The 144,179-nt window shown below is 48.6% G+C and overlaps 1 protein-coding gene across 1 annotated transcript; it reads left to right on the top strand.

Annotated features, from left to right (window-relative positions):
• The first annotated feature begins 37,793 nt into the window (after window positions 1-37,793).
• On the top strand, window positions 37,794-115,153 carry POLR2H (RNA polymerase II, I and III subunit H). The gene is made up of 5 exons (XM_069618780.1): window positions 37,794-38,056; window positions 38,567-38,650; window positions 99,163-99,256; window positions 100,916-100,999; window positions 114,593-115,153. The coding sequence occupies exons 1-5, from the start codon at window positions 37,984-37,986 to the stop codon at window positions 114,708-114,710; spliced, it is 453 nt and encodes a 150-aa protein (XP_069474881.1). The 5' UTR covers window positions 37,794-37,983; the 3' UTR covers window positions 114,711-115,153.
• Window positions 115,154-144,179: the final 29,026 nt, after the last annotated feature.

Here is a 144,179-nt window from a genome sequence, read left to right as displayed (position 1 = left end):
AAGTTGTTCAAAAGGATGCTTTGCGTGTTTCTCGGAAACAGAATTCTCAGCTATTTTATTTTCTTTTGCTCCACCTTTAGCTGGAATTGGGTATAGTAGTCGCAGTTGACTAGCCCTACACTGAAAACTACACTGAAAAATCGGGCTATTTTTTACTGTCTCCCGCCTAAAATAATTACAACCCTAATGCAATCCTATGGGAAAAATACATTCTCCCGATTGCTGTGTTGAAATCTTCCTCTAAGGGGCTCCCGAATGTTAGCATGTCTGCTCGTGTCCAGTGTGGCGCTTCATTGTATGTATTACAACAGATGCATTTGACATTGTATGCCATCCATGAACAGGGTGACCAGACGTCCCGGTTTTGCCGGGACTGTCCTGGTTTTTGCTGCTCTGTCCCCCTTTCTCAAGATTATGTTCCCAATGGAAACTGCAGTGGTCCCGGTTTTTGGTAGTAGGTCTTCATATCTGGCAGGCAGGAATGCACACTCTCGCACAGAAGAAATGCTGCATTTTACATATTAAGATAGTGTTAGTTTGTGATAAATTAATTATAATATGTGTTTATTTAAACACTAACACTTAAACGCCCTTCTCCCCCCAACGCTACTAAAGTGTAGTGCCTTGACAGCCACTTTCAAGAGTTAGTCCTACTTTTATGTTAGTTGTCATGTCCCGGTGTTTTACTTTATAAATCTGGTCACCCTGTCCATGAAGCAAGTATGAGGAGTTCCATTTCCTGGGACTCCTAAGGCTTCAACGTATAAATAAACTCCTATTGCGGGATGGGCATCAGGAATAAACTTTGGTTAGATATGTCATGCACTTAGCCGTGTAGGCCAGACCATTTGTATATGTTTGTCTTTAGGCCACACCCATCAAGTCTTAGGCCACGCCCTACATGCAGGCCACGTCCCAAAATGAGGGCCCCCTCAATTTGTTACCCCACTTACAGACATGCCAACATTCGGGAGCCCATGAGAGGGAAATTTCACCACAGCAATCCCACTGCAATCGGGAGAATGTATTTTTCCCATACGATTGCATTGGGGTTATAATAGCTAATCCCCCACACTAACGTGAGATGGGGGTTTAGATTCTATTAAAGACAAGGAGGCGATTATTATGCATTACAATCTTTACTCTGAAATCACAGCAGCAAAGAAAATACTTTTACAAACAAAAAGTGTCCACAACACAACTAGATAGAGTTCAATGTCAATGTATGGGGAACTCCCCAATCCATCATGGAAATCCATCATGGAGGACAGGTCATGCCCTGCAGGGGACCAATGAGCAGGGACCCTCTTCTATATATGTCCATTACTCTAACCCCAACCCCTCTTTCTGCAGCTGTCTTGCACCAGAAGTCCAATGAAACGGTTGAACTGCGTAGCGCGGAGAAAGAATCCATCGAAACTGGAGATCTCCACCTTCCCGCAGCCTGAATCTATGCCGAAGTTCTTCTGGATAGGACTTCTCTTCCAAAATCACGCACTCCACAACTTGTTACTGCGAGCCACACTCCTGATGAGAACCTCAACTCGTGGCTGTAAGAACAACAAACAAGAAGGGTGGGTGGTTGGGAAAAACAACAAACCAAAGAATGTTCTCTCTTGAACCACCTGTGTACATGCGTGTCACAATTGTCATATCACATCATATCCAGGGTGGGTGGGTGGGATAATAATCGCCTCCTTGTCTTTAATAGAATCTAAACCCCCATCTCACGTTAGTGTGGGGGATTAGCTATTCTATGACAAGACAGGAGGCTCATATTATGCAAGTTCAAAGCCCTTGCATCTTATTAGTACAACATGATCCATACAATAGAGCCAATATAATAAAATATAATAAAATAATAGGAAAGGAAAAAACATTTTTATGCTTTCATGAAATCAATCAGCTGATCGCAAGAGAATTGACCAAGACTAGTTTGCCCGAAAACTGTCTTATAAGGCATCGTCAAATGCAAGAAAACAGGAAATTGTGCCAATTCCAGTGTTTCTTACAGGCCGCCAAAACCAATTGGTTAAAGAGGGGAAAAAACCCTTAAACAAAGTTTTCCTACTAATAGGATAGGACAAAAACTCCTCTGTAAAAAACGCCTCTGTTGTCCAATAAAACATTTAAATTAATATCATCTTTGGGATCCTAGAAAGCAAACCAAAGAAAATAAGCACAGAGCTCTCCTGGAGATAAAGAAAAAGTACCCCAAAGGGGGAAAGTCTTTTAGGTTCCATCCCATGCATTAAAGGAAGATATTGCATTAGGATCAGGGCATGTCACATAACTACACTGGGGAACCAAGAGGGAAAGACAAATCTTCAAAAAGGTAAAATGGGAGTAAAAATCATTTTATACATTTTTAACAGGATGACCCATCCCGAGCAGAGCTGAAAAGCCATAGACTTAACCCACAATTGTCTTCAGACATATGTGTATATTAAGGAGGGATGTCCTCTGGAGGCCGAAGCAGAATGGAAGAGAGGGGCCCCCCTGAGAAGCTAAACCTGTCAAACCGCCAACCGGAGACCGTCAGACCTTCCGAACACTTGAAGAAGAACTCTGCAACCATGACAAGAAGCAGATATTTACAAACCTGATCCTTAAGTGGCCAAACCTGGCAAGGAGAAAAAATGTATCTTACATCCAATCGCTACCATCATAGTGACATCCAATTCCAAGTCTTAGCAAGACTCTAAACTGCAAAGAAGCGATCACTAAATAGTTAAACTGAAGCTGCACACCAGAAGAGGACTAACCTCTATTTCAGTCAAATTGGAGAGCCTTGAAGCTCACAGCACCCTGAGCTGGCACCTTATTGTAAAAACAAACTCTTGTGAAAACCCAAAGGTCCACCTGCCATGCAGGTGACTAGGAGAATCAAGTCATTAACTCAATATAAATATCCCAGCCCTCTGGGAATCGTACTGGCAGACACCTTCTGACAGTTAATGTAGAGACGCTGGAACACATTGTGATAGAGGGACATAATAACTTGGAAGGGAGATTAGTATCACTCCCAGACCCCTCTATCTCACCAAGGGATATTGAGCCTTCACAAATGAGGAGAACCCTCCCCCACTTAACCAAGGGAAAAAAACCTTGCAACCCAGAAGAAGGCTACCCTGAGGACCACATTACAACCCCGCTTTTAACACCCTTAAGAGAAATAAATACACTCTAACCAACCCCCTGACCGTGGACAGGCTCCGCTTAACCTGTTGAAATACCAGGAATAGCGCAAAGGAAAGTAACTGACGGGAGGGAAATGCTTAGTGCGAGTCTGCACTGGCCCTGAGTCTGAACTCCTGTAAAAGAAAAACCGGAAAAACCATCGGGCGATACTCCACGTGGTGTATATCATGATACAATATCCTCCAAGGATGACGAGCATGGGAATGAGGGGGAAAGATCTCAGGGAAAAATGATCAATGCCTCGTAAATACAGGTTGTGAAAGAAATCTGGGACCACTGTCCCCTCCAACCCGAGATCTGAGTCTCTGTATTCGTGTGAGGCTGACTGGCCACTAAGGGAATCAGGGAAAAAAGAAAATGAAGCACATTGTCCATAGCAAACAGTACTTATACAGTACTACGAACCCTCAGGTATATGAGTGGTGCATATCACTATTACGAACGGTGTGTGACGTGAAGTGTTCACTTATCGATCTCAGCAGGATAAAATACTTATTTAGACCTCTCCAAAATTAGGAACCTGTATCAGTAGGGTCAGTACGGATGAGAAAGAAAACCAGCACCCTAATCGGTGCACTGTAGAAAATGTATATGTCTATATATATACACAACAAAAGAGATTAAGCAACATTCTTGAGGGTACAAAAGCCTGCCTGAACTCCTCGAGCAGAGGAGAAAGTGCAACACACTGTTAGACGGTTAGTTGAACCACAGGCCAAGATTTGGGAGGAAAACCCATGGGGCAAGCGCCCTAAAGTTATTGTTTGGCAACTCGTATATCTGATATCATCAAGTGTTTCCCAAACACTTTCTCCAAGTAGAACACGGTTGCTCAATTTGCCATGCAACAAAACTGAACAGTTACCCACGAGCTGACCCTGTCTCCACCAACAGTTCAATAGTAAAAAGAATGTCCAATGGGACAAATAGTAAGGGAAACCCCGTCCCCACTATAGAGAGCCTCCAGCCCTGCAGACCTCAACAGAGGCATAACGCATCATCTGTTTCTTCCTCATGATGGGAGAAAATACAGCAGCTTAATCAGCACAGGTGTTGGGTGGAGCAATTGATATCGGGGAAAGCAAGACCTAAGGAAGGACTGAGTTGTCCTGAAACTAACTACGGTAAAGGGCGACAGAAGTTTAACTAAAAGACGAAGGTTAACACCAGTGTCTATAGAGGAAGGTACAACCCCCCACATGGGTCTGTTTTACCACAACCTCCACACACTCTTTTCTTGAAAGTACTTAATAAATTATATAAAATAGACATATAAAATATCCAAAGAAGAGGGGTTACGCCCTCATAGGGGTCCAAACCCCCCCGGCCCTTCTATAAGCTGCTACTTACCGAGCTATCCGGGCCACTGACAATTCTGAACACTCCAATGTGTTCCATTCATCACTTAAACATAATGTTTCGCAAAAGAGAGCACTGGGCAAGTGCACCTTAACTGCTCACCCTAGCAGGGTGTGGCAACCAGCAGTACACGAGGGGGTCCCTCGCCGCAGAATCCAGGCAAAGCCTGAAACCAAGCAGGCTACGGTGTGCTTACCGAAATAATGACATCTGCCATATGCAGCATCTAAACAGACTGCTAACCATAAGGGAGGAATACCCTGAGCAATTGTGCCTTCAACTGTTTGCCCGAGCAGGGCGTGATAACCAGCAGTACACGAGGGGTAACCTTGCATTAGAACTGAGGTAGAAACCTGAAACCAAACAGGTTATGGCACACAAACCGTTAAGGTAATCACCAACGCCATATGCAGCACACCGACAAAGTTGCCAACTTTAAGTGAGGAATACACTGATGAAGTGTACCTCAACTGCTCACCCTAGCAGGGTGTGGAACCATCAGTATACGAGGGATCACCTCGCAGAAACACAAGCCAATCCTGCCACCGAGCAGGTGACGGTACCATTCCAGAGCACCACCAGAGTACCTGAAACTGGTCACCCCCGCAGGGTGTGGAAACCAGCAGTATACGAGGGGTTAACCTCCCCATAGAATTCAGGCAGAACCTGAAGCTAAACAGGGTATAGCACTTACCAAGAAGGCAAAGCACCCTTCAGTAGGCGAACTGGTGTTAATATATACTGAAAATATCAATTTAAACACAAAATAAAATATCAATTTTAAATATATATATATTATATGAATAAATATAAACATTAATGTGAATACCTATAAATAAATACACATTCGCACCCACATGTGAATACCGCCAAAAGCGGGCAGCGAACCGAGGCCCCTCGGCCTGGTAAACCTGCAAACCTCTCCTTGAGCTATGCCTCTTGTGGGCTGAAACATCCCTCACCACCATAGAACTATATAAATTAAATGTAGAAATACAAGCGTTTCACTCTAAAAAGAGGACACAGCTGCCCTTTTCAGGAATGCTCATGGAAGTTACTCCCATCAAAGGAGGGCCTAGCAAACTGCCATCCCCCCCCAGCCGGATCCCCAGGACAGGCTTAGCCTGTATGCAACTAATGACAATGCGCATGTAAACATAAAAACACACACACGCGACGTGCGGGAAGTTAATGAGTAAAAGAAGCTGCAGCCTTTACAGTCATGGAAAAAATGCGCGCAGGTTCCTACTGCCGCTTACATAATGAACTTGTAGAAAAACAAAAACAAAACTTCCTCTCAAGTGAAAAGAATTTCAAGCGTTCCCAAACCACCTGTGGGAAACGTGCGCTGGCTCTGGGGCTGGGGCAGCTGCTAAAAATAACACTGCCTGGAGGGAAAGAATTTCACACTTAGCCGCAGCCTGATTAGAAGGCCACTCCGGGCTGAAGAAATATAAACAAACACTGCAGAAGCAGAAGGCTCCCAGCGAGCATTACAAAGCATGAATGTGACCTGCAGGTCAGCGTTCGCACACGAACATGGCACTCAGCCAGTTACCAACGGAACATGAAAATACATGACCATTTCCACAGTACAGTGTAATAAAACCCCAAACTCATCAAAATAACATTAATAACATAAATAAATAGCACTCTAAACTCCATAAATTCAACACGAAGTCAAGAACTAGGAGGAGTGACTTAGCTTGTGGATTTCAGCAGCAAAGAAAGAGGGGTTGGGGTTAGAGTAATGGACATATATAGAAGAGGGTCCCTGCTCATTGGTCCCCTGCAGGGCATGACCTGTCCTCCATGATGGATTGGGGAGTTCCCCATACATTGACATTGAACTCTATCTAGTTGTGTTGTGGAAACTTTTTGTTTGTAAAAGTATTTTCTTTGCTGCTGTGGTTTTAGAGTAAAGATTGTAATGCATAATATGAGCCTCCTGTCTTGTCATAGAATTATTTTAGACAGTAAAAAATAGCCTGATTTTCCTATTAAAAATCGGGAGTCTCCCGCCTAAATGAGAAGGGTTGGCATGTATGAACTTAAAGCAGAGCTCATAGGTGATCTAAAATACTGGCATACATGGCAGTCATATATGCCAACATGCACCGTTCTATTTGGTAGATGGTAGTGTCATGACCCCACAGGAATATACCCTTAGCATGCAGGAGGAGGAGACATAGGGACACGGGTCAAGAATGGACTAGGAGAGTCACTGGCCTGCGCAGGTCCTGGTTTACAATGATTGCAGGTAATAGACGCGGTCACCTCCAAGGTGGCTGCCAGCCCCAAGATGGCTGCCAGGTTGGACTAATTCCTGGAACAGAAGATTGCCCCCAAGAAGCCCATTGCTGCAAAGACTTATCGGTCTAGGCTCAGGATGCAGCCCAGGCCTATATAACCACGCTCTGGGCCACACCCTGTGCTTAGCGTTTCTCCTGCTTCCATGTGCAGCAGTGCAATGCTTACCAAGCTGCCTGTTTCCTGTTTCTGAGTACTCGCTGAACATGCGCACAGCAAAGCGCTCCACTTACCTAAACACTCCTCGGTCCTCACAGCATCCAGCATCTGCATCTGCAAACAAAGAACAAATAATTGAGTGAAACGCTGGCATTTCAGACTCGCTTTCATTTAAGAACCGGAGAGTTTACTTACCTGTCACCAGCATTCCAGCATCCCACCTGCCTCACAAAGCCGTTGCCGTGCTTCAGCTCGGCTCGACTGGGCTACCGGATCCATCCATCACCCGTCAGCGGCCCAGTGAGGCATCTGCAAGGACATAAGAACAGAGACATTATTGCACCACCTGCAGGGACGAAAGGCATGAACACTTAATTGCGCAAATCACACACTGCGTTATAAAGACACAAAGACTCAACACGTGCTGCCTTCCAACGAGCCGAGCCACCAGAGACACTTATACAGAGGCTACTACTATAAGAAGCACCACGTGTGTCGCAGCTGGACTGGACCACTTCGCTCCAGTGACGGAACTGGAACCAGTGTCTTACTTGCACATTTGGGTGCACAGCATGAATACAGATGGTGAGCCAGACCCCTTGCCAGCCAGCAAACCTAGGGAACAGGGGGGTGAGGGGGCAAGAGAGATTTAAGCAGTCACTGAGCTTTCCCCATTGTTTATTCAAAGGTCCACATTTGGCACAACTCAGCCCAGCCAGTCATTGTGACAGTTTGCCTATCCAGACCCTGGGGACCTTCCAAATCCCTCCCGACCACACTGTATGCAGGGCTATTGTTGCCATTCTGTATATTGTGGGGGAAGAGTGGTTTGGATCGCACATCTGACACAGAGAGACACGGACAGCGACACAACCAACACCAGATGACCAGGCACTCCTGCAGGGAATCAGGTAAGCGTTACATGTAGCATACTTGCCAACCCTACCGATGTAGGCGTTAGGCTACTGCTTTTCATCCACAGATCCTACAGCTATTTATAGTCTGCCAGGCTAAGTGGCAGCTTTGTGGGGCTCTGACCAGGCCTAACTGCCTGGTGCCAGGACAGCCAGCTGAGATGCAGCAGCAATGGTATTCACAGTTTTTTTACTGTGGGGGCCTAATTAATTTGATAGTTGAGGCAAAAGACCTGGCATGCTCTGACAGACATGAGGTCATCAGGCAAGAATGTGAAGCCACACAGCTTGTGTTTCAGCTACCTGCCTGAACTCTGCTCTTCGTGTGTTTAAAATGTGCTGCCCATCTGCTTATACATGACAGTGTAACACACTGCCATGTCTCAGTGATTTTTCTGCAAAGGTAGTCAGGTAATTTTGGTGTGAAACTCAGAGTGACTTATTTTTGATGTTGCTGGAGGGGGCTAGTGCTTCCCTGCTTGCATTTATTTGCAGGATCGTCTGGGAAATTGCTATCATTGCACATGTCAGCAACTGTACATGATTTCAAAGATTGAGTGTGGCAAATAACTGAACTTTCCCTGACAGTTTGTTCTGTGAGCTGTAATTCTGCTGAGCGTGACACCAAGTCGGTAATTTGATGATAACTCTGAATTGTATTTAGAATACATTTTAAATTGAACATGCAAAGTAGTCTGCACAACAGCAGAATCCTAAAGCCCACCAACGCTAGAAAGACATATAAGCTCAGCCACTGTCCAATTATTTCATTTTAGCTCACTACTTCATTTACACCATTGGACATTAAAAAATATACAGAAACAGCTCTAGAATTACTTTCTGTAAACCCCTGCAGGTCATTGTGCATTAATGTTGCACTATAAGTACCAGAATGCAACATGATAGTAGTCTAAAAGCTAGAAATTCATTACCATTCTAAACCGGACATTGAACAACTTCAGATCTCTTAAACAGTCCTATGGGTCGTACAATTTTTTTTTCATGTTAAATGGGCCATACTAAGTTTGAGCAGAGATAACAGCATGATCCATTCCAGTCCTGTTTCGGGAGGATAGCTCTAGCTCAGGGGCAATATGCTCACCTTGGAAGCAAGACGACATGGAGCACCACAGGTTCGGTGCCCAGGTCCGCGCTTAGAAACCTATGTGTATTAAGCGTGTTATAAATAACCTATCGTACAATATCATATAGGCTTTTATCCAGTCCTGCTGTTTCTTTGCATTGTGGGAATTTTAATATGAGTTGTATAGTGGAAAAAAGCGGAAAGTCCCACAATGCAACAAAAAGAAAACAGGAATGGATAAGCACCTACAGAGTTGAATGGATCATGTTGGCAACTATATTAAATACAAAGACATTCCCCCAGAAAAGCCATAGTGATAAACCCATGTGCTTGTAAGGCACCATATTAAAATGGTGCCTCTTTTTTCATATATAAGATGCAAAACATTTGCACAATAAACAATATTCATTATCACTTAACGCGTGTGTAAACCTTTGAGAGGGAATAGACCCATACAAATGGTGTTTGCTGCAGCTGTTAATTAAACTGCTGCCCATTACTGGAAAGTTAATGAAGTCATATATAATTGTTACTGGCATTTTTTAAGATGAATATATTTGTTAGTGTAGTAAAAGCTGGACACAGTGATCAGAGGTCATTCATAAGGGCTATTAAATTGCTATACTGTCTTACATTGGTGCTGCCGGTCTGGACCTGTTTTCTAATTGTGACATGGCATTTTAACTGGCAAAACCAAAATGATGAGTGTTCTTATGTGGAGATAGTGGCATATAGTGGTGCAGTCAGAATGGGCATGTATGAGCAAAACCAGCATGAACATGTTGTTTGTACTAGAATCTATTGTGGGAAAACCATCATGAAAATGCTCCTTTGTGCTGTTGGTGACTTGCAGCTGGTGGATCTTTTCATGATTTACCCTCCAAAACCAAATGCAAACTACGCGGCTCAATTTCTCATAACGTGTGATGTAAAATGCACCATTTTAACCCATTATTTTAAAAATGTTGGGGGGAAAACACACACTCTCCCCTGAACTCCCCTTCCCTTGGTACGATTCCCTTGCTACACTCGAATGGCCCTGCATATTTGTGGGAAACCATTGACACGGTTCAAATTAAAAAAATCCTCATCTGCTACTGCTCATTTATTAATCTTATTTATTATGATGGCTTAGAGTTTCTAGGATAGACCACGCAGACAATCATTTACTGTTGTCTGTTGAGGATTATATGTCAGTCCATTGTTGCATGTCACCCCTCCTGGGGAGAATGGTAGCTCCCAGATCCTGTATCATGGTCACATGGTGGCAACCATATGACCAAACTAATAAAAAGGACGAGCCACTTGCGGCTCGTCAGTCATCTCACAGCTGACTCCTGCATCTCTTTGTTAGGCACCATGCCGCGGCGCCACGTAGCCTGGCATTTGGACGGTGCCCCTGCCGGGCAACACCGACTCCCTGGAACTGTCCTGCCATGTGAGCATGGCCTGTCCACCAGCCTCGACCTGGGTGCCCCAAGAGCTGAGGCGGGTGTTAGCTAGGTGTCCCCAGCCATCATGGTCCGCTCCTGTGAGCCGGAATGAGCAGGGTGCTGTCTGGGAGCTGCATGGATCCGTCCGGAGAGTCCTGTCGGGTGATCCCGACATCAGCTGTGGCCCGCTCCAGTGATCCGGGAGTGGGCCACCACAGCCATGTTATTCCCTGTGATGTCATCAGCATACATGCCAACCATCCCGATTTAGGCGGGAGACTCCCAATTTTTTAGTGAAAAATACTGCTATTTTTCACGTTCTCCCGCCTAAAATAATTACTTCCCCAATGCATTCCTATGGGGAAATTGTTGTCTCCCGATTTCTCTGTAGAGAACTCCCTCCCAGGCTTGTCAGAATGTTGGCATGTACATAGCTCTCAACTCACACGCTTTTGCCGGGTGTCACCCGCCTTGTAAACAGCTGACTCACCCGCCAAGCCTCCTGCACGCCCATTCATTTCAATGGGTGTCTCACCCGCCAAAAACGACCAGGCCGATTCATGGAATAATTAGCGCGGCGCAAGTGGCCAAAAACGTGCGATTCGCAGTGGTATAGCCAAAATCGCAGTGCAAGTGCGAAAATCGCACGAAAAGCAGCGCACATCGATTCATGGAAGGCCGTGCGCGAGAAAACCAGCGGATGTGCGATAAAAAAGTGCGCGGCGCATGTTGGCGCACAGGCCATCTAACGGCGTGCGCCAGGTCACAGCGAAAATCGCACAGGCCACAGCGAAAATCGCACATAGCGCTGCGCACGCAACAAAAGTAGGCGGAACACGGGGCGTAACACTCGGAATGGGGAACAACTTGCCAAAATGTGGGCGTCACGGGGGAAGCACAGGGTACAAGTGCGCGGAACGCCCACACGCTCGCCTACAACACGGATTCATGGAATAGAATAGGGCAAAAAAGCGCACGCTCAAACCAGCGCACAGGCACAAACACGACCGCCACAAGAAAGCAGGCGGTAGCGTCTCTGCGCCTGTAAGAAATGTGCGCCAAAAGGTGCGCCAACAAATAGCACCTATATATAGCCATGATGAATGCCCAATACTGTGGCCCACCAGGACAAATGACGTGCAAAGGGGTACCCACAAACACAGACACCCGCTGACAGAAAAAAAACTTGTGCGTGTATACCGGGGTGCGCGGGAAGTCTCACACGCGAATTGGCCGGGTACGTGGATTTCAGGGGTGCGCGGGAAGTTCCACACGCGATTAGTCAGGGTACGTGGATTTCAGGGGTGCGCGGGAAGTTCCACACGCGATTAGTCAGGGTACGTGGATTTCAGGGGTGCGCGGGAAGTTCCACACGCGATTTGGCCGGGTACGTGGATTTCAGGGGTGCGCGGGAAGTTCCACACGCGATTAGTCAGGGTACGTGGATTGCAGGGGTGCGCGGGAAGTTCCACACGCGATTTGGCCGGGTACGTGGATTGCAGGGGTGCGCGGTAAGTTCCACACGCGATTAGTCAGGGTACGTGGATTTCAGGGGTGCGCGGAAAGTTCCACACGCGATTAGTCAGGGTACGTGGATTTCAAGGGTGCGCGGGAAGTTCCACACGCGATTTGGCTGGGCACGTGTATGACAGGGGTACGCAGCAAATTCTACACGCGATTTGGCTGTGTGCTCCCAGGTATTACCTGTACACCCTCCACGGCCCCTGCAGGCAGCACACACCACAGGGGACTACCCTGCACACCTGCTCATGTCACCCACCACCCCCACCCCCCAGCCACCAGGGGCAGCCTCCACCAGGCCCCCACCCATGTCACCCACCACCCCCACCCCCCAGCCACCAGGGGCAGCCTCCACCAGGCCCCCACCCATGTCTCCCACCACCCCCACCCCCCAGCAGTGCAGGGGCACCCTCCACCAGGCCCCCACCCATGTCTCCCACCACCCCCACACCCCAGCAGTGCAGGGGCAGCCTCCACCAGGCCCCCACCCATGTCTCCCACCACCCCCACCCCCCAGCAGTGCAGGGGCAGCCTCCACCAGGCCCCCACCCATGTCTCCCACCACTCCCACCCCCCAGCCACCAGGGGCACCCTCCACCAAGCCCCCACCCATGTCACCCACCACCCCCACTCCCCAGCCACCAGGGGCAGCCTCCACCAGGCCCCCACCCATGTCTCCCACCACCCCCACCCCCCAGCAGTGCAGGGGCACCCTCCACCAGGCCCCCACCCATGTCTCCCACCACCCCCACCCCCCAGCAGTGCAGGGGCAGCCTCCACCAGGCCCCCACCCATGTCTCCCACCACCCCCACCCCCCAGCACTGTGGGGCACCTGCCAGCAGGCCCCCACCCATGTCCAACCCATGTCTACCACCACCCCCACCCCCCAGCAGTGCAGAGGCACCCTCCACCAGGCCCCCACCCATGTCTCCCACCACCCCCACCCCCCAGCCACCAGGGGCAGCCTCCACCAGGCCCCCACCCATGTCTCCCACCACCCCCACCCCCCAGCAGTGCAGGGGCAGCCTCCACCAGGCCCCCACCCATGTCTCCCACCACCCCCACCCCCCAGCAGTGCAGGGGCAGCCACCACCAGGCCCCCACCCATGTCTCCCACCACCCCCAGCCACCAGGGGCGGCCTCCACCAGGCCCCCACCCATGTCTCCCACCACCCCCACCACCCAGCACTGTGGGGCACCTGCCAGCAGGCCCCCACCCATGTCCAACCCATGTCTCCCACCACCCCAACCCCCAGCATTGCAGGGGCAGCCTCCACCAGGCCCCCACCCATGTCTCCCACCACCCCCACCCCCCAGCCACCAGGGGCACCCTCCACCAGGCCCCCACCCATGTCTCCCACCACCCCACCCCCCAGCAGTGCAGGGGCAGCCTCCACCAGGCCCCACCCATGTCTCCCACCACCCCCACCCCCCAACCACCAGGGGCAGCCTCCACCAGGCCCCCACCCATGTCTCCCACCACCCCCACCCCCCAGCAGTGCAGGGGCAGCCTCCACCAGGCCCCCACCCATGTCTCCCACCACCCCACCCCCCAGCCACCAGGGGCACCCTCCACCAGGCCCCCACCCATGTCACCCACCATCCCCACCCCCCAGCAGTGCAGGGGCAGCCTCCACCAGGCCCCCACCCATGTCTTCCACCACCCCCACCCCCCAGCAGTGCAGGGGCACCCTCCACCAGGCCCCCACCCATGTCTCCCACCACCCCCACCCCCCAGCCACCAGGGGCACCCTCCACCAGGCCCCCACCCATGTCACCCTCCACCCCCACCCCCCAGCAGTGCAGGGGCAGCCTCCACCAGGCCCCCACCCATGTCTCCCACCACCCCCACCCCCCAGCAGTGCAGGGGCACCCTCCACCAGGCCCCCACCCATGTCTCACACCACCCCCACCCCCCAGCAGTGCAGGGGCAGCCTCCACCAGGCCCCCACCCATGTCTCCCACCACCCCCACCCCCCAGCAGTGCAGGAGCAGCCTCCACCAGGCCCCCACCCATGTCTCCCACCACCCCCACCCCCCAGCCACCAGGGGCAGCCTCCACCAGGCCCCCACCCATGTCTCCCACCACCCCCACCCCCCAGCCACCAGGGGCAGCCTCCACCAGGCCCCCACCCATGTCTCCCACCACCCCCCAGCAGTGCAGGGGCAGCCTCCACCAGGCCCCCACCCATGTCTCCCACCACCCCCACCCCCCAGCCACCAGGGGCACCCTCCACCAGGCCCCCACCCATGTCTCCCACCACCCCCCAGCAGTGCAGGGGCACCCTCCACCAGGCCCCCACCCATGTCTCCCACCACCCCCACCCCCCCAGCAGTGCAGGGGCAGCCTCCACCAGGCCCCCACCCATGTCTCCCACCACCCCCACCCCCCAGCAGTGCAGGGGCACCCTCCACCAGGCCCCCACCCATGTCTCCCACCACCCCCACCCCCCAGCAGTGCAGGGGCAGCCTCCACCAGGCCCCCACCCATGTCTCCCACCACCCCCACCCCCCAGCAGTGCAGGGGCACCCTCCACCAGGCCCCCACCCATGTCTCCCACCACCCCCACCCCCCAGCAGTGCAGGGGCAGCCTCCACCAGGCCCCCACCCATGTCTCCCACCACCCCCACCCCCCAGCACTGTGGGGCACCTGCCAGCTGGCCCCCACCCATGTCCAACCCATGTCTCCCACCACCCCCACCCCCCAGCAGTGCAGGGGCACCCTCCACCAGGCCCCCACCCATGTCTCCCACCACCCCCACCCCCCAGCCACCAGGGGCACCCTCCACCAGGCCCCCACCCATGTCTCCCACCACCCCCACCCCCCAGCAGTGCGGGGGCAGCCTCCACCAGGCCCCCATCCATGTCTCCCACCACCCCCACCCCCCAGCACTGTGGGGCACCTGCCAGCAGGCCCCCACCCATGTCCAACCCATGTCTCCCACCACCCCCACCCCCCAGCAGTGCAGGGGCAGCCTCCACCAGGCCCCACCAATGTCTCCCACCACCCCCACCCCCCAGCCACCAGGGGCAGCCTCCACCAGGCCCCCACCCATGTCTCCCACCACCCCCACCCCCCAGCAGTGCAGGGGCAGCCTCCACCAGGCCCCCACCCATGTCTCCCACCACCCCCACCCCCCAGCCACCAGGGGCACCCTCCACCAGGCCCCCACCCATGTCACCCACCACCCCACCCCCCAGCAGTGCAGGGGCAGCCTCCACCAGGCCCCCACCCATGTCTCCCACCACCCCCACCCCCCAGCAGTGCAGGGGCACCCTCCACCAGGCCCCCACCCATATCTCCCACCACCCCCACCCCCCAGCCACCAGGGGCACCCTCCACCAGGCCCCCACCCATGTTACCCACCACCCCCACCCCCCAGCAGTGCAGGGGCAGCCTCCACCAGGCCCCCACCCATGTCTCCCACCACCCCCACCCCCCAGCAGTGCAGGGGCACCCTCCACCAGGCCCCCACCCATGTCTCCCACCACCCCCACCCCCCAGCACTGTGGGGCACCTGCCAGCAGGCCCCCACCCATGTCCAACCCATGTCTCCCACCACCCCCACCCCCCAGCAGTGCAGGGGCACCCTCCACCAGGCCCCCACCCATGTCTCCCACCACCCCCACCCCCCAGCCACCAGGGGCAGCCTCCACCAGGCCCCCACCCATGTCTCCCACCACCCCCACCCCCCAGCAGTGCAGGAGCAGCCTCCACCAGGCCCCCACCCATGTCTCCCACCACCCCCACCCCCCAGCCACCAGGGGCAGCCTCCACCAGGCCCCCACCCATGTCTCCCACCACCCCCACCCCCCAGCAGTGCAGGGGCACCCACCACCAGGCCCCCACCCATGTCTCCCACCACCCCCACCCCCTAGCATTGCAGGGGCAGCCTCCACCAGGCCCCCACCCATGTCTCCCACCACCCCCACCCCCCAGCCACCAGGGGCAGCCTCCACCAGGCCCCCACCCATGTCTCCCACCACCCCCACCCCCCAGCAGTGCAGGGGCAGCCTCCACCAGGCCCCCACCCATGTCTCCCACCACCCCCACCCCCCAGCAGTGCAGGGGCAGCCTCCACCAGGCCCCCACCCATGTCTCCCACCACCCCCACCCCCCAGCCACCAGGGGCAGCCTCCACCAGGCCCCCACCCATGTCTCCCACCACCCCCACCCCCCAGCAGTGCAGGGGCACCCTCCACCCGGCCCCCACCCATGTCTCCCACCACCCCCACCCCCCAGCAGTGCAGGGGCAGCCTCCACCAGGCCCCCACCCATGTCTCCCACCACCCCCACCCCCCAGCCACCAGGGGCAGCCTCCACCAGGCCCCCACCCATGTCTCCCACCACCCCCACCCCCCAGCAGTGCAGGGGCAGCCTCCACCAGGCCCCCACCCATGTCTCCCACCACCCCCACCCCCCAGCCACCAGGGGCACCCTCCACCAGGCCCCCACCATGTCACCCACCACCCCCACCCCCCAGCAGTGCAGGGGCAGCCTCCACCAGGCCCCCACCCATGTCTCCCACCACCCCCACCCCCCAGCAGTGCAGGGGCACCCTCCACCAGGCCCCCACCCATGTCTCCCACCACCCCCACACCCCAGCCACCAGGGGCACCCTCCACCAGGCCCCCACCCATGTCACCCACCACCCCCACCCCCCAGCAGTGCAGGGGCAGCCTCCACCAGGCCCCCACCCATGTCTCCCACCACCCCCACCCCCCAGCAGTGCAGGGGCACCCTCCACCAGGCCCCCACCCATGTCTCCCACCACCCCCACCCCCCAGCAGTGCAGGGGCAGCCTCCACCAGGCCCCCACCCATGTCTCCCACCACCCCCACCCCCCAGCACTGTGGGGCACCTGCCAGCAGGCCCCCACCCATGTCCAACCCATGTCTCCCACCACCCCCACCCCCCAGCAGTGCAGGGGCACCCTCCACCAGGCCCCCACCCATGTCTCCCACCACCCCCACCCCCCAGCCACCAGGGGCAGCCTCCACCAGGCCCCCACCCATGTCTCCCACCACCCCCACCCCCCAGCAGTGCAGGGGCAGCCTCCACCAGGCCCCCACACATGTCCCCCTGCCCCCAGGTCCTGAAGATACTCAATCATGGCAGTAATGGGCAGCATACCCAGCACAAACACCCAGGCAAGGATTGCATCGATGTCCTGGAGGCGGGACTCTGTCCTGGCCCCGAGGTCTCGCAGGGATAACCCCATGTTCAGCTCAAACTCCCTGCGAGCCTCCTCGAGGCACTCAGCCCGCCTCAACGCCCGACGCATGGAGAACTCCGCCCTGACCATGGTGAGCCGCTCCTCTTCCACCCGCTGCCGCTCCGCACCTATCCGCTGGACCAACTGCTCCCACACGGAAGACAATACCGTCCCAGGGTTCCCCTGCCCTCCGGCCGATGCCTGCCCCTCTGATCTTGATGGCCCCGAGTCATGATGCCTCCCACGTCGAGCCCGCTGCTGCCTCCGACGCCACTGCCTCTGCCAGCTCGACGGCATCCAGGCTGATGGAAACCACCGACGCCGTCGTGCACGTGCCCTGCCCGATGATGCCGTCACATCTTCCATCTGCTGGGGTCCAGTTGCTGTGTTGTCCACCCCTGCTGGACCTCCGACTCCCGACTGTGGCAGGGATGGGATCCCCACCGAGCTGGCTGCATTGGTCAGGGCAGGTCCACAGGGGGCCCTGGTGGCATCTGGGCCGGAAGACGGCAAGGACAACGACTGGTGTATAGCCTGCACAGAGGAGGAGAGGGCCGCCAGATTGGCCAACACATGCAGGAAACCCCCGAACATGGCCGATCCCAATTGGGCCACGTCGGCACGGTGCACTTCGTGATGACGTGCGTGCTCCTCCCGGGAAGCACGCACGGCATCACGAATCACAGCCGTGCGCATCGCGACCCCAATCAGGACCTTCTCCACACGGCCAGGGGTCCCCTCGTCCGCAGGTGGAGGGGAGTCAGGTGACATGGACATCCCCTCCACCTGCGGACGGGCCTGGGACGGGGCATCCCTGCTGGTGCATGGTGGTGCACTCACAGGGTCAGGGACAGCGACATGCACAGGCCCCTCCACGGTGACCTGTGCTGCCTCCTGCCCCTGGCCCTGGACTGCACCACTTGCACCAGCAGGGATGCCCCCACCAGGCCCCATGTGTGCCCCAGTGGCGGCCTCCTCCTCCTCTGTGCAAACCACCAACCTGGATGGCTCCTCACCGTCTCCCACCGTAGCAGGCCCCTGTGGGGACTCACCCACCCCTTCCGCTGCAGCCGTGGGGGCATCCCCGCCGCCTTGCTCCACAGCGCCGTCTCCGCCCTCTTCTTCACTAGCCGCTGCGTAGAGGGAGACAAAGAACACAAGCATCAGGGTACTGTACAATGGTCCCCTAGACAGGAAGCAATAGCAGATGAGCACCTGTCAAAGTACACTTCCATCATGTCCCTCCACAACACATGGGTCAGTCCAGGCAAAACACACACAGTAACAGGCATGGTGCATGCCATGGACATTTCCATGCATGTCCAATGGACTCTTGAAACATTCAATGATATGTAACTCACATGCATCATGGGTCATGCCTATCACATGCACACACTTCACCTCAGTCACATCCATCTGGCCCCATACACCCCAAACACAGCGGATACAAGGGTAATTTGGCTGCTTCACTGCATCTGTGCATCGTCACACACATGTGTCATGCATCCATGGCATGCACAAGTCACAGACACGCAGGTCAGGCACACAGACATGGCTACCATATATGTACCTGGCATCAGCACCCATCCCTCACCCCCACCCATGTCCAGGAACAGAGACTGGCATGCTCTCATGTTTAAAATCTGCATAGGGCTCCCCATGTGGCATTTAAACACATGCAACAACCATGTGGTTCACACATCACTGGTCGCACATGCATTACCATGATGTCCCTGCACACATACATGCATACATGGCCTATGGCACACATACAGGCAAGTATCATAGAACCAGCACACCGCAACATGCCCTGTCTCACACAGTAATGCTTGGACACTCACCGCTCAACTCCAGACGGGTCTCCCTCTCAAGGATCTGGGCGTGGAGCGCTGGGCGTACGCGTTCCAGGACCCTCATCTGGATGGAACTCATGCGGCCCTGGCCCCCTCCATGAGGCGCCGGGCCTTCACAAGGGTCCTGGACCTCAAGTCCTCCCAGCTCTTCTTGATCTTCTGGACGTTGCGGGTTGCCACCCCCTCCGCGTTGATGGCAACCACACAGTCGGCCCAGATCCTCTCCCGTCCTTCCTTGCTGGCGCGGGACGATCCAAAGAGGGCATCATACTGCCCCAGGACATGCTCCACCAGGACACCAACTTCGGTGGCAGTGAAGCTGGTGCCCCTCTGCCCCTCTGGCCTGGGGTTGCCACTGGTGCCAGATGTGGAAGTGCCCGACATGGCAACCCCAGAGGCAGGTGTGGGTGGGCAACTGGGTCCTGGGGCTGGGCTGTGGAGCGATGGAATCCCAGTTGGGAGTCTTCAGTTCCAGCAGGGGTGGACACAGCAACTGGACCCCTGCAGATGGCTGATGTGCAGGCACCAAATGGCAGGGCACGGTGGCAGCAGGCAGGCAGGCAGGCAGGCAGCAGCAGATGGCACGTGGGAGGCTGCTCGGGGCACTGGGGGGCAGTAACTCGGCCTTCTGGGCAGGAGCGTGGTCTTCCGTGTGTTTTCGCGTGGCCAGCTTGATACGGAGTGATTTGGCACGTGAAAATCCTGCACGTCAGCGTGAAATTCGAGGAAAGGCCCTTAGCGCGTAAGCGCGTCAGCACGCATTCGCGATTCTATTGGACCAAAGTCCCTCAGCGCGTAAGCGCGTCTGTGACGTGACCCGCACGGGTGTTCCCCACACAGCACGTGATGACAGAGCACACGTGGAAATACTGCACGTCAGAGTGTCATCGCGTGTAATTGGACAAAAGTGCGCGTACACGCGATTGGCCTATGTACGTGTATTTCAGGGGTGCGCGGGCACTTACACACGCAAGTACGTCAGCGCACCTGTATCCCGTGGTGCGTGGGAATTTCCACACGCCATTGGACTGGGAACTGGATTCCAGGGGTGCGCGGGTCACACGCTCGCCTACAACACGGCACGCGCAAAGCATAAATTAGCGCACTTACAAAATAACAAGCTCAGACGCCAGGATGAACATACCGTTCCTAGCAGCAGTGGCCGTGGCCTACCAAAGCCATAATATTCACACCCAGAACCAGCCTTTTCGGGATGCCTGACGACCAGGTGTATGGGAGGTACAGGTTTCCACCACACATAATACTGGACCTGGTGAGTGAGTGGGAGGATGACCTCACATCACCCACCCTGTGCTCCCAAGCACTCAGCCCCCTGGAGAAGGTCCTCAATGTACTGCACTTCTTAGCCACTGGATCATTTCAGCGGACAAGTGCCATAGTGGGTGGGGTGTCACAGGCCACCCAGTCACGCTGCCTACACCAGGTCTTGAACATCATCACTGCACGCCCATCAGTCCGCAGGCACATATACCTGCCCAGAACACCTGCAGAAAGGCATGCTGCCGCCCTGGATTTTTACGGTGTGGCACGATTCCCCAAAGTGCTAGGTGCCATCGACTGCACCCATGTGGCTCTACGTCCCCCCAGGGCATCTGAGCACATCTATAGGAACCGCAAGCACTGGCATTCCATCAACGTGCAGCTAGTATGTAATGCCAAGGGAATCATCACCTCAGTATATGCCAACTATCCCGGGTCCACCCACGACAGCTTCATTTACCGAATGTCCACCCTAAGCCGGGACCTAGAAGCTGGGCGGCATGGCGATACATGGCTGCTTGGTGAGTATGAATGCCACTGCACATGCATGCATGTTGGATACTGAGCAAGGTCACAACCCCACCAATGATACCAATCACCACCTCCACAGGGGACAGTGCCTACCCTCTCAGCCCCCACATGATGACGCCAATTCGGAACCCCACCACGCCACCCCAGGTAAGATATAACGCAGCCCACATTACAACCCGGGGCATAGTGGAGCGCACATTTGGAGTGCTGAAGTCACGCTTTCGCTCCCTTGACCGTTCTGGCGGGCAGCTGTTGTACGCTCCCCCAGTAGTGTGCAGGATCATAGTGGCAGCATGTGTCCTGCACAACGTTGCAACACGCCGGGGCCTGGCCGTGGACATGGTGGTGCCCCCCCATCCCCAACCACATGCACAGCCGCTGCGCATGGGAGGGGAAAGGGCACGGGGGGAGGCAGCCCGTACACAGCTAGTGGCTAATTACTTCACATAGAAATCACACCCCTGTGGAGTGCACACTGCCCTGGCACATTCCATCTGACAATCAATGATGACTTAACCTGACACTGATCCTGAATGTCTGGAGAAAGAACCGTGAAAACCATATCAGCCTGAGATTGTTCACCTGGAAGTGTCACAATGTGTGCATCCCTACCCACACTGACACCACCAATGCAGTTTTGTGAAGTTACAAATTCAAGCAGCTGAAATGAATACCCACTTGCAAAATGCAACAAGAGGACAGTGCCATGTCAGCCAACCCAACCCCAGCACCGCCACACGACACACCGTGCCATGTCATGCTATTTGCACGTAAACAAAGTAATCCCCACAACATGAGACTAGTGTCACAATGTACAGTGTCCCTATTAGAAACTTGCAACACCTGAAATGCTCACAGTAATGCCGGACCAACAACAAACCTGAGCACGTACTACCATTAACATGACATCACTAATGTATAATATTAGTAGTCTCACCACCTGGAAATGCCTGCACTCCCACCACTACCAACTGTGCAGTGTTGGCGCCTGTAGAGTTGTAGGTGCACTGCTGCCAACATGGACCACATCTCCAGACTAGAGGTCCTTGTGTAGACATGAGGAAGGGACCTGCAAATTGGGAGGTAGACACAGAAGATGAGTTACACATCAATGCAACATGCAGTGTACAACACAACAGCATTATGCACTAGGAATGTATACACAGTATTGACTACAGACTGCCCACACAGCTCATGGGTGTCCAACGTCACTGTGTAATTCACTGTCACTTGGGCACACCCTTTGCAAGCCCATGGAAACGGGAAGCAGGAGGGGTGTGTGTGACTCAAACCCAAGCATCTGAACCAAATACATTACAAGCCTGCATGTGCCCAGCCACAATGCAGCGTATGCCCACAGGAACCACGGAAGCCAACAAATCGTCCCAAAAAAATTGGGAATAAAAGAAATAAAAATAAAAATGACAAATAATAAAAATAAAAATCAAAAATGGCCATTGAAGGGCCCGGGGGGGTTGGGGAGGCCACCCAGGAGGTCCGAGGACAGGATGCACACCCGAACCCACCTGCGTGGATCCTGGGAAAATAAAACACCTCCATGGGCTCATGGCCCACACGGCTACCCTATTGTGGGAGTATCACTGCTGTCGCTATTATCACCCTGTGCAGCTGCATCCGGAGGTGGTTGCACTATGGGAGGCAGCCCACGCAAGGCCCTAGTCTGCTCCTCCATGGCTGCAAGCATGCGGGTGTGGTAGGTCTGGTTCTGGAGGATGAGTGTGCGGAGGTCCCCATGCAACAACTCACGGGATGCCCGGACCTCCGCCCTCGTTGCCTGCATCTCAGCTGAGAGCGTACGGGTGAGACGCTCTAGCTGCTGTTCTGTCCTTTGGTGTGTAGAAGCCTCAAGCTCAACAAGAGTCGTCCTGAGGTGAAGGAGCTCCTGCCTCAGGGCTTCCCTGTGGCCCTGGGACTCAATGGAGATGGCCTCCTGCAGAGTCGCCAGTGCCGCCCGCCTGTCCCTGTTGGACCCCAACATGTCCTCCCTGTGTGACTGGCAGATGATGTCGGTTGCCTGCTCTAGTCGCTCCATCAGCCTTTTCAGGGGGGACAATGGAAGTGGCCACCCTATCCATGGCCTGAGCCATCATCTCGGATGATGCTGCCTGTTGGGTTGCCATACCATAAATGGATTGCTCCCATGCAGTATTGCCAGGTGCCGTACGGCCACCACGTTGGCGGGCACCACACCTGTCTGGGGCAAGGCGAACTGCGCCTTGCTGTGCCGACACTGCCTGAGGCTGCAGGACTGCATTCCCCCTCTGATCTGCTGGCCCAGGAACAGGATCAGATGTCGCGGAGTGTGACCCTGCATCCGTAACCACCAAAGGCGTAGCTGCCAACACTGACATCCCCATTGAGGGTTCTGACCCTGGTGCAGGTGGGTGAGACAGAACAGAATCCCTCCCTGGAACACTCACCTGCGACGGCACGTAGGTCTCATCCGAATCAACACATGAGTACAGCTCGGGGGAGGTGCAGCCAGAGAAACCCCTTGAGAGCAGGACCTGCAGCACTTGTGGGTTCTCACCCACCACCACACCACGTCCCTCACTGGTGGTTGGTCGGCCCTCGGGCCCCTCCTGGGTCAGCACCATCTCCACAACCCCAGCAGTATCAGGTGCGTCTTCCCCTGCAAAGACATAAAAACAAAGAAATGGAAACAGGCATTAGCACCATGGCACACAATGAGGGCTGAGAAGCAAGAGAAACAGTACTTGTTTGACACATGTCCCACATGACTAAAACCCTCCCATGCATGCAGCCTCACTGCGTATGAAGGGCAGGCAAATGGCATACACTGATGACACCAAGATTGAAGATGAACACATTTTCTGCATGCTGCCTGGCAGTGGCATCACACATTGGCCTGTGATTGGCAGGTGAAACACACATGCCATCACACAGATGGCATGTACCATTGCTATTGAGTGAAGATAGAGAGGAGGGCAGCACCTATGCATACTGTCCAGTTCCCGCATGTAATAGCTTTTCTAATTCTAACAGGTCAGATTCTTCACCTGGAGCTGCCAGTCCGAAATGGTGCAATTGCACAGGGACATGTTTGAACAAATGATATCCAGGTAACAAAGTCACTCAACTTTACCATAGCCATGTCAGACATGTGACTAGAGGACTGCGACATGCCTAGTAAAAGTGGTGGAATGGTAAATATCTGACTAAATGAACAGTGCTAAATTTTGTAACAATGTTGTGGCAAGGTGACACTTCAAGGGCAACTGGCGTGCAGTTGGACTACATGTCTACTGTTGGCAGAAGGGATACAGCTATGGCCAAATGCAGCTGCGCAGGATGTATTGCATGAAGCACATGGATGACCCATACGACTCAGGCGCACACACTCTCACCTGGCACACAAACAGAAGCCCTCACACACACCATGCACATGGATGACACACACATGCACGTGCACTCAGCGGACAATGCCTCGTAATCAGGGAGATCTCCCACGCCTTGGATCTGTTCCTCCGTGACGTAGGTCCCAGCGACTGACTCATGTGGAGTGAGTTCCATGTCTACTACTGGAGACCCACCTCCAGTCACTAGAGTTGCGGCATGACTTGAGGCCAGCTTACTCTTTGCCCTGCGCTTTAGGTCATTCCAGCGCTTATAGCAATCATTGGCTGTGCGCCTCACGATTCCAAGGGCACTTACGATGTCCGCAACGGTCTGCCAGTGTGCCTGGCGTTGTGCAGGTGTGGTCTTGGATCCTGCAACAATGACCATCTCGTTGTCATGTGCGGACACATACTCGACAAGTGCATTCAGTTCGTCATCCGTGAAGCTGGGCTTCCTGGACGGGCCGGACTGTGTAGCCATGTCTGGGGCATCAGCCTGTGCCGGACGAGCACTCTTCCTCTTCCGCTTGGAAGGTGGTGGTGATCCTGAGTGTCCTGCGCCGCTCTGGACACTAGGGGCAGGAGCCCTGGTGGACTCTGTATCAGGAGTGTGGGATTGCACACTCAGCATGGGAGTTGGTGCAGGCATTGGCTCTAGTGTGATGGTGTCAGGGGGAATATCAGCAGCATGGACTAGGACCGACACTGTCCGGGCTGGGTGTGTGAGGGCTGGGGTGGATGGAGCCGCAGCTGCCCCTGCAGCCTCTCCGCCCTGCCTACTTGGTGCAGCAGATGACCTTGCTGCCCCAGATGCACGTGGCATGGTGACATCAACGTGCACCAGTGCACGTGTCATAGGCCTGCTGACCTGGAAGTCAGCCATGGAGTCAGCCAGGTCTGGTGCCACAATGGGCTGGTCCAACAAGGGCTGAGCATGGATGGTGTCAGCCACATCAGCCTCAACGGGAGGGGGGGGATTATGGGTGCCCTTGACTGGTCCTCCACACATGGGGGGACAGGCTCACCCTGCAAGTAACGACCACGTCCCCTACCGGATCCACCACGGCCACCACTTGTGGCTCTTCCACCTTTGCCACCCTTACGGAATCCTCGCCTCCCAACCATGGCACTGATGTTGATGTGCGTATGGGAGTGGCTGTCAAATATTGTCCTGGGCAATTGGGGGTCAAAGGGGTTGGGTACCAGATGGTAATTGTACCCTAGTGCTCTTGCAAGGCTGATTGTAACCCCTGGAGAAAGATGACGGGTCACGCTACGCACAGGAGCCCCAAAAAAGGGAGATGACGTGCACGCAACCCCTCCTAGACCACGTGTGCAGAAAGAAAAACCTGCACTACGCTGTGGCACCCAGTAATACAAGAATGAACGTATGCGTGTCACACGCAGCCTAGAATGACCTCTGAAGGGGTAGGCTACACACGGGGCAAGCACAGATGTTAGATACGTGCGTGACTCACCGTCTGCCAGGTAAAAGAGCGTGAAAAAGGAGCGCGTTTGGTTGGCAACACCCCCGCCAAAAGAAGATTTGTACGCTGTCTGAGGAGACAGGACAACAGTAGAAGGGAACACTGTTTGAGGGAACAGGCCCAGGTAAACCAGTAAAAGAGAAAAAAGAGAAAAATCTGTCAGAGGTAACAGGGAATACGAACTTGAAACGCTGTGAAGTAAATCGCGTGTGAACCGACAAGAAGTACAGAATTCACCCACTCGCTCTCCGCGAAAAGCACGTACAAGGAAATGGTGTTCTACGCGTACCTTTTATACAGGCCCACACGTCCAACGTCACTTACGCGGCGTGTACGCGCTAGGGCCATTTCCACCAATTACACGCTTTGTGACTTATGCGTGTACGGCCATTTCCACCAATTACACGCTTTGTCACTTCTGCGTGTACGGCCATTTCCACCAATCACACGCGATGAGACTCTGACGTGCAGTCTTTCCACGTGTGCTCTGTCATCACGTGCTGTGTGGGAAACACCTGTGCGGGTCACGTCACAGACGCGCTTACGCGCTGAGGGCCTTTGGTCCAATAGAATCGCGTATGCGTGCTGACGCGCTTACGCGCTAAGGGCCTTTCCTCGGTTTTCACGCTGACGTGCAGGATTTTCACGTGCCAAATCACTTCGTACCAAGCTGGCCATGCGTAAGCACACGGAAGACCACGCTCCTGCCCAGAAGGCCGAACTACTGCCCCCCAGAGCCCCGAGCACGCTCCCACCTGCCATCTGCTGCTGCCTGACTGCCTGGTGCCCACGTGCACTGCCATATGCTGCCTTCACATCAGCCAGGGGTGCTGTTGCTGTGACCACCCCTGCTGGAACCGAAGACTCCCGACTGGAATTCCATCGCTCCACAGCCCAGCCCCAGGACCCAGTTGCCCACCCACTCCTGCCTCTGGGGTTGTCATGTCGGGGCAAACACCATCTGTGACCACTGACAACCCCCGGCCAGAGAGGCAGAGGGGCACCAGCTTCAGTGCCACCGAAGTTGGTGTCCTGGTGGAGCAAGTCCTGGGGCAGTATGATGCCCTCTTTGGAAGTTCCCGCGCCGACAAGGAAGGACGGACTCGGATCTGGACTGACATCGTGACTGCCATCAACGCGGAGGGGGTGGCAGTCCGGGACTTACAACATGTCAGGAAGCGCTGGGAGGACTTCAGGTCCAGGACCCTGAACAAGGCCCGGCGCCTCTTGAAGGCAGCGGATGCCAAGGGGAGCCGGGGCCACTTGTCGGATGAACAGATGGGGGTCCTGGAACGCATATCTCCAGCGCTCCACGTCCAGGTCCTAGAGAAGCAGACCCGTCTGGAGTCGAGCGGTGAGTGTACATGCATCCTGGTTGTGAGCAGGGCGTGTGGTGATCATTCGCCATTGTGCCGGTTGCACATCTGTTTGTATGGGGTGGAGTATGGGTGGGGGTGTACAGGGCCGTGGGGCTGACACATGCGAGGGCTGTAATGTGTGAGACATGGATGGTGCTTGTGTGTGTGGGCTTGCATGGCAAATGCAGTTGTGCGTGCACACATGTTTGGATGAATGTGTATGTAAGTAGACATGTCCGTGATGTCAGGCATGTATGTTGTTTTCGACTGCATGTATGAGCACTGTGTACATGTGCATGTGTGTGTATTTGACAAGGGTGCAACAGTGATGCAACATGGATGCATGTGACAGCGGTATGTGGAAGCCTGATTGGCAGATGTGACATGGATGCCCGTCTGAACAGTGCGACACTTGGCAGAGGTGTAGACATGCATGCAAGTGTGGTGGTGTGTGTACATGTGTGGTGTACTTCCTGTGTTGCATGTGATGTCTGGCTCCCCTTTGGCTGCTCATGCTGTTGTATGTGTAGGGATGGTGGTGGCAGTTGCGATATGGCTGTGGTATGGCTCATGTGTGCCAGTTGCAATGACATGTGTGTTGGGGATTGTGATGACATGTCTGAGGTTTGCCAATGCCACTCATGTGCAACTGTCATGCGTGTATGTGTCCATTGTACAGTGCCCTGATGCCTGTGTTTTGTTTCTCCCTGTCTGCAGCGTCAACTGATGAAGAGGGCGGAGAAGGTGCTGTGGAGCACAGCGGCGGGGATCCGACCGCCAGCCGGAGACACAAGGCCCGGCTCCCCTCCCGTGTTGTCATCTCGTCGGGGAGTGAGGAGTCCGGTGCCGCGTCCCAGGCCGCAGCTGCCGGGGGGAGGTCCAAGAGGCGGAGGTTGCAGTTGGACTCCTCGGCAGCAGAAGGGGCAGCTGGGACCCCACAGGGCCCAACAGCGGAAGACGGCACGGAGTCATCCAGGTTGGTGGGGGGTTTGGTGGAGGAGGGGGCCGCGCAAGCACCAGAGACAGGGTCTGGAGGTGGGGATCCCACTGGTGCTAGTGGTGCAGTGCAGGACCAGGGACAGGAGGCAGCACAGGCGGCCGCGGAGGTGCCTGTGTGCAATCCTGTCCCCGATCCTGTCCCTGCATCATCTTGCACCAGCAGGGATGCCTACGTCCAGACCGGTTTTCAGGCAGGGGATGAGCTGATGTCAACTGGCCTTCCTCTGCCTGCGGACGTGGCCATCCAGGTCCGGGTTGAGCCTGTCCTGGCTGGTGTGGCGTTGCGTCAACGGGCCATGCGAGGTGACCTGCAGTCTTTTCATGGAGAGACTGCACGTCATCTCGAATGGCTCATTGACCACGTCAGCCTGCTGGGACAGGTCACCCAGGCCGGATTCCGCTGTCTGATGGGGCTTGCTCCGACCCCCTCCTCAACTGGACCCCCTACGCGCCAGTCGTCCTCTGTGCCATCTTCCCACCCATCAGTCACCTGGGTGCCCTGTGGAGCTGCCTCTGACGGTGCGGCCAGGCTGGTGGAGGAGGCATCCCTGCCACAGTCGGGAGTCGGAGGTCCAGCAGGGGTGGCCACATCAACAAGTGCACCCCAGCCGGCGGAGGATGTGCAGGCAGCAGGAGGCAGTGCACGGGCAGAGGCAGAGCAGCAGCAGCAGCAACATGGTGGGAGCCATGAAGGCTCAGGGCTTTCGACATCGGAGGGGCAGGCATCGGCCGGAGGGCAGGGGGACCCAGGACAGAGAGTGTCTTCCGTGTGGCAGCGGTTGGGCCACGCCATAGGTGCGGAGCGGCGGTGGGCGGAAGAGGCGCGGCTCACAATGGTTAGGGCGGAGAACTCCATGCGGAGGGCCCTGAGGCGGGCCGAGTGCCTCGAGGCAATCCGCAGGGGGTTGGAGGAGGACACAGCGTCGTCCCTGCGGACCCTCGGGGCCATGGAACTGGACTGCCTCCGGGACATCGAACAGGAGTTCGATGATGCCCTGGCCCGGGACACCACAGAGTGAGCCGCTGGATTTGCCCGCCGCCTTTATATATAGTTCTTTAGTTTTAGGTTTCCTTTCGTTCTTATTATGATTTGAAGTCGACGGACACTGCTCCACTTTTTGTATATAGTTGATATTTAGGTAGGTTTTTTAGGAGGTTTCCTTAGTTCAGTTGGGATCATGGACCCTTGTTATTTTTGTACATAGTTCTTTGTTGCATGGAGAGTTTTTTACATTTCACTTTGGACACAATTTTTTCGGATTTGGATTTCCAGTTTTGTGTTTTTATGCGGACATGCAGCTTATTTTTTCACATTTACATTGTAGTTAGTTTTCTTTCTTTAGCATTCTTTATTTTTTTCAATACATTTTTGTTGCCATAGTTCACTGTGTGGTTTCATCTCATTGGTTTCATGCATGTCATGTTGTGTGTTTTCCCATTCAATTGCAAAAAATGTGTGTGACGGACATGGGTTCATTAGCTTCATGAACATTGGGGGTGTAACATGTGATTTCCATTTCCATGTGGGTGAATGGGTTACTTGGTAGGGCTTTTTGGCTGTGGAGGCTGACCATTATGCACATGATTGGGGATTGTGAGGACCTGGTGGGGGCTGCACATGGTGGCAGGGGGGTGGGGGTGGTGGGAGACATGAGTGGGGGCCTGGTGGAGGGTGACCCTGCACTGCCGGGGGGTGGGGGTGGTGGGGGACATGAGTGGGGGCCTGGTGGAGGGTGACCCTGGATGCTGGGGGGTGGGGGTGCAGGGGGACATGAGTGGGGGCCTGGTGGAGGGTGACCCTGCACTGCCGGGGGGTGGGGGTGGTGGGAGACATGAGTGGCGGCCTGGTGGAGGGTGACCCTGGATGCTGGGGGGTGGGGGTGCAGGGGGACATGAGTGGGGGCCTGGTGGAGGGTGACCCTGCACTGCCGGGGGGTGGGGGTGGTGGGAGACATGAGTGGGGGCCTGGTGGAGGGTGACCCTGCACTGCCGGGGGGTGGTGGTGGTGGAGGACATGAGTGGGGGCCTGGTGGAGGGTGACCCTGCACTGCCGGGGGGTGGGGGTGGTGGGAGACATGAGTGGGGGCCTGGTGGAGGCTGCCCCTGCACTGCTGGGGGGTGGGGGTGGTGGGAGACATGGGTGGGGGCCTGGTGGAGGGTGCCCCTGGTGGCTGGGGGGTGGGGGTGGTGGGAGACATGGGTGGGGGCCTGGTGGAGGCTGCCCCTGCACTGCTGGGGGGTGGGGGTGGTGGGAGACATGGGTTGGACATGGGTGGGGGCCTGCTGGCAGGTGCCCCACAGTGCTGGGGGGTGGGGGTGGTGGGAGACATGGGTGGGGGCCTGGTGGAGGCTGCCCCTGCACTGCTGGGGGGTGGGGGTGGTGGGAGACATGAGTGGGGGCCTGGTGGGGGCTGCCCATGGTGGCAGGGGGGTGGGGGGGGGTGGGAGACATGAGTGGGGGCCTGGTTGGGGCTGCCCATGGTGGCAGGGGGGTGGGGGTGGTGGGAGACATGAGTGGGGGCCTGATGGGGGCTGCCCATGGTGGCAGGGGGGTGGGGGTGGTGAGAGACATGAGTGGGGGCCTGGTGGGTGCTGGCCATGGTGGCAGGGGGGTGGGGGTGGTGGGAGACATGAGTGGGGGCCTGGTGGAGGGTGACCCTGCACTGCCGGGGGGTGGGGGTGGTGGGAGACATGAGTGGGGGCCTGGTTGGGGCTGCCCATGGTGGCAGGGGGGTGGGGGTGGTGAGAGACATGAGTGGGGGCCTGGTGGGTGCTGGCCATGGTGGCAGGGGGGTGGGGGTGGTGGGAGACATGAGTGGGGGCCTGGTGGAGGGTGACCCTGCACTGCCGGGGGGTGGGGGTGGTGGGAGACATGAGTGGGGGCCTGGTTGGGGCTGCCCATGGTGGCAGGGGGGTGGGGGTGGTGGGAGACATGAGTGGGGGCCTGGTGGGGGCTGCCCATGGTGGCAGGGGGGTGGGGGTGGTGGGAGACATGAGTGGGGGCCTGGTGGAGGGTGACCCTGCACTGCCGGGGGGTGGGGGTGGCGGGGGACATGAGTGGGGGCCTGGTGGAGGGTGACCCTGCACTGCCGGGGGGTGGGGGTGGTGGGAGACATGAGTGGGGGCCTGGTGGAGGGTGACCCTGGATGCTGGGGGGTGGGGGTGCAGGGGGACATGAGTGGGGGCCTGGTGGAGGGTGACCCTGCACTGCCGGGGGGTGGGGGTGGTGGGAGACATGAGTGGGGGCCTGGTGGGGGCTGCCCATGGTGGCAGGGGGGTGGGGGTGCAGGGGGACATGAGTGGGGGCCTGGTGGAGGGTGACCCTGCACTGCCGGGGGGTGGGGGTGGTGGGAGACATGAGTGGGGGCCTGGTGGAGGGTGACCCTGCACTGCCGGGGGGTGGGGGTGGTGGGGGACATGAGTGGGGGCCTGGTGGAGGGTGACCCTGCACTGCCGGGGGGTGGGGGTGGTGGGAGACATGAGTGGGGGCCTGGTGGAGGGTCACCCTGCACTGCCGGGGGTGGGGGTGGTGGGGGACATGAGTGGGGGCCTGGTGGAGGGTGACCCTGCACTGCCGGGGGGTGGGGGTGGTGGGAGACATGAGTGGGGGCCTGGTGGAGGGTGACCCTGCACTGCCGGGGGGTGGGGGTGGTGGGAGACATGAGTGGGGGCCTGGTGGGGGCTGCCCATGGTGGCAGGGGGGTGGGGGTGCAGGGGGACATGAGTGGGGGCCTGGTGGAGGGTGACCCTGCACTGCCGGGGGGTGGGGGTGGTGGGAGACATGAGTGGGGGCCCGGTGGGTGCTGCCCATGGTGGCAGGGGGGTGGGGGTGGTGGGAGACATGAGTGGGGGCCTGGTGGAGGGTGACCCTGCACTGCCGGGGGGTGGGGGTGGTGGGAGACATGAGTGGGGGCCTGGTGGAGGGTGACCCTGGATGCTGGGGGGTGGGGGTGCAGGGGGACATGAGTGGGGGCCTGGTGGAGGGTGACCCTGCACTGCCGGGGGGTGGGGGTGGTGGGAGACATGAGTGGGGGCCTGGTGGAGGGTGACCCTGCACTGCCGGGGGGTGGGGGTGGTGGGGGACATGAGTGGGGGCCTGGTGGAGGGTGACCCTGGATGCTGGGGGATGGGGTGCAGGGGGACATGAGTGGGGGCCTGGTGGTGGGTGACCCTGGATGCTGGGGGGTGGGGGTGCAGGGGGACATGAGTGGGGGCCTGGTGGAGGGTGACCCTGCACTGCCGGGGGGTGGGGTGGTGGGAGACATGAGTGGGGGCCTGGTGGGTGCTGCCCATGGTGGCAGGGGGGTGGGGGTGGTGGGAGACATGAGTGGGGGCCTGGTGGAGGGTGACCCTGCACTGCCGGGGGGTGGGGGTGGTGGGAGACATGAGTGGGGGCCTGGTGGAGTGTGACCCTGCACTGCCGGGGGGTGGGGGTGGTGGGGGACATGAGTGGGGGCCTGGTGGAGGGTGACCCTGCACTGCCGGGGTGTGGGGGTGGTGGGAGACATGAGTGGGGGCCTGGTGGAGGGTGACCATGGATGCTGGGGGGTGGGGGTGCAGGGGGACATGAGTGGAGGCCTGGTGGAGGGTGACCCTGCACTGCCGGGGGGCGGGGGTGGTGGGAGACATGAGTGGGGGCCTGGTGGAGGGTGACCCTGCACTGCCGGGGGGTGGGGGTGGTGGGGGACATGAGTGGGGGCCTGGTGGAGGGTGACCCTGCACTTCCGGGGGGTGGGGGTGGTGGGAGACATGAGTGGGGGCCTGGTGGGGGCTGCCCATGGTGGCAGGGGGGTGGGGGTGCAGGGGGACATGAGTGGGGGCCTGGTGGAGGGTGACCCTGCACTGCCGGGGGGTGGGGGTGGTGGGAGACATGAGTGGGGGCCTGGTGGGTGCTGCCCATGGTGGCAGGGGGGTGGGGGTGGTGGGAGACATGAGTGGGGGCCTGGTGGAGGGTGACCCTGCACTGCCGGGGGGTGGGAGTGGTGGGAGACATGAGTGGGGGCCTGGTGGAGGGTGACCCTGCACTGCCGGGGGGTGGGGGTGCAGGGGGACATGAGTGGGGGCCTGGTGGAGGGTGACCCTGGATGCTGGGGGGTGGGGGTGCAGGGGGACATGAGTGGGGGCCTGGTGGAGGGTGACCCTGCACTGCCGGGGGGTGGGGGTGGTGGGAGACATGAGTGGGGGCCTGGTGGGGGCTGCCCATGGTGGCAGGGGGGTGGGGGTGCAGGGGGACATGAGTGGGGGCCTGGTGGAGGCTGCCCCTGCACTGCTGGGGGTGGGGGTGGTGGGAGACATGCATTGTTGATCAGTAGTGCAAGGTGACATGTGGGTTGGCTGGGGGGCATGCCCATGGTGAATGGGCTGCCTGCGGGACATGTGCAGGGGTGCAGGGTAGTCCCCCGTGGTGTGGGCTGCCTGCAGGGGCCGTGGAGGTTGTGGAGCGTACACCTGGGAGGACCCACACGGCCAATTCACGTGTAGTACTCCCCAGAACCCCTGAAATACACATTCCCTGCTGGTATCGCGTGTGGAACTTCCCGCGCACCCCTGAAATACACGTACCCTGCTCGCACTGGGACTATCGCGTGTGGAACTTCCCGCGCACCCCTGAAATACACGTACCCTGCTCGCACTGGGACTATCGCGTGTGGAACTTCCCGCGCACCCCTGTAATACACGTACCCTGCTCGCACTGGGACAATCGCGCGTGCAACTTCACACGAACCCCTGTAATACACGTAGCCCGCTCCCCCAGGCCCGATCGCGTGAGTAAGTTCACGCGAACCCCTGAAATACACGCAGCCCGCTCCCCCAGGCCCGATCGCGTGAGAAAGTTCACGCGAACCCCTGAAATACACGTAGCCCGCTCCCCCAGGCCCGATCGCGTGAGGAAGTTTACGCAAACCCCTGTAATACACATAGCCCGCTCCCCCAGGCCCGATCGCGTGAGGAAGTTCACGCGAACCCCTGTAATACACATAGCCCGCTCCCCCAGGCCCGATCGCGTGCAAAAAATTCACGCGAACCCCTGAAATACACGTAGCCCGCTCCCCCAGGCCCGATCCCGTGAGTAAGTTCACGCGAACCCCTGTAATACACGTAGCACGCTCCCCCAGGCCCGATCGCGTGAGAAACTTCACGCGAAGCCCTGAAATACACGTACCCTGCTGTAATCGCGTGTGGAACTTCCCGCGCACCCCTGAAATTCACATACCTTGCTCGCACTGGGCCAATCGCGTGTGGAACTTCCCGCGCACCCCTGAAATACACGTTCCCCGCTTGGCGTTTGCTGTTTGCCAGCCCGGTGAACTGGTCCAGGGTTAGCGCAGCCCTTTGCGATGATTTAGCGATTTTGATGGCTTTTCCTTGCGCGAGGGCGTTCTTCGGGGCGTTACTGGCGCTGCTGCAGGGTCGCTGCGATTCTCTGCGCCACGGCTGGTTTGGGAGCCTAAAATCCATGAATACGCTGTGCACGGAAATCGGTTTTAGCGCACGTGCCTGGCGCAGACAATCGCACGCGGACACTCTGCGCCAGCCGCTTGCGACACTTTTCTGTGAAATTCTATGAATTACCCTGAAAATCGGGTGATTTCACCCTCCTTTTCGACACAAATGGTTGAGAGCTATGCATGTATGCATCAGGTATGAGGTCATGTGATGAAATTTCCTTTTATTGTCATCATTATACAAATTACTGTTTTTGAAACTTCAAGAATACTACAGCTTTTGGTCACAGAATGTCATACATGTCAACCGTCCCGATTTAGGTAGGAGACTCCCGATTTTGAGATGAAAAATATTGCTATTTTTCGGTCTCCCGACTAAAATAACTGTAGCCCAAATGCATTCCTATGGGAAAATATGCTTCTCCAGATTTCCCTTTGGAAATACTGAATGTTGGCATGTATGGAATATCGGCAAGTACGTGGTAGTCCAATCAGTGTTTTAATTTTACATTCTTAGATTTCTAGTCCTGGGTTAATAATTGTTGCATGGCACCCCTGCAAGGGGCCATGGTGTCGTCGAGTGTATGGTGTCATGGTCACATGGTTACCCATGTGACCATCTTAATAAAAGGTCCGAGCCGCTTCCGGCTCGGGAGTCGAGACCATCCAGACTCCGTGGTGTGTGTGTGTTATTTGGGTTGGCGCCATGGCGGCGCCCCACCACGTGTGCTGGGCCCAAGGAAGGGGCCCAGCGCCAGGACGGTGCCCCTGCCGGGCAACGCCGTCCGGACGGTGCCCCTGCCGGGCAACGCCGTCCCCTTGTGTATCCCTGGCCCTGTGAGTCGGGCCAGGAGGCGACCCCGGCCTGGGTGCCCCCAGAGCCGGGGCCGCGGTAAGCCGGTGGCCAGCCGGCTGTGTGAGGCGCTCCGGTGATCTGGAGCGGGGTGGGCGGAACCCCCACCCCTGCGTATGCGGCGTGATCGCCGCACTGAAGTGTGTCGTGTCGGGTGCAACCCGACACGAATATGGGGCTGCCCGGTGGACCGGGACAGCCCCCAACAATGGCGACGAAGGTGGGGGCCCCGCGTGCCCCCAGGAGGTTTTGGTGCGGGCCCATTTCCAACGGAGCCCGCACCGGAGAAATGGCGTGGCGGGCCCATCACCAGCTGGGCCCGCGGAAAAGGAAGATGGCGTGCTGCCGTCCCGTCCCCTGAGGGAGATGAAGAAGGCCCGCGGCATCGGCCGCGGTGAGGAGGCGCTGCCCCTCCCCCACCCGCGACGAGGGGAAACGGCGAGCATTGCCGAAATAAAGAGGCGGGCCCAACTCCAACGGGGCCCGCAGAGGGAAACGAGGGGCCGCGGAACAGCTGAGGCGGCCCCGACAGAGGAGCGGCATCGGCCGTGGCATGGTGTTGGGGTGGGGGCCGCCCAACAGCTGACGCGGCCCCCAACGGAAGGCGGGCCCATGATCAGCTGGGCCCGCGGGGAAAATAATGAAAAAAAAATGTGTGTTGCAGGCCCGAATCCAACAGGGCCTGCAAAAGGAACAAAGGAGGCGGGCCCAGCACCAGCTGGGCTCGCAAGCACAACAGAGTGCCCGCCCCGAGGAGCGGGCGGAGAGCTGCCTGCCCCCCCCCCCGCAGGCCGCGGCAAACATCGCCGCCGAAAGAAAGGAAAAAAAAAGAGGCGGGCCCATCATCAGCTGGGCCCGCGATGAGAATAAATAGGGGAGTGCTCGCTCTGAGGAGCGGGCAGAGGAGCTGCCCGCCCTGCCCCTACTGGCAATGGAGTGGCATCCGCCGCAGTGGGGAAGTCAGCTGCCCCTCCGCTGTCCCCATTCCCATCTGAAGGGGGAAGGCCCGCGAGTGTGTGTGTGTGTGCGCCCACTCCGAGGAGCAAGGAAAAGATGAGTGGTGGCGGCTACAGCTGCAACAACCAAGGGGGGCTACCGGTCGTCCCCCAACGGCAGGCATGAAGGAGAGGAAAGGAGGCGTGTGGAGGGGGCCTCCTCCGAAGACTGTGGACTTGGCCGATGTGGCCCCTGGGCCTACCCAGGTGCGGCTTTGCCGGTGTTGTGTGACGGTGTTGTGACTGTCCTAAATGAACCCTGGTGAGGGTGCGAGCTGGTTTCCGGCGACTCCATACTGAAGGTGGACATCAGGAGTGACATTCCCCGGAAGACTGTGAGCTGGCAGACATGGACTTGCTTAAAATGGTCCAGTTAGTGGGCAATGTCGTGTGGTGCGCACCTGTAGGCTCCGAGTGCTTTATGTGGTGCCAGTAGCCCTCACTGGTGCCGTTTAGTGATATGAGAGCCACTCACCCAGGTTAATAAAGGGTGTGCAAAGTAGTAGAGTGGCTCAAATAGTAGTAGTTGTGGCTAGATGGGGATTTTGGGGTTTTTGTTGTGTTGTTATGAAAAAGGAGGAGTGTTGCATGGCACCCCTGCAAGGGGCCATGGTGTCGTCGAGTGTATGGTGTCATGGTCACATGGTTACCCATGTGACCATCTTAATAAAAGGTCCGAGCCGCTTCCGGCTCGGGAGTCGAGACCATCCAGACTCCGTCGTGTGTGTGTGTTATTTGGGTTGGCGCCATGGCGGCGCCCCACCACGTGTGCTGGGCCCAAGGAAGGGGCCCAGCGCCAGGACGGTGCCCCTGCCGGGCAACGCCGTCCGGACGGTGCCCCTGCCGGGCAACGCCGTCCCCTTGTGTATCCCTGGCCCTGTGAGTCGGGCCAGGAGGCGACCCCGGCCTGGGTGCCCCCAGAGCCGGGGCCGCGGTAAGCCGGTGGCCAGCCGGCTGTGTGAGGCGCTCCGGTGATCTGGAGCGGGGTGGGCGGAACCCCCACCCCTGCGTATGCGGCGTGATCGCCGCACTGAAGTGTGTCGTGTCGGGTGCAACCCGACACGAATATGGGGCTGCCCGGTGGACCGGGACAGCCCCCAACAATAATGAGGCAATCCCAGACTAGAAATCTCAGAATGCATAATTCTTAGGGCCATGCAGTACCGAAATATGTTTTAATTATAAGACGGCGCGCCCTTTCATACCACTTAATGTACTGCACACAGTGATATAGACAGAGTTAATCCAATGGAAAGACTTCTGCACGTGACGTGACCACAGACAATCCGGTCACCGCAAATCCACCTTGAATGTTTGCAGGGTACTAATGTTGGTTATCTAGATCCGGTATGAATGCTGCTTTGCGCATGCGTCAAATCTCATTCAAGCCGTCCGCTGGTTTGGAACGTAACGTGACGTCGCTTATCTTGAGGAATTCTGTGGATGCTGTAGGTTGTATGTTGCGCAGAACGTAACGTGTAAAGCACGTGACGAGGCCTCGTTGCTCAGTCCGTTTCTCTAATGGGAACTAGCCAGTCCCCGACTAGTTCTATCACGCTGATATAGGACTACACGTTGTGTACACACGATTGGCCTGAGTGATGGCTGGGATCCTGTTTGAAGATATCTTTGATGTAAAAGACATCGATCCGGAAGGGAGGAAGTTTGACCGAGGTGGGGAAAAGTGATCCTGACAACCCTTAGCAGCCTGCCCCTTTGTAGAGTTTGTTCCACTCAGCGTAGCTTAACTCATTAAATGCTCGTACATCACTTCACAGAGTTTTTTTTTTTTACATCGCCCACCACTCACAGCCTGTCTCATATACGTCAATGTTGCCTTGCCTCGCACTTCACATCCCCTAAAATGCCAGCAATTATCATTACGGAGCATGTATTATATCCCATCCAGGAGACAGCCTGGCTCGATCATGCCCTGCCCCAGAGAAAGCTTGCGTTGTTCCCTTATCCAAATAGAGCGTTTTGTTATGCCCACCAATAAAGACTTTGCATCACACCTCCTCTGAAATATAATTACATGCGTACCTTTCTCAGAGTTTACTTCATACTTCCCACTTCCAGAGACATCGTTGCACACAGATCACTTGTCTGTTTTCGTATATTTGCATCCCATATCTGTCTTCCAGTGAATAGTCCTAATGAGTTACTTCTTCCTTTTGCCCCAAGTTTCTCGGCTACACTGTGAGAGTGAGTCCTTTAAGATGGACCTGATTCTTGATGTGAATATACAGATCTATCCGGTGGACCTTGGTGAGTTGGCATGTGGTTTAAATATTGCTTAGTTGTAGTTCCAGCTTCTCTACGTAAACGCATAGTAATACGGACAAATTATCTTCCAGTCTACCAGTTTACTTATCTGTCCAATTGCTAGCCATCAGCATTATGCGGTACGGATAAATTTGGTGCACCGCCCCACTGGTTGCTTTGTACTTTTCTAAATGCATGTTCCTCCCCCATTCAAAATGTTATTGTATGCAATGTTTTTGTTTTGATTGTGAATGCAGGGTTAATGTTTGTATTGATTTGAACTTATAAAGCTCTTTCGCCAAAGTGCTGTATAGCTTAGTTATAACCATACAAACAATATTTGATGAACAGTTTATAAGTGCAAAACAAGAAGAGAAAATAAAAAATTTGAGAGGGTAGAGAGAAGATGGGCTTTGAGGAGGGTTGTGCAAAAGGTGCAGCAAATGAGTAAGTGAATGGTGAGAGCGAGAGAGTTTCAAAGTTTAGGTGCAAGAAGTGATAGAGCGGAATTGAGATGCAGCACAGGGAGTAGAACCTAGAAGGGAGGAATTGTGATGGGGTATACATTGAGATAAGAGAGGAAAGGTTTGGAGGAGCAAGACCATGGAAGCACTTAAGCTAGGAAGGCCAACTAACAGAGAAGAACAATATTCAATATGGGAAAAAATGAGTGAAACGATAAGTATACTAGCAGAGAAAGGTAAAAAGTGGCAAGCGTGATATAGTTTATAAAGTTGGAAGTGACAGACCTGAGCAGTATTCAGTATGTGAAAACATAGTTTTAGCAAGCAAGAGGGGTAGGAGGGAAGCGGTGGGGGGGAGACGGGGTGGTCAAGTGTTAGTGGCGGGGAAGAGGACCTAATATGGTTGAGAGGCAGGAAATCAGAGGTAATTCAAGATTGGATATCAAAGAGACAGACAGAAACCGTAGAGTGGAAAGTCTGAAAATATGTGAAAGAGAAGACTTTAGTTTCATCATCGTAGAAGTGGCGTAGCTGGTTAGTATAGAGGGGAAAAAGGAGGAGACCAAGAACTGAGCTTTGAGACTGTCCGTGCTGTAAGGGGCAGGGGGGAGTAGAACCAGACCAGGAGACTGAGTAAGAGCGGTCCAACAGATAAGAATTAAACCATTTGAGAACTAAGCCTGAAAACCCAAGGGAAGAGGGTGATGACAGGAGGAGAGAATGATTTACGGTATTGAAAGTTGCGGACAGGTCCCAAAGAATAAGCATAGAAGATTGACATGCAGAGAGAAGAGAATTGGTGACATAAAGAAGAACGGTTTCAGTAGAGTGAGCAGGACAGAAACCAGATTCGAGAGAAAGCAGAAGTGAATATGAGTGGAAAATACCTGTAAGTAGACCACACACTCCCACAAGTTCATAGAGAAAAGGAAGAAGAGAAATAGGTCGTAAATTTGCCAGGATGGTTGGATTAAGATTAGGTTTTTAAGCATGTGGGTGATAGTAACATTTTAAATGAGGATGGAAAGGAGGCTGTAACAAGAGAGATGTCCATAACAAAAGATGGGGATAGATGGAAGGAAAAAGAGAGGGAGGCATTGGGATGGGCACATGAATGTGGGGGAAACTTGCAGTGTCTTAGTCGAATCTGTGTGATAATCTTCGGTAATTTCTCCCCTGAACATTCCCGATGTGCCCAAACCCACACCCCCACCCTCAACACACCTCACCCCAACACTTACCTTGCCTTCCATCTCGCTGGACCCTGAGATGCCTGTTTCCTTTCACTTCTGTAATCAGGTACTGGCGCCGCAGGGTCTTTTTTTTTCTTCTTTATTCAGACAGCTGCAGGGGTGTCCCCTGCAACTCCCGCTCACTATACTGTATATTATGGTGAGCGGGGTGTTGCGGGGGATACCCCGCAAGCCTTTTATTTTTTTTTTATTTTTTTCTTTTTTTTTTTTAACGTACCCCACCAAAACATATATACCACATAAGGTTTGAACTTTTGGTGGTATGCATTTTAGGTCTTTTCGTGGGGTAGGTAAATTGGATTCGGTCATTTCGACCTCTTAGTCAGTTAATGGAGTGATGGAGAAAAAGGAAGAAAGATCAGAAGATGGGGGAAAAATTGGTGAAGGAGGAGGAAAGGAAGAGTGAAGGGCCAAGACCTTATCTGTGAATTTGCAAAGTCCAGAAATGATTCAGAGAGGTCTGGGGTTCGAGGAGAGCAAATAGTATTGAGAGGTTGAAAAAGACAGCGAGGATGATGCGACATGGTACTGTTAGGCAGAATCACATGCAGCACCCTTTGGGAACACTACACACAATTAAGACTACAAGTGTCAGTACAATTTCACCTTTGGTACAAGCCCGTACTACACAGTAATGTGGTAGCAGTGGCTGAGCAGCCAGACTTATCTCAGTTACACAAAGAACCAGCAAATACAGTGATTCAAACAAACACTCAAGGTTTTTGGTAAAAGAATATACATTATTTACACAGTCATTTGGGAAACATGCCACTAGTAAGAGCAACTCAATATCACATATACTACAATACACAACCAAACAGTTTCTGAACAAGTTCAGCTCCCCTGAAGTGGGAGCAAAATGACACTTCAGTTGCTTTAAAAAGGGCTAAAAAGACAAGGTTATAAGAATCAACAGCACAATTTGGCAGGACAAAGGGTTTCAGTTCAATAGGCCTGGGCCAAAGTCAATGGTCACAGTCTTGTATAGGATAGCACAGTTCTGGTAGTAAACGGTTAATTATTTATTACATTTATATAGTGCGCAGGCAGCCCAGGGGCATTGTGACGCTGTTACTTGTAAGGGAACTTAGGTACAGGTACATGTTGTGCCTTGGGTTACAGTGAGGCAGGATCCTGTGTTAAGCTATAGGGAATATCATACATCATACATGATAGTACATCATACATGTTAGTCATTAGAGTTTCGTTAAGTCTTTGCCATGGATCTTAGAAGAATTTGGTCAGACAAATAGATGTTGGTTTAGGGAAGGACAAGCCTTCAAAGTCGGGAAATTTTCACAAACTTTTACCGCAGCCGAACAGAGTTCTGCACCGCACTTGCACAGTATCTTGTAAGAAAAGCTGTAGCTGAGGCAGTTGTTCCTGCAGATCTCGCTGTTCCTGAGCTTCAGTCGTGGGGACAAGGACGACGATGTCGGGAGGTTCCTGCACTGCCCAGGGAAGAGGCCACAAGCTTGGCAAAACGTCGGTTTAAGGTGTGAGTGCCTTAAAGTCCACAAACTGGTTTCCTTCCCCCTGGCTATCCGGTTTTCAACAGCACTCTGAAGAAAATTCGACCAGGTTGGGGATGGTGTCCATGTGGCTTATGAGTTGGTTGTTCCCACCAAACTTAAGGGAAGAAGTTAACATTGAAGGGCATCTCTGTTGATGGAGTTTCAGGAAATTTGGACCTGCAGCAGGGCTTCACCGGTGGACCAGGAGTTGCAGCAGTCGTCTTCCTTCAGCTCGTCTTCTGTTCTTTCGTTCCAGTGATCGAATCTGCTTTCCAAGTCCCAGAGACCTGCTTTTAAACAGTTTTCCCCCATTCATTCAAGCCTGGCTGTCACTCACGCAGCAGCGTGGCTGTCCTTGCCGGAAAGCCAGCCGGCCAATCACGCCAGAGTGCATTCAGGTCTCCTAGGAGACTAAGCAAAGGGAGTTTCGGACACCTCCTTCACATCCTGTCCACCCCAGACACTCAGGCGCCAGAGGAGGGCTTCAGCACTGAAGCCCGCCAAAGGCCAACAAACAAAGGGACCAAACCTGGTTTGTCGCGCAGAGACAAACACAAGAAGGACCTTTCCAAAAAGAAATGGCGAAAAAAGTTGACCGGAGTCTGTTTTTACAGATAGGTCTTGGGCGCCATATTGGGAAACATGGCTGAGCCGCTTTCTTTTTAAAAAAAATTTTTTTTTAAGCTACCGGTGTTCGCGGTCGGGAAAAATCATGGTAGTTTGTTTAAAACCACTGCCACCAGCCATTTCAAGTGGGAAAGGATAACATTTGACTGTTACATGACTGTTTAGACTCATGGGAAGCTAGGCAACCCCTCCAGCACTCTATAGGAAGATAGTGTGTGCTGGGTCTATAAATTTAAAACGACTAGTAAAGTAAATTTAACTTTACATGCTCTTGGAGACAGTAGTCAGTCCCAGAGAAGGTATTTAAACGTTGGGGAGTCTGAAAGACACCACTGTGCCACTGCACTGAGGGTGCTCTGTGACACACGGCAAAAGATGATGCCTATGGAGTTGTTTTAAAACTCCAAAGAACACAAAAGTAAAACTTGCATCAAAATACATGGAAGAGTGGGGAAAAAAAGGCTCACCTTCTTCCCAGGTAAAAAATAAAATCCTAGAAATCCAGCAAAGTTGCTGGGGGTCTCAAAAGGTAAGGGAAATTAGCACATTCTTGAGAATTCTCCCCAACACTCGCCCCCACCCCCATAGACTAAGGGACAGGAGGATTGAATCCACTCCTGGATGAATCGCCTTACTCCAGTCGGTTAAACATCCTGGAGAGACCATCAGCATTTTGGTGGTGACACCCAGACCTGTGTTCAATGGTAAAATCAAACCCTTGCAGACTGATTGACCATCTCAGTAGTTTAGGGTTTTCCCCTTTCATTTGCATCAACCATCTCAAGGGTTGGTGGTCAGTCTGAATCACAAAAGTAGATCCATACAAGTATGGTCTAAACTTCTTCAGTGACCACACAATAGCAAAACACTCTCTTTCAATAGTTGCCCACATTGTCTCAGGTTCCTGCTGATGATGCAAATGGGGTCCTGCCTACCTTTCTCATCCAGCTGACTCAGAACTGCACCTATACCTGTATTTAAAGCATCTGTCTGAACAATGACTGTTTGGTTATAGTCAGCTCTTAGGACTGGAGCTTGACAAAGGGCTTTCTTTAGGCCTTCAAATGCTTGAGTGCACTCCTCATCCCACCTGACCTTTTTAGGAAATTTGGGTGAGACTACATTCAAGGGAGACGCTATGGTCCAATAGTTCTCTATGAAGTTCCTATAGTAACCAGTGAGGTCTAGGGAGGCTCTCACCTGGGCTTGAGTAGTAGGGGTGGCACAGTTTTGTACAGCTTGTACTTTGCTAAGCAATGGCCTGATTTCACCTCCTCCTACCTCATGTTCAAGGTAGACCACTTTGCTCTGACCAATTTGACACTTACTTGCCTTTGCGGGCAGATGGGCCTGCTCAAGAGCCTGCAAAACATATCCTAAGTGGTCAACATGTTCTTTCCAAGTTGGGCTGAACACTGCAATGTCATCCAAGTATGCCATGCAGAAGTCCTCCATCCCATTCAGAACTTGACTAACCATCCTTTGGAATGTAGCAGGTGCATTTTTATAGTCCAAAATGCATTACCCTAAACTGGTAGAGGCCTGCTCGGGTTGAGAATGCAGTTTTCTCCTTGGCATGGTCTGTAAGTGCTATTTGCCAATAGCCTGAAGTGAGATCAAATGTACTGAGGTACTTGGCTGAACCAAGTTTGTCCACCAGTTCATCTGTCCTTGTAAAGGGGTGGGCATCAGTCTTTGTGACTGCATTTAGAGCTCTATAGTCCACACAGAATCTCAACTCCTTGGATCCTGCCTTTGGCACTTGTACAACTGGACTAGCTCATGGACTTGCAGATGGCTCTATTACCCCGATATCAAGCATCTTGTTGACCTCCTCCTTTATGTGGGTTCTTACATGGTCTGACATCCTGTAACCTCTGCTTTTAACAGGTAAACAGTGAAGGCAAGCGCCCCCAACCAGCACGATCCTCCCCGCAATGAGAGACAATGAAGGACTCTCCCAGAATGGGAATAAGGCCAGGACAGAGTGCGGGTGAGCGTAAATGGGAGTTTATCAATCAAAATAGGGCATGCAAAGAACTCTGCAAACTCCGAGAGCGCTCTGTCTGACAATAGCAAAGACAGGCGTATATATTTACAAAACACGTCATCAGAACCTACATACTATAAGGGGCACAAGTTCAATGGGATTGGGTGGCGATGACTAGCTATAGGTGCTGCTGCGATGCGGTTGGCCTTGGCTGGAGGACGTCACTGGTCAGCCTCGTGGGTTGGGCTGGGCCTGGCATGGCAGCCGAGTTCATCCGGGCGGTGTTGTTGTGCCATTGTGGCCAGTGTCAGAGATGAATGTCTTTTCCTGACTTATTTGCCCTATGCCATGCACACCGCAGTCATTCAGTCATTGCAATGTTATCGCTTTTAGTAAATCTATCAATAGGTTATTCTACAGGTTAATGCAACACAGGAGGAATGCACCTTGTGAGGGGTTTGATGGTAATTCGTCAGTGCATGGTTACCAGTGTCCTGTGTGACCGGTACCATAGGTCGTGGGGCTAAGTCTCTGTGCATGGGACGGGCGGTACATGTCTTTCTGTCTCGTTAGAAGTCATTATGAATGGGCCGCTGTATGTTGCCTCAGTATTGGGTGTCTCCATTGCACAGGGTCATAAGTCTAAGGTGATCCAGTGGGTTGTGGGGTTTACGAGGGGGCTCCTTTGGATCTGTGTATTCAAGCGGAGGTTTACTGCTGGGTTGTAAATAATGCAGGTGGCAGGCCGTGGCCTTGGGTGCTGCAGAGGGGACTACAAATCTTTGAAGCGGCTCCAGCCTAGTTGGGGGAGGTGGAGCAGCGCGGCGCAGGCCTCAGCTCTCTGGTATGGCAGACTTCGCAGGGTGGGAGGGGGGATGGCCTTGCACATATTCACAAAGGTATTTTTCTCGTGTGTTGCCGACTTTAAGTGAGAACAGCATAAACATTTGAACATTTTTATAAGGCTTGTTTGGATCACCTGAAAACATACATTTAAACTTAACTACAAGTCTTCTTGAATCTAGCCTGTCTGAGCACCTTATTAGTGCATTATGTTTTAACAATTACAGCGTTTAGTAATATGCATATACATTTGTATTAAGTGAGGTAGACCCGCCACCGTGCGTGGCGGTAATGACATATAAGGGTTTAGACATAAACACATGACTGGCGCATTCGTACACATCTTTCACACGAGCCTTATGTATAACCACAATTGTCCTCCCTGATAGTCTAGCAGCGATGGTTCAGTTATGGCGTGGGACCACGGGGTGTACGTTTTTCAATAATACATATAAAGAATAATCCCCCGGCATGCTTTTTATCACTCGCCCACGCCTGCAGGGGTGTGCGTCCTTCATTGCTGGTGTCATGTAAACATACGTTTTACAATAATTACACATTCTTACAGATTTCTTTAGTAGTAATGGTTTTGTGGGGAGAATATGCGTATTATAAGTGGTTCTTGGTATTTGTATTTGGGTATTTTTCTGCTTTTCATCGGATGACCATTCTACAGTTCTCCCCATCACCCAGGCCTCGCTGACCGGGTCATGCTGGGAGCAGTGATACCCTGCGCAAGGTGAAATGTTACAGTGTTAGTATCTTATGCTAGCTCATGTCCTTCTTGTTCATGGGAACAGGCTCACAGCGGATCTGCCAGGGTGCTGCGGCAGCAGGGATAATTGAAACTCTCCAAGGGTGGGGGCCGCGCTACAGTGCGCTGAGCTCACACCATCTTTGTCAAACAAAAATGGTTTCTGGGCCTAACCAAATTCAATACATGTGGGCAATCAATACATGCGGGCAATGTCTTCAGCAGGTGAACCCTCCACCACCTGGGCCCTGGTGGTAAGGAGGGGACGCCTGATGAACCATGGCCCTCACCTGGGGTGGAGATGTAGGCAAGGGGGGAGGTCTTTTGGACCAGTCCTCCCCTACAACAGTCACCAGTGAGAATATCATGCTGGCCCCAAGGGGTCAAGCCTGGTGATAGTGAAAACAGGGAGGCAAACTGATTTAACAGAAACTTGCACTCCTCCTGTTGTTCAGTTGTCAGATTAGAAGAGAGATTGACTCCTTCTATTTTCTCATCTAAAGGCTGGCCTCTGAGTAGGTCAGGAAACGGTTCACGCTCCTCCTCCTCTTGGGCTGAAGCTAGAAGCAAAGCTCCCACTTCTAGTATTGAGACATAAGCTTTTAGACGGTTGGTGTAAAAGACTCTGGGAGCCTCCTTAGGAATGCCTAAGTCTACCAGATAGTTGACCTCTCAATGTTTTCCCACAACCTTGAAGGGTCCTATCCATTTGTCCTGTAAGGCCCTTTGCCTTGTAGGAACCAAAACTAGAACTTCTGGTCATGCGAATGTTTGACCAGAGCCTGACCTACTTTTAAGTTATCTGATGCTTCTGCCATCACGTGTGACATTCTCCTCCGGAGACCTATCACATAGTCAGTGACTCTCACTGGGTTGGGGGGAAGGAGCCCTCTCCAACCCCTCCTTAATTAGAGCCAAGGGGCCTCTAACTGGATGGCCATCGAGAAGCTCAAAGGGACTAAATCCAACTCCCTCCTGAGGGACTTCTCTATAAGTAAATAGAAGGCATGGCAGTAGAAGGTCCCAATTTCTCCTAAGGGGTTCCTCTAAAGCACCTGTCATGCTCTTCATTGTACGGTTGAACCTCTCTACCAATCCATTTGTCTGGGGATGGAAGGCAGTTGAGAACTTGTAAGATACTCCACAGTTCTTCCACATGGCCTGCATGTAGTGGGGCATAACATTAGATCCCCTGTCATAGACCACTTCCTTAGGAAAACCTACCCTGGTAAAAATAACAAGTAGGGCCTTAGCCATAGCCTGAGCTGTAACAGTTCACATAGGTATGGCTTCAGGATACCTAGTAGCATGGTCCACTACAAACAGGATAAACCTGTTTCCTGAAGATGTTGGAGGGTCTAAGGGACCAGCAATGTCGGTTCCTACCCTCTCAAAAGGGACTCCTCCCACTGGGAGAGGCACCAAGGGTTCCACATTCTTGGCTCCACACTTACCAGAGGTTTGGCAAGTGTGACCGCTCCTACAGAATTTATCTACATCAGACCACAAGTTAGGCCAGTAGGAATACAAAGAGAGCCTTTCATTGGTCTTCTTGAAACTCAAGTGACCAGCCAAAGGTATCTCATGGGCAAACTGTAGGAACTAGAGTCTGCTTTCTAGAGGTACTACAAGTGTTCTGTATTCCCCTGGGATAGACTCAGTTGGTTCACTGTAGAAGAGGCTATCTTCCCAGTACAACCTATGCTTCCCTGGCTCTTTCCCATCCAGCTGGGACGCTGCCTGTTGGTGAAGACACTCTCTTTGACCTCTGCTGAAGTCTGCCCTACAGGGTTCATATTCTGCCAGAAGACTGTAGCTCAGGATGGTCTGCAGGATCCATATCTCCAACAGGAGTAAGGTCTTCTTCCAGCTCTGATTCATCAGCAGCTGATTCAACCACACAAGGTTGTTCCACACACTCGGCCTCATCTGGTGGAGGAGTCGTAGGTGTGACTTTGGACAGTCTCTCAGGGATGCCCTTGTTGGTAGCAGAGGAGTGCTGGCTGGTTTCTTCCTGGATGTTTTAGGTTTCCCCCTTTACTCTTTCTTCTTTGAAATTGCAATCAGTAAATCCTGTTGACTGGGAGTTATAGTTTCCTCTATAATCTCCTCTTGAGCGCCTTTTAAGGTACTCTCTCTGGCCTTCCTAGTCTGCTCCTTTTTCCTTTTGCTGGGAGGCCTGGGGGTGCTTGATACAACTCCAAGAATGTTTAAGTCATTCCCCAACAGGACTCTCCCAGGTACTTCACTCTGCACACTTGCAGGTATATTGACAGTCATGGCATTGCACTAGATGAGAGCTAGTAACTCTGGAAGCATTTGGACAGTGCCTACCGCAAGCTTAGTTAGGTATTTGGGTGCCTTAGCAACATCCTCAACTACAGTAATGCTGGTCTCAGGGTCTCGGATGGCAGGGGTCCCCTGACCATTGTTAATGTTAAAGGATATTTGTACCGTGCACTATCACCACCGGAGTGGTCCCCTGGCGCTCTGGCGGCTCTGAAAAAGGAAAGGGGGGGTGAGTTAGTGGGAATAAGCTGGAGAAGTGCAAGAAAGCAGTGATGTGCTATTGGCAGCCTCAGCCCGGTGGGTCCGCTGGCTGAGCTTGGGGTGCTTTCCGTTCGGTAGCCATCGTGTACTGTTGTGCGAGTCTGTGTGTTTTGTTTTGTTGTTGCAGTGTAGTGAAGTTTGTGCGGTTTGTTGTGCTATAGAGTTGTGGTTGTGTTTGTTTAGAGTTTGAGAGGTGTATGCAGATGTGTAAGATTGTTAGTAAGTTGGTTATTGATTCATGATTGTACGCGTGGTCCAGGCTTGGCAGGTGAATCATATGTCAATCATTGAATCGCATTTCTATCCAGATGCGACACAGGCTAAACTCAAGAATTCCATATAAGTGTGGCACATGCCAACATTCACATTTCTATCCAGATGTGGCACATGCTAAAATTCACAATTCTATCTAGACGCGACGCAGGCTAGGTTGAGGATTCCATCTAAGTGTGGCACTGTTAGGCAGAATCCCGTGCAGTGCCCTTAGGGACCACTACACACAATTAAGACTATAGGTGGAAATACAAGTTTTACCTTTGGTACATGCCTGTACTACTATGTCAGAGTGGTAGCAGTGGCGGAGCAGCCAGGCTTATCTCAAGAGTATATGAGCAGTAGCAGAGATTACACAAAGGGACCACAATTACTGTGACTCAAGCAAACGCTGACTCAAGGTTTCAGGTAAAAAATATAAGTACATTTATTTTTAAACCATTTGTTATTAACACAACACTTCTATTAAATTAAAAACCACACTTTAAATACTCTACAACTGACCAATTCACTTTGTACGGTATAAATCAAGGTAAGTACCCTGTGTTTGAGAGAACCGGTGTTAGGAAACAGTACACGTTACCGTGAATACGATTGCAATCACTTTTTGACAGTTCGGTCTACTAAATAAACGTGTATCCGCGGCAAGAAATGCTACTGGCGCAAAAACACACTTGGCACCTAAGATACCCGGAGAGAGTTGGGGGCAAAAATCATAGGTAATACGTCAGGTAGGCAAACAGAATCGAAGAACACTCATAGGCAGAAATACAAGAGTCAAGAGGCCGGAGCCAGTGTCAATGAAACCGGGTTCCTGTGTTGAGGATCGCACGTCGGATAGTTTGTGATTCAAAGTTGCCAAAAGTACTTTAGATATTGTCCAATGTTCGGAAGCAAAAGTTATAAGAAGGAGGGGAAAAATAAGGGCAAGCCTTATAAGTGAGAATAGGGATTTCACCCAAACGTCCTCAAGCAGGACACAGTACCTTTTCAAAGAAGAAGCTGGTGCCACGGCAGTTGTTCCTGGTGGTAGTTTCCTATAGACCCACGATTCCTGGCTTCGGCACAAAGGACGATGAAGGGGGTCTACACCACAAAGGGATGAGGCCAGCAGCAGTGACGATGAATAAAAGGTGCGCTCCCTAAAAACAGGAGAGGCTCTTCAGGTGGCTATCCGGACCACTACAGCAGTGTGCAGCGATTTCGACCACGAAAGCGACCTCTGGCTGAAGAAGATGAGCTGGTTATCCCCACCAGGCTCAAGGGAAGAAGACTCCGGACTGGATCTCCTCTTAGTCGTTGAAGGGTAGGTAGCTCAGGACTGCAGCAGGGCTTCACTGGTACGGGATAGTTGCAGCAGTCGACCTCTCCTCCGCTTCTCTTCAGTTCCTTGTAGTTCCAGTGACGACTCTGACTTCCAGCCCAAGAGACCTGCCTTTTATGCGAAAAATCCCCCATTCACACAGCCTGGCTGTCAATCGCGCAGCAGGGGGGTTGTCTAGCCCAGACAACCACCTCAGCCAATCATGAAAAAGTGCGACTTGGGTTTCCTAGGATACCCTGTGCAGGGGGTGATTACACCCCTCCCTCACATTCAGCCCACCTAGACACCCAGGCGCTTTGAGGAGGGCTTCTTGGCAGAAGCCTGCCAAAAGACAGTGAACAAAGGAGGCAAATCTGGTTTGCTGTAAAGTAAAACGCAAGAAGGATTTTAACTAAAAGAAATGGTGAATAAACCACACCGGAGCCAAAAGAAAAAGTATTTGGTCAAGCGGGTTTAAGTTTAAGGCTAACACAATAGCCTACAATATTACCACTGTTATATAAGATAACCGCGGTAGAAAATTAGGGTAGATACCACTGCCACCAGCCATGTCTAAATGTTAAATGAGCGAAACAATGCTCTACGAGATACAGATAAAAACAGATAAGAGTTTACCCTTCCCGTACTCCATGTAAGATGGGGTGTACTGGATCTGTGGTTTGACTAAGTAAAGTTAATGGTAACTTTACCCTTTTCTGGGGGATGGTAGTCAGCCTCAGAAACGGATCGGTGGGAAGTCTGAACGACAACCCTGTGTTACTGCACAGACGGTGGTGTGTGACACACAAAATAAGGGGGCTACTGAAGTGGTGTACTCCAGAGTCAACAATCACAAAAACAGGTAAAAACACATAGCAAAACACAAGTAAGAGTGGTGAAAAGCTCACACTCTTACCAAGTGGAAAGAAACAACGCCAGAGATCCAGCAAAGCTGCTGAGGGACTCACTAGATAAGGGAAATTAGCCATGAAATGAGAATTCTCCCTAACAGGCACATGCTGACAATCACAGTTCTATCTAGATGCGACGCAGGCCAAAGCTCAAGAATTCCATCCAAGTGTGGCACATGCCAACATTCACAATTCTATATAGAGTGGCACGTGCTAACATTCACAACTCCATCCAGACGCGACGCAGGCTAGGTTGAGGACTCCATCTAAATATGGCACATGCCAACAACCACCTTTCTTTCTAGATGTTACGCAGGCTAAACTTAAGAATTCCATCTGAGTGTGGCACATGCTAACATTCACAATTCTATATAGATGTGGCACATGCTAACATTCACAATTCTATCTAGATGGTGCACAGGCTAATCTTCATGGTTCTCTCTAGGTATGCTACCAGTGAACATTGTGATGCCGGCAATATTTGCTGTGTAGCCATGAATAGGTTTCGGCTTGTGGTCACATGTCTCTCTAAGAATGCATGGTGTGAGTCACTGTCTTTGGAATACTCTTTAGTATTGTCTGGAATGGAATTATAGACATCTAAAGTTCTGTTGTTCCCACAGACCCAGGGATACTAAAGAAACACTGGCTGAGACTTTCATGGGTTCCTCAGCCAGTAAGTGAAAGTTTCCACTTGCCATTGGCACTTCATCCTCAGGAGAGAAGGCTAAGGAGACCGTGTGGATCCCTGAAGGTTTACCCTTACATCTGGGATCCCCTTTCACATGGTCAGCTGACCCACAAGCATAACATTTTCCAAATGTCTTTATGAATGGGGATTTGTTCTGATCTCCTTCTGGTTTAGCACCAGGAGGCACACTAGCCTGATTTGGTTTCCCAGGGGGCTTACCCTTGTTATGTTTGTGGCCCTCTTTTGTAGTGGAGGTATTAGAATTCTCTTTGTCTGTCTTGTGCTGCTTTCCCTCATCCTTCTTCTGAGTTACCCCAGAATCCTTGTGAGTAGCCCTGTTGGCAACCCACAAGTCAGCAGGCCTTGCTAACTTCTTTGGATCAATTTCCTTAGTCAGCCAAGTGCTGTCTCAGCTCAGGAGAGCAGGCATCATAAATAGATTCCAACATGAACAGATTTCTCATACCTTCATAAGTGTTAACTCTGTAACCCTTAACCAACCCATCTACATTTTTCAAACATTCAGTCACCCAAGTAGCCTAAGGGGTACCATCATGCTTTTTGAGGGTTCTAAACCTCTAACGATACTGAGAAGGGGTCTTCCCAAACCTAGCTATTAAAGCTAGTTTCACACTCCCATACTCCTTTCTGTCTATATCCCCAACTCCAAGGCATAAATTAGTTTAAAAAAATCGATTGGCAGATTTTGCAAATACATTTTTTTTTTATTAGCAAAGAACTGATTTGATTAGCAATTTTGTACTAATATTGAATGTCACCAGAATTAGTTGTACCCCAAGATATAGAATTAGCAAGAATGCAGAAATTCTGTCTATGTACCTCTGAAGTATAACATCAGTGCAATGTCTGTAAAATGTAAAGGTTTGCCGCATGAATGGCCAAACAAAGCTCTAAAACATTTTTCAGTTCAAGGATGTGTGGCTGATATTTCTCCCACCGAAACGGGCAGGAGAAAATTAATTCCCAGCACGGCCACCTGCACCAATAACACATCCTGCTTGCAGAAGGCCTTTGAATTACATTAAAAAGATATTTTTAGAATAAAAAGTTGGGCTAGGCTTTGCTTACCTCGTAAGGCATGTTGCTAAATCACAGTGGGATGGTCCTCTCTGCCTAATCTTCCTCTACACTGCAGACCAATTCCTACAAAATAGGCAAAAAGCAACTCATTACCTACCCACAACAATGCACACTCACTCTGGCGGGGGGGCCTCGAGAATCGACAGCCGAACAAATGCCAGTGCAGCCACTTGCCAACACCCGCCCAGCAATCTGGGACAACGTTGGGGCCTTTCACCTTTATACAAATTAGGAGGTGTGCATGTATTTTGCCCCAGAGCGCCTGTACAGAGCTCTAAGTTTCCTGCATAAAACTGCAGAATCATTGGCTGCATCTGTAATGATTCTGAGTTTTATTTGTTTTTGTTATGTGTTAAAATGCCATCTTCCACTAATGCCAGCTACCAAAAACTGGTGCCTGCATGAGTTTCCGGCGCGAGGGTGGGAGGCCAGAAGAGGGAGAGGGCATGTGTGGGAGTTAATCATTGTGTGCATGCCAATTGGGGTGGGGGGGAGACAAACAAAAGAAATAAAGAACAGGGGTCTGGTGGAGGTAGGGGGAGTTTGGAGGGAGATGGTAGGGGAGGGAGGAAGAAAGGAAGGAGCTGGCCGGGCGGCAGGGCGAAATGAAAAAATAATAAATAACGCACTTACCTGCTCCTCGACTTCTCAGGCCAGGCAGGAAGGACTAAGCCCTGCCCTCTAGGCACACCAATATGAGGCCTAGGGGAGAGGGCTTATTTTGAAATGTGCGCACTGCAGTGACCACAGTGCGGCCAGGGCCTTCGCCACCAGCAGGTTACTGCGTATTCAGCACTCCTGCCTCTTCTACAAGCAACAGGCTGCATTATTACGGCAGGTGCTGGGTGTTGGAGAGCAGCCACTCTCTACCCAGCACCTGCCGTAATAACACAGCCTGCTGCTCGTAGAGGAGTCCCCATATTTATTATTCTTTTCATTTCACCCTGCTGCCCGGCCCGCTCCTTCCTTTCTTCCTCCATCCCCTACCATCTCCCTGCAAACTCCCCCCTACCCCACCAGACCCCTTTTCTTTATTTCTTTTGTTTGTTCATTAACTCACAGAAGTTTGCTTTGAAAAAACAAAGTCAAATGTTTGACGGTAAGGTTTGTTTAAAGGAGCTGAAAGAGCTCACATGAGGAGATGTGTTGGCCAGAAATTGGGTGGAAATGGCCATAGGGATTAGCATTGGCAGTCAATGGGTGGGCAAATAGCCAACACCTACAAGCATTGCATTTCTCCCCATCTGCATTTTAATGCAATAGTTTTGCCTTTTCGGTAGCACTAAAGCACCACCTAATTATATAGCCCAAACTAAAAAGGAATAAAATACCAAGGAAGCCTGCTGCTCGTAGAAGGCCTCTTCTACGAGCAGCAGGCTGCGTTATTACAGCGGGTGCTGGGTGTTAGAGAGCAGCTGCTCTCTAACATCCAGCACCCGCCGTAATAACGCAGCCTGCTTGTAGAAGGCAGCAATCTGTGTTATTACGGCGGCAAGTGCTGGGTGTAAGTGTCTGATGATATTTCTCCCGTTCGGGCGGGAGAAATATTATTCTCGGCCACTTTCTAACACCAGCACCTGCAGTAATAACACAGCCTGCTGCTCGTAGAAGGCCTCTTCTATGTGCAGCAGGCTGCGTTATTATGGCGGGTGCTGGGTGTGAGCAAGTGGCTGAGAATAAAATATCATCAGACACTTACACCCAGCACCCAAAACATTATGAAAAGGGCCCGGCTCCCCCACCCAAACCTCCCCTAGCACTTCCTCAGCCTCCTTACCTGAGAACGTTGAGCCGGAGTGTGAGAGGGGGGCTGAGAACCTCTTCTCACCACGTGGTGACGCCGCATCCGGGCTGAGTTGACAAAACATTGATACAATGTTTTCAGACCAGCCCGGTGCTTCTGCCTCACCTGCAGTGCACGTTGTGCACAGAGGCAACCCTTTTGAAGGCACAATGTTTTTTTTTTTTCTTCTTATTTTGCTGTGGAAATCATATTGCAGTTGGTGCGACATGATTGTTAAAATATACAGCAAAATATCGTGAATTACGATGCGATACCGCTTATTTTATGCCTTGCAACTCCATTACCACATCAGTTGCAACAGGGGGTAGCCTAGAAAAAAAGCCAAGGAATCGGCTGATTCCCTGTAATGTCTTGACTCCCATGGTTCTATTCAAAAGCAGTCAACCAATCCAAAATATCAAGCTTAACCTCATACATACTTACTGCATCTTTGGGCATGCAAGACCTCGTAGGACTGGAAGACCTAGAAGACTCTGGGAGAGAACCAGTTTCAAGAGCCAACGTTTTCATTTGATTCAACTCCATTTCTCTGAGCTTAAGTTCTTGATGTTTGCTCACAGTTTGGGCTTGGATTCTTTTAAACTCCAATTCTAGTCTAATTCATTCCAGAGAGACAAATTCAGGACTTAGGGTTGGACCTGATGGGGTCCCTGTGGTCAAAGAATGAGGCCTATGAGCAGGTGGAGGTAAACCAGGGCCTATATTTCGAGACTCTTCTGCCTCATCAATAACATTTGAGTTACCCTCTGAAACATTATCATCCTCATCAACATGTTCCTCATTTGCTGTAGGGGTAGGTGTTTCAGACCCACTCCTCAGACTTTGGTTTTCCAACAATTGTGTTATCAATTCAACCTTTTTGCCTTTTACAGTGAGATTCCTAGCTTTACACATTTCTCTCAATTGATCAACTGTTAAAGTGACTAGGGTCTCCTGTCTGTAGCTATCCATATCAGACATGATAAAACAATGGCTTCTCTAGTGGTGCTTAGCCTTTTGAAGGTTATTTGAATAAAGGTAAGAGTAGCACTCTAAATGTAACAAGTATACTTGTATCCTCACCACTGTACACCAGTGTTGGGCAGAATCATATGCAGTACCCATTGGGAACACTACACACAATGAAGACTACAAGCGTCGGTGCAATTTCACCCTTGGTACAAGCCTGTACTACACAGTAATGTGGTAGCAGTGGCTGAGCAGCCAGACTTATCTCAAGAGTAAAGTGAGCAGTAGAGCAGGTTACACAAAGGACCAGCAAATACATTGATTCAAACACTTACTCAAGGTTTCGTTGTAAATAAATGTATATTATTTTACCCAGTCATTTGGAAAACATTCCACTAGTAAGAGAAGCTCAATATCACAATCTAATATACTACAATACACAACCAATCAGTTTCTGAACAAGTTCAGCTCCCCTGAAGTGGGAGCAAAATGGCACTTCAGTTACTTTAAAAAGGGATAAAAAGACAAGGTTATAAGAATCAACAGCACAAATACTTTCATAGGCAGGGCAAAGGGTTACAGTTCACTACAACCAGCAATTCAATACGCCTGGGCCAAAGTCAATGGTTCAATGTCTTGTATAGGATAGCACAGTCCTGGTAGTAAACGGTTAAGTCTTTGCCACGGATCTTAGAAGAATTTGATCAGACGAAAAGTTAGATGTTGGTTTAGGGAAGGACAAGCCTTCAAAGTCGGGAAAGTTTCACATACTTTCACCGCGGCCAAACAGAGTTCTGCACCGCACTTGCATAGTACCTTGTAAGTGAAGAAAAGCTGTATCTGAGGCAGTTGTTCCTGGCAGTTCCTGCAGATCTCGCTGTTCCTGAGCTTCAGTCGTGGGGACAAGAAGGACGACGTCGGGAGGTTCCTGCACTGCCCATTGAAGAGGCCACAAGCTTGGCAAAACGTCTGTTTGGGAGAATTCTCATTTATGGCTAATTTCCCTCACCTAGTGAGCCCCCCCCAGCAGCTTTGCTGGACTTCTGGAGTTTATTTTTTACCACCTGGTAAGAGTGAGAGCTTTCCCCCAACTCTTACCTGTGTTTTGCTATGTGTTTCCATCTGTTCTTGTGATTGTGGACTCTGAAGTACACCACTTCAGTAGCCCCCTTCTTTGTGTGTGTCATACCGCACCTTCAGTGCCGTGGCACAGGGTTGTCTTTGAGACTTCCCTCGACTCCATTTCTGAGGCGATTACTGTCCCCCAGAAATGGGTAAAGTTACCATTAACTTTACTTAGTCAATCTACCACAGATCCAGTACACCCCATCCTCCAGGGAGTACTGGAAAGGGTTAACTCCTATCCCTTTTTATCTGTACCTCCTAGAGCATTGTTTCGCTCTTTTAACATTTAGATTTGGCTGGTGGCAGTGGTATCTACCCTAACTTTTCTACCGCGATTATATTAGATAAACGTGGTACTGTTCTTGGCTAGTATATTAGCCTCGAACGTAAACCCTCTTGACCAAATCGTCTTTCTTTTGGCTCCGGTTGGGTTTATTCGCCATTTCTTTTTGTTAAAGTCTAACTAGGTTCGCCTTCTTTGTTCACTGTCTTTTGGCGGGCTTCTGCCCAGAAGCCCTCAAGGCGCCTGGGTGTCTAGGTGGGCTGAATGTGAGGGAGGGGGTGTAGTCACCCCCTGCACAGGGTATCCTAGGAAACCCAAGTCGCACTTTGTCATGATTGGCCAGGGTAGTTATCCGGGCTGGACAACCCCCCTGCTGGGTGATTGACAGCCAGGCTGCGTGAATGGGGTTTTTTCGCATAAAAGGCAGGTCCCTTGGGCTAGAAGTCAGAGAGTCGCCACTGGAACTACAAGGAACCGAAGAGAAGCGGAGAGAACAACGGCTGCTGCAACTACCCCGTCCCGGTGAAGCCCTGCTGCAGTCCTGAGCTATCTGCTCTTCAACGACTCAGAGAAGATCCAGTCCGGAGTAGTCTTCTTTTGAGCTTGGTGGGGATAACCAGCTCATCTTCTTCAGCCAGAGGATCCTCTTCCGTGGTCGAAATCGCTGCACAATGCTGTAGTTGTCCGTATAGCCACCTGAAGAACCTCTCCTGTTTTTAAGGAGTGCACCTTTTATTCTGTGTCGCTGCTGCCGGCCTCATCCCTGTGTGGTGCAGACCCCCTTCAGACGTCCTCCTTCTCGACGAAGCTCCAGGAATCGTGGGTCTGCGGGAAACCAACAGGAACAACTGCCAGGGTACCAGCTGCACCATTGGAACAAGGTACTGTGTTCTGTTGAGGAAACTGGGTGAATCCTTTTTCTTCATTTCCAAGGCTTGACCTTGTCTTCCCTCCTTCTTATAACTTTTGCTTCCGAACATTGACAATATCGAAGTACTTTTGGCTCCGTTGAATCGTGAACTGTTAGACCGTGTGATCTTCGGCAACTGGCCCCGGTGTCTTTCGACCCTAACTCCGGCCCTTTGACTTTTGAACTCCTGTCTGAGCATTTCTTGATTCTGATTGCCTAACCAAAATATTGCCTGTGATTTGTGCCACCAACTCCCTCTGGGTAGCTTCTGTGCTAAGTGTGTTTTTGCCCCGGTAGTATTTCATGTCACGGATACGCGTTTGATTAGTAGACCGAACTGTCAAAAAGTGATCGCAATCGTATGCGCGGTAACGTGTTTTTGTGCCTAACACCGGTTCATTCCACCACAGGGTACTTACCTTGAGACTTACTGTACAAAGTGTGCAAAGTGAATTGGTTAGTTGAAGTATATTTAACGTGTGGTTTTTATTGAAGTTTAATAGAAGTGTTGTGTTTATTACAAATGGTTTTAAAAATGTACTTATATTTTTCTACCTGAAACCTTGAGTCAGTGTTTGCTTGAGTCACAGTAATTGTGGTCCCTTTGTGTCGGTTTAAGGTGCGAGTGTCTTAAAATCCACAAACTGGTTTCCCTCCCCCTGGCTATCCGGTTTTCAACAGCACTCTGAAGAAAATCCAACCAGGTTGGGGACGGTGTCCATGTGGCTTACGAGTTGGTTGTTCCCACCAAACTCGAGGGAAGACGTTAACCTTGAAGGGCTTCTGTTGATGGAGTTTCAAGCTATTCGGACCTGCAGCAGGGCTTCACCAGTGGACCAGGAGCTGCAGCAGTCATCTTCCTTCAGCTCGTCTTCAGTTCTTTCGTTCCAGTGGTCGACTCTGCTTTCCAAGTCACAGAGACCTGCTTTTAAACAGTTTTCCCCCATTCATTCCAAACTGGCTGTCACTCACGCAGCATGGTGGATGTCCTTGCCGGACAGCCAGCCGGCCAATCACGCCAGAGTGCATTCAGGTCTCCTAGGAGACTAAACACAGGGAATTTCGGGCACCTCCCTCACATCCTGTCCACCCCAGACACTCAGGCTCCAGAGGAGGGCTTCAGCACTGAAGCACGCCAAAGGACAATGAACAAAGGGACCAAACCTGGTTTGGCACGCAGAGACAAACACAAGAAGGACCTTTCCAAAAAGAAATGGTGAAAAAAGTTGACCGGCGTCTGTTTTTACAGATGGGTCTTGGGCGCCATATTGGGAAACATGGCTGACCCGATTTTTAGCTACCGGCATTCGATTTCGGGAAAAATCATGGTAGTTTGTTTAAAACCACTGCCACCAGCCGTTTCAAGTGGGAAAGGGTAACATTTGACTGTTACATGAGTGTTTAGACTCAGAGGAAGCTAGGCAACCTCTCCAGCACTCGATAGGAAGTTTGTGTGTGCTGGGTCTGTAAATTTAAAAATACTAGTTAAGTCAATTTAACTTTTACATGCTCTGGCAGACAGTAGAAGGTTTAAACCTTGGCGAGTCTGAAAGACACCCCTGTGCCACTGCACTGAGGGTGCTGTGTGACACACAGAAAAAGATAATGCCTATTGAGTTGTTTTAAAACTCCATATCCAAAGAACACAAAAGTAAAACGCACATCGAAATACATGGAAGAGTGGGAAAAAAAGGCTTGCACTCTTCCCAGATAAAAAAAAAATCAAATCCTAGAAATCCAGCAAAGTTGCTGGGGGTCTCAAAAGGTAAGGGAAATTAGCACATTCTTGAGAATTCAGGTACAATCAGAGAAATAGCATTTATTATCCATGAACAAAGAACTTCGAAAGATGAGTCGAGAGGGAAGGATGGCGAGGTCAGCTAGATACTGGGATTTAGTTCTATCACCACTCGGCCCAACATAAAGATGTATGTAGCGCAACATGAGAAGGATTACACCATGGCTCAGAGGGCTTACGAGAAGAAAAAAATTAGTGGAGAGGATAGAAAGTCAAGTGTAGAGAGTAAATTAGAATGAATAGAGGAAATTGCCTGATCAAACGACAGCAAGGTGAACTCATTAAAAGCAGAGAGAGATGGACTAAGAAAAGATGATGTATTGAAGGATGGTAAATTGTATTGGGAGAACGTGGCTGAAGTAGAAGAGGATTGAGGATAGGTGTTGGGTAAGATTTCCACAGAGCTGGTAAATCTTCCTTTCCTGGTTCAACTCCAGAACTTTTTGCTTTTCTAGTGGGATATTTTTCATTAATACCTCAGTGAGTAGGAACCTTTTTCCACACTCACCTAATTTTTAACTCTTTTTATGGGTGTCATTTTTAAGACTCTCCATAGTGTCTTTTTAAAGTTATCATGTCTAACAACTTATTGGCAATAAGTGCCTGTTGTTGCTCGGTTGCCCTAGGGGCTCCCCATTTAACTCTCTTGTGCTAACCTTGAGTGAACTACAGTTCCCAAGGGTAGAAGGGATCTCTGGATCCCTTTTACATTTTATTCTGTGAAACCAGCACACCCACCTTATGTGGAGTGCTGGGGAGATACAATGTATCCCCTTTCACATTAAAACTAACAATTCTGTTACACTGACAAGCTTACCATTCATGGCTGGTGGCAGTGATACCTTTTACTAATTTGGTGCACCTTTAATAACAGCTGCAGTAAAGGCACCTAAGGGTGCTCATTTTACCAAAATGGCCCCCGTCTTCTTTTTCTGCCATTTTAGTGTTTCTTGTCGTTTCTTGTTCTTTCCCCTGACATCCAGGGCGGGAAATTCCTTTTTTTGAGTTGTCTTTGGTGGGAGTCCCCTGGACACCCCGGCCAGGCTCCAGTCAGTCTGTAAGCACAGGAAGTGGGGGAGGAGTCCAAAACTTCCCCCTCCTTTGTCTTATGCCTTCCTTCAACTGGGCCAAATCCCAGTGGGGGGTTGGCTGTCCTGATTGGACAGCCAGACACCCCTTTCTTGTAAAATGCGGGGAGAGAATGCAGAGGTTGTGTTGTAGTTCCTAATAAATACTGGAAACCTGGAAGTTGAAGTCATGTCGACCACTGGAACAGAAAACCGAAGAGGATGACGAAGGAAAAGCGGCGGGAATGATTTCCAGCGACCCGAGAGCCTGCTGTGTAACGGGAGCCTGCTGCAGCCCTTCCTTCCGATCGACCTGGGGTCTCCGAAAACGATGACCCGAACCCAGAGCCTTGTGAGACCCACTTGACTCAAGGCGACCTGCATTTTGAGCCATCCCACGGGTTGCTGCAACCATGCGTTCTTGCAATACCCCAATACCCTGGGACCTCCAGCCACTGTGCGGTACACGGTCTTCCGAATTCCGAATCTCGCTGACACTTCGTGGGCATCCTGGTGTATCTCCAGAGACACGAATCAAGTCCGAAAAGTCCCCTCACAAGAGTGCTGGACCTTTGTAACGACGAGAATTCAACCGCAATTTTCTGTCTTCTTCTGTGCTCCTTGAAAAGGCGCCAAACCTGCAGAACCGCATTCAGCCACGAGATAAATCTTGCCTAGAGCCTTATTCATCGATCCCTGCTGCAAAGTCCCTTCTGAGGTCTTGTGTTCAGTCTCCAGGACAAGGAATCCAGTGACCGGGTATTTGGCTGCAGTCCCTGAAGTTCTCCTGCTGCAATCTCTTCTTCACTGCTGAGATACTGTGTTGGCTTGGGTATATATTTGGGATTTCTGTGTAGTCCTGGGGCGTTTTCGGTGATTGTGAGGTCCCTCGTCCAGTACAACCAGTCCCACTGCTAGAATCCTGCTGGGGTGTCTTCTGTGAATCCCCTGGACCCTCTTTTAACCCTAGAAGTAAAGTACTCACCTTTTTACCCAGTTTTCCTAAGGAACTCTGACTTTTGCTACTAAAGAACTTATTCTAACACTGCCTGTTGGTCACTAGTCCTAGTGACCCCCCCCCCTTCTGCCACTGAAAACACTCATGCTCTAAGGGAAAGACTTTGAAGGGATTGGGACTTCTGCCTAGAAAAGAAATCAGGTGTTTTACATACTTCTAAAGAGTTGGTGGGTAACTGTAATTCTCAGAGTGAACAGTTACAAAAGTTCTTACTGATCTTGAATGTGTGATGCACTATTCTTAAAAGTATGGTTAACATCTTTTACTCTCCTGTGATTAGGTTGTGCCTCTTTACAAAAGTAATGTGTTGGTTTCACCAGATAATTCCTGTAGAGTAATTGTATGATTGTCCTCCAACTGTTGGTATCACCAGGTTAGTCCTGTTAGGATAACTGCGTGTCACCCAACTGGGTCTTGCTTCCCCTGACTTGCTGCTAGCCTGTCCTTAATAAGTCTACATTAGTTTGCTGCCTACCTAGAATAACTATTCAGTAAAGTGTGACATTTGGTTTTACTTTCCCCTTCATTGTGAAGTTAAAAAGTAAGTGAAGTAAGTGGGTTTTACTTACCTTGTGTTAGCTATGTGCCATTCAAAACAAGTTACCAGAGTTATTGCTTACCTCAATCTGGGGTTCCCTGATTTCCAAAGCATCTGTAATTGTATATTACATCCTTAGGTTTTACTCACCTGGTATAACTGTGTGTTATGACAAACGTAGGTATAGGTTTTTACTGCACCTAGAATAAGTGTTTCACTATTCACCAAAAGTATATTGCCCAGTTGACTGTTTATGTGATTTGTTCCAATAGTCACTGTACAACTGGAAGGGCCTACGGTCCTTGTATTACCAAAAGTAATCAAAAAGTAACCATTGGTCTTTTACTCCCAAAGAATATTATTGACCTATACTAAATGTGTATAACAAGGTTTTGATTTCCCTAGAACTACTGTTAGGTGTTCCAAATAAGGTCTATACTTGGGTCTGTGTACTTTCAAGTATAGTATTGTGTTTTATATTGTGATTTCATCTAATGTGTTAGTACTTACTTAACCCCTAGATTTATCTGGGCCTACCTGTATTTAAATAAATCCTTTATTTTTACAATACATAGTGTTTCAGTGTTTCTTTGGATCATCTGTATGACAATTTCATTTGTACTGTATCTACTGCCCTCTCTCCCTCCTAAGATAAGCCTGGCCGCTCTGTCTACGCTATCCCGAACTCAGATGGTACAGCCTTATACTAAGAGTGGAGTCTTGTACTGCCTCAGTAGAATGGTTTTGCTAGGCCCTTAATTGGACTTCAGAAAAACTGTCCTAACAATAGGTAGGAAGTGTAGGCGAGAAACTAAGACGGGAGTGGTCAGAGAGGTAAGTGAGATGTGCAGTAATATAAGTAGTTTGAGAAAAAATAAGTTGAACAGATGAACCTGAAATGTGGCGGGAGGGAGTAGGAAACTGTAAGAGGTACGAGTCGAGACGAGAAAAGAGGGGAGGAAGGATGGGTGTGTGAGGTGAAGATTAACCTCAAAGTAGAAAGAATGGGGAAGTAATGGGTAGTAAGAAGGAAAGAAGACAATCAACATCATCATAGAAATCCCAGGTGGGGCCGGGGCGTCCGGTATAGGGTAGCACATTAGATGGCAAGAAGTTTAGTGAAACAAGAGAAATTAATGTGCTAAATGGGTTCAAGTTCAATGATCACACCTATGGATACATGCTTTTCTCATTGTGTTTTTTATTATAAGTTGCAATATTTATGGGGCTCGTGATTGATGTTAAGACACTTAGATATGTTTTCCTCATTTTGTTTTTCTATTGTAATTCTACAAAAACTCTGATTATATCATACTAATTATAAAATTAAAATAAATGATATTCAAAGGAGTACAAGTGTCGTAGGTCAGGGTGGGGGTGAGTAGTACAAAAGGAACCTGTACAATTCAAACCTACATCAGAAAGGTTTGGACAAACATAAATCGGAGCAAAACGACACAGCGCAGGGATAGATGTAAAGATTTGATGACCAGGGGACAAAAGTAGATTATGGGCATAGGACATCCTTCAGTGAGCAGGAGCTACGCTTGTGGGACAAGGAGCTACTACTTGGCATCCAACTTCGACACGTGATATGACTCATATAAGAGTTCACCCAGTGTACATCAAATAAAATACAATACACGACTCCTTTTCCATTATGATTTAAGTACTTTCTAGATGGTTTCTTACACGTGTTCGTGTATAATGCAGGGGCAGTTCTATCGCCACTTTACCTTGAGTTAAAGCATCTTTAACATGATCGCCGTAGGTATTCAAATCTTACAAAATAGTTGTGTTTGTTGTTGCACACTAGCAGTTGCTAAGGCTGCGGGTATTGAAGTGTAAACTAAGTGGTTGAAATTTAAAAAAACAGAAATTGCTGGAATACGTTTAAATATTTTTCCTAAATCCTGGAGTCCGATAACTAGTGGCATGTGCTTTCATTAGCACTGCCCTGCGTAGAGGAAAGTGCAGCTGATTTGAACCTAGATGTGGCTAGCGTTGTTTTTCCAGAGGAATGTAATGGTTCGTCAGGTGATGAATGGATATTGTCTTTCCTTTAAGCGTTGGCCAATCCGGGCATAGCACTGAGTAAACTAAAAAATATGATGGATGTATAGCTGTGACTTAATCTTAACCACTGCTCTGGGCAAGTTTCCATTCTCTTAAGCCTGCTGTGCCGTTAAAGAAGAACAATATGCAAATCCATCTATTTTCTTGCCGAAACGGGCAGTTCAGCCCAAGTACGAGTGCCTTCTATTGCTTCTGCATGTGAACACAGTTGCCCTTATGACCACAGATCTGCCCAATTGCAAGTCCTACATTTGCTATGCCCAGGGCTCCAAGCTGAAGCATAAGGGTTGCACGTGGGGCTTGCATGTGAGCCAAATTGTTTATTGAACATACTGGACCATCGGATGGATTGGGTGGAATCTTTTCAAAGCGGAACCAAAGCTAAATCTTACTGAGGAAATTGAAAATACATATGTTAATAAAAGGCTCTATGTCTAAATGGCGTTTACAAAAAGCCGTACCTGCGGATTCCAGCACAAAAGGCTGCATTCCGCAGGTGCAGCCTTCTGTAACGGCCCCTCTCCCGGTCCTTATCATGGGGGTGGGGGGAGGTTCCGGCCCACCTGATTTTCCCCCCCCAACCATTGCACAGCACCCTCTACCCCGCCCCCCCACACATACTTGCTGCAGGCTCTGACTGCCTCCTCCTTGCTCAGTTTACGCACCAGACACCACTACCCTGGCCGGATGCCTGCTGCACAGCATGCAGCATTCTTTTGTGCATGTCCTTTTCTGCCACAGCCTTCCAGGGTCCCAGCATCTGGACCGCAAACGAAGAAAACAGAACTTGTGTGGCAGTGGGAGAACCAACACTCCAATAAAAGTTAATGAGTTAACACATTTGACATGCCTTTAGAGAGCAGAGTGGTTTTCAGGAGAGGGCTTAGCAATGCGCTTTTAGAGGCCAAGTCCAGTAGAGCTAACTATTGGCATGCCTGGGAGACCACCTCTTATGCAAGAGGGATACCTGACCAGAAGGTGAGAATATCTGTCAATGGCTAGAGCAGTTCGAGTGGGGCACTATGCCCTATGGCATAGTGAGGTGGGCACTAGATCTCTGAGACTACCAAGCAGAGTGAGCTGGTGGGCTCTTGATCCTTAAGACTTGAAACTATGGTGTGCTAGGCACTATAATCCCAGAAAGTGAGGAGAGCGCTATAATCCATATGTCGTAGTGAGCTAGGCACAATATACAGCGAGTTTGTAAATTGAGCAAGGTTTCTATCTCCGATACTGTTTTCTAGCAGGGCAAGAAGCGAAGAGGGAGCTATATCCTTTTTTTCCTTTTTTTATTTTTTTTTATTTTTTGGTATTCACTTATTTATTAAAGACAAAAAAAATCCAAAACAAAAACCAAACAATTTCACATACATATATCCCCTCCCAACCCCTGAAACAGCTATAATGATCACGTGAGTAACAATTGAACTATTTACAACTCCAAAAATCTCCCCCAAATTTCTTCATGAAGGTTGCTTTTCTTATTTCTGTACAGAATGTACTTTTCCAGTAAAGGTATTTTATGCAGATCCTCCAACCATACAGAGCCAGAGAGGACTCTCTCGCAATATTATTTTCTTTGCAGATAATGCCCTGAAGAACCAACATCTCTGCGTGTATGACAAATGCTCTATTAGCTCATCCTCCCTCAAAACAATGGTTGAAAAAGCATAATCAATGTCAAGCATCAAATACTTGTTCATTGTCAATGTGACTTCCTTCCAGAACCTCCTCAACCCACTGCATTACCAAATCATATGTTCATATGAACCCACTCTGTGTTTGCATCAACAACAGGTCTCGAGAAGGGTCCAGTTTACTTTGTTTAGAATTTTGACCTGCCCCACCCTTTCACCCAGGTTTAATGAAGTAATGTTTACATTCCTGCATATATTGTCCCATCTACACACACTCATTTCTGATTCAATTTCTTCTGACCATTGTCACAGGGCCAGCGTTGTGGCCCTCTCAAAGGGGAGTGGGAGCCTGTGCCAGCTCAGACCAAGTGCCTGAATGCAGGCAGAACCCCGTCCCACCCCTTCTTTTTTTTCAACTTGAATTTTATTAATTTTGGCATTGGATGCGAACATACAGGTGGATACATATTATACTTTAGGAGCTATATCAAGAAATTGTTACAGTCCACCTTAACAATATTTGACAACATTAACGTTCCATGTTCCAATAAAAGGAAAATGAAAGCCCTACCCCTCCCCCCACCCTCCCGCCTGGATCCCGAGTCTCCTTTATCCGTAGCGTTGCTATGTTGAATCGTAGTGGGCTGCGTGACGTTCATCTTCAATCGTCTCTAAATCATTGATCCCCCTGTATGGTCTGTGACAGGCATGGGCTGTTGGCGTTGGGTCGTTCAACGTTCCTCCAATGTTGGCGTGGGTTGAGTGCTGATTTCATTGCTGCGTTGAGTCATCCGTGGCTGAACGTGGAATATATTGTTCAGCAAAGTCGCACCTGGCTTCCTCATGTCGTGCGGCCTTGTCTTGGAGTATTGCCGTTTATTTTTTCCATTGTATAGATGTTCGTGGCGATTTGTATCCAGTCCTTTTTTCCAGGTAAGCATGAAGATTTCCATTTTATAACGAGGGTTTCTCTCGCCGCGAGCAACAAGGGGGATACTAGGCCTTTTACCCTGATCAGTTCGTCGTCTTCTTCAAGGCCAAAAAGAATCTGGAGGGGTGACCGTTCCCTCTCTATGCCGCCCATCTGTTTGATCCATCCCAGAACTTCTTGCCAATAGATGCAGACCTTGGGGCAATTCCACCACATGTGCCAGTAGTCGGCAGTCATACCACATTGTCGCCAGCATCCGGGGCTGGAGTTCTGGAACATTTTGGACAGCCTGAATGGATCGTACTGCCCTATATGGAGCAATTGTATAGCGTGTAATTTGTACTGGGCTGCAATTGATATTTTGGATGGTGTCTCACAAATTTTGTCCCAAGCCTGCTGGTCGAACTCTCTGCCAACGTCTATTTCCCATCTTGCCTTGAGACGAAGGCTCGGCGCGTCGTCTTTGGTGATTAAAGCCCTGTACATTCACGCTATGAGGCCCTTGGAGGTGGTGGTCGTGTCCAGGATCATCTCAAAGGGCGTTAGTTCTCTCTGTGTGGTTGCCTTCCATTCTTTTCTGGATAATAAGCCTTTCAGTCATAAGTACAGGAAGACTGGTATTGGGTGAATTTGGAGGGCCTCCTCTAATTCCGTTATTGAGATGAATTTCCCTTTTCTCCATAGCTGACCGACTCTCTCGAGACCGGCATCGAACCAAGATTGGTATCTAGCGTGTTCTGGGATTTCTTCTCTGATCCCGGGGGACCAGAGATGGCTCAGGGGCGAAGGCCACGTGGTGACTGCGAGCATCGCTTTCTCCTTCCTCCATTGGTTCCACATTGTGCCCAATAATGGGTGGTTGCGCAGTCTTCTGGTGAGTTTCGGTCTGGGGACCCATAGCTATTCTGCCAGAGTTACGTTGGCCAGAACGTTGTCCAGTTGGACCCGTTGGAGGTCCGTCCTATCTCGCAGGAGTGGGATCAGAATTCTAAGCTGTGTGGCTTGATGATAGCGTTCGAAGTCTGGTAAGCCTACCCCTCCTAGGTCTTTTGGCAATATTAAGACATCGTAGGGGATTCTGGGTTTCTTCCCATTCCATAGAAAGTCTAGAATGGCCTTTCTGACTTGTCTGAAGAAGTGTTCTGGGATTGGAATGGGCAGGACCTGAAAAGGGTATAAGAACCGTGGAAGGGTCACCATTTTGATGGCGTTTAGGCGTCCCATCCAGGAGATTGTCAATGATTTCCATTTCTTAAGATCCGCCTTGAGGGCTTCGAGAAGCGAAGGGAAATTTGCTTCGTAGAGGTTATCGAGATGTTGCGTTAAGTTAATCCCCAAGTACCTCATTGTTGGGCCGCCGATGATCAGCCCGAGGCGCTCTAAGGCGATTTGGTGTTCTGGAGTTGGATCATGGAGCGGAAAAAGAATGGATTTGGCTTTGTTGATTTTGAAACCTGAGAGTGTGCCGTATTCCTCTATCAAATGGATCGCTCGTGGGATGGAAGACGTCGGGTTTGACACATGAAGCAGAATGTCATCCGCATACAAGGCAAGTTTATATTCTTTGCCATTCACCTGAATCCCTTCCACTGCAGGATCTGCTCGAAGCATAACGGCAAGAGGCTTCAGGGACAGCGTGAAAAGTATTGCCGAGAGGGGGCAACCTTGCCTCGTACCCCTGCTTAGGGGGAACCAACGGGAGAATTGAGAGTTCACCGTGACCGACGCCCTTCGGGTTGTATAGATCGCCTTGATCCCTCGGCGGAGTGTGGGGCACAGGCCTATTTTTTTTTTAGCGTGGCCTCCAGGAAATGCCATTCGACTCTGTCGAACACCTTCTCGGCATCGATTTGAGAATAACGCTGGCTTGTTCAACGATGTTTGGGCCTCGTGGATTAAGTGCAGGGTTTTCCGGGTGGAATCCGCGCCTTGTCTGCCTAGGATGAAACCCACTTGGTAGTTGTGGATTATTGAGGGCATGTGCGACTCCAGTCTTGCAGTAAGGACTCTTGTATAGATTTTGGCATCGATATTTAGAAGGGAAATTGGACGGTAGGAGGCACACAGCTTTGGGTCCTTACCCTCCTTGGGGATGACTGTTATCAGTGCTTCAGAAAAGGATTCAGGCGCCACACCGGATTGAAGGATGTTGTTAAATAGGTCAACCATGAATGGGAGAAGGGCATCTTTGAAAGTCTTATAGAACCCCGCTGTGTACCCATTGTTCCCGGGGGCTTTCCCAGTTGGGAGTCTTTTGATTGCTTCTTCAATTTCTTCTCCTGTGATGGGGGCTTCCAAGGTATGTGCTGTGTCGGGCGGGAGAGTGGGCAAGGGTATTTTGTCCATATACTCAGTTATCGCTTCTGTATGCGGAGCAGCGCGTGACATGTATAGCTCCTCGTAGAAGTCGGCAAAGGCTTCCGAGACACAGAGGGGAAATGGTTTGCAGGAATTTCCATCCGTCTGGATCGTGGGGACCCACCTCTCCTGGCGTTGACCACGGAGTCTTGCGGCTAATAGGGCGCCTGCTTTGTCCCCATGTTCATAATGCTTCTGCGTCGGGCATTGAAGCTTGCATGTGATGCTACCCGCCTCCAGTTGTCATAGTTCCTCCCTCTTGTCGTTGGCCTCCTTAATCTTTTGCATTCTATCTTGGTCGGCTGACTGTGCCATGCAATCAAGTCGGGTAATTTCGTTTCAGAGCCTATTTTCTATCAGTTGGTGCTCTCTTTTTTTCGCTGTTCCCTCCTTAATAAGTAGACCTCTCCAGGTAGCCTTGCTAGCTTCCCAAACTGTGTTCATGGCAGTTTCGCCCGTGTTGTTAAGCTCAAAGTATTGAATGATGTCCTGTTCAAGTTGTTCCAGAAAAATTGGGTCCTTAAAGAGAGTCTCGTTGCAATGCCATTTAGAGCATCTTCGAGGAAGAGCCATTTGATCGAAGGTGACCGTGACCATATCGTGGTCTGACCATGAGATCGGGCTTATGATGGCTTCAGTCATTGCCGTGACGAGGTTTGCGGTTAGGTATATATAGTCTATCCTGGAAAAGGTTGCATGCGGTGCTGAGAAGAAAGTAAAGCCAGTTCGGGTGGGATCGTTATGTCTCCACGCATCGGTGAGATTGTAGGTATCCATCATATCTGCGGCCGATGGGCGTCCAACGCCCGCCGAGGGGGGCGTAGAGGTGCTTCCTGATTGTCTGTCTATCCTGTTCCGGATCTATCCACGTGTTCAGATCACCTCCCAGTATTACCTCGCCCTCTGCTTCGCTCATGACTTTCGGGATTATCCTCTGCAGGAATCTAGCCTGTCCTGAATTGGGGGCATACACTGACGCCAGGGTGATGACGGTGCCTTGTATCTTGCCTACTAGGACTAGTGCTCTGCCGCTGACGTCCATCCATGACTTCAAGAGTTCAAATTGAATCACTTTACTGACTAATATGCCGACTCCCGCTTTCTTCAGTGGGCCAGAGCCCCAGTATTCCGAGCCTAGCTTGGCATATAAAACCCTCCTCTCTTCTCCCTTGCTGTATTGGGTTTCTTGTAAAAAGAGTATATCTAGTTTGGCTCTCTTGAACTCTCTTGTTACTAGCAATCTTTTGGTGGGGGAGTTAAGTCCCTTAACGTTCAGCGTGCCAATTTTGAGTGTGCCCTGCCTGTCACTTGATTCGTTATATCCGTGGGACATTGATATGTTTGTAGAACTCAGTCGGAACGTCACGCTGTCCATTGCAGGAAATTGCCATGATGAAAGTAATATAATAGCTGCCCCTACTGAGCGGAGGCTTCACGACTCAAGTGTTCCTCCGCCCCCACCCCCCCCCCCCCCGGGTATTAAGCCTCATACCCCTTGTCCCCAGATCCCGTCGTTGACTTCTCATTATCTTCATGGGAGTCTGTGTCCCAGGTTGATGGCGTCCGATTTGGACCAGATGCATGCAGCCGTTCTACTGTCGGGCCACCAGTGAGGGTCGTAGCTGCACGACCCCGATCGTGGCTGCCATCTGTATAACTTCCTGAGCCCCCCCCCCCTTTGTTCAGTCTGTCCCATTCTGTTACCAACTGCATATTAACAAAACAATGACAACTGTTACTGCTCTGTTCTGCGATGAGTCCTCTTGCATTTCCTCGCTTGGGGTGGTTCCAAGAATGTCTGCAATGCACTCCCGGACTTCTTCCTCAGAGCGGAGGGTTACCTTCCAGCTTCCATGCTCAAACGTGAGGGAGAAGGGGTATCCCCATCTGTATCGGGACCCTTGATTCTTAAGCCATTTCGTTAGGGGGCTACAGAGATGCCGCAAGGCCAGGGTGAGCGAGGATAGGTCCTGAAAAATAGTTATCTGGGCTCCCCCCAGGGTGAGAGCGTCGCAGGACCTGGCCTTCGTGAGTATCCTGGCTCTATCTTGGTATTTATGAAATCTGACAAGGACGGATCTCGGGCCGCCCGGGGGACCCCCGACTCTGTGTATTCTCTCTATTGTCGGTTCATCAATGTTCTCATCCGCTGCTAAGATTCTGATGAGGTCATGCACCGTTTGCTTGAGATCTTGCTCTGTTTTCCCCCTCACGTTCCAGAATTCCGAAAAATCGTAGGTTATTTCTCCTTTCCCTATTTTCCAAATCGTCAATTTTTAGGCGAATTTCGTCCTCCCTCCTCTCTATGCTATGCATTCTGAGGTCCAGCTTGGTTTCTAGTGGGTCTATTCAGGCTTGATTATTCTCGACACCCTCCAGCCTCTCTTCGATTTTGTCCACTCTTTGTCATCTTATCAATTTTGTCGCCAAGATTTGTGCCCATGTTACGAATTTCGCTTAGGAGGGTGGCGATGTCCCCCTTCGTGGCTGCCGCTCCCGTCTCCGATGCTTCCCCTGACATCGTGGCGTTTATTCCCGGTTCCAAGTGTGGAGAGGCGTAGGCGAACCTGACCAGCTTGCTTTGGATGTTCATATGATGCTTGTACACGAGGAGGCACACGCCCCTAAAATGGGGGCCTTACCCTCTGCACTGATGTAGTATGGAGGCCTCAAAGTGCGTAGTGGAACGTGGTTGCGGGGTTCCGGGATGGGGGGGGGACCGTGGTGGTGGGAGGAGGCACACACCCTGAGACCAGGGGCCGTACCCTCCGCTTGTGTCGTTTATGGACCGTGTAATGTCTGGGGGCCAATCTCGTTGATGAGTCCAGGAAAAGACTTAATGGAGGGGTGTCTGGATTACGTATCTGTGGCTGGGGCGACCCCCTTCGGGCCTTCAGTTCACTGTTTGGGGGCCTGCCGGGCCACGGTAGAGTGGGGGATGCTGGTGGAGGCCCCCGCGGGGAGGTCCCCGCGGAGGAGTGTGTCTTGAAGGTGCCGGGCGGTAGCTGACGCCGCTCCCGGCCTGCGGCGTGGGACAAGGCCCAGATCACTCCGCGTCCCGTCCTCAGCGGAGTGCGGGAGCGGGAAGCGGGGGGAGCTCTTCCCCCCGCGAGCGGGACCACGGGAGGCACTTCCGATGAAGGCGAGCCCCCGTCAGGGGGTCTGGCTTGAGTAACATTCTGAGGTGGGGGGCACGGGGGCACCTACCCACTCGGCTGCGCTGCTTCCTCTTCTGCGGCGCCAGCCTCCGCCACAGCCCAGGCGGGGAGATGGGTCTCCCCGTCGCGTGCCAGTCAGCCTTCGTAGAATCCTCGGTGCAGGCGCCGAGATTCCAGCTGCTCTGGGGAACAGCGGCTAGGTCTGCGTTCCACCCGCGCGGATGATGGGAGGGGCCGGTCACTCCAGGGCCCGCATCTGGTCTTTTCCTGCTACGCGTGTGTTTGAGGAGGGGAGGCTCACGGCGCGGGTCTTTTCTTCCCCCTGGAGACACCGTTTTTCGCCAAAACTTTACACCGCGATGGAGGACCGGTTCACGGGGGGTGGGGGACCCAATATTCACGTGGGGGGGGGGGGGGGGGAGTCAAAAGTGGGGGGCTCAGGTCACTTGTGGGCCCGCGTGTGGGAGCTCACACGGAGGTGCTGCTCATCCGTGCGCCCCCTGGTGGCCGATGTCCCACCCCTTCTTAACTACAGCAACTGCAGGCACCAGACCGCGGAAGACACAGAGAGCTCTGGTCCACCAGAGAGTAACGTGGCAGCGTCTCAGCCGCAGGGCGCTGTGAGCCGCAGCAATACCAGTAAGGGATGTCGGAAGGGGTGCCACGCTAATCCCAAATGCTGGCCAGCAAAGGAGCCGCAGCTCCAACTGAACGTTGACAGCTGGAGCCAGCGCTGAAACGTTGCCACTAAAACACCAGGGATATTTTAATTAATAAAGTTCCATGGCTGTCTTATCCTCTATGCCGCCAGGGATTATAATAATATTTTAAAGGGCTTGCAGCCCTTAAGGAGTCTAGAATCCCAGGACCTCAGCAGGGTCCATGTTGTAAGGGGGCGGGGCTGCCCTTTTAAGCCCTCGCATGTCCTCCCATGTCACACCCCCTGGAGCCAGGTAAGCTATTGGGTAAGGTAAGTAGCCAATCTTGAGAGAGGTAGCGGTATTTAAGGAAGTGTTGGGTGAAACAGGAGGAAGTGGTGGAGAGAGAGAGAGAGAGAGGGAGGGAGAGAGAGAGGGAGAGAGGGAGGAAAAAAAAAAAAAGTGCATTCGAGATGGAGTAGGATTTGGGGTGGTGGTGGTGGTAGTAGTAGTGGCGGAGGTAGTAGCGGTTGGAAGTAGAGGTGGTAGGAATAGCCAGCACAAGACATTAGTGGTAGAGTGGAAGTTAGTAGTAGAAGGGTGAGCAGGGGACCATATCCCTGGGAGTCACTGAAGGTTGAGCAGGTCACTGTATCTCTAGGGTCTGTAACAGTGAGTGGTGCTTAGCGTTCCTTATCTCGGAAATCTAGAGATGGCGAGAAGTAGTGGTAGTAGCATAGTGGGAACAGTAGTCATGGTAGTAGCCGGAAGAGCTACAGTGAGTGTGATGATGGGAGAAGATATTGGTATAGAGTTGCAGAGGAGTTGGGATTAGAGGAATAGTAGGAAGTGGAGAGGTGGGGTGAGAGGAGGGAGGGATAAGATGGAACAAAGGTAGAGGTTAGTGGGAGATATCGGTCGTGGTAAGAACATTCCCTATTTTCCCAGCAACTAACCAATGATGGGACAGGGAAGTTCCCTTGGGAGTCAGATGGGCAGCAATTTAGGGAGCACACCATTAGTTGCAGTGAGAATAGAGACAACTAGCGGTTACCGATCCTTAGTCACTAAGCCCGCTAGGGGCGTCTGGGGCTGGGAGGTGGGTCCCAAGCCCAGGGAATTCGAGAGAGAAAAGTGACAGCCCTAGAGCAAACTATTCCCCAGTCCTTTAGACCCCAAAGAGGAATCTAGAAACAGACGTTCTGACAACTTATTTCAATAAACAACTTGGGATTTTATTCGAAGAGTCAGCGTGGTTATTTGTGGTGTGCCACCCTGTCACACAAGGTATTGAGCAGATCTTAATTAGCCTCCTTGTATTTTGCCAGGTGTTTATATACTTTAGAAGCAATATGACCATCCAGTTGGAATTTCAGCAACCAATATGCAAGGTCCTTGTTCTCATTCAGTATCCTTTAACCAACAGCCCTCATCAAATTCCTATATTCAGCATATGTGCAATCCTGCAGACCCCTCTACGCGGTCAGTCTACCAAAAGTGATCCACTTTTTATTTGTGACCAGGTCACCAAACCACTGGACACCGCACAGGAACCAATTTGGCTAGAACAGCGTTCGCGCACCTCCCCCACAACAGTTCAGCCACAACTACACATTTGAAGCATGGAAGACATCTTCTTTGGTCAACTCCTTAAGTCTACGGCAGCATTCCTTCAAGAACTTAGTCGGTGGATACGATTTGCATCCTCGAACGTCGCGAGTGCTGTGGGCGACGGGGACGTATACCTACTAGTTTCTTCTTGTGTCCCTATATTTGTCGAATCCTCAATAAAAGGAAGCAAGTGTCTTGCTGTGAAAGCCAGATGATAATTCACAAAGTCTGGGACTCCTGAACTCCCTTTCTCACATGGTAGCTGTAGCTTCCACACCCTCAAGTGGGGTTGTTTACCATCCCATAAAAAAGTTAGGCTATCTATTCTCTTTAAATACTTCTTCTTTGCCGATAGTGGTACAATACTCAGGACATGGGTAATCTGCGGAGCAGATGGCATAGCGTTAACCCCCCCACCCCCAAAGACTTGTCTTCAATTCAGACCATCTATCACGGTCTTTCTTCAGATTCTCAATCGTACACTTCAAATTTTCTTCCATAATACGATTAACATCCTTAGTTGGCCAAATATCTAATTCACTTCAGCATCAACTGAATCCATATTTACTCAACTGCTGACTGGTACATGCATCTGATGCAGCCATTGCCTCTAACTTATCCCAGTTTATGTTGTATCCTTAGAAGTTGTGGAAGGTGCCAATTTGTTTCATTGCCGCCGGAATTGAAGTATCCACATCTTGTACCACCAGCTACATATTGTTGGCATAAAGCCATAGCTTTTGCAATGCCTCCCCAAACTGCACTCCTCGAATCCCTGGATCACTTCTGATCTTTTCGGCTAAAGGCTCCATCGCAAGTACACACTGCATTGTAGAGGACGCACATCCCTGTCAGCATTTGCATGTCTATTGAGGCATGCCTCCTCTTAATAAATCTCAAATGAGTCTCAAAGTTAATAGGGTCCACGATTGAAAATCTATCTGAAGAAATTATCCACCAGCAGCACCGGAGGATCAGCAGAGCAATTCCCTGAGACGGACAAAGCAGTTCTGCAAGAAGCAGGGCTGTGTCCAGATGTCGTTGCTATGCATGTTACTGCGTGACTGCTGAGGGATTCAGTAATAGAGTGATTATTCTCAATCCAGTGATTTCCCCAGGTCAGGGTTTGGAGTTAGATTAGTAGAAATGAAGACAGGATGTGGTTGAGGGTAGTCATCATCCTCGGGCAGAGCACTTGGCTTCTGAGGCTGGTGTCATAAAGATGAATGATTATATGTGATTTGCTTGAATCGCAGCGGAGAAGAACCAGCCACGGAAGATGGACTAAAGAGACTAATTTGGCAGTGCATTCACAGGAATTAAGTTGGCGTAGGCTTCTGGAGCTTCCCAATTGGGCAAGATAGAACCAGATAGCTTGCTTGTCTTCCTGGAGTGAACTTTCTCAGGTCAGTTGGGTACGGAGAGTCTTTAGAGTCCTGAAAGCGAAGGGGCACCTTCTTCTGGGTCTGTCAATGCAGGCACGGTAAGGAGCATGAAGGAGACAAGGACTCTGCGAGTGAGCTTTGATACAGATGTCCCCGCCCAATGAGTGGCAATGACCACCATTGTGGGTTCCTTTTCGTCGCCCGAGAGAGGCAAAGCTTTACTGTTGGATTATTCGGAGCAATAAAGGGGGCTGGTGCAGAAATATAGGTCCTTCCTCGAGCAGTAGGCCTTCTAGAGAACAGGTTCAGAGATCCAGTTGTTGACGGCGTGAGTGGGCAATGGGGTCTGCTTTTATTCCCCCTCTATAGGCACTGAGTAAACCCAGCACCCAATCACAAACCAGTTATTAAAAGGGAGGGATGGTTACCCAATGGCCATCCATCCATCCAAGCACAACCATGCGCACAGGATAGGCTGTCGCACAAAGGAGTGAATCCACATTGTCCCAGGTGGGCATCTGCATATGTCATTCATAACAGGTTTCATGCTGACAACAGCCCCCAGTCTTGGAGCACGCGTAGCCAGTATTCTAAGATGGCCACCCCTTCTTCCAAATACAAAGAGGGACAAGTGATAGTATTGTGACCTCCTCAAGTAAAAACAAACAGCACCTCAATTTGAATAGAGACAAGGGCAGAAAATGACCAGGGCAGGTAAATTGGATCCAATCATGGTGGAAAACCCCAACAACCGGGCACATGACTAACTGTGAGAGGGTACCCTCTCCAGGAGACTATCGGGTACATTTGGGGAACCCTAACGTTAAGGGTCATAAGGCAAAGCAAACACAGACACAGAGTCCCACACCCAGACTTCAATTTAAACCTGGTTGGGAGAAAAAATAAGTTTAAAACCTAGAAAAGTCAGCATAAAATAAAGAGGGTACCACATGGGGTAAAAGTCAGCTTTCTTCCTAAGATTTGCCCCATACCCACTCCCCAGATACCATCCTAGACTAAGGACATGAGAAATAATGCACCACAGGATGATTCTCAGGTTCTGGTCAAATGTAAATCCTTAAAGCGTTTGTATTGTCACGGTCCTGACCAGGCCTGTGCTTAATAGTGAGGTCTATCCCTTTTAAGCTGACCACCTGAGCTTCTTTTAGTCTTCCACCTTCATGTGCATTGTTCACCTAAGGATTCTGTGGTCTGTTTGTATCCTGGAGGTTGATCCTGTGAGATAGGATCCAAACCTTCTTAGGACCCACACAATTGCAAAACACCTTCTGTTCAAATGTGACCCACCTAAACCCTCTGCCCGAGATCAAGTTAGGAGAGTGTTGCTCCTATTCCAGTTTCAGAACCATCAGTTGGGAAGGGCTGCCTGTAGCCGGGGGCCTTCTGAAGGGGTGCCTTAGTCCATTGCCCCTTTTCAGGTATTAACTGGAAGTCAGATGTTCTGCTATAGTGCCATTGTCCGCCTTGAAGTTCCCATATTAGCCGTTGAGGCCCTAGATTGCTCCCACTTGATTGAGTTGATGGAATTTCCCAGTCCTTGACAACGTGGACCATACCGGGAAGAGGCTGAATTTTGCTCTGCAAACTATTGAATGTAGACCTCAGTACTTTGCCCTATCTTGCACTTTGAAGCTATTAAAGACAGCTTGCTCACTTTCAAGGACTGCAACACTTGTCTGGCGGTGGCTCTTATTCTTTACCGGTTCTTTGTGATTTTTATTCGAAATCTTTTGAAGAGAATGATTTTTTAACTAAACATTTATAACGAAAAAATATTATTTTTCTTTAATTTGTATTTGTCCCAAGCCCCGTTTCCCTATGTTTTTAGCTCCACCGAAGCCTCTCCCCACCCGTTTTAACCCCTTACCCCACCCCATATATTGTTTTAAAAAGACATTCACATTTTTTTCGTTATAATCACTGGATACCTTCTCTACCAGGTGTCGCTGAGGATAATTGTCATCCCAGTAGGTGACACAGAAGTTACTAAGCCCACTGATGGTGTAATTCACCAGCCTTTGAAAAGTGGAAGATGCCTTTTTTAGTCTAAATGTAATTACTCTGAACTTGCGGAGGCCTTCTTGGGGTGAAGAGTGCTGTTTTCTCATGGACACTGTCTGTTTAGGCTATTTGCCAGTAGCCAGAAGTGAGATGAAGGGTGTTAAAACTCTTGGCAACTTAGCCGTGTTTGGTTGAGGGTATGCATCAATGTTTGTGACTGCATTGAGAGCTCAATCGTCCACATAGAACCTTTACTCTTCAATCCCTGCTTTAGGTACCAGCGTAAGATGAGTGGACCATGAATCATTAGAATACTCTATAATGCCCAATTCCAACATCTTTGCAAACCTAAACCTTGATATGGTTTCTGACATTGTCATACATCCTGTAGTTCTTGATTTTGACAGGCATGCCGTAGCTCTTGATTTAGACAGGCATACTATCCCCAGTGGCTGTACCATGATGACACCGATGTAAGACCTGTTTCAAGGAGGAATAGGTGGAGAATTGTTGGCACAAAGCCCTGCAATGTCGCTGCTGAGGGGTCAACTTGAACAGAGCTTTTCTTCTTCCGCTGATCCATCTTTGGCCTTGCTTTGGATACGGTCCGGGAGAGAGACTTACATTCTCCCTCCTCCTGGTCAGATGCCTCTTATCTACTGAAGTAGGGCTTTAACCTGTTGATGTGGAAGACTCTATTAGCCTCCTGGGAAATCCACTCCACCCTCCAAATCAACCGGGTAATTGACTTCCCTTGTGAAACAGCTTTGTAGAAGCCAGTCCATTTGTCTACCACGTGTAAGGCTCATCTAGGTGAGGAGGCTTTCCAGCCTTCTTTGACCAAGGCTAAAGGACCTATCACAAATGCTTAGCTCGCAAAATATACTATCCCACTAGCATTGGCTAGTAGTTTATATGAAGGGTGAGTACCATTTGCATGATACTCGACCTTGCTGGCGAGTAGGGGGATGTTAGAAACGTATTTTCTATTTACTGCAAACACACTGTTTGCAGTTAATGTCAAATGTAAGTTTCACTGTGCATGCTTGGCAGCATTGCACCAAATATGAAGTGTGCTTATGGCGACATGCACCATTTTACAAAAAACACTGGTAAATGTTTTGTCACCTTGGGGCGAGTGCATTTCTCTTAGGTAGAGTATATAAACTAAGGAACTCGCCCTACAGGTCTAGTGCGATTTTCTTTTTAAGAAATTTGCAAGGCCCGGCAAGGAGGCAGAAGATAAACTTTAAAGGGGGTCAATCCAAGTGTGGGCATGATGGGAGGGAATTCCGCGTCCTTTTCATGGGGTATTGGAGAGCACCCATTATGTTTTTCACGGTTTTGTTGACGCAATGTAACCATTGGTCCGAGGATGTTATGTGGTGGGGAATTTATAGGATACGCCACATTACTACCACATACACCTTATGTATTTGGACATGAAGTTGAACCCCATGTCGGACAACTACTTTGGGGAATCCTACCATGGTAAATACTGAGGAGTGCCCCAGACAGTTCTCCTGCGGTGACGGTCCTCATTGGACAGCCCCAGAATATCTGGTGGCAGGGACCACCCCAACTAGAATGAATCTGCTTCTTGAGGAAGTAGGATGGTCTGTCGATGCCCACCACCTCAATGTGAACCCCAACCACAGTAAATGAGCAAAGGGTCCCTTGGCACTTGCCACTCGCCTTACCTGCCATTTGGCAGCTTTGACTTCATGATTTGCAGTAGCCCTCTATTTCAGTTCTATTTTTGGGTCAATGAAGTGAAGGGGCAGCCTATTTGGGTTTCTTCATTACATGGTGCCCAGACAGAGGCACATGAAGGACCAACTGAAGCAGGGCTAATGGGTCCTCAACATCTAAGGAATATACCCTGCTGAAGGTTCTGGCTTGACTGATTGTTCATTTGATTCATTATTTTTATGTATTTTCTTCGTTTGACTTTTCAGGTTTTATCTGATCTGTTTGATGTAGTATGTGATCATTGTTATTTGTTATTATATATCATATGTATCTGAGATGCACTGCATTTTACTGCACGAATTTATTATGATGGACATGTATCCATTGTTTTGCTATTTTATTCTGATATTTGCACTTTACACTTTTGGGTGCAGATTGAAATAAAATGAACAGATGGTATTGTGAAGATGTATTCAGAAATATGTGATTTTATAGTGAGAAGGATAGCTATATTTTTAGCATCATATCTGACTAATTGAAACAAATACAGGATTTGTTCAGAATGTATCTTTCATGCACTTTTTGCTTCTTGTAGTCAGTGTTTCTTTCCCCCGTAATGAAGGATTAAGGGAATACCTACCCTTGTTAGTTATATGTAGGTGCTGGCTTAGGCTTGACTGAGCTACTGGATGTGAAGTCCACTTATTTTTCTTGTTCGCTTCAGGATTCCTTTTAGTCTTCTTTGATACCTTAGCTTTACTGATGCTTGTCTGTTGTGGGCATAGTCTGCCTGATTGTCCCAGTTGTGCTTGTGATTTTATGACCACAGCAGCTTCTAGTAGGGTGAACTGGGCTGGCTATGCCACGTTCTTCTAAGTCATTCCCCCCAACAGGACTGTTGTAGGGACCTTTTTCTGGACACTCGCTGGTATAGAAGCAGGTAGCAAGACAACACAGCGCAACACAGGCTTGAATCCTGATTCTGTGCTTAAAAACCACTCGCTGGTGTTTATAAAAGAAAAATGATAATACTTATAATTACTCCACCCACCTCTAAAGACACATGGGCAATATGGAGTTTTGAACAGGCAGGGCTTGCAATTAAGGTTGGATAAGCAGGAGCTAAAAGCAGCTCCTGGGTATCTGGCATTAACCACTGAGCAGGAGCTACCACTGGGAAACGAGGAGCTAGTACATAGCATTCTGCAAATTAACTCCCATATAAAATGGACACTTATCATTTTGTCCATTATGTATGAACTCCTCCTGCTTTAAATGTTCTATAGATGTTCCCTAGTGTTTATTTATAGATTGTCTCAAAGGTACGGAGTTAAATTCACATAGGTGTATTGGTTTGGCATGAATTGGCCTGGAGAGCCAAAACTAGCTGCTGAGGCGACTAGGAATCTGTTTTTTTCCATTAATGTTTGTAATATTGCGTTTTCTCTCCTAGTAATTGTTGTTGATGTTGGGAACTAATTCTATCCCAAGATATTAAATGCAGCTTCTTTTCCAGCTTAGTCCTAGGTCATCAAGGTCATTTTTGATGCAAGAGACATTCCCATAGTTTTCAATGTGAAGCAAAGTTTTCCTTACTGTGCTATTTGGGTTGGAAAAAAAGAGGATAATATCATCTGCATACGCTGCAAGCTTCACATTGATGTTGTGGATTTGAATTACGGTGATGGCTGTGTCCTTTCTGATTAGTTATTGTAAAGGTTCTAGAGCAATACTACATAGAACAGGGGAAAGCGGGCAGCCTTGCCTGGTACCTCTGTTTAGGGGAAATAAAGGGGAAATAGTGCTGTTAACTGTTATGGAGGCTTAGTAGAGTGGTACAGTCATGTGAGTTTGATGAAGGGGTCGCCAAGACCGTGCCACCTTAGTGTTTTAAACATGAAATCCCATTCTAAATGATCGGAAGCGTTCTCTGCGTCTAACGCCATTAAAAGCCTGAGTTCAATGGTAGGTTTAGCTATCGAGAGAATGTCGCTGACCAGTCTAGTGTGAGCCTATGCGCGTCTACCCTTAATAAAGGCCACTTGTCAAGAAAGACTCTTAAATACTAGACACCTCTCTCTACTAGATACTTTTCTAGCAGCAGCCATTCAGTGTACCACTGCTACATGGAAGAATAAAGACCCGCCAACCCATCAAGCTTGGTGGAACTCCATCTGCTTATATAGCTGCTTAGTAAAAAGCAATATGTGATGACTTCCTCGAAACTTTAAAGTTCTTAGAAATCTGCAGAATTACTTATGCAAGTTCCTCCCTGACTCCACATACAATAACACATTCCTACAAGTCTGCAAACCTCTGTAACTTAAAACCATATAGTTCCCAATCCAGAGACCAACTGACAGTTCCATCTAATACAACTTTCTGTAGAGCTTAAGCTACATCGTAACCACTCCCGGCTGGGCCTTCCTCCACCGATACAGCCCTCTAGGGGTGTCACAGTATTGGTTTTATGGCAGTATGATAACCTTCTTGCCAAATGACGGTATGTCATGGTTATCGCGGTATAGCAGGTGGAGTTAACTAATCTTAACAAATATTTTCTTAAAGGTCATAAATTGTCAGCATTTTGAAACTTTCTCTGCACATTTTTAGCTGATCCTCCAGGAATCTAAGGCGGCTGCAGATTTGGTCTTTCATGGCACTCACTTATTGATCGCCTTGAATGAAAGAGTGACTAGTGGAAGTGTAAAAATGCACATTTTGAGCAATGATCTTGCTGCTGAGTCACAGGTCATTGCTTTGAAAATCGGCCTTGACCTGCATTATTTTGGAACCACATGGCATGGGCATCATGACCCCTCGCTGCGATCAGTCATAAAAGTTTGTTTTGATAACGCTTTATCCCATTAAAGGGAGAAAGGTCACTCGTGAGGCCTGAAAGCCCATGTCATTGTGTTTCTTTTGTCAAAATGTCATAGCCAACACACACTCACCGAAAGGCTGCATATTGCTCAAATCACTATAGTTGTTTACCATCTGCCTGGTGTATTTTAAAGGTCTGATGTTGGAGTCACCACTGACCATGTAATCTAACAGGACAGCATTCAGTAGGCACTGTTGATTTCTTTCTCGATTCTTGCAATACATGTTCATTTACCTTTTTAAAGATAGTGGCACAAAAACCTTTTGAAAATGACAAAGTTAAAATACATATCGGCACACATATGGCCTAGACCACCACAGCCCCATCATTACCATTTTCCCCAGGTCTGAGCGTATTAGGACCCTTGTCATGTTTGAGACGGAGGAATGCTTTCATGGGTGGTGTCACAAATCGAGTATAGACCTGAGAAATATCTCACCCCCTTTGCTCTGGATACTTAATTGAATGTAGAATCTGACCTGCCTGCTTGGGTCCAGTGCCATATGCAGAAGGCAGGTGAAGGATCAAGCGAAGCAACAACTCTAGTGCCAATGTGTAAATCTACACGGAGGACAGTGGAGGGGGGGCTAACGTTTTTTGTGGACATGCATCAGAAGGGCATCAAGTTCATTCTCCCCTTTGAATTCTGGGATATGTAGTTCCCCATCTTTCAAATTGGTGGGAAAACTACAAAATCGGCTGATCTTTAACCCGACTCTACTGATTACAGAGAAAGAGCTGTCACAGGATCAAAGCTGCATTTACTAATGTGGCCTCACTTTACCTATGCTCTTGTCTGCCAAACGCCACATCCCACAGTGCAAGATCCAGAATGCGCAGCACTTGCTTACTGCAGCCTTTCCAAACCAGATTGAAAAGCTCACTTAATAGCTGCAGGCCCTAAAACAGTATCCCGGTATAAACAACGTGACTTTTATTATAGTTCAATTAAGCTGTTAACGGTATCTATAAGTACAGCCCTCTCTTTGCAGCACCCCTTGGCATATCAGCCACAGGGTTCGTCTAGCTGTACCCAAGAGTTCAAATGCACTACAGGGACCATATATATATATATATATATATATATATATATATATATATATATACACATCACACACCATCACCACCTCAGAAGATTCTTTAAATCAGTAGTGAACCACTTTGTAGTTCACTTAAAATGGGTTCCCTTCTCCTTCCTTCCTTTCTTTCCACTCTTACTTTCGTCCTTTCTTTATATCTATCTCTTTCTCTAAGCCTCTTCTCAGTAGCAACATTACAATCCATCGTACCCTCAATTTTTGGTACGCACAGGAGCTCGTCCACTTAGATAAACAACTTCTCAAATGCTTTTGAAATAAACAATACACTCCTCGATAGGAAAGAATGTATTTGTATTGTCCTTACTGACACCGTATAATAGAGACTATCTCGGTTCAGTTGGTTAATGTCAATGAATGCTTCTGACTATCCCATGCATTTTAACCATATGTTGTGGCTCCTCCTGCGTACCTGAAGCCTTGTCCCTTAATTATGTTTTATATACTTACTTATCTTGTCGTTTAATTTGTGCTGTTGTTTCCCTCTGGGAGGGCTCTGGCACTTGATTTGTAATGACTAGAGTTATCTCTGTTAAAAATGCAATAAAACTCTTTGAACTTAAACTAGCTCCTGGTAGCTGTAGGTGTCCAGCTAACCAGGCTCTTCAAGGCTACAAGCAGGAGCTAAATGGCTCCCAGCTCCCCTCAATTTCGATCCCTGTACAGAGACTACTAGCATTTCTGATTTTCTGAGGTTTTATGGGTGGAAGGTCCTCAGGCTGGGTCAGATTCACTACTGTTCCACTGGCCCCAGTATCTCTAGCTTCAGTGGTACCCTGGCCATTGATAGAAACCCTCCAAATGTAATTTCTGGTGTCTCCTAGCACTTGTAGCAGAGAAGAGTTCCCAGGCACACAGACTAAGTTAAGTTCAGTGAAGCTCCCATTGGACACTTGCTCAGGCTGGAAGGTACGGCTTGTGGTCTGCATCCCTTTTGGTTTCCCTTTACTCCTATGGTCCCCTTTCCTTTGGTCAGATGGCTGGGATCCCAGTGAAAATCTAGGGAAGAGTTTCTTAACCTCCTGCTTTTGGGCAGACACACAACTAACCTCATTTACCACCTCATGGGACTTATCCCCTTCTATTGTATGGCCCTTTTTGAAAGGATGTTTGTCAGAAGTAGGTGTGTGCCCCTCAACCTTCTGATGAGCCCCCTTCTTGGCCACATTCTGGCAGACCCAATGTTTGGCTACATTATCAACTTCTTTGAATCCAGTATCCTTGGAATCAGTAAGATGCTTAGGTACTCGGTAACAAACATTTAGCATGTGCTCATTCATGATTAAATATCTTAAGTTATCAAATGTCACCACCATGCTACCTTCTATCCAATCATCTGTATCGTTTAGGGAAGCAGTCACCCAGGTGGAGGATCACACTGTCTTATTTTATTTTCTTTATTTATTTTTTTCTCGCATCCTAAACTTCTCAAGGTATTGAAGGAGTCTCACCAATCTTGTTTTCCTACACTCGTAATTCTCTTGCTTAGTTTCATCCAGTTCCAATATTGCTTTTAAACCACTTTGAGGCACTTTACACATCAGGCAGAAGTCCTGGTCCGCGAGTTAGCCCAGCCATTTTACAAGCTCTCTGAGAGAAGGTTTGACACCTTACCATCATGTTTTGTTGAAAATGGTGCTCTTGGCTGTTGCTTCCACTCTTTGAACTTGATTTGTAGTTAAAGCTCTCTGGCTCTATCAGCAATGGCCTTTTCCTTTTCCAGTCTCTATAGAGGCTTGGGTTGGAACGCCACCACTTGTTAGCAAGATTATCCTTTACGCTCTGTGGTCAGGGTTCTCTGGTGTATCTTCCCAGCATGAATGTTAGTAGGTAATACTCCTTTTCATAGTGCTTGGAAGCAGGAGACCCCATATCATGAAGCACCACCCTAAAACATGTTTTAGTGAATTGTTTTGCATGTAAGCCACTGTATGCATGCATGGCTAAGGCCAGTTATCTGGCTTTGAAATATTCTGTAGCTCTGGTCATTCTCAAATTCTGCCTGACGTGGATATGCATTGAATGCATCTTTGACACATCTGAAATGTGTGTGTAATTAATTGTGCATCTGTTGTACATGTTATAACAGCCAAGCCCTTAACTGAACTGTTGGCTTTGAGCTGGATGCTGATTCATATTGGCCCCCGTTCCACCTTTAGCGCTGCACCCCATAAAATACGGTTGAGTCCCACAAAAACTCATCACTGACCTAACCATCTGCGCCCAGCCTGAACACTCTTTCAACTTGGCCATTACAATGCCACTACAACAGTCACCTGAAATAAGTACTATTTGCACGCAATGTAATGCTCTTTTTATTTCATGTCTGTTCAGACTGTTCTCCCAAAGGGCCATTCTCCCTACAGCACTTTAAGGAATTCTTCAAACATAAAGTAACATAATGTTACAAAGGGAAAGGAGCGTGTGCTTGAGAAACCTACAGACGAGCTGATGTCCTTTTTGAGGCCAATGGAACTTTTCACATTGCATCAGACACTTGATTGGAAATTGTTTTTTTCTTTTTGTAATAGTTTCTTAGCAAATGTTTTTCATTGACTTAGTGTTCTTGTTCTCGTTTAGGTGCCTAGCAACGATGGATTTCATATTGCCATTCCTTCTACCCCACCTATTCCACAAAATCTGATCTTGTAATCAGCATGTCGTTTGGCCACAAGGATGTACAATACCATGAACAGCAAATTCAATCTATGTCAAGACTGGAAGCAAGCGTTATGCTCAACCTCTTTAATGCTTGCTTTTCAGCAACCTTTCAAAAGTTTTATTTTTATTTTAAACACAACTGTGACACTGAAAACTTCAAGTTGTGGGAATTACAAATCCCCATGAGTCCCCTGTCAAGTCTACCAATCCTGGCTAAGCTTTTCCCTAGGATGTTGCATTCTGCTTTGGTCCCTTCCTCTTCTTTTATTGCTCTTCAATCAGAAAAGTGACAGATTTTAAGTGGCAGTGTGTTTTATGGCTTGATGTATTTATAATACATTAATTCACCAGTACGCTGGATGACATATGAGAGCAATATGCGGAGATGCAAGCTGGGTCCGTGGGTGAACACGCCCACTTCAGGCGACGAGCTTGTGCTCTCTGAGTCAGTAGAGGGTACTCGCTGAAGACGTGAGTAATAAGCCCTGCTAGGGAAGAGAGTAGTCACGCTGGATGTGCTTATTGGAGCAAAGACCTTAACGCTCCATGCTAATGGCGCAAGCAAAGTTAATGGTTGCAAGTGTTGAGCGTTAATTAAGCACTCGACAGAGAAAAAGCTTGTGCTTCCTTGTACAGACAAGGATCTGACTTACATCTCGCAGTATCCGTATAATTAATCGAAGAAAAAAAAATGAATGGAAGATTTGTTCTTTCGAACACATCTACCACTCAGTACCATTGTAGCGAACAAGGGGAGCTGGGGTGTCCCCCGCACCCTTCTTTGTTACAATGGCTTCGAAGGGTGCAGGGCTGTCCCCCGTTAAGTCAAAATACAGTTTAAACAGAAAAAAAGACCCTGCGGCACAGGTTCCCATGCATGTAAATGAAGGGACCCGGCATTGCAGAGGGATAGAGGTGTCAGTGGCACACATCTAAATGTGTCGCCAAAAGGAAATGGGTGCAGGATACCAGAAATGTTCGGGGGATTGAAAACCGTTCATATGTTCTCCCTCGAACATTTCTCATTTGGTTAACTCATGGACATTCTCAGCCAGCTAGGTTCAGGTTTAGGGCATGATACCAGTCACAGTGCAAGCATAAGGAGCCACAAGATTATCAATTTGATTTGGGTGAATGCAGTCAAGATGAATGAGGAAGACCAGGATTTATCCTTAAGTTTTAAAAAAGTACTTGGAGATTTCCTAGTAGTGGCAGTGTCCCAGAGTGTCACACCTCTATGGGACAGACTGGAAGTCCTTGAAGCCATGCTGGCCAAAAAGAGCACTGAGGTGACCAGGGAATGGAAGAGAGCTAAGAGAGCAGTCATTCCAAGTGAGCGGACATCTGCTAGAAACCATAAGAAAGGAGTTGATGTACAGGGGAGAGGAAAGACTCGGGAGAGAAAAGCATCTTCTACTCCACTGGGTCAATCTAATGGGGATAAAACAGCCCCACAAGGCAGCCAATGCTTTTAGTAAGCCTAAGAGCGCGTCCCCCCGCCCTCCCCAGGGGCAAAAAATATAGGGGTACAGACTTCTTATCTGACAATGACTTTGCAGACATAAGTACCAACGAGCAAGACGAGGATGATAAATAGTTGGAAGGTGTGTGAGACAAAGGGCAAGAAGGATCTGAAGGTATCAGACTTGTTTGATCCAGAGTCCATTAGACATCCCAGATCTACTGACTGGTTGCCCTCTCCCAGAGTAGCGCTGTATATGGTGCAGAGAATACGGAAACCCTTAGAGAAAAAAGCAAGTTTCTGCATGAGAGCAGAATGTCTGAGACCAGAGCTCCGAGGCAAAGTAACTGACTTGCCGGAGCAAGACTCACAGATGATCACCTTTGTAACTAAGGCATCTAAGGATGTGACGGAAAGGTATGGACATGGCATGAAAAGGGTGCCAGGCACACTGCTAGATCTAGCCGGACTGATCGTGAAAATTATGTATCTAGCGGAACGTTCGAAAGATGCTGGAGAGCCAGTGGATGCTCATCCGTGGTATCACCAAATGCGCCCGATCTTTGGAAGGAATACGCAGTCTGTTAAAAATTGATGGAAAATTGGGGGGCCTAGCCTCATACAAAGCTGGAGAATCATCACAAGGCCTACTCTTCGGAGAGGCCTTTGCAAAGGAGATGAACAAGTTTGTGGGCACGTACACAGAATTTGAAAAAGCACAGTCTTCTATAAGAACAATTTTCCCTGGGAGTTTTTTTCCAGGAATGACTGAAATAGCCAGTCAGTATAGCTCGCAGAGAATGCTTCGAGGACCCAATGCGCAATACTGGGAGACCAGGCAGCAGGACACCTCCTTCAGGGGCAGAGAAAGGATTTGAAGAGGCTGCAGAGGAAGAGGCTATTTCAGGCACCACAGTACCACTGCCGGTAAATGCCCTGAGTGGAAAGTATCTCCCACTGGGAGGCAGAAAGAAATTGTTCATACCAAAATGGTGAGTTATCAAGCAGCTCTTGGGTGTTACAGACAGTAGCAGGATTAAGGTTAGATTTTAACAGCACACCGAATCATGCGAGAGCTCCACACTCCCTGAGAATGGCGCAAGGAGAAGAAATGTTGCAGGCAGAAATAGAACTCCTCAAATTGAAAGGAGCAATAGATATCTGCAGATATTGGGGTTTTACAGCAACATGTTCCTGGTACACAAGAGCGCATGCCTCTGCTCGGAGACCTACTCGGGAAAGGAGGCTGGATTAGATCTAAAAGACACCTACCTAACAATCCCCGTGGCACCCAAGCACCATCACTTGAGTTTCCTCTGGAAGGGTCAAAGTTGGCAGTTAAAATGTCTGCCTTTCGGCCTCTCATCAGCTCTGTGGGCATTCACCAAAATCATGAGGCCAATAGCTGTTGCAATAAAGGAAAGAGGAGAGCATTTCAAAATGTACCTAGACAATATCCTTATCCTAGGGCAAGACAAAGTAGCGCTTCTGGAGCAAGTGCAAAGGGTGAGTATACTCCTAACATTGCTAGGGATGCTACTCAATCAGGAGAAGCCGGAATTTGTACTGAGACAATGGATTGAGTTCTAGGGTTTGTGGTGGACACAGGAGAGCGACACTGGAACTATCGGCGCAAAAGATGAGGGCAAAAGAGGGAGTGGAGAGTAGTCCTCAGGAAGACTAGTATTTTGCTTTTGGAGTCTAGCCAGGGTAGTGGGTCTTCTGCCGTCCTCGAGGTAAGCGATCTTTCTGGGGGCACTACATTACAGAGCACTTCAGAGGCTGAAGGTTAGGCACCTGGTGGGGTGAAATCGCAGTTACGTTTGTGGCAGCAGAACATGGAAGCATGGGACTGCTGAGCCATCTTCGGAGATGGTCCGTAGTTAGTGATCGAGTCAGGCCCAAGCAGGTCCGGTTGGAGCGTGAGATGCAGACAGCTAGAGACTGGCAGCAAGTGGTTGCAGTATATCTGCACATCAATTGTCTAGAGCTACTAGCAGGGTCCTTTGTGGTGTGAACATTTGTAAAGGACAAGGCGAACTGATGCACTCCTTGAAATGGGCATTTTGGCAGTACGCTACATCAATCGTCTTGGAGGAACGAGATCCAAAATGTTGGTGCCACTGGCAAAGGGCTTCTAGCATTACTATCTAGAGACAGTTGTAGTGGCAGTGGAGTACCTATCGGGGGAACAGAACGTAATAGCAGATTTAAATTCCTGTTACCTACAAGATACCAGTGACTGAAATTAGTGTTTACGCAGTTACAGGACATATGGGGTCCGCTGGACATATATAGACCTATTCTCGTCCAGGTTGAACACTCAAACTCTTACTTCAGTTGGAGGTTGGATCCGGGAGCGCTAAGAACGGCTGCCTTAGCGCTAGGCCAAGGTCACCTTCCTACAGTGCTGGTCATGGGCAGCCTAGTGCACCTTCCAGCCGTTCCTCGCGCTGGCGTGAGCATTAGCGAATATCCGAAGAGGGAGAGCAGAGACTGTAATAATGCCAGCATGGAAAATGCAAGCATGATTTCCAGTTCTATGGCATTTTCGTCAGATTTTCGGAGGATGATTTCTTATTGGCTGGATCTACTGACTGACCCAGGGGGATGCTATCAGGGTGGAGACTGGCTGCTTCCCTTCTTGCTGTTGGCTTGCAGGGTTTCAGGCAAAGATGGTTTCTGCCGGGACTTTCGAGCGAGGCTGCTGGGCTCATCAAAAAGTCTTGGTCTCCCGCAACATTTAGGAGCGATGATGCTGCATGGCACAATGGGAATGCTGGTGCTTTCAACAAAGGACAACAAAGTATTCATCCCATTTCTGCCTCTTTAGTACAGGTGCTTCAATTCTTTTGCGCTGTCATTACTAGAAGATTGAGCATTTTGAACAATAGATGTGTACAGGTCAGTCATTTCAGCAGGGCACGAGAAGGTAGACTGTCTACTGGTCGTAAATCACCCAGCAGTAGTAGAAACTTCCTAAACCCCCCCAACGCAAAGTACTCTGTGTTGTGGGACATGAACATGGTGCTTAAGTAATTTAAGCAGTGGCCGAGTAACGAGCATCTATCAGTGCAGACACTGCCAGGTAAGCTAGCAATGTTGTTTGGTGTCTTGTAGAAGAGTGTCAGATGTTAAAACTCTGGAGGTGAATAGGAAAGTGTTCTATGCCAAAGGAGTAGCGTTTAACATAGCGAAGACCACCAAGAATAATTTGTCGGTGATATCTTACCCGTATTCCCCAAGTGAGGCGAAGTTGTGCATAGCATTGTGTGTTAAGGACTATGAGAAGGCAACAGCAAGCGTGAGGCCTGTAAAGATACCGGTGGGGGGGTGCCCGTACTTCTGCTCTCTATATGGTAGAGGAGAGGCACAGAGGACCCCAGCCAAGATTCTCTATTTGGTAGCAATGGGCGAGCAATCAAGCCCTAGCTTCTCAGGAGGTGATGCGGGCTGGTTCTTAAGTACAGTGTAGTCCCTGAACCCCCACAAAGGAATGTCCACACACTGTATTACTGAAAACACAGTCTTTATATAATTAATATTCAAAGGTATGTACACTATCACAATAACGCACTTTGTACTCGGAAATCAACACTGGTAAATGTATACAATTGTAAAGTGGTACCACCAATATTATCAAATCTCATTAAAGTGCATCAACTGTACTGTTAGAATGTGTCACAGATCAATAACAAGGAAAACAGCAATAGAGATAGGAGGGAAAGCAAGAGGTTTGAAACAATAGGCAGAATACTAGCCTCTACCGCTAAGCACAGTTCTGTGTGGAGATCCCCCCCCCCCCACCTGGGCAACATGTAAAATAAAGATATATATAGCACAAGCCCAGTCCATATATTGCTCAATAGTCTTGTCCTCTCCTATAATGTTTTTACCCCCCCAATGTACCTGGTGGAGTAGAGTTCTTCGAAGAAGCGTCGACGGATCCTTCTTGAGTGACTCCCTTTAAAGCAGGAGCCACGGATCGTCGAGAGGCGTCGAAGAGGGTGAACTTGGCATTGATGAGAAGTTTGAGGGTGCCGAGACCACGACGTCGATCCAGGCGGTGCTCGTCAGCGACGTCCTGTGAGGATGAGGTGTGCGGGGTACCCCGGCGAGTGAGTGATCAGGACCGCAAAGAGTTTCAGAAGAACTGTGGCCCAGCAAGGGTGTCGAGTCGTCGAAGTCTTTGTGGCCTTCAGGTGGCGGGAAACCCACTGGCGGATTCTCCTCGGCGCGTCGGTGGCCTTGACTTTCTCCGGCAGGACAAAGCTGTCGACGTTGCGGACAAGGGAGTCCTTCGATTTAAATGTTCTTATGCAAAGGAGCGGGCGGCTCCGGTCGTTGGCGGAACGGCGTCAATCGGTCCCCGCGTCTGGGCAACACAACTTCGACGGGCCTTCAGCGGTTACACAAACCTGCGAATCATGGTCGATGGCAATGGACTTCGACAGCGGCAAAGTCCGGGTGCTTCACTTCGTTCTCCTCAGCGGTCCCGTCTCGGGTCGGCAGCGTTTCGAGGGTCTGACTTCCAGGGAGGTTTGGCGAAGGTTAGCGGTGCTCGATGGTCCCTCGGTGCACAGGAAGAGGCCGCCTTACCAGGTCCTCTCTCGGATCAGTCCTTGACGAGTTTGGCAGCTTTCAGATCAGGTCGAAGCAAATGCAACAGCAAGTCTTCTTCCAGCTGGGCGTCGAGGATCAGCAGTTCCAGTTACTCTTCAAGTGTAGACACAGCTTCTGAACAATTTCCAGTGGTGAGAGGTCCCCAGATATACTATTCTGTCTCTCATCCACACTGATGGCTCACACTCAGCAGCCAATCATACAGAAGGGCATTCATGCAGTCAGTCAGCCAATCAGGCATACAGTGCATTCAGGCCATCCTCCTCCCTCTCAGACACTCACAACAAGGAATGTGGATTGGGACAAGTACCCAGCCATTCAACACTACACACTGCATTCAGGCCAGTTTCGGGCAGGGCTGTCTCAGTCTTTGTCTCTCATACCAGAGACCAGACAGCCACAACAAGAAGTGCATATTGGTCACACACTCCATTCACCCAGGTCCCACCCACAGGGCATACCCACAACATACAGTCACTGGGAAGGCTCCAGCCAGTCTGGACTGGACTTCACAACAACACCATATATGGAACTTCCACCCAACAGCCAGTCAGCGGGAAGGGACAGAGTCAGGGCTTCCCAGGACTTTGGAAATACAAGATAACAGGCAATAGAAAGCAAGAGGCCACAGGGGCCATCTTGTTTTCCATCAGGAATCAACTGATTCCAATGGCAGGGCCTGGATATCCCAAAATGGAGGATACTTGGAGCACCTGTCAAATTCAGCATGGAGCTGCCACCAGCCCATACCCTGCTCTGCGGGCCACCCACAGATGCCCAAAAACATACACTAGGGGCACAGGGTTGTACCCCCACCCATGGGTGCCGTAAGGGTATCCCATGGGTCTGTTCACCAAACCGAGAGAGAGAGAGCTGCACCGGCAGGAGTCCTATATGAACACCTGCGCAGAAAACACGACAGAACACACGATAAAAAGGCAGTAAAGGACAAGGATACAGAGGCCCTGTCCCTCAGATGCATTCCCAGCATCACAAGGCCTCGAAGGGTGCAGCAACTATTGATCACACCTAGAAAACCTTTTCATGCAGTAGCTTCAGCTACCATAGCTATATAGGTGAGGGGGAAAATGGCGTTAGCAGTCATTGATTTTAGCAATATTTGGAGCGCTCTTTTTGAGAGGGGCCATACCAACCAAGACTTTTACAGCTCATATCTCTGTGCAAAATATTTTGAAGTCAGCCGACTGGTCTACATATGCAACTTTGACGATATTTTTTTTTAAACCTATTTCTTCAGTGGCAACTACACTGATCAGTTGCTTTGAACAAGCATAATGCTCACCTTCGGTCTTGACATAGAATGATTACCAAGGCTTATTGCGCAGGGGGTTTTGATTCTATTAAAGACACAGAGGCAAGCCTTATCACCTTCAAGATAAGTAGGTGGGTCAATGTTAATCCTGTGTTATATCAATGTATAGTGCAGGTGGAAGTGTGTATCCCTTCCCTAACTCTTGTTTCATTTTCAGGTGAGGAACAAAAGAATGGATTAAGTAATTGTCAGTGTTGTTAAGGAGAGTCATCTGGAATGTCCCGTGAGGATTTGGAGAGGATGATTTTGTTGCCTTTGGAAGTTTCATGAAATTCATTGGGAAATGATTGCTGTGTTTCTACAAGTTGATATGGAAGAAGGTGATAGTTTCAGATCACCAACAGAAGAGGAAGGGATCCAGGCAGGATGTGACATCCTGGGGAATGCTGAGCCAGGATTGGTAGACTTTACAAACAGAAAACAATTTAAGACGGTGGACTTAATAAAATCAAGACTCCCTAAGCTGTAAACCTGGGTAATCTTCATTCTTTTGCTACTTCGTATGGGCATCACTGATGGGCCTTTCTGAATGTTGTTGCAACATGCACCATTGAAGCATGGATATGTCCCTTTCTTCAGAGTCTGGTTTAAGGTTATAATGTATCAACGCACATTAGATAATTACCAATATTGGCTTATTTTTTCACAAACCTCAGATTACCATGAAATACATTTTGAACCAATTTCTTTAAAACATATGCCCGTGCTTTCTAATGCCTTTTTAGAGTCAGTGTGTTTTTCCTTTATTATGTTGAAGATCTTTAGGCCTGAGAGCTGTTCTTTAGTGAGTTTTGGTTATGTTCTCAATGGCTTCATTCAAAGATTTGAGAATATCCTCTTGTGAGGCAATCCTTGATCATTTCCCTTTCTGTCACCTTAAATGTGTCCCGTTGCGTTTGGGACATGTGATAAAATGTAGGCTGTATAAGAGCATTGGAAGGGTTATTTTTACTTCTCCTACCACAGTGTATGTCTCGCTTAGACAGAACTAGGCAACTTGGAGGAACTTTACTACATTGGGCCTCATTATGAGTCCGGCGGTAGCTGCGCCTGTAAAAACGGCACCGCTACCGCCGGAGTAATTTTTTTGCCCATACTTGGGGACTTACCGGGGCATTACAGCCTCGGCGGTCCCTGTAATTGCCCATTGCCGGGTGTAGGAAATAATTACGCCTCATTCCCATTGAGTCCCGTAGGACTCAATGGGAATGGGGAGGACGGATGCACCTGCACCATTTATGTATGGTCCCGGTGCATCCGTCAATGTCTGCGGGCGTGTGGTGTACTGCCCGCCAGGTCGGTCCTGGCAGCTGGGAAGGCACCCGCTCGCAGACCTCGTAGTTTGCCGGTCCGGTTACAACGGTGCCGGTGGCTTACCAGCACTGTTACCGGAACGGCAACCTTGTAATGAGGCCCGTTATCTTCTCCAGAAGGAGCAGCGAGTTGGTCAGTCTAAACTAAACTCGAAACCAGCCACAAGAGGGACCAAAGCACTGCTCCCAGAATAATTTAGTCAATTTTAGCACTTAAATCCATATCCTTCTGCCCTCCTGAGTTAACACAATCCCCCTTCTCCACCCAGATTCTGATAGGTCATGAGCATCACTCTTTCTTTCTAACCCAGGGCCCTAGGTACATCTGGCAGAGAGCAATGGCGAAGGGTAAGGCTTGTTTTCCATATCGCCTTGTCCTGCCATATCTGTTGCGCCCTTGACACAGGCCAATCGGGTCAATCTGCTAAGGGAAATTACCCTAAACCGCTCTCCTGTCCACCAGCAGTCGTATCTGTCCAATGCAGTTTTGCTCTTATGTGTCCCCCCTTTTAAGTTTTGCTTTGAGAGAAAACCCCAATATGATTTTCCTCCCAGGTCCACTCCGGCGGGAGTTTTGTTCTCGTTCTCAACTGATGCACTCCCAATGTACTAGACTACTTACACAAAACTATCAGAACCCTCGCCTCTTTCTATAACACACCACAGCTTTTGCCTGATGGCATACTCCTACCATTCTAACCTTTTGTGATCCTGCTACATCTTTGGCCTCATCTCCAACATACTGCCCGCCCCACCTTGCTTCACACCACTGGCTTTCCCAGTGCAGTCAACAAATCTGTCTTGGGGGTTTTCCTTCTGAGCTAAACATATATCAAAGTATCTCTGCCACTAACCCAATGGATGCACACCGGCATTCAGGTCTTGGTACTTCCAACCTTGGCTCTTCACCACCATTAACTACCACAAGTTTAACAACTGCGTCTCCCTTCCCTTCCTTTTCCACCTCCCTATCTCCCTCCAGAACTATGCACGAGTGTGCACAAATGGTACAGATGCATTTTTTTAATACCACTTTGTTACGTCTTGAGATGTGCAGCCAGATATTTGCAAAAATCTTGATGCAAACTGTAACCAAAATCTTATTTTTCAGAACTAAGTGTCTCTTTCTCACCACACTTCACCACAATATCCTGTCTCCTAAATCTCCGACCCGTCCCACCTCTCATCCCTTTCTTCCTCTGTCAACTATTTCACATCTAAAGTTTCTAATATTCGTTCTGCTTTCCCTTCTCCTACTTCACTCCCCCCTCCTAGTCCACCTTCATACTTTTTATCTTCATTCTCACTTCTTGCTGATTCTGATACTTCTGCTCACCCTAAAGTGTGTCCTACTGATCCTCCTACTCTTCTCTTAACCCCCAGGTCTATCCCCATCTTAATTCTTATTTTTCAAATTCATGTTTACCTGCTAGATTTAAGCATGCTCTTATTCACCCAATTCTAAAGAAAAATCGACTCTCGATCCCTCTGTTCCTGCTAATTTTCACACAATTTTGCTTCTTCATTTCTTCCTCTAAAGTTGTTGAGCAGGCTGCAAACACTCAGGTAGCTAGTTTGCTAAATCTCTATTTTCTTCTACCACCTCTTCAATCGGGATTCCTCTGAATCATTCTACTGAGACTGCTCTTTTGCATGTCTCCAACTCTCTTCTGTCAGCTCGCCACTCTATACCTCGTTCGAGAATAATATCTGCAGTGTTTGACAACATTGATCACACTCTTCTTATTTCTTCTTTGGGAATTACTGGATCTGTCCTTGAATGGTTTTGCTCTTACCTTTCTCAGTGGCCCTATTCTGTAACCTGGGCCAGACACATCTCTTCCTCACTTCCTTTTCTCTATGTTGTTCCTCAAGGTTCTGTATTTGATCCTCTTCTCTTCTCTCTTTACACTGCCCCTCTCTCTGCTCATATTTCTTCATTTAATCTTTCTTTTCATCTGTATGCATATGAAACGCATCCTTTTTTTCCTTTGACTCCATTCTGCACACTACTGTATCAACTTGCCTTTCTGCTGTCGAAAAGTGGTAGTCCTTTTTCTCCACCTCAATCCTTCTAAGACTGAGGTTCGTTTTTTTCCAGCTTCAACTATTCCTCCTACGGTTGCGACAGATTCACTTTTATGTCACCCACAGAGCTTACATGACCCCTAACAAAATAGCTATGTTTAAAAACGCAGGGACACAAATATGTCCAAAATGTGGGGGAAGTGAATGCAGGAATGGTACATATGTTTTGGTTGTGCCCCAAACTAGGAGAATTCTGGAGGGAGGTGGCCCACTTCATGGCTGGAAAAGAGATAAACCCGTGGGCATGCCTGTTGGGGGGGGCTGGGGAGGGAAAGATTCCCCAGGCCTAGAAAAGCAAACATGTGAGCAAACTTAAAGACCTGGCGTATATACTCGCTAAACGCAGGATAGCAATGAACTGGAAAGCGAGTAGGAGGCCAAGGGCACATGCTTGGTGGCACGATATCAAGAAATGGGCGAATGCCGAAACAACAGTATGGGAAGAGGCAGCAAGTGGAGGTGGAAGCGGACATGTTGCTCGCCTGGAGACAAATAGTAGCGAAACTGTTCGAGTCTGACCGGGAATGCCCGGGAGAAGATAGCCCTTCAGGAGTGAAGTAGCAGAGGAAAGTCTGCTGGAATGGGTGGAAGAAAACGCAGCGTGTGGTAGGCTGGGGGGGAGGGGAGGCGGGGTGGGGGAGAAAACACAACACAAAACTGTATGTGAGACTCAACTTGTATAATGGACCACCAAGCTGTATGGTTGACATGTTGGAAACGAATAAAAATTGTTTAAAACTCTTGCTCCTCCGTCACTTTTTTTTTCTTTTTTTTTTTTTTTTCCTCCTTTGCCCTTTTCCTCTTCTGCATGCAGTTTGGGTGTTATCTTTGATCCCTTGCTTTCTTTCACACTGCATATCTTCTATTGCGTGCTCCCGTATGAGTGCTCTTTCCAACATCTGTCGTGCTCGCCCTTACTTCTCATTTCAGGCTACTAAACGTCTTCTGTTTGGGTTTTGTCTCATATTGATTACTGTTCTTATCTTCTTGGTCTACCTGCCTCACATCTTCTTCCCCTTCGCTTCATTTATAAGTCCTCGGCACGTCTTCTCTTTTCCTTTTCACTCTTCTAATGCATCATCTCTACTATCTATTTTCTTGCTTCCCTACGATTTACACCCATGGTAACATTTTCTTTCAATTGTTTTTAAATGTACTCACGGTCTGGCTCATACGTGCCATTCTTTGCAAGTGTCGTTCTATTCTCCTTCTCAGACTCTTTGATCACATCTGCTTCTTCTCACTGTTCCCAAAACCCTCTATGCTTCTTCCCATTTCCGATCTTTTGCTCTCTTTGCCCCTAAACACTGGAATTCTCTTCTTTTTTCTGTCCGCACTTCTTCATCTCTTCCTATTTTTCAATCTAATCTGAAAGTTTGTCTGTCCCTTCTTTCCACTTGGTGATTATCTGTTCTCTTCCTCCTTCTGTTTTAAGTTGTTCTACATTATCATGTAATTGTACTGCCCTTTAATATTTTGTAATAGCCCTTTATAAATTCAATAAAATGAAAATGAAATCAACGTCTATGCCGCAATTTTTGGATTTTCTTTGTAATCTGGTGTTTTAGAAATCATGGCACATTAGCGTACATTTTCAAAAGGCCCTCATTGCGATTTCAATACAATTTGAATTTGCCTCTGATCACCATTACTTTGCATGTATTGACGTAGATCGAACTCTAGCGCGACAATAATGTAATATTTGGTTTTAATAGGAGTGCTAACTTTGTGTTCCTGCTTTATGGTTGGTAAGAAATTAACTTGCTCTCCCCATTGCCCAGGTGACAAGTTCCGTCTAGTTGTGGCCAGCACGCTGTACGAGGACGGAACCCTTGATGATGGCGAGTACAATCCAATTGATGACCGGCCATCAAGGTAAGCCATAAAAGTAATGCTCTGTTCCCAATATTTTTTAAATGCATGTGTGCATTGAGCACACAATCACAAGTGTGCATATGTGATGGCAAAGTCTGTTTTAGCCAGTTTTTAAGCGGTTTATTTTTTTAATAAAAATGTGATATCTTTAGGCTAACACATTTGCTTTTTCTAGCTGTCGGGTATGTTGTTCTGGCAGTAACATAGCTCCTTTTATGTGCCAGAATCTATGAGGTGGACAGAAGTTGTCCCGAAAGCTTGCAAAACAAAATGTGTTGACCTAATAAAGGTATCAAACTTCCAGTATTGCTTTCTGACAGAAAGTTGCATTAATCATCTAGCTCACACTTCATCTATACAAAGCAAATGTTAAAACTGATTAAACATTATTGCCTGGTGCAAAACTGCTTGAGTTCGGATGCCAATGTATGGGCCAGATCGAGGAAGGGTGTATGAGGTTTGGGGCTCCTTAGAATGGGTATTGCCTGAGGCTCAGAGCATTAATGCTGTTAGCACCCGGCTCCATTTTGGGTAGTATGTGAAGCCTGTGATTGAGGGTACAAAAAAGAAATAAAAGGAAACAGCATTCCAATATGGCTGCCGAACAACAGATGCTTAGCGGCCCAAGGGTAGTCGTTCCTTTTTGTTTCATTGCAGTTCACTGACCGGCAGCACAGCAAGGAACCAGTGGCTGGCAGAAACTGGTGCAGAGGCTTTCAACGACTGAGATCAACAAGTAGGGAGGCTTTCGGAGGCTTCCAGAGGCTGTGGAGAGAGTGGGCTAGCACCCGGTGTTCCAGATGAAATCATGCAAGCCAGAAGGATCCTAGGCTACCCTGGCAAATATTACCTAGAAACTCTGGATCCTGATTGGCTCCCAAGTTTCCATTATTCAAATACGAGTGATAATGTTTGCACGGTCCAGCAGCAGCAAGACTGCTCAGGCACAAATTGAAGGCCAATCCGGTCTGAAATGAAAATCGGAGAGTAGAGCATTTATGTCTCTGTCTCGATGTGCTATGCAGTTCAGTGGTTGACGGGCGCTTGACGACTCTGAAGCACTATGCTCTGTCCCTAATGTCTAAATAATAACCATGGTGTTCCTGTGGTACGACGTTCATTAAGCCCCCGTTTTTTTTATTTTGCAGCACTTTTTTTGCAGAAAATTTTCTTTGCTGAAAAAACATCGAAACATATGGGGGTTGGGGGCGGGCCTATAAGGGTTAGGGTAGGGTGGGGTGGTGTATAGGGATAAATAATGGGAGAGGGGCGGTTGGGCGCCCCCCCCCCCAATGAAAATAAATGTTTTGGCAAAAAGTACCGCGAAAAAAACAAAACGGGCAAAGAATTAACATAGAACCATTCCCACAGAGCTCTGTTTGGAGTAATCTGGTTTTGCAGTGGTAACACTCGCGTTCTGAGTTGTCTCTGCTGGCTTTTTGTTTTCCCCTGCTGCATTGAGTACTTTGTTTTATTAATTTGACATTCTAGCCTCTTAAGTGCATCTTATGGCAGCATACACTCTGCTTGTGGGGATTTGCTAAAATGCTCATAGTTTTTGGCAGCTGGAGCAACCCATGTGGATTTTGCTTCAGATTGTTGACATTTAATTGGATCTGCACCTCTGATTTGCATACATGCATTTTTGTTTTTTCACAGGGCTGATCAGTTTGAATATGTGATGTATGGAAAGGTTTACAGGATAGAAGGTGATGAAACGTCAACAGAAGCTGCCACACGCTTGTAAGTCTTGGAATACACACATAATAAAACCCTTGCTCCTAATCTGTTACAGGTTATGTCTCCTCAACTGGTTTTGCATTGCTCCTTCCAACATTGTCACTGAACTTTCTACACCACTAACCCCCTGTTGTTGGGCACTCCTCATGTTCACCTCTGATTAAAACCTTTTATATCGCCCAGTCTGCCTCTACCCCTCCTTCCACATACCTTAATCTTTAGCTATATCAAGTACTGACCAATACTTCTGTGCTAAGTCATGCATCGTTTTCATTGAGCAAGTAGAGCAAAAATACCAGCAAGGGCACACAATACATTTAGTGATACACCAAACGCCACACAAAGGCACAGGAAAGCAAAGTAAGCTAAAAGGCCATGCATGCCAACAAATGCAATATGTACTCCTTATGATGTTCATTAATGTTCAGTCCAAAGTGTCAAACATGCACATTATTATTTTTTTTATTCATAAAGCACGCACACAGCCCAAGGGCATCAGGGCGCTGTTAGGGGTTACGAACTTAGTTACATGAGGCAGGTGTTGGACATTTGTCGAAACATTGCATACATATAGTACTGGCAATCATAGCACATGCATTGTATGCTATAAAAGGGATGCTGGCTTTTTTAGGTACTGTGAACATGTTGGTATACAGTGTTCTTGTTGGTCTGGAGGATGCAGATCTGTGTATTCTTTGGGCAAGGTAAAGAGGGGCCGTGTGATTTGACGCATTTGTGGATTACTATTGTGCGTTCGTTTACCTCCCTGCCCCTCCCAAAATCTAGGGCAGAATTGGTACTTTATCTGGATAAAGATCTCTGTGCCACCCTAGAGGCTCCACCCATCTCACAGTCCCGACAGTCGCATATATTCATGGACTGCATACACTCGTTAAAAATGAATGTGACTTTGCACAATTGGTTTTTATGACATTGTTGTCTGTGTTCGTTTTGTTATTTGTTTTGGAAAGGGGTTATTTCCGTTCTATATTGATTTGGTTAAATTGTAGTTCTCAATATGCCTTTTGTTATGATGTCTGTCGCATAGCACTGAACTACTTTGACTCATTCTATTTGTTACATGTTTCTTGAAATTATAAAGTTTGAAAAAAAAATAGATCTAATAGTGCTGCACTATCTCAGTATTTGGCTGATCTTTATCCAGATAGTTTAAATTCTGCGCTAGATTTTTGTATGCATGAGTTTTGCATTGGACAACTGTTTATATATGGATTCACTGAAAAAACCTTTAAGGTGGTTTTCATTTGAACAGATTTAACTCAACAAAACCCTTGAAATTCTGTGGATGTGGGAAGTCATGACCAGCTTAACTCTGCATGCTCCCGTTGATGTCCACCATAATGCCATGTTCCTCATAATGCCACTTTGTATGTCATTGTGAATCCCTTCTCTTAGAATATGTTTGTTCTAATGAGCTTTGCATTAAGAACACACAGAGTTAAGCAGGTCATGACTTTCCACATCTGCTGAATTTAAAGGGTTTTGTAACAGCACCTTAACTATGTTTTTTCAGTGAATTTCAAGGGTTTTGTTATACCATTGTTTTTTATTTTAGGGGTCATGGCCTTCGGCTTTGTCCACTGTACATGTCCCCCCAATATTCAGCCACTATAAATGTCTTTTGGACCTACTAGCCAAGGCTTTCGGCCCTACCCAGCGAGCATGACCTTCGGCCGCTCCCACTATACATGTTCCCCAAATATGTTTCTTTGGGACCCTCTAGGTGGCCACGGCCAAACATTTCTTTTACTGGAGCTGGGCCCTAGGCCGTTGCCACTATATATTTTAAAACGCCACTGGCCCACTAGCCCTGGCCTTTGGCCATGTACACTTTCCATATTGCACCATTTGGTTTGTAACGCAGTACCTGTATACTTCGGCCACACACCCATTACCCCCACCTCACTGTAGCTGTAAAATGCCTTTTTTTATTATTTTTTTTTATTCATCTAATAATTGTAACTTTCTTTTGTAAAAAAAAGACATCTTCCCATAACTGCAGTTATATTTGCAATGTATTGCAAATAACCTCTGTTATCCGTAAACTCTTGAATATATACACTGCATTTTTGTGTGATGCACTTTAATTCCTGATCATTTTTTAGTATACCCACGGTTATCCCCAGGATAAACTTGATTTTACTTGATCTCTCCTCTCCCTTGGACACTATCAACCGTTCCATCTTCATACAAAGGCTCCACAATACCCTTGGCATCTCAGAACGGGCATTGGAATGGCTGGCCTCTTTTCTAACTGACGCTCTTCCCATGTCATCCTGGGCACGTTCTCCTCTCCTACTTCCTTCTCCACCTGTGGTGTTCCCCAGGGATCTATCCTCTTCCCCCTTGCTCTTTAACATCTACCTTGCTCAGCTTGCACGCCTCATCTCCTCCTTCTCCCCCAACTTCCAGTGTTATGCAGATGACACTCACTCTTTTTCAGACTTCTTGCTGACTCATTCACACTTTCCTTGATCCCTGACTGCCTGTCTGCCATCCAGGCTTGGTGCCCTTCCAATGATCTCTGTCTCAATGCCAGCAAAACAGAGATGCTTCCTATTTGTACACCTGCTCACTTCTTCCTCCCTTCTCTCTGGCCTCCCACCTTGGGCTCTCCCCCAGTTCCTTCTAAAGCCAGAAACATTGGAGTCATCTTTGACAACTCCTTTATCTTTCCTTCCTCCCTCACACTCAGGACATTGCCAAGAAGTCCCACTTCCAGCTCTTCCTTCTCAAAGGAATTCTCCATTTCTCACCTTCCCGGAGCCCTGGTTCTCTCTAGGCTTGATTATTGAAATAGCCTCCTCCTCAATCTACCTACTTTTACTCTGCGACCCCTTCACAGCAGCAAGACTTATCCTTGGCCTTAAGCGTAGTGATCGCATCTCTCCTGCCCTAAACAGCCTTAACTGGCTCCCGGTCGCTGCACGGATCAAATTCATATCCCTCTACATCATCCACAAGGCTGTCTGAGACCGGGGACAACACTATCTGCAACTCTCTTACCAAATACTCTCCTTCTAGATCTCTATGCTCTGGCACCAACTCTGTGTGTAAAGTGTTTAGCTGAACAGAGAGCAGGAGGCCGCTCACTTTCCTCAGCTGGATCCCTCCTCTGGAACAGCCTCCCCCTCCCACTGCGTCTTGAGCAGGACCTTTTGCAGTTCCGAAAACACCCCAAGACTCTCCTTTTCCTCCTCTGTCCCTTCTTCCCTCCTCTGCTAATCCCACTGTTGCTATGATTGGTGACCTGGGCCCTTATGCATCCCCTGGGCCTCTGACCATTCAGCTGTGATTGGTGCCTTGGGCCCTTATGCATCCCCTGTGCCTCTGTCCATTCACACCCAATCTCCCCAGCATCTGTCCTTCAGCGCTTGCCTCAGCACAGCCTCCGCACTGGAGATTGACACTTTCCACCCAACGTGGCGCCTGGCCGCATTGCACTTACATATCTTGCACTTCAACTGCAGCTCACCCTCGAGCACACATATCTTGCACTTCAACTGCAGCTCACCCTCGAGCACGGACACCACAGCACCTACCCCACTACCCTCTTCATTTATGCACTTGCATGTTCTGAATACTCACAAGGCATAGTAGGTTCAGCCGCCCCCTCCCCCCTGTATTTTTGTTTGTTTGTATTTAATTGTACTGCTATCCCATTTTCCGTCCCTGCTGCCCTGTGGGAGCTTTGAAACAATGTATTTCCCGTATAAACGCCTAACAAAAAAACAATCCATGAATAAATAAACCCTCGTTATGCAAAAACATTCAAGCTCTGAACTTGGGCCCCCAGCCTCCCCAATTTCGCATTGTGGCCTCATCCCCATCCTCCAGCCTTATGCCATGTCATCCCTTTTCCTCCTCCAAATGTCATTTTTTTCCACTTTTTGTTTTTCGGCTGACCCTGGTTATTCCGGCCATAACCGTTGTTATCTCTTACATCAAAAAATGAAAAGGTCTCAAAAGCCCCTCTCCTACAAATCACCATGGGAGATATAGCTATACTTTTAGGGGAAGGGGACCCCACTTTCTCCATCAAATATTTTGTCAACTACTGGACGGAATAACCCCAGACCTCTCCTGGAAATTGTGTCAACGCTTTGTGCCCAAGTTGTTACGTACTTAGTCCAATAGTGTCCAGCAGTTTTTGTTGCGTGCTGCGCAGACATTTTGACTTTTTCTCTATAGGGAAATGAATGGGAGTAGGTTGAAAACCTTGTTTGTTTTACTTTCTTAATAACTTCTCAATTATTTAACAAATCATTCCCAGAATGTCCATTCTGGGAGGGTGGGTGCGCAAACTGCAGGAAGGCTATGGCTGATATTTTCCAAACAAAAGGTTTCACTGCTCACGCCCCCCACAACCCTACACCCTGACTGAACATTTTGGAAACCGTTAATTAAAAAATGAAAGTCAGCAAGAAAGCAAAAAAACACTGTTTACACTGTTTTCGCTTACTCACGTTCATTTTCCCATAAATTCCAAATTTGTCAAAGCTGGAGAGCAAAAACTGCTGGTTTGATTCGGACCAAATGAGAAAAAATGTTGACTTAATTCCCGGGCAGGTTTGGGGTTATTCTGTCTAGGAGTTTTAAAAATATTTGACAGGGAATCTAGTGCCCTCTCCTCCCAAAAACATAGCGGTATCTCCCATGGTACTTTTCAGCATGACGGCTTATCACAGTTAAGCTGGTTATGACTTCCCACATCTGCCGAATTTCAAGGATTTTGTTGCATTAAAATGTAGTCATAGGCGCCCCTCTGCATGAACAAACCCGGCCCATTGACCTGTTCTTTGGGAAGGTACCCACTCGAGAGTCCGCCACCACACTTTAGCGCACTGTACCTTTCACAGCTTGGAAATTACCATTTGCATATCAGTCTTTGTCCCGCCCACATGGGCAGTCCAGTACCAAAACGCTATGGCAATTCCCTTATGAACAAGAGTACCAACAGCAACCCCAAACACGTGACGGGAGATCTCCTGTCATAAGTCTTGCTCAGTTTGCATTGGATGGCTGCATTTCAGTGTTTGGATGATCGAGGTGAGAACGAGAGTTGACCATTTGAAGGGCAGTTTGAAATAGACATATGATGTCATTGTTAGGTAAGATTTTCATATCAATGATACATCTTCCTGACCTGTGTCAACCCCAGAACTTGTTGCTTTGAGTAGGTAACTATTTTACCTGGTGAAGGGGAATCTTTTTCCTCTCATCTAGTATTTTACTCTTTTGTGGGGTGACCTTTTTATGTATGGTTGAAGTTTATAGTTTCCTACAACTATGCGCTTCCTTGTTAATTGCTTTCATGTACTTGGGTGAACTACAGTTCACAAGTAGTAGAGAGGGATTTTCACCCCCCTTTACATTTCATATAGTGAGCCAGCCCCTTTCTTACTTACCTGTAACATTTTTGTTACAATGTTGCTTGAATGGCTGGTGGCAGTGGTTTTACCTTTATGATTTTTAGTCATTTGTACTTGCAGGCTGTTAATTCAGCCTCAGTAAGGCACAGAAGGGCCACCATTTCTCTAAAATGGCATGATCCTTCTTTTTTTTACATGTCTTGCTTGCTTGTAGTTTCTGAGGTCTTCTCTTGCCATTCTAGGTGGGAACGACCTCAGTGGGAGTTTTGTCTTTGGCGGGAATCCTTTGTATTCACTGCCAAGGCTCTGGCATGTCTAAGAAGATGGGAATCTCTGCAGCCCTTTGTCTCCCACCTTGCCTGAAAGGAATCCAGTCTTAGTGGGGGGCTGCCTGTCGTAATTGCACAGCCAGGCCACCCCTTTCTGTAAAATGCAGGGAGAGAATGCAGACGTTGTGCTCTAGTTACTGATAACAACTCTGAACCTGAAAAGTCGACACTGGAGCTGAAACAGAAGAGGAAGATGAACAAAATACGGCTGTAACAATTTCCAGCAACGGGAGAGCCTGCTGTGTAACCAGAGCCTGCTGTTACCCTTCCTTCCAATCGACCTGGGGGGGTCCCGAAAAGGAGGACCCCGACCAGGAGGCTAGTGAGACCCACTGAACTGAAGAACACTTGCATTTTGAGCCATCCCACGCCGTGCTGCGACCTTGCAGAGCTGCGTTACCACAATACCCTGGGACCTCAAACCATTGTGCGATGCATGGTCTTCTGAATCGAGCTGAAACTTTGGTGGCCTCCTCAGTACTTGAAGTTTCCTCACCAGAGTGCTAGACCAGATTAGAATCTGACCAGCGATATTCAGTCTTCTCCTGGCTCCTGAAAAGGGAGTGCCAACACCCTTTAGGGCTACTTAGGCTCCCACAGTGGTATATTCAATCATTTAGTTAACATCTGCGCCCGAATGCATGCATCTGCCTGGTGCGCATAAGAAATTATTCAAATACACCAGAGCCGCATCCAGCTGTGAAGAATCTCTTGCCTGGAATGTTCCCCCGTTGATCCCTTCTGCAAAATCCCTTCCAGTGTCCTTTTTTCATAACAAGGAATTCATCGACCAATCTCCCCTACTGCAAACTCTTATTCTGTGCTGGGGTACTGTTCTGGCTTGGGTATTCACATACCTTAAGCCTGTGTAATTTCTATATAGCTTTCGGGTGTTTCTTGTAATTGGGAGTCCTCTCATTCAGTACACCCGGGCCCACTGCTGGAAACCTCCTAGGCCGTCTTGAAATCCCTGTATCTTAACTAACTCTAAGGTGAAATACTTGCTTCAAGACAATTGCTCAGGAACTCTGACTCTGCCTGCAACTGAACCCTATCTCGCCCTGCCTATAGCTGGCTCCTAGACCACTAGGGTCCCTATTCTGCTTCTGAGAGTACTCGTGTAATACACTAGGGAAGGGCTGGATAAGAAAATGATTCTGCCTTGAAAAGTATAACAAGTGTTTAAAAGTTACTTGCTTGTGAAAGAGTATGTTGGTAACTGCCCCTCTGAGGGTGAGCTGTTACACAAGTTCTTACTTATCTTGAATGTGTGCTGCCATTCTGAAAAGTATATTTAAGGTTATTTTACTCCCCTGTGATTTGGTTATGCATCTTTCCCAAAAGTAATGCTGTTGGCTTCACTTAACTATTGCTTTCAGAATATTAGTGCATACCTTTATGAACTGGGTCTTGCTTCCCTTGACAGGTTGTATAGCCTGTCTAGAATAAGTCTGCCTTGGGTTTTACTTAGTTTAATAGCCGAGTTATGGCTAATCTTAGTCTGTGTTGCACTGATCTGAAAAGCAACTGTAATAGTATATTGCACCCTTAGGTTGTACCCGCCTAGAATAGATGTGTGCCATTCTTAAAAAAGTGTCCTGTAGGTGTAGCTGACCTTGTTCTGCCTGGTGCAATCCTAAATTAGTGTTGAAAGTTATTGTTTACCTTAGCCTGTGTTCCACTTATCTGAATAGCAACTGTAATTGTATACTACACCAAAAGGTCTTACTCACCTGGTATAACTGAGTGTTATCCTGAATGTTGTTATAGGTTTATACTTGAATCTGTGTTCTACTATTCAGAAAAGTATCCTGATAAACGGGCCGGTTTACTAAGTGAATTCTTAACTGAGTGTTACTGCATGACTGACAGGGTCTACTACCCTTGATTTACTGTAAGGTAACCTGAAAGTAACTTAGGTTTTACTCCCCATGAATAGATGTGGCATATACTAAATGTGTGTGATAAGGTCTGACTTCCCTATAATTACTGTTGGTTATTCTGAAGAAGGTTTTTGCATTGGTCTGTGTACCTTCAAGCATTGTGTTGTGTGTGTTTATGACTCTGACAAAGTAGTTGTAACTAGTTAGTATAGTGGTTGCGCTAAGAAGCAAGTAAACAAGTTATGGTTATAATTCAAAGGTATTTAAGAAGGTGCTGTTGGCTAACTAAGATGAGCCTGGCTGCAGTCTACACTACCATATACTCAGGTGGTACAGCCTTATACTAAGAGTGGAGTTTTGTACTGTCTCAGTTGTATGGTTTTACTAAGCCCTTAGTTAAACTTCAGAAAAACTGTCCTAGCAGTCATATTCAGCTGTGTAGACAAAGGTTTGACGTTGGAGATTCTGTCAAGGTAAACGTTTAATGGCACTGAGGGAGCCCTGGGGATTTGTTCTGGTTCCATGCAAAGAAGCAGTGAAGGAGAGGACTCTGAGAGCAGTGCTGTCTGCATTTGCCATTGAGCGTCTGGTGTGCTTCGTGCACCTGTAATAGAGAAACTTGAGGTGATCGGAGTGACATAAGCAACGCGTCACATCAGTTTTGTGTGTACTACACAGTTCAATTTAACTTTGTTTTTTGCAAGAAACTAACCCTGCATGAGAAGCTGAGGGATCACTGTGGCCAAAGCAAATAATTGTGGTACTTGTTAAGGGTTCCTGAAATGTGGGTTTGCTTGGTATACAGTCTTTATAAGGTTTAGGTTCAGGTAGCAGCTTGACATCCAGATTTCGATGAAGGACATACAGTGCTTGTATCATTGAATTTTATTGTTTCAGTTGATCCTACGTTAAAGCTGTGTCATCCACATATTTGTGTATCTTGATGTCTGTGTTGGTGAGGAGTTTCTCACAAGGGTCCATGTTCAATGAAAGGTGACAGGATGGATCCTTGTGGAACTCTGTAGATTACTCAGCTGTGCTGGGATTTGTTTGGGCCCATCTTGGATGTTTTGGGGAGGTATGAGGTGTGGTGAGGATATTGAGGAGTGTTCATGATGAACTGCATCAATGGCAGTAGAGAGGTAGAGGATGACTAGTAAGCAGGGCTTCCCTTTGTCCAGGATGTGTAGAGTGTAATAGATTACTTGTATGGTGGTGGTCTGTGTAGCATTGTGGTCAGAAACTGGACTGGTGCTCCTGTAGGAGATTGTGCTGAATGATCCTTTTCTGCAACTGGATGATGGATGTCTTCTCATTTTCCAGACGAAGGGTAGATGCATGATGGTGCGATATTTGGCTAAGTGACAGTATACCAGCCTTGCTCAAGACTAAGGTATGGTTGCTCCTTACTTGTCTCACAAATGTTATTGTCCCAAAAGAAAATTCCTGAGTAAAATTTTGAGCAAATGAGGCTCAAAGTGTTTACATGGGGGCATCCATTTTGTGATTTCAGCAGCCTCCTCTGTGCATGTTAAGCTCTGCTCTAGCAGCAATAATCAAGCAGCAAAAGCCCCCTACTGGGAGCTTTTACTTACTGCAACCAGAGCAGAGCTTAACATGGAGAGGAGACTGCCTTCACTTTCATTTTACGTTTTCTGTGCTCCCCAAGCCCAGGGAAACACAGAAAACGTAAAATGAAAGGCAGAGCAATTATAAATAGTTTGCCGGCTGCTGGCAGAGTTTTCATAATTGCTGCTATTTTCTTTTCTAGTTTCCCTGCGTGGGAAACTAGAAAAGAAAGTCACAGAAATTATAAATAAATACTCTGCCGGATGCCGACAAAGTATTTTATAATTGCCTGGACTTGCCTACAAGAAAAGGCGCAGCAATTATAAATACAATGTTGTTGTATTTATTGTACGATTGCTTTGGTTAGAAAACCACGGAAATCATAAAATCAACGTTGTTGTATTTATGATTGCAGTGGCTTATGCTTTGAGTTTCCCGGGCTACCCCGGGCCAGAGGAGCCTGGGAGACTCGAAGCGAAAGCAGTTGCAGTCATAAATACGACGCAGTTGTATTTATAATTGCAGTGGTTTCCTTTGCCGGCTTCCTCCGGCCCGGAGGAGCCCAGGAAACGTAGAAAGAAAATAACAGCAATCATAAATACAGTGCGTTTGTATTTAGAAATGCTGTGGTTCTCTTTTTAAGTTTCCTGGGCTCCCCCGGGCTGGAGGAGCCCGGAAAACCTAGAAAACCACTGCATTTATAAATGCAACAACGCTGTATTTATAAATGCCAGTACTTTCGCTTTGTGTCTCCCGGGGAGACTCAAAGTGAAAGCCGCTGCAGTCATAAATACAACTTAGTTGTATTTATAATTGCCATGAGTTTATAACGAAAACAAATTAAAAAGCACTTACTGGCATGCAGCCTCCCTGCCTGCATTCTCTGCTCTCGCAATAACGAAGCGAAAGCCACCTAGTGGTAGCTTTTGTTTGTTACAGCTGGCTGGCTTTTGCTTCATTAGTGCCATGAGGGCAGAGCTTAACACAAGCACAGGAGACCCATTCATTTCACAAAATGGATGCCTCCCAGTGCTTGAAATGTTTGAGCTTGAGCCTCCTTTGCTCAAAACTTTACCTAGGAAATTTATTTAAAAATATTTTTTAGATATATTTTTTATTATGGCCATCTTTTTAGCCAATACATTTTTAGAGTGCACTATCCCTTTAACAGCTCATTTGAGTTAGGGAGTTTGCTTCTTTTCTAAAAGCACCAATGTGTGCCACTATCCTTTTCACAGACAACTTTAAAAAAACCATACACAAAACAAGATCTTCACCATAAGCTAAACAAGTTGTAACTATTGCCTTTGCCAACAATTATTTTAATTTTGTACAGGGGCTCTATGGGTTGGAGAATGATGTTGAATATGATAGCAAGACTGATGCCTTTGGTGTTAGTCATATCCTGCTCTTTTAAGGCAAGCCCCAGCCTATTCAGTTAGATTTTATTATTGTGTGTTTTTCCTCTAAAGGTACATGCTTGGCCTCCAAAAATGTTAGTGGTTAACTCCCTGACTTCTTAAAAACCTCATCAGACCACTGGTTGTTGTAGGGTATCAACCCGCCAAAATGGCTAAACATGATTTGTCCTTTATGTACACAGGAACTCTTAAGCACTCATGAGTGGTCCCCAAATTCAAATTCCACAAATCACTGGTCATTTTTATCATGCTTTGGTATTATGAACTCTTAACATTGGTTTCAGTTATGCTGCTATTGGAGTTTAACATCTATACTGGCTACGACAGACCCAGTTTTTGAACCTGTTCCCCTTATTGTATAGTAACTTACTCTTCCAAAATGTCTAACATTTTCACTATGATAAGTGATTATATTTAACGTGCAGAAATATTTGCTGTCTGTCCAGTTTTAAAATCACACAAGATGTAGGTGTTGATACCTTTTGTTTGGACTCTGTTTTTCTTTATTATAGTGTGTATTTGGTTAATTAAAACCTTAAACACTTATAAAACAAATTACTATTATAATATTCAAATAACAATTTGTAACCATAATTTCATGTACCACATGTAACAAAACATTAAAACGTGGTATTAAATAGTTCATTACATTCATTTGTAAAACACCATTCCACTTAATACATATTTCCTTCCTTAAATCGTCTTTAAAATATGCAAATAAAATTATTTCATACCAGCTTGCATTGCATGACAAATGCACCTTTTTTGACAGCTCCATATAGAAATATACATAATTCTTTCCCAACTTCCCCTTTTAAAATATCCAAATTCAGTTTTCCCCATTTCGGACTAACTCAAAATACTATGCAGAGATGGAACAAAGCATTATTGTCCAACAGAGTGAGAAATTGTGAGATATGCGATTGTGGGGAACTGCGGGTCGAGTAACCTTTTATGCCTGGTTAGAAGCTTGGAACTTTAAATGTTTACCCCATGTCTACTTTTATTTTTACATCACTACTCTCAAATGTGACGATGATTACTTAAATGTTTTTTTTATTTATTTAAAAGATCAATGCTGGTGCTTTAAGTTAAAATGTTTGGAAGACTTGCTGCTTTCTTTTTTAAGAAACCATAATGTCCTTGTGCTGTGGTGTCTTCTAAACTTCAGATATCACTGAACTGCCCACTATTCTCACAGAATGTAAGGTATGGACCTGTAGTCTAGAAACTAAGGAATAGAATATGCAAGCAACAATACAGATTTTACACTGAAACATTTGAGGCAGTGTAGGAGAAATCCTGATGTTTTCCTTTTTGCCACAATTTTATAACACAGGATTTTAGCTAGACATCTACAGACCTTGTGCTATGCATTTCATTCTAGGTGTGTATTTACCTCTAGTTATAAATCAAAAACAAACTAGACACAGTACATAACCACCACATGTTTTCAAAGTTATGCACTTGTGTATTCACTCATCAGAAAGAAGAGTCACAATCAAACCAGTTAATATTTGGTAAACATGGAAACATTTGCAGTAAGTGTTTGCATTGGGCACATGTGAGAATAATGGAAACAAACTCTGTAACAATATGCACTTTGCTTTGGGTCAGTATAGCAATTCAAATGTAATTGATTTCCCTCTGTCCTGACTCATCCTAACATGCACTCTTTGGCTATGAAAGCAAAGCACTATGACTACAGTTTCAGCTCAATTATTCCCCTACCCTTGCCTAATGTTGTATTAGTAAGAAGATTATGAGATCATTAGTTTGGTGATTTTTGAGATTCTGACCCCTTCTGCGTGAATTAACAAACCCCCAGCTAATACTTTAGATTCTGGCTACTTTGTTAATCCGTTGGTACCAGAAGGGTTAAAAAGGTTCTGCCTTCTGTGTCCAGTCTGACACATTACCAATTAAAAGACCCTGTAGAAGGCATTCTAATGAATTGATGACCTATTTATACTCACACTGGGCTCTCTGCCTTTTCAGGAGTGACCATCTCGCCCTTGACTCGCCAGGCTCTTCTTGCAGCCAAGCATGATTTGGCCCTTTTCTGTCAGGACACTGCCCCTGATTCGAAAATACTGCAAATACTGTCTTCAAGGAAAACTCTGCAGCACTGCCCTCCAGTCCAGCTGAGAAACCGCCAGACCGCTATGCAGGACAGCCCTCTCTCCTGCCAGCTAGAATCAGCCTCTTCCTCCCCAGGGAGCTCTAAAACCAGAAACGGTCCCTCCCTCTAACCAGAAAGCTCAACCTTTCCTTTCTCCCTCTTTTAAACCTTTCAGTGAAAACTGCCACTTAACCTATGTCTTTGTACATTTTCTTGACCATTTTCCAGCCTCTTCTCTGGTGTCATCGGTCACCTGTCACACCACGTGTCTGAACCGTCCAGCACCCGTTCCAGCCCCCTCTGATTCCAGCCCCCTGCTTGAATGACCTCTGCATCTCATAATGCTGCATCTGTCTTCCTCCTCTGCACAATTAACGTTTATTCTCAAGGCACATCATTCTGTTACACTGTATGCTCTGCCTTGCGAAGCACTGCTGTTCGACTTTCAATTTTTGCATTATTTTCTGAAACTGGCGATGAACAGTGAAAGTGTGCCTACTGAAATATTAGTAAGCTTGGATCCGTTGTCCCAACACATTTAACCCCCTCAATTCACTCCTATATTAAGTGTTAGTAACCAATGTCACCCCATTGTCCCCAATAGTAAATGTCACCCTCTTGTCCCCAATACTAAATGTTAGTAACCCATGTACTACACTACACACAGACCATGCAGCAAAAATTCTTTAGCTCATAACCTCCCCTACAGCATTCATCAAATGCATTGATAAATTAACTTTAAATAGTGAGGGGATAGGTGTATCCCTGCAGTGAAGTTACTCAGTGTGGGGAAGCAGTGCGACTGCATGTGGATGTTCAAATGTATCCTATTGCGCTCGCCAAAATGATGTTTTTTTTTCCCTTCTTGTCTCGTTCCAGATCAGCATATGTCTCCTATGGAGGGCTGCTGATGAGGCTCCAGGGAGATGCTAACAATCTTCATGGCTTTGAAGTGGATTCCCGAGTCTATCTCCTGATGAAGAAGCTTGCTTTTTAAACCCAGCAAATGTTAGTTGGAAGTTTGCATCTGTTTCTAAGAGATTCTTGGAAGGTGCAATGTTTGTGACTGCAGCTGCTGTGCAGTGAAATCTATGGATCTTTTTTGCCTGTGCATTTGGATGCTACGTTGAACTATGCTACCCCAATGAGTCCTTGTAAAAGGGTTTTGCACACTGCTTATAACTAGATGATTACAATAATGCAAGAAGAGGCATTTTGGGGTGTGTCCATTCTAATTTCACAGTCAAACCTCTCTTTAGACCCTCTTGCTCTTTTTTTTCTCCTCATGTCCATATGTAATATGAAAGCTAGTCTGTTTTTGATAGGGGGATTTTCAATACATTTGAAAGTGGCTTGAGTTAGTATTTTTGAATGTATGGGAAAGTTGTTGAGATTTTGTTGTGAATTTTTATCTTGAGAATAAAACATTTTAGAGAAAAACATGTGGTTTACATCTCAGTAAAGTAGGACAATAAGACGTTGATCAGTTGCCAAGAACGTAGACCTTGGTACACCTTTTGAAATATACATGTGGCTGCTGCTGTGGTCTTTCATCATAGCTTTACAATTGGACAATTTCTAATAAATCCCAAAATTAGACATTGGTGTGGCTTAAGCTTCATTCCAAGCGGTCGAGGTTTTGAGCACACCCAAAGCTGAGGGAACATTAAGCTACACAGTTGCTTGCAAATGAACATTTCAGGGTACAATGTGTTTCAGGAACATGCTGGTAAAGTGCAAGAAGAACTGAATAGACCTTAAAGGTATTTAGGCTTGAACATGTTAATGAGAACAGATATGTGACTCGTACATGCGATTTAGAACAGTGTGTGAGCTGTAACAAGCAACTGATGAGGTCATTTTGCATCTTTGAGGGAGTCGGTGATCCTAGGAGATATAATAGTCTATACATTTGTAATATCTTCTCACTGGATTTTCTATCTGCATGAAACTGACATGTATAATAGTGATGCCTAACTGCAAAATAACTGACACATGCTAATCACAGCTAGCTTCGAAGGAGTCAAAGAATCTGGTTATTGTTATGAGGTGGAGTAAAGAGCCATTTTGGGGGACCAGAAGACATGAACAGGAATTGGTGTGAGTGAGAAGTGTCATTACTGTTTATTTCTTGCTAGGGAATCACATTGAATATTCCTGCTTTGGGTCTCTTGGAAACTGCGATACACACCTGAGACTAATTGGATTCTGCGCTGAAGAAGTACAAGGAGGAGTAGGGGCTAAAACACCCACTCAGACCTCACACTTCTGCAAACTAAGAGCCAACACAAACCTAAAGCTAAAACAGACAGTCAAGAGATATACCGCCTTCGCCTTTTGTGATGACGTGAGCCGAGGGAAGGCTATACTCTTAAGAGGGGTGTGAATGTGGTTCAGTAGCAACCCAAAAAGCGAAGTATAATGGTTCTTAATAAAGTAATGTCCAATCAAGGTACTGTAACAATATATCATTTAACTAGAAACACCATGTACAATACTATGTAAAAACCACCCCTGTAGCAGAAACACAGAAAATGCACAGATGGAATAGATGCATCACTCTCGATGATGAGACAATGGGAGAAAAGGTATTCAAAAGACCACAATGTTCTAAATTCTTCAAGTTGCAAAAAGGGATAAAATCATCTATGACCTAGCCAGTCTCTAAGGCCGAAAGATGGAAAAGGGGACAGATATCGGTCAAATACCTTTTGCAATTGTCTTGGGGGATGAGGGGAGACTCGGAGGAGGTTCGACATCATCGAACCAGGCTTCTCAGCGTTGACCGCAGTGTTGGCTCAGGTCGCAGGTGTGGAAGTCGTGATGGTCCAGTGGCAAGCTGACATCGAGGTGTGGTCGAACAGAAGGGGAGCTGCAGTCTCCAAGCGTCTACTCGGCTGTGTGGATTTGTTGGTTACCAGGTCTGATTCGGCGTTAGAAGATCGATGGCGGTCGGGCTGGTATTACGTTGTGCGGGCGAGTCTGTTCAATGCAAAGGCTTGGAGGTCACAGTTGGGGAAACACCAGTGTTGGGTCGGTCGTCTCACAGGAGCGATGATGAAGAAGCTGGCGCTTCAGACGTGACTCGACAAGACAGCAGTACTTCACAGTTCAAGCTGAGGCAACAGTGCGCTTTTACTGGCGCAGTGTGGCAGCGAACAAGGTCAACCGTAGATGTTGGTTTGTGGAACAATGGATGCAATATGGCAGCATCGACGGGTCCTGGTGAATCGCTTGGTAGCAAGGTGCAATTGAATCACGGTTTGGAGCGGGTTGTCATCAGCAGCAGGGATGTCGGCTGTTCTGGCTTCCAGGTTCTGCGAGTTCTACTTCAGGGTCTCGAGGGCAAATGTAAGTCCGTTCTCTGGCTCCCAAAAATGAGGGAGTCTAGCGCACACCTTCTGGGGACCTGCAGTGAGGTCTTAGGCATAGGGTGGCTGATAGAGAGGCAGAGTTCACCCCCAATGGTTCCTGGGGACAGTTAGGGAGCAGATCTTGCTATGCCTTTGGATCCTCTGCATTCACCCAACAACTAGAGGACTTTAGAAAGGACTGCTTCCAGCAGGGTCCAACAAAATCTTCAGGATGGTTCAAAATGAGTCTAGATGATTTAAAGAAGTGTGGAATACCCCTTCCTTTATAGGCAAAAGTCCCCAGGTGATTGGACCAAAACTAGCGTGCTTTAGGGGTCCGATCCCTGCCCTTGAAATGCATGAACTTTGCTCTTCTGGTGTCAGACCCAAAGTGCTTTACTGCTGTAAGTGACTTCAATCTAGCAATCCCACTAAGTCAGTGCCTAGTCTGGAATGCCCAGTGGAAGCCCTTATTTATATATTTTTATGTCAAGTTCTTAAATCTGGATGATACACCCTTCTATAACGCCCCTCTCTTTGAATCCCCCTGACCTCACTGAGCCAAGAAGTAGGTTTGTTTTGCAAATTAAAAGGTTTATTGGAAAAATTAAACAATATATGTATATCACACTTTTATGAATAAATTAATATTTGATAGCACACTTTTGAATATAACAGTGATCAACAATGGATAATCTACCGTAGCACAATTCTTTGATTACTTAGGAGTTGGTATAGAAAGGATAAGGTAGCAGAGAATACGTTGTATGGTTTCAATGAAAAGCAATGATGGAAAGAAAGCAGCACAGAAATGAACTGGATATGGTTTCAACAAGAGATAATCTGATCACTTTTTCCTCACTCCCCTTCCCCCCCCCCCCCATGCAATATGAAGAGATGGAAATTAGGGCACACAGGTTTTCAGGAATACAATCAAAAGCAGTTCAGTTCCCGTTCCCCCCCAGCAAGCTTAGAGAAACAGGGATGATTTTAAAACACAGGCCAAATACTTTTAAATGTGGTTGCAATGAAGTGAAAAATATGCTACAAATGATTTTAATTCCCTATAGGAGATTCAGGGTCGGGGACAGCTACTTTGAATTAGTTCCTGCTGGTTTCCTGTGTTTTGGAGTCTGTCTCCAGTTTCTACTACTGAGAGGGTTGAACTTTTACTCAAAACCCCTCTTTCCCGCGGAGCGGCCGCGGAGCGGCTGCAGAGTGGCAGTCTCTGCAGTCTATGGCAGGTAGGGCAGGGCGGCTTGTGAGTAGGAAAAGCTGCACTCCCCGAGTGACTCAATTGCCTGCCGCTGCTGTGACCAAAAAGACTTTGACGTCGGCGGGATTTTCAATCCCCGCCACTCACCCGGAGTCAACGCCATTGCAACCTGATACCCCAGGTCCTCGATTGCGGAGCGCCAAATCAAAGATGATCCAGGTGCCTAACCAGCCCAACCAGCCTCACTCGGATCTCGAGGCAGACTCTTCGGTGCCAAGGCTGGCTTCCATCATACCCGGACCGTCTGCAGCAGTGAACCAGGGTCTGGGAGCATGCCAGCTGGATGCCCGGGATGCCCGGGAGTCTGTACTGTCGGCTTGGACACCAGTTTGTCTTCCTGCCGGTCCCCAGTCAATGGAGAAGTCCCCCGCGACCGGCAGTTACCGTCTGCCATGTGAAGCATTTACGGAGTTGCCCCTCGGAGGAGAGGAAGCGCCGTGTGTCGCAGGTGAGGAGGGTCTGGTGGGTCCGGTGGGTGAAGACGGGACGGCGGGTGACAAGCTGCCTCCCGCTGACCCTCCGTGCTTGTCACGCCCAGGAGCCTGTAGCCCCAGTTGCCAGGCGGGCGATGGTGGAGATGCAGCGCCAGTAGATGATCTGCCAGTTCCGATAAGTTTGGACGCAAACCGCCTTACAGTGGCACCGATCCTGCACCCTCCCCCCCCAGATGTTGGCGGCCCTCTGGAGGTGGACGTGCTGGAAGGAGCGAAACGAGCGGTTTCAATTGAAGCAGCTCCTCCCGACATGGGATTGTTCGACCCTCTGATAAGGGCTGCGAGAGCTGACAGGGCAACCAAATTAGCTCAGGTCCCCACACATGACTCACATCCAAAAAAAAGAGAGGAAGACTGTTCCGCAAGAAACGATGTGCACATTCACACCAAAAGCTGGGGATAAAAGCCCAGCAAACACAGCGCCCAAGACATTCCTGCGCTTCGTCAAACCTTCAGCATAATCAGCAGAAGGAAGACCCAACACAATTGCCGGTGAACAACAGATTCTTCGCAAATCTCCTAAAAAAGAAAGCCTTACCCTTAGGGGAACTTTCGGATGCGGAGATTTTAGAAGTAACAGCGGATCAAAACGCTCCCTTAAATGTTATGGGAGGCTCTCCTGACTCGCGTCCAGCCTTCTCACTGAAACCTCCACGCTTCTCCTTTGCAGGACCTGTGGAAGAAGCAAACATCAGGTGGCACTTTGGCTCTCCCCGAACTGGTGCACCACCCCCGCTAATGCCACCTACCAAGATTACATCCGACCTGGAGAGAGCTACTAACTTTTCAAACCCCCAATCAGCATCGGCTGTTGGCACGGCCCTTGAAGCAATGGGCCCCTTTGCCAGGCCTCCGCCGGTTGGGTCGGTGGTCTCAGCAGCCACATCATCGATAGCCAAGTCTTTTCTGCAAAAACAGGCATGCTTAAGATCTCCGGTGACCACCCTCATCGACTTAAACGGTGTCGAAGATCCCGCTTTCACTCACTCTCATGGAAATGAAACAGAAATCAGTGTCGCAGCACCTTTGACTCCGGATCAATTTGATCAGGGGTCCATCGAGGTGCCTGGTTCAGAGAAGCAAGGGAAAGTCTCGGTTTCAACCGAGCCTCTTATGCAAAAAAAGGGCCCCGCAGTGGTGGCACAAACAAGCTATCGGACCCCCAGTCCTTCTATTGGCCAGCAGCATGGGAGCACCCAAACGGTACCTAGCTTAACGAGCCCCATACATTCAAACGAGAATGGAGGAAAGCCCACAAAAGACACCTCGCCTAAAAAAACGGACCTAAGACTTATTATGTCAACTGTAACCTTGGCCATGGCTCCCTTTTGTAAACTATATGAGTCAATAAACGACTCAATGAGAGACCACACCTCCATTATAGCGATGATGAATAGGTGTCTAATTTTTTTGGAAGGCTACATCAACGCTCTGAACAGCAAAATGGAAAAGGGCACCAAAGACGAGGAGTTCGGTCAGTCCTCAGTACAACCAACGAAAGGCCCCCTGGTGGACGCTAGTTCCCAGACCCCGGCCCCAAGTCCGCAACCTCAACTTGAGGAACCGAGAACAACTGTCAGTTACGTGCCCCGGTGTGAGGGTCTGACTCCGACCAAGCCACAGTCCACCAAGGCCAAGGGAAATGGAGCAATATGTGATGAACCAAATGAAATCACTATAGACCAGGGGCATGTTCCGGACAGGAAAGTAAAGGAGGCTACTTCTGTAACAAAAGGTCACCCTACGACCCAAAAGCAAACGATTATAAAGTTCTTTCCCCCCCAACCGACCATTAACAAAGTACAATCGGCGAAAGACCAAGGTGAAAAGAACAGCGGGTCCGAGACCCCCCTTAATTGTGAAACACCAAAATCAGTGGCTGAACGGGAAATTCCAAGTCTGATGTCGGGGCACAACGAACTAGATAGTGCTCCCGTAAATAAGGAATCAGAGCATGTGATTGACGAGGACTTATTGAACTGTAGTGTTTATACACTATCTGATGATCAGGAATCAACAAATAATTCTCGTCATATGGACAAGGGGCCCTCGCCCTTTTGTACCTTGGAAAGTCGCTGTAAGAAGCTTCAAAAAAAGTGTAGCTGGGGGGCGGGACCGTCGAAAGACAGCAGCCCCAAAAGGCAACATACTAACTTCCAAGAAGCGAAAAGGGGAGAGCCCAATTTCGAAAATCCTCGCTTAAGACCGGGGGGTAAGAAGACCCGACTCTCCTCCAAGATCCAGTTCCCCATCTGTAACTAAATGGGTGTACGCCACCCGGGACAAATGGTTTGCGGAAAATTGACGTTCCCCAGCTACAAATACGAAAGACAAGCAAAAGCTGCACCTCTCCAAAGCTGATGTAAACAAAGGACGAGGGTTAACGGCATATGCTTCTAAATCAAAACGAAATTTCAAAATCGAACAGCTGCCAAATAACAGAAACTACGTGATATTAAATAGAAGCTACCTGCTACAACTGCTCAAATGTATACCATCGCTCAGGAAAATCGAATCAAATGACCTTACCAGGGTCGAACCTTTTCATCAAGGAAAAATGGCATGCGCCTATCTGCACGTGCAAACGAATTGGGCCAAAGTGAGAATTTCAGAGGCGGCGGAACAACTATTAAAAATGGGCTTTGACCTGTTTGAATTGGAAGAGAGTGCACTATTTACCCCTCCCACCAAATCTGCAGAATTAACAAATCCAGCTACACCATGCACCGTAGTTGTGAAAAGTAACAAACCACAATTGTGCTCTAGACCTGGCAAGGAGAGAGGATTCCGACAAATTTGTACACACAAGGAACCAGCTTTACAGATGGCCTCCCCCCGGTCTTCTCTTTGGAATCCCAGTGGCAAAGAGGAGAGCCAGTGTCTTAAAATGGCAACAAAGATAGACGGAATTGCCCTAAATGATCCTTTGGGTACAGGAAGATGCTCTCAAGGACCCAGGTTGAGAATTGTAAGGACCATACATCAAGTACCGGAGGGCAAACAGTCCGGCACCCATGAACTTGAACAACAAGTTCCACTAGCTGAACAATGGGCATGGTTGCCCAACGCACTGACGATAAACAAGAACAAATAGCAATTCGTCGCGTGTCTGTCCGCACCACTCGCCTCTACACAACAAACTGGTAAACCAAATATCTCCCTGGGGTCATGGAATACACGTGGTTTCAAGCATTTAACGAAACAAGGAGACCTAAACTTGGGATGTTTAGATATCATCTGTTTGCAAGAAACCTGGATGACAGAGCGCCCCTCCATAGACGGATATGATTTGACACTCGCTCCAGCTGTTAAAGGACCTTTTGGCAGACCGTCATCAGGCCTTATAACTGCAATTCGCTGTGGATCCGGTCTACACTTAAAAAACACTTTGAGAGTGACATCTCACTTATTGATCACAGAAGTTATCTGGAGTGAGGCAGAGGTGGAAAAGAAAACGTCCAGAACACAACCCTTAATCATCTTCAATGTATAGTGGAACCCTGCGATTATGACTGAGTCATTCTTCTTAGCACTGATTGAGGACTCAATCGATGAAGCACGAATAGGGTGTCCTGAGGCCCTGCTGATCATCTGCGGAGATTTAAACGCCACCTGGTCACCACGTGATTCTGCCGACGACCTACCTCTTTTTTTCGACTCTAAGAAGTGAACGTGGCGTGGTTGTCGTTGATGTCATCTCGTGATCTGCTCTGTGCTGAGGATTTATTCCCAAGAGATGAGAGGCCGCCCACCTGGGAAAGAGGTAACTCCTCAGCGGACCTGGACCACATCTTCGTAAGCAGGCTTTTGGCAGCATTGACCACTTCGTTCGAGGTACGCAGGTCCTCGGCCAGCGACCATAACCTGCTTGTACTGGAATGGAAGACTACAAGGCCTGTGAACTCAGTTATGCCAGCACAAGTGGAGCTAAATAACCAGCAAAATCGTTTAAGACTCTCAGAATCCTCAATCTCAAAGATACAGGCTAAATATCTGGCAATTGGAAATGAGGACAACCTTCTGAGTGACCCGCAAGTACCAGACTATCAACCTCTTCTGGTTCCTTTTAGAGCTAAATTTGCCGGCCTCAGACACAACAACAACTGTGCTAGATATCAATACAGTCAAGAACTGGTCCTTAAACGGAGATCGGTAAAACAAGCTAGAAGAAAATTTGCCGCTTCTCCCTTACCTGAAAATCAGGCAATCTTGAATCAAGAAAAGAAATCCTACAAATCATGGCTTAAGCACCACCGTAGCAAATTTTACCAACAAGATGCCGAAGCAATGCTGAAGCTTGTAAGCGGCCACCACCCCCGTGAATTCTGGGCACTCCTAAGATCCTTTTTGTCGCCCCACGAGATTCTACCATCTAATCCTATTGGGGAAATAACTTGGATAACATTCTATTCAAACCTGTTCAAAGCACCGTCTAGCGCCTATGAACTTAATACTAAACGGGCACCATGGATAGACTTGAGCAGGGAATCTGAGATTCTCAAAATCCTGCATAGACTAAAGCCATCGCGAGCACCCGGCCCGGACGGAATAACAAACCTTGACCTAAAGAAATACCCAAGCCAGTGGGCTGGGCTGATAAGTGAAATCTTCAAACGCTGCAAACAGGCAAGGCAAATCCCGTCTTCATGGACAACATCTATCATAGTCCCGATATTCAAGAAGGGCAGGAAAGAAGATCCAAAAAACTATCGCCCTATCGCACTTTTGGATACGGTTGGAAAGGTGTTTGGTTCTCTATTACTACAAACATTCCAGGACTGGGCGAGGGAGGCCGAATGTGCGGACCCGTTTCAAACAGGATTTAGAAAAAACAGCGGTACAACCACTAATATTATGTTCCTCAGCGCACTCAAAAGCAAGGTGCTGGGAGGAGGCCCACGAGTGCTTTTTGCGTTCATAGATCTGGCGCAAGCCTTCGATCAAGTAAACCGTGAGCGCCTATGGAGAAAATTGAGTCTCTGGAAATGCCCGGACGAACTCCTCCAACCGATTCAAGCTTTACATCAAGAAACAAGGATGCGAGTGAGACTAACCCAGGCTGGTCTGTTATCATCTGAAATTCCAGTTGACCGCGGAGTGAAACAGGGTTGCCCACTGGCTCCGTCACTCTTCATCGCCTACCTCGGCGATTTTAAAACCTCGGAGCAATCAATCCGCTCTTTTCCACCAACGATGGGCAAGTTGAAAACATCGAGACTACTCTATGCTGATGACTTAATCTTAATGGATTTGACTCCTATTGGTCTCCAGCGTCAACTCGACCATCTGGCGACATACATCAGAGCAAACGATCTAACTATAAATACAGCCAAAACCAAGATCTTGATAATGGAAAAACACAAACGTCCTAAGGAAAAACTTGCCTGGTACTTGGAGGGGGCAGCCCTGGAAAAATTTGTAAATATTACATACTTGGGAGTAGCTGTGGACTGCTCGAGTATAAATGCAACCCTCCAAAGCAGCTTAATGACCAAGGCAAAAAACGTAGCGGCACAAGGCCGGGCATTGGACAACAAGTTCGGTGGTTTTTCCCTGTTACCTTTGATTAAATTTTACAAGATGAAGGTGGTGCCAACCCTCACCTATGCTGCAGAAGCCCTCCCTCATACACCGACAAACCTGTGGCTGAAGCTTGAGGGCTCATTTTGGCACACCGTTCTAGGCCTCCCTAAGTCAACATCAGCCCCCTTGATCAGAAGAGAGCTTGGCCTATTATCGTTGGAAGGGACCGTGGAAATCAAATCGATGATACTGTACAGGAAGTTGCTGCTCTCGGACTGCCCTCATGTGCTAGCTATTGTACGCACGGAACTATTGACACCTTCCCCCTCTGTGCTAAAATCCTGGGAAATGGCTCGCAAAAAGAAGCTCGTGGAAATAAACTCTTCGGAGCAGGATCTTATCGGCAATGCGCTAAAAATAAAAAGGAAAATCAGTGAGCTTGACTGGATTGAAACCTTGAACATTGCTTCTAAAGCAAAATCTGTCAGTCATTTGCCTTCCTATCAGAACAAATTAAATACTGTACCGAACTATTTGAGCAAGTTCCCAAATAAAGCAGCTAGAAACCTGTTCTTGAGAGCGCGTCTGAACCTACTGCCGACAAATGAGATCTTAAAACTCAGAGGACAAAGTAACTCGAACACGTGCCGTTTTTGCAAAAACGAGACACACGTAGAAACCATTCGCCATCTTCTCTTAAATTGCCCCGGAACCAGAGCCGTAGGCGAGAAATTTCTGCTACCACACCTTTCTGCATCTTATATCAGGGAAGAAGAAACGTGGTGGACACGTTTGATGAGCGGAGAAAGAAATACCTGGACTATCGCCACTACACAGACTCTGAAGTTTATTCTATCTCTCTGAAAACCCCTTTCTTCTTCTCTCCTCAACTTTTAGCCCTTAGCTCTACTCTGATTCTTCACTTCGTTTTGATTTATATCTGTTGTAAAAATCATTAATTTGATTAAATCAACTAAATAAATAATAATAATAATTAGTTCAGGTCAACACTAGCAATGATTCAGGAATGATTATCAGAGTGAAAACAAATTTCAGCAGTGGAAAGCAAGAAACGGCTATTTTTACAAGTGGTGAAATTGAGTCAAATTGCAATTCGCTGCACTTTTTCTGAGTGCGCCGATCGCGATTACGGAAAAACTATTAGTTAAATCTTGTTTCTAGGACATACGGTTCAAAAGATACAGACGTTTTTGTGGATGTAGATTTTCAGAAATGAAGTCAAGTTTTCAGAATGACATGTGGCGTTTTTACAGGTTTGAAGTCACCGGATGGACACAAAATTCTAAATTCAGTTCTAGACAGGTTGAATGGATGGGATAAGATTACTTTAAACTAAGAGATTGGTTCTGTACAGTTCTTGATACGCACTCCTAGTTTTGGACTGGAATGCGACTACGTCACGGATTTGGTCAGGATTGGGCTGCGGTTCTCTCTCCGGACAGTCTCTGGCACTGGTTCTGCTCACAGCGGTCTGGTCTGGGTCTGCTATCGGCACTGCACAGCGGTCTGGTCTGGGTCTGCTATCGGCACTGCACAGCGGTCTAGTCTGGTTCTGGCACAGGGTTCTAGCCAGAATCAAACAGCTCGCCCGGCTGTTGAATAGTTTGGTTAGGTTGCTGGATTCTGAGGCCTGCTGAGAAGAGTTCAGCTTTTTGGGTTAGGCCCCTGCTTTAGGTTCTAGAGCTGGGTTCTAGAGTCTAGTCCCTGGATCTATCTGGAGTCTTAAGTCCTGGAGCATGTGGTCCTTCTGGATATTGTCTGGTCTGGCAAAGTGCTGCGCAAGAAAGTGGAAAGAGCAGTCCCTATCTGGGTTTCAGTGGTTCTTTTTATGTCTTTTGAAAGTGGGTGGGAAGGCTGACTTTCTATGCCCAACCCTCTGAGGATGCTGATGGGTTAAAGGATTTACTGTGACCTGACTGGAGAAGGGAATTGGGAGTCAGAGTGAGTCAGAGTGATGCTATGTTTATGGCTTGACTGAAGTCCCTCCCCTTAGCATTTACTTAGAAAAACTATTTTTCATAACCAAGCATGCTTCCCAGATGCACAAGTTGTTGAAATGACACGTACACATCACAGATGAATTAAGACAGGTCTCCGTTCAACCCTGATCTTTCTAAGAGCTTGGGTGCAGAAGTGACATTTTGCGCTTTTGATGGGTTTCGCAATATTGGTTTTTCATCAAATCTGACACGGAGGTACACCCCCTCTCTGGGCATATTACAGTACGTTTTTATGTCTCTCGCATGAGCACAGACGTTACAATATTAATAATTACAGGGCTTGGCCTCAGAACATCCTACAGCATCCAGCTTCGTCTCAAATTGTGGGTGTATTTTTCATATTAAGAATCCCCAAATTGTACATTCTGTCAGCTTGATACAATATTTATAAGCAATTTAATAAAATATACATTTGCCTCCCCTTCAGTACACCCATTTGTTTGTCCCCGCCTCCAGGAACTTGGATCTGACTCGGAGAGATCAGATGTCTAGCCTTCCCCCAGAGCAATTGTTCAGGCACACCCAAATTAGCATATTCTGTTTAACTGAAAGAGTCTATTGTCTTGACTGAGGTCAGCAGACCAGGGTGCCACTCTCCATTTGATTAACAGAAACTTGTGATTTCCTGCCTTCTTGTGTGGAGTTCTGAGGTGTGAAGACTTCCCGGGGACAAGCAAGGCTTTGGAGTCCCAGCTAACTCGGGTTCCTTTTCAGCTCCTGAAATACAGGTCTCCTGTCAGAGTTTAGATCACCAGTGCCGGTCAGTGGCAAACACCGGTATTGCACCCATTTTTGGCAGCTGTCTTGAATTAATTCATTTCTAAAAGGGGATTTTACTTGATGGCATATAATCCTTGCTAACATTGTATTGGTGTGGATTCTGCAGTAGAGTAATGTAGAACACCCAACCAGAAGTTGGATTTTTTGTTTGGTGGTTTCGTGCCCCAGATTTTAGCAATTTTTGACATCAATTAAATGGATTTTGAACAGCACCATATTCCTTTGCACTGGTTTTGCTCTGCGTGCAGCCAAGGATAGGGTCTGGCAATGGTCTCCTGTATTAACATTGACAGAGGCAAAAATGGATGGCAACCTATTTTTCATGTTTTTCCTGTGCATTTTTGGATGATTTCTGGCAAGCAGCATGCTTTCCGGCGGCCTTTATGATGTTTCCTCTGCCAGTAATGCACAATTATGTTGTAGGGCTTGGATGTGTGGGTGAAACATCCCACAAGCCCCCCCTCTAGCGATGGCCATTCTGATATTTCATCGATGAAACTCGCAAGATCTGGGATGTTCTTCTCATCTTCTTCTGATTCCGCCGATGGCAAAGTTCAGCATCTTTTCCTCCATCGGGGTGGATTGATCGGTTCCCCTCGCCGGTCCTGATGGGAGTATTGGGCGGTACCCCGGGCCCCTCGGATCTTTGCTCCCGGTCCCTGGGTCGTCCTCCTTGGTCAGTCTCCATGGTTTATCTCTCCTAGGATGACAAAGCAAAAGCGGCAGAAACATATTCGTAGACATTTCCCCACCACTATTAATGCGGTGGGGTGAACATATACATTTATTTTAAATCGGGAGACATTTGCATTCTTATCATATTTTAGAGACTATATGTGGAATATTTTAGGGTTGGAAATGTATTAATCTGGAGCGGCCCCCTCTGGGATTGCAGAGGACTCCTCCAGTTGCTGCAAAGTGTGCCTGGGATGGCAACACTTAAGCTGATTAGTATGGACCTACTTGTCTTCCCCTTCCGCCAACCTGCCTTTGGGGATGCGGATCTTGTAGGCGACTGGTGAAATCTCGTCTACAATTTCAAAAGGTCCCTTCCATATAGGCAGAAATTTCCGCTGTTTGGGCCTAGTTCCTTTGGAAATTGTATGGATAGACCCGGTCTCCCACATTGTATTCTTTCCTAGTAGTGTTGAAATCATAGTAAGTCTTCATGCTATCGGCTGATCTTTCTAGGTTTCGCTCAGCTTAGGCAAAAGCATGTTGGAGGTGTTTCCTTAAATTTTCAACATACTCGTGAGTTGTGGAGGCATTGATCAATGTTTGCTCTTGGGTCCTGCAGAGCAAATGCTGGGGAAGCACCATCCTGCCTCCAGTCATCAGCTCAAACAGTGACATTTGAGTTGCAGATGAAGGGATAGATCTGATGGCCATTAGGACAAGCGGTAATCGAATATCCCAACTTGGCCCAGAATCTGCCACAAACTTTTTTAAGATGCTCACAATGGTTTTGTTGTAACGTTCTACTGCACCCAAAGAGGCTGGCCGGTAAGCAATGTGTAGCTTCCTTTTAACCCCCAGTATCTCCCACATCTTTATCATTACTTTGCTGGTGAAATGGCTAACTCTGTCTGACTCAATCCTTTGGGGTAGTCCAAAACGCGAAAAGATGTAGTTGATCATCAGGGCAGCTGCTGTTTCTGCCTTGCAGTTTGGGGCCGGGAGACATTCCACCCATTTAGTAAATAAGCATGTCACTGTCAACATGTACTTATTCCCCCTAGAGGAGCGAATCACGGGCCCGATAAAGTCGACTTGTAAATCTGACCATGGCAGTGTCATCCCCCTCTTTTGGAGAGGCGCACAGTGTGTGAGGGATTTTGGCTGAAATTGTGCACACACAAGGCACCCCTTCAAGTATTGGTCGAGGTCCTGCCCCATGTGTGGCCAGTAAGCAACCTCTCTTAAGATCTCAACTGTTGTATGAAACCCCCTATGACCGGCTGTGGCCGCATTATGGGCATGACTTAACATCAGGCTTCGGAATGAGGTAGGAACCACCCACTGATCATGGCCAGCTTGGGATTTCCTTACCAACAAACCGTCTTGGATTCGGAACATTTTTGGACATTTCATCAACACTCTAAGGTCCTCTTTCCCAATGTAATCGGTATCCGTCAGGGGAAAGTTCTCAGGGTCCTCAATGTGTTGGTAAAACTTAACAATTATTGGATCCCCCTTCTGAGCCGTAATCAAATCAGCATCTGGGGTCTCCTTACTCCATTGTGCAGTTGAAATATTGTGACCATTTGTCTGGGATCTAGTGATCGCAGTGACCTGGATTTCCCCCAACAGGGACTCAATCTCTATTAGATTCCCTTGGAGGGCCCCGGTTTTGGCCAGTTGATCAGCTAAGTCATTTCCAGTTTTGTCTGGTCCCTCTACTTTGGAATGACCCTTGAGCTTTTTCCAGTAGATGGTCATCCCATTCGAGGTGACCAGATCATTAATATTTTGGATTAACTTCCCATGTTTCAAGGGTTTGTTATTAGCACATAACATGCCTCTGCTTTTCCAATTAACCAGGTGCTCCACGAACACATTCCGTACATAATCCGAATCTGTGATTATGACCAGTTTGTGGAGTTGATGTTGGACAGCAGTGAGGATGGCTTGATGCACAGCCATCAACTCTGCCACCTGACTACTTCGGGGACCAATCTTGTACCCAGCAGAGGGTTCTGGGGACTCATTCACCCATGCATTCCCTACGCCGGCCACAAGTTCTTTTTCCCCGTTGTCAACATGGTAAGAGCATCCATCCACATAGACAGTGGGCATTCCCTCACACTTGTCTTCAAATACTTTGTGTGGGGAATTAAGGTATGCCTCCATGTTGTCCTTGATTATTAGACTTTCGTCCTCGAGACAGTTTTCTCTGGCACAATCATGCAAGTCAGCCAGACCTTGCGTGAGGGGACTCTTCTTGTTTTGGCCATATCTGACCTCCACAGGAAAGCCTTGCATTGACAGAATCCAGAGAGTAATCTGGGAATTACTCACATTTCCAGCCCGGATTCTGTCACTTTGGAGATATTGCAGAGGCTGGTGTGGGGTCTCCACTATGATGTGTTCCCCCTGGATAAACGGGCGGTAATTCTTCAATGCCCACATCGTTGCCAGGAGTGCCTTCTCACAATCGTTGAATTTTTCCTCCACAGAGGATAAAGTTTTGCTCGCATAGGAGATTACTTTATTGACCTTGTCATGCTTTTGATATAATACTGCAGTCAAGCATGTATTAATAGAATCCTGTCTCCAAGAAAAACTTCTTGTTTCTGACAGGGTAAGCTAGGCAAGGCGCTTGTGAGAGGCTTCTTTTGAGCTGTCTTACTGCCTCGGATTGTTCTGGACCCCATTCCCACTTGACCACCCCCTTCAAGAGATGAATCAGGGGTCTGGTGATCTCTGCGTAGCCCTCCATGAACTTTCTGCTGTAATTAGTCAGTCCAAGGAGGCTTATTAGTTCCCAGCAGAGTTGTGGGGTCCTTTAGTTTCTGAAGTGCTTCCACTTTCTTTTCCTGGGGACAGAGACCCTGAGGAGTAATCTCATGCCACAAGAAATTGACACAGGTTCTACACCACTGTGCTTTCTGAAAGGAAAGTTTTGCTCCGGCGGCCCTCAACTGGGTCAGAACATAACAGATCTCCGCTATGTGTTTCTCCACAGTTGAGCTTTTGATGAGGACATCATCTACGTAAACCAGGTTACCCCTAGCACCCAGGTCGGGCATGGCCTTTTGTAGGAAAATGTTGAATTCATTGCCGGAGTTGAGGTATCCGAAGGGAGTCGGGGTCCATGTGTACTGCTGGCCCCCAAAGGTAAAAGCCAGCTTGTATTGGTCCTCCCTACTGACAGGCACAGTCCAGTATTCATTGGTCAGGTCTATTTCAGTGAATTCCTGTGACCCCTGGACCTGGGCCAGCCCTTGGTCAATGTAGGGAAGAGGCCATCGGGAAGTATGGACCCATTTGTTGAGCTCCCTAAGGTTGGTGCAGTTTCTCCACTGGCCGTTTGGCTTCAATATTCCCAGCACCGGATTATTGAAGGTGCTGTGTACTGGACGGATTATCCCCCGGGACTCAAGGTTCTTAATTATTTCAGTAAGGGACTCCATGGATGCGAGAGGCAAGCGATATTGCTTCACAAACACTGGAGTCATGCCAGGGTCCGTGGGAATTGTTGTTGTGTGGATGTCGGTGCGACCACTGTCATGAGTCCACCGCAAAGAGATCTTGGAAATCCAAGAAAACTTGTTTCAACTTTTGCTTCTGCTCCAGAGTCACACAGGCATCAGCTAGGTTGACTCTCTCTTCAACCATCTGCCTGAAGCTTGGAAATACTTCTGGTTTTGCTATCTCAGCGGCCTCCTCCAGCTGGGTGGAGAAGTCCCTGGTCAGAGTGCTGATTTGGACTGGAGGCTTCAGGTGGGAAAGGCAGCTCTCATGGACCTGGAAAATCACCTCATCCCCTCTGAAGTCACAAGTCACATCTTCCTTACCATAAGGTCAGGAAGTGTACACCAGGAAGTCCCCCCCCCCCCATGCCGGGTAAAGATCCTGTCTGGTGTTGTGTTGTCATCACTGTCAAAACAGTCCTTGGGGATTGGTCCTAACAGTTCATTTCCTAAATCAATGGAAAATGTTGGTCATCAACCCTATCAACCGCCTTTCCAATAATGGTTCCTGCGGCTGGAGTAATACTCTTTAAGTCGCTGTTATCCACATCTATTGGAATGGTGTCATGTTCTAGATTGACTAACGGTGTTGGGTTTACCCCCAACCCTTGCTGTTGGAGAGAAGCATTTAGATGAATATAAGCATCATGGTTTTTCAATTTTTGTCCTCCTTTTAACTTTCACTTCCAGGGAGAATTGTCGGGTCCTTTCTGGGATGGTGACTTCCTCTTTAATCTGAATTTCAACTGCATAAGGTAGCAATTGAGCTGACCTAAATGCTTTTCCTGGATCATCAAAGCCCATGGGATTATCCACTAACCGGGACCAAGCTTTGAAGTTTATTAGTTCCAAACTAATGGCAAAGCGATTGAGAATGTTACTGCCTAAGTAAAAGGCGGCAGTGACGTCTCGCACGGCCCAACAATTATGGACTATGCTCTTGTTGCCAATGGAGATTTTGAGCATACACCTGCTTGGCAGGAGATATTTGGAATTGGGTGTTTCCAGATCCATTTCCCATTTGTCTATCAGTTTGAATGTGGGAATGGCTGGATCTTTTGGGAGTTGGCGGATAATGGCTTCGCTGATGAAGCTCTTACCGTTGTTCACACACACTCTGGCGAGAACAGAGTCCTTCCCATCATTTAACTGAACAGGGATGAACAACTGCTCTCCAATTTGCTGAATATCAGCCAGGCTCTGAGCTGATTTCACATCTTTCTGGACTATTGGAGTGGGAATGTCTGATTGTGGATTAGTAAAGAATTTCAGAGTGTTTCCTTCCAGTGTGGAATACCACCTTAAACTGGAAGGAAGGTTGATTTTCAGAAATGGAGAGGACCCCCCCCCCATCACCAGTCTGTTGTCCTACTGCTATTACTGTCACGTCTGGAATTTGGTTGTTCTGAAAGTGAAATTCTACTTGGTCAGATTTTTGTTCAACCATGTGGCATGTGCCGTTTAAACTAACATGGTTGACATTCTGTTTTAATTTTATTGGTCGGCTAGTCTGGGTCCAGAGGACCTTGATTAGGCAATCTATTAGGGGTGACAACCTTCTCAGGAGGTCATTCCCTAGTAAACAAGGGGTGCCCTCTGGAGTCACTAATATGACTAATATCTCACCTTGTGTCCCCCAATTTTAATGTCCAAATCCTCCACCCCCTCAACGGGAATTTCCTTCCCGTCAAAGTTCTGAAGTTGTCCAGGAAGAGAGGTGAGAGGAATACGGTAATTCTCCCGCCTTCCTGCATTTAGTTCGTCAAAGGCCCTTCTGGACAGAAGGGTAGCTTCGGATCCAGTGTCCACCAGTGCCAAAATTGTACCCTGCCTCTGTACTTGTACCGGGGCATAGTATCTTCCCTCCTTCTCCTCAAGGGGGCACAGATAATGCACATTTTTGGACAACTGGTGGGCTAATTTGCTGGTTTTGGACAAGGAAAGAGAAGAGATTCGGGCAGAATTCTGTGAAGAGTCTTGGGAATCTGATAGAAAAAGTTGGCAACTGGAGATAGGAGACATTTTGAGTTCCCCTGGTTCCGGTTCTGGGCCGCCCCCCCCTTTTTGGAGGCAGTCACCAGGATGGGTTTGAACCAGGGGATTTTGATGCTGTTGGTTCTGGGATGAGATGATGGGCGGCGCTAGCTCAGTCCCCACATCTACCCAGTCTGTCTGTGAATCCCTTGGGACCCATTTTTCTTTGGGAGGAGTTCCCCCATCTCTGAAGGAGAAGATCCTTTTCCCAGGATCCTCTGAGGATCCCTCTCCCTCAGATTGGTAGATCTGTACCTCATCCTCAAAGTGGGTCTGTTTGGTTCCTTTGTGTCTCCTACCTCCTCTCTGCTCCTTGGGTGGCAGACTTTCAGGGGTAGGAGATTTTGTTTCCGGTTCCTGGGTTTCCAGGGGCTGTTTACAAGTGGGGAAGGATGCTTCCTCCAAGGCTTTACACCCCACTTCCCCTTGTGCCTCCTCCCTGGGAACCGGTGGGTTATCGGGGTGCTGCCTCCGTCATTGTTCTGGAGCACCAGGCCCAGAGTTTGGGGCATTCTGCGCCGGCATGCTCATCTGGGGGTTCTGCTGAGCCCTCAGCATGCGACCCAGATCCTGTGCCATATTTTGGACCTAGCACTCTAACTGTGAAACCCGCTCAGGCTGATCCGGGGTTCTGTTTTCTCCCCTGGGCTGATCCCGGGAAGGGTAGCTATCCCTTCTCTAGTAGTACCCCAGGTTGGGAAGATTTGGGTACCCCTCCACCCTTGGGCTCCCCTCTCCCGGATTAGGTGGTCTGGGCTCAGGGAAGTGGGAAAGAAGGATGGATGATTTTGGGGCTGGAAGTTGGGTGAATACCTGGGGAAAAAGTTCTGCCCAGGATTTGGGGAATTTCTGCCCTCCTGTGGGAAGTTAGGAGGGAAGTTCCCTGGGTTAGGTGCTTGGCTGGATCCCCCCCCCCCTTTGGGCTGGAGGAGTCCACGCATAACCCAGGATGGGTCGGTTTCCCTTGTAGTGGGGACTTACATAATCAGGGGAGTGAGGGATCCCATTTGTGGGACTACCTCCTTGACTCCCTGTCTGTGGCTTGGAATTATTCTGTGCAGACAAGTTTTTAGGCCCCCCATCTCCAAATCTAAAACGGGGGCAACATTTACCTCTGCCACCTTGGCAGCAGCATGGGTGCTGGTCGGTTTGGGGCTTTTGTGCGCATTACTTTTATTTTCTATGTGCTTGTGCACCTCATAGATTCGGGTGGCCTGTTCAATGACCCAGTCTAGCAACCTTTTCTCATGAAAATCTCTCACTACCTGGGTCATAATGTATTTGGCAAGGCATGGAAAAAAGTGTTAACAAATTCTTTGCTGTCTGTGCGCACCCTTTTGGTATTCTGCGCAAAGGCACGCTTCAACTCCTGCACAAATTCTTGTGGGGCCTGATCCTCCCCATATTGCAAATTGTAGGCTGCCTTGCGAGCCTCTTGGGTATTCCGGTGAACAGAAAATTGTTTCAAGTTGGCCGCCCTATATGTGGACCATCTTGAATGGTTTTGGTCCTCCAGCCCCGCAAAGAAACTGGAGTATTCTGGGGAGAATGTCCATTTGACATACTGCATGCAGCTACTGCTGTCTTTCAAATGGAAAGTCTCCATCATTTGCTCAAAGAGCTCCAAGTGTTAACACACAGAATACTTGGCGTTCTTGTGATAAGGTGTGATGACACTCCTTATTGCCTTAATTTGTTGTAAGGGGTCCTTAAGCAAGGCCCTTTTTTGCCTGATTGGCCTTCTTGGTTCGGGTAACCCTGGTCCATTCATCCTCTGACTCAGAAGCACTGCTCCCAGAGGTGCCCGTCTGATCTTCCAGGTTTTCCCGAATTCTGCGAGCCTGGGAATGGCCGGTAGAATGTCGGGACCTAGTCTCTTGTGTCCTGGGACGCGCAGAGGAGTTTTCAGATTCCTCCTTGCTGCCCGGATTTGATGGGTACCCCCCCCCCCTGACCTAACTGGGCAGAGGTTTTCAGAATGCCCTTAGAGGGCCTACTCTCCCGGGGTTCCCCACTAAATTGTGCTGTACTTGGGTGCCCATACCCGGATGCCCGCCTATCCATTCCTGGGAGGTACTGGCCTATGAGTCCCATACCTTTGGCTGGATAGTAATCTGCCACCCCCATGTCCCATGGCGCACATGAGCCCAGGGCTACATGGATGGCAGAGTCCAAGGACTGGGAGAGATGAAGGCCTCTGTACTAGGGCTCCTGAGGTTATGCTCGGGTGTTTCCCTTTCCCAGCGAACCTCATCTCTGTCAGCCCCTGCTCCCTGTTGCCACGCCAGAGCCTGTGCTTTCAGTTCCTCAATCTAGGCCTTACTAGACTCTATCAGTCTCTCCTGCATGGCTACCTGTTGCTGGAGCCTATCATTGTGCTGGCAGAGAGCCTCATTCTCTCTCTGTGCTTCTTGGTTAGTCTTGGAGTACTGGGCCAGTCTTTGCTGCAGGAGGGTTACCTCCTGGGTACCGTCCCTACTGGCCTGCTCCTTTCTTGCCAGAGCATCTTCCACCCTCCTGGTGTGCTCTAACACGTTCTGATGCTCTTTTTGGAGGTCACCGAGTCCCTGGAGTGCCAGGTGATTTTCTTCTATTTTCTTTTTTAAGTGGCAGACTTCCTGGCCTAAGGTATCCCTTTCCTGAGTAAGAGCATGCATCTGTGCCGTCAGGTCGTCCCTCTGCCTTTCAAGGGCACCAGCTTCCTGGCGCTCCTCATCAAACTCTGCCTGGGTATCCAGGTCTTTCAAAATCGGTTCATTGCTCTCTGCCTTTCCCTATCTAGGTGGCTTTGCAGGGTGACTACCTGCTCTGCGCATGCCCTGTTGAAGTCCAGTTGTTGCTCCAGCTTTTTCTGGCTCTGCAGTAGGGAGTCCAAACCTTCTTGGTACTCCTTCTGCAGGGCCAGAAACCTGGTATCCTGGTCTGCCTTTTCCTGTTGCAGGATACCCATATCCTCTTTTATTTTAATGAGATACTGTCTACTATCATTTTTCGGACTCCTGTCTCCTGTGCAGCCTCTGCTCAGAAAAGTCCAGGTCAGATTTGGCCTTCTCTAATGCCATCAGTTGCCTATTTGCCAGATCTTGGCCTTAAGCACATTTGTCCTGTATGGCTCCCATATATAAATATGCTGCTATCCTGGCAATCTTGTCGTGCTCATCTTTGGTTTTAGGGGCCATATATAGTTCACTCAGGGCCACATGTAAGGGACCCTGATCTCTCCATTTAGCTGACCCTGTTGCAGTGATCTGGGGTGTGATTGCCTGCAACCACCCCGTCTGGTCCTGCTGAGTCCACTCACCTCTCACAAATAGCTTATGTAAGAGGTGTTCTCTCGCTATTTTGATGTCTACCAGTGTCGTCCTTCTGGAAATTGATTTCTTTCCTGATTTACAGAAGCTAGTATTTTATTTTGCAAAACAGACCGTTTCCTTAGAGCGTTCCTTTGAGGAGTGCTTTTACAGCGTAACACAGCGTGGTGACCCAACATGGTTTATGTATCCTGTCAGTTAGCACACTGTATTAAGCTGCACAAGTGGTAGATCTAATCCATACGTCCCGTTCCAAGCCCCCACTTTGTAAGTGACTTCAATCTAGCAATCGCACTAAGTCAATGCCTAGTCTGGAATTCCCAGTGGAAGCCCTTATTTATATATTTTTATGTCAAGTTCTTAAATCTGGATGATAAACCCTTATATAACGACCCTCTCTTTGAACCCCCCTGATCTCACTGAGCCAAGAAGTAGGTTTGTTTTGCAAATTAAAAGGTTATTGGAAAAATTAAACAATATATATATCACACTTTTATGAATAAATTAATATTTGATAGCACACTTATGAATATAACAGTGATCAACAATGGATAATCTACCGTAGCACAATTCTTTGATTACTTAGGATTTGGTATAGAAAGGATAAGGTAGCAGAGAATGCGTTGTATGGTTTCAATGAAAAGCAATGATGGAAAGAATGCAGCACAGAAATAAAATGGATATGGTTTCAACAAGAGATAATCTGATCACTTTTTCCTCACTCCCCCCCCCCCTATGCAATATGAAGAGATGGAAATGAGGGCACACATGTTTTCAGGAATACAATCAAAAGCAGTTCAGTTCCCTTCCCCTCTCCCCCGCAGCAAGCTTAGAGAAACAGGGTTGATTTTAAAACACAGGCCAAATACTTTTAAATGTGGTTGCAATGAAGTGAAAAATATGCTACAAATGATTTTAATCCCCTATAGGAAATTCAGGGTAGGTGACCGCTACTTTGAATTAGTTCAGGTCAACACTAGCAATGATTCAGGAATGATTATCAGAATGGAAACGAATTTCAGCAGTGGAAAGCAAGAAGAAGCTATTTTTACAAGTGGGGAAATTGAGTCAAATTGCAATTCGTGGCACTTTTTTCGAATGCGTCGATCGCGATTATGGAAAAACAATTAGGAATGTATTGGGTTTGTTGGAAAGCTGAAGTTCTTAGCTTTAAAATGACAGTTAAATCTCGCTTCTAGGACATACAGTTCAAAAGATAGACATTTTTGTGGAGGTAGATTTTCAGAAATGAAGTCAAGTTTTCAGAATGACGTGACGTTTTTACAGGTTTGAAATCACAGGATGGACACAAAATTCTAAATGCAGTTCTAGACAGGTTGAATGGATGGGATAAGATTACTTTAAAATAACAGATTGGTTCTGTACAGTTCTTGATATTCACTCCGAGTTTTGGACTAGAATGCGACTTCGTCACAGATTTGGTCATATTGGGCTGCGGTTCTCTCTCCGGGCAGTCTCTGGCACTGGTTCTGCTCACAGCAGTCTGGTTTGGGTCTTCTATCGGCACTGCACAGCGGTCTGGTCTGGGTCTGCTATCGCCACTGCACAGCGGTCTAGTCTGGTTCTGGCACAGGGTTCTAGCCAGAATCAGACAGCACACCCGGCTGTTGAATAGTTTGGTTAGGTTGCTGGATTCTGAGGCCTGCTGAGAAGAGTTCAGCTTTTTGGGTTAGGCCCCTGCTTTAGGTTCTAGAGCTGGGTTCTAGAGTCTGGTCCCTGGATCTATCTGGAATCTGGAGTCTAAGTCCTGGAGCCTGTGGTCCTTCTGGATATTGTCTGGTCTGTCAAAGTGCTGTGCAAGAAAGTGGAAAGAGCAGTCCCTATCTGGGTTTCAGTGGTTCTTTTTATGTCTTTTGAAAGTGGGTGGGAAGGCTGACTTTCTATGCCCAACCCTCTGAGGATGCTGATGGGTTAAAGGATTTACTGTGACCTGACTGGAGAAGGGAATTGTGAGTCAGAATGAGTCATTGATGCTATGTTTATGGCTTGACTGAAGTCCCTTCCTTTAGCATTTACTTAGAAAAACAATTTTTTATAACCAAATATGCTTCCCAGATACACAAGTTGTTGAAATTACATGTACACATCACAGATGAATTAAGACAGGTTTCTGTTCAACCCTGATCTTTCTAAGAGCTCGGGGCAGAAGTGACAACATTTTGCGCTTTTGATGGGTTTCGCAATATTGGTTTTTCATCAAATCTGACACGGAGGTACACACCCTCTCTGGGCATATTACAGTAAGTTTCGAGGTCTCTAGCATAAACTGACGTTAAAATATTAATAATTACAGGGCTTGGCCTCAGAACATCCTACAGCGTCCAGCTTCGTCTCAAATTGTGGGTGCATTTTTCATATTAAGAATCCCCAAATTGTACATTTCTGTCAGCTTGATAAAATATTTTATAAGCAATTTAATAAAATATACATTTGCCTCCACTTGAGTACACCCATTTCTATGTCCCCGCCTACAGGAACTTGGTTCTGACTCAGAGAGATCAGATGTCTAGCCTTCCCCCAGAGAAGTTGTTAAGGCACACACAAATTAGCATATTCTGTTTAACTGAAAGAGTCTATTGTCTTGACTGAGGTCAGCAGACCAGGGTGCCACTCTCCATTTGATGAACAGAAACTTGTGATTTCCTGCCTTCTTGTGTGGAGTCCTGAGGTGTGAAGACTTCCTGGGGACAGGCAAGGCTTTGAAGTCCCAGCTAACTCAGGTTCCTTTTCAGCTCCTGAAATACAGGTCTTGTAACGCTCACCTGAATCCCTCGGAGGCGCAGGTCTGGGCTGGGGGTTCTCGGAGTCTTCTAGGGTCACGCGCAGGCCTCGAATGCCACCCTGGAAAGGCCCTTTCCTCACTGAGATCTTGATCTGAAGGGTGAGGTGTCTGCAATTATGAGAGCAAGGGGTTAATATGGATATATAAGCCTGACTGGGTAAGCTGCCTCCCCTTCCTGGTACTCCCAAGTAGTTCGTAGGCTAAATGTGCTCACCTTATGTAGGTGAAAGCGGAGCTCTCCATCCTGCGTCTGTGCAGGGGCGCCGAAGCCAGTTACTTCACTGGTTAATTGTCCAGCCTCTTGGTTGCAGAGGATGAAGATTTGGAGCTAGGCCGTTGTTAGCAGCACGAACGGCGGTTGCTTGAATATGGAGGTCCGGAGAGCGATGGAATGGCGAAGGTATTGCAGGCAAGTAAGTAGAAAATGTCAATTCGAAGTTAAAAGCACTTCTTAATGTCTCTTTTCCTTTTTCAGGTCGCAGAAGCAGCTGGGTAGAAAAATGGATGTCGAGGAATGCGCCGAGGAGTGAGAAAGATGAGCGCTGCCCAAAACACGTGCGTATAGATAGAGTTTTGTATTTCTTAATGATGTCCTTTTGTTTTGCAGATGCGAGTAGCGGCGTCGGCGGAGGCGAGAAGAATGCAACGCAGGTAAGGAAAGTTTCACGGAGGTTTACTAACCAATGTCTTTGCTTCCACAGGGTGCCGGAAAAATGGAAAGCTGCAGCCCGTGGCTTGAGATGCACCGATGGACTGGGTAAGTGCTGCGCTGGTTTTTATCTCGTGCTAACCTGGTGTTCTTTTCCCTTTTCAGATGCTGCTGAAGACGAAGATGGTATTTCAGAAGGTAAGATTGCGGATTTCTCTTCCCCAGATGCAGAAGTTGAAGATTCTCTGGAGCTGACACGGTGAGCGTCCTGCTTCTATTGCAGAATAACGCGAAGCACATTGCTCTGATCGGGCGTAGTTTAAATAGCTTACTGGAGTGCTTAGGTGTCTCCTTCCACAGCAGCCTCGCCCAGGTAAGAAGTCCCAGCTTCCAGAATAGTTCCAGTATCCAGTCCCAGGGAGTGGTGCTGGCCACACCCAGAAGGTAAAGTAGTTCCAGCCACGGATGGATGAGGATTTCATCCTGCAGGTGAGTGAGCAGCATGGTCTGCAGCAGGTAGGTCCACCCAAGCACCATTCCTTACATCATGAGCCCGGCACGTCCTGTGCCGGGACTGGGTCCCCTTATGAGCCTGGCGCCTCTGGCGCCAGGACAAGGTCCATAAGGCCCCTATGGGAGCCGATGGGTGCCTGGAAATGAAGTTGTGACCCAGCTTCCGAGGCAGTTGGGCTAAACCTGACTCCTTGGAGGCTGCGGTCATGACAGCACCCCCCCCCCCACCCCCCCCCCCTCCCCCCCCCCCTCCTGAAGGCCCCTCCCAAGCTTGTCTTTTCCGGAGGTTTTGGCTTGTTGGGAAAAGCCCGATGAAATTTTTGGACTAGACGAGGTGCATGTACATATTCTGAGGGTTCCCAAGATCTCTCCTGGGGTCCATATCCCTTCCAATCAATCAGGTAGTATAGTTTTGATTTGGAAATTTTGGAGTCCAAGATGTCTCGAATTTCAAATTCGGATTCTCCGTCAACTTGGATTGGCTCAGGAGGTTTAGTCAAACGGGTTCCGGGTTGCACAGGTTTCAGGAGAGAAACGTGGAAGACAGGATGTATCTTCATTCGAGTAGGTAATTCTAGTTTGACAGCCACTGGGTTAATCACGGCCGTGATCGAGTAGGGTCCTAAATATCTTGGGTTGAAGGTGCGTGGCCCTTTTAAAGATAAATGTTTAGTGGACAGCCAGACTTGATGTCCTTTTTGATATTGAGGAGCCTCTTTTCAATGTTGGTCTGCTCCTTTTTTGTATGATTCTTTAGCTCGTTGAAGATGAGCTGTGGCTTCTTTAAATGCTTGAGTTATCGTCGAATGCAGATGGTCAACAGCAGGTGTTCCGAGAGCTTGAGGTGGGTCCAGATTTGAGGTTCGAGGATGACTTCCATACAGCAGGAAAAAAGGGGTTTTTCCCGTCCCAGAATGGATTGAATTATTGTAAGCGTATTCAGCAATCCAAAGGACATCCTTCCAAGTACCCTCGGATTGATGCAACATGCAGCGCAGATATTGTTCTAAAGTTTGGTTAGTTCTCTCAGTCTGCCCGTCGGTTTGAGGGAGATGGCTGGTCGAAAGTCGTACATCAATTTGTGCTAAACGACAACAACTCCGCCAAAAATGGGAAATAAATTGGCTCCCTCGGTCAGAGATTAGTACTGAAGGAAAACCGTGCAACCGGACAATGTTTTCAAGAAATTCTCGGGCTAGAATGGAAGCTGTAGGTAAACCCTTCAGTGGGATAAAATGAGCCATTTTTGAAAAAAGGTCCACGATCACTAGAATTGTGTTGTATCCGGAGCAAGGGGGTAAATCCGTGATAAAATCCATCGAGAGTGTGTGCCAAGGGCCTGGTGGAATGTCTATTGGATGTAGTAATCCTGCTGGTTTTTCCTTCTGACTCTTGTTTTGTGCGCAGATACCACAAGAAGCCACAAACTCTTTAACATCTTTCCTCCAAGATGGCCACCAAAAATGCCTTTTAATTTTCTCTGAGGTTTTGGCAACTCCAGGATGTCCTTCCATTAGAGAATCATGGTAGCAGGTGATGACCTGTTTTTGTAAGTCAGCGCAGGGTAAGAATAGTCTTCCTTGGAAATACAATAGGTTCTGATCTATTGTAAAATCCTTTCCTTTCAATTGCCAATTCGATGAATCTTCGGGAGTTATGAGTTGATTGACCCTTGCTTTAATCTCTTCGAGGGATAGTGTGTTGATTGCTCCTAGTATCTTTTGTTCAGGAATTATTGGCACCGGCTCCGGATTAGCTGTAAGTTCGTCTACCCCTATCCGGGAAAGGGCGTCTGCTTTTCCGTTCCTAACGCCTGGTCGATATGTGATTACAAAATCGAATTCTGCGAAGAATAAAGCCCAGCGTAGTTGCCTCGAAGATTGAGCTTTAGCTGACTTCAGGTACTGGAGGTTACGGTGATCCGTGATTACAGTTACTGTGTGCCAGGCTCCCAAAAGATAATGCCGCCAGGCCTTAAAGGCGGACTTAATTGCCAAGAGTTCTTTGTCCGTAATTGTGTAGTTGATCTCAGGAGCCGAAAATTTGCGAGACCAAAAGGCTACAGGGTGTAACTGGTGCGTTTCGGGGTCTCTTTGTGACAGCACCGCCCCCATTGCAAGACTGGAAGCGTCTGTCTCGACGATTTAGGGAAGTTCTGGACGGGGATGCCTTAAGACTGGAGCAGAGATAAATTTGGCTTTTAATTCTTGGAAGGCTTGTTCGGCTTCTGGAGTCCACTCAAATTTTTTATTCTTTTTCAGAAGAGCCGTGATAGGTTGGACTACCCGATAGAATTCAGGAATGAACCTTCGGTAAAAATTAGCAAAGCCCAGCATGCTCTGTACACCTTTCACGGAAGTTGGGGAAGGCCATTTGGTGATAGCATCCACTTTTCTTGAGTCCATGTGAACTCCGTTGGGTGATAAGATGAACCCTAAAACTTCCACTTCCTTTGCGTGAAAGGTGCACTTCTCCAGTTTAGCAAACAAGCGGTGTTGGCGAAGTCTCTGTAAAACCGCTGTGACGTGTCTACGATGATCAGTTTCTGAGGCTGAGTATACCAGGATGTCGTCAATATAAACGACTACGCACACATCAATAAGTTCTCTGAGGACATCATTCATGAAAAACTGGAAAGCGGCCGGTGCGTTACATAGTCCGAAGGGCATTACTTGATACTCAAATAATCCATATTTAGTGCAAAAGGCCGTCTTCCATTCGTCGCCCTCCTTAATGCGTACCAAATGGTAAGCTCCTCTGAGGTCTAACTTTGTGTATATGCAGGCGCCTTTTACCTGGTCCAATAATTCAGGAATCAAGGGCAACGGGTATCGGTTTTTGACTGTAATCTGGTTCAGGGCGCGATAATCGATACAAGTTCTTAGGTCACCTTCCTTTTTCGGGACGAAGAACAAAGCTGAGGAAGCCGGGGATTTCGAGGGGCGGATGAATCCGTTAGCCGAGTACTGGTCCAAGTATTGCCTGAGATGGAGGTTTTCTGGTTCAGTGAGGGCATATATTCTACTGCACGGAGGGGTGGACCCAGGTATTAGGTCTATCTGGCAGTCGTATGACCGATGCGGAGGCAGGGTGTTGGCTTGATCTTTCTGAAAGACGTCGCTGAACTTTTGGTATTCCAGAGGTAATCGGGGGTCCTCGGAAGTGATGGCTGCTAGCTTGATTTCGGGCTGAGGATAACAGGTTGAAGCGCATTCTGGAAACCGAATTACCTTGGCTCGCCAGTCTATCTGAGGATTGTGCTTTTCCAACCAAGGCATTCCCAGAATCACCTGAAACTGTGGGGCCTTGATTACAGCAAACACGATCTTCTCCCGATGTCCTTCTTGACATAACAACGTTACCTCCATGGTGGTATGAGAAACTAGTCCGGAAGCTATTTCAGTACCATCCGCTGTAGTGATTACGTCCTTTTACCATCTTGGGACGTAGGGGAAGATCCATCCTGGTAGCCAAGTCTTGGTCCACATAATTACCGATTGCTCCGCTATCAATGTA

The sequence above is a fragment of the Ambystoma mexicanum genome, chromosome 10 (genome assembly GCF_040938575.1).
Source record: "Ambystoma mexicanum isolate Mex_15411 chromosome 10, UKY_AmexF1_1, whole genome shotgun sequence".
Classification (NCBI taxonomy): domain Eukaryota; kingdom Metazoa; phylum Chordata; class Amphibia; order Caudata; family Ambystomatidae; genus Ambystoma; species Ambystoma mexicanum.
The sequence above is the reverse complement of the archived record's forward strand: the minus strand, read 5'-3'. Positions and strand labels throughout refer to the sequence as shown.

What these genes read in the sequence shown, in the direction of transcription:
- POLR2H (XM_069618780.1), top strand. Translation starts at nt 37,984, where the DNA reads ATGGCTGGGATCCTGTTTGAAGATATCTTTGATGTAAAAGACATCGAT. An exon ending in GATCTATCCGGTGGACCTTG is followed by an intron (nt 38,651 to 99,162) that starts GTGAGTTGGCAT and finishes CCCATTGCCCAG; the next exon opens with GTGACAAGTTCCGTCTAGTT. An exon ending in ACAGAAGCTGCCACACGCTT is followed by an intron (nt 101,000 to 114,592) that starts GTAAGTCTTGGA and finishes GTCTCGTTCCAG; the next exon opens with ATCAGCATATGTCTCCTATG.